This window comes from Colias croceus, chromosome 18 (genome assembly GCF_905220415.1).
Source record: "Colias croceus chromosome 18, ilColCroc2.1".
Lineage (NCBI taxonomy): Eukaryota > Metazoa > Arthropoda > Insecta > Lepidoptera > Pieridae > Colias > Colias croceus.
In genome coordinates, this window is record NC_059554.1 from 7,464,541 (window position 1) to 7,584,835 (window position 120,295).

The 120,295-nt window shown below is 32.8% G+C and overlaps 14 protein-coding genes across 16 annotated transcripts; 5 read left to right on the forward strand and 9 right to left on the reverse strand.

Moving 5' to 3' along the window:
- Nucleotides 1-15,017: 15,017 nt before the first annotated feature.
- Nucleotides 15,018-19,746, forward strand: LOC123699743 (dihydrolipoyllysine-residue succinyltransferase component of 2-oxoglutarate dehydrogenase complex, mitochondrial-like). Its single transcript, XM_045646755.1, has 10 exons — nucleotides 15,018-15,072; nucleotides 15,164-15,246; nucleotides 15,328-15,453; nucleotides 15,677-15,839; nucleotides 16,536-16,721; nucleotides 17,279-17,439; nucleotides 17,814-17,972; nucleotides 18,202-18,335; nucleotides 18,542-18,699; nucleotides 19,179-19,746. Exons 1-10 carry the CDS (start codon nucleotides 15,046-15,048, stop codon nucleotides 19,311-19,313), a joined length of 1,332 nt encoding a protein of 443 aa, XP_045502711.1. The 5' UTR covers nucleotides 15,018-15,045; the 3' UTR covers nucleotides 19,314-19,746.
- Nucleotides 19,747-23,399: 3,653 nt separating this feature from the next.
- LOC123699447 lies at nucleotides 23,400-30,978 on the forward strand. The gene is made up of 7 exons (XM_045646379.1): nucleotides 23,400-23,696; nucleotides 23,892-27,474; nucleotides 27,799-27,990; nucleotides 28,263-28,382; nucleotides 28,784-29,041; nucleotides 29,522-29,710; nucleotides 30,801-30,978. Exons 1-7 carry the CDS (start codon nucleotides 23,572-23,574, stop codon nucleotides 30,876-30,878), a joined length of 4,545 nt encoding a protein of 1,514 aa, XP_045502335.1. The 5' UTR covers nucleotides 23,400-23,571; the 3' UTR covers nucleotides 30,879-30,978.
- A 1,579-nt stretch (nucleotides 30,979-32,557) lies between these two features.
- Nucleotides 32,558-38,945, forward strand: LOC123699448 (ras-related protein Rab-1A). The gene is made up of 5 exons (XM_045646380.1): nucleotides 32,558-32,746; nucleotides 33,201-33,465; nucleotides 35,437-35,568; nucleotides 37,149-37,365; nucleotides 37,824-38,945. The coding sequence occupies exons 1-4, from the start codon at nucleotides 32,733-32,735 to the stop codon at nucleotides 37,347-37,349; spliced, it is 612 nt and encodes a 203-aa protein (XP_045502336.1). The 5' UTR covers nucleotides 32,558-32,732; the 3' UTR covers nucleotides 37,350-37,365; nucleotides 37,824-38,945.
- Nucleotides 38,934-40,235, reverse strand: LOC123699450. The gene is made up of 3 exons (XM_045646381.1): nucleotides 40,072-40,235; nucleotides 39,486-39,599; nucleotides 38,934-39,076 (listed from the first exon to the last, which is right to left on the reverse strand). Exons 1-3 carry the CDS (start codon nucleotides 40,190-40,192, stop codon nucleotides 38,979-38,981), a joined length of 333 nt encoding a protein of 110 aa, XP_045502337.1. The 5' UTR covers nucleotides 40,193-40,235; the 3' UTR covers nucleotides 38,934-38,978.
- A 1,398-nt stretch (nucleotides 40,236-41,633) lies between these two features.
- Nucleotides 41,634-46,636, reverse strand: LOC123699672 (two pore potassium channel protein sup-9). 2 transcript variants are annotated; one of them, XM_045646676.1, is made up of 8 exons: nucleotides 46,556-46,636; nucleotides 45,882-46,066; nucleotides 45,454-45,671; nucleotides 44,713-44,887; nucleotides 43,557-43,663; nucleotides 43,152-43,270; nucleotides 42,904-43,015; nucleotides 41,634-42,326 (listed from the first exon to the last, which is right to left on the reverse strand). In XM_045646676.1, the coding sequence occupies exons 2-8, from the start codon at nucleotides 46,006-46,008 to the stop codon at nucleotides 42,195-42,197; spliced, it is 990 nt and encodes a 329-aa protein (XP_045502632.1). In that variant the 5' UTR covers nucleotides 46,009-46,066; nucleotides 46,556-46,636; the 3' UTR covers nucleotides 41,634-42,194. The 2 variants fall into 2 exon arrangements, with proteins under 2 accessions (XP_045502632.1, XP_045502633.1); XM_045646677.1 differs by lacking the exon at nucleotides 46,556-46,636 and adding an exon at nucleotides 46,476-46,494.
- Nucleotides 46,637-46,962: 326 nt separating this feature from the next.
- On the forward strand, nucleotides 46,963-77,127 carry LOC123699878 (bifunctional glutamate/proline--tRNA ligase). The gene is made up of 32 exons (XM_045646927.1): nucleotides 46,963-46,980; nucleotides 47,015-47,125; nucleotides 47,211-47,543; nucleotides 47,929-48,079; nucleotides 49,371-49,490; nucleotides 50,167-50,293; nucleotides 50,704-50,896; nucleotides 51,126-51,297; nucleotides 51,566-51,724; nucleotides 52,088-52,162; nucleotides 52,576-52,720; nucleotides 53,032-53,276; nucleotides 53,862-54,069; nucleotides 55,598-55,786; nucleotides 64,561-64,764; nucleotides 65,490-65,696; nucleotides 66,010-66,213; nucleotides 66,406-66,609; nucleotides 67,118-67,264; nucleotides 67,462-67,575; nucleotides 67,796-67,891; nucleotides 68,462-68,620; nucleotides 69,005-69,122; nucleotides 71,427-71,575; nucleotides 72,475-72,675; nucleotides 73,279-73,396; nucleotides 73,767-73,906; nucleotides 74,472-74,598; nucleotides 74,808-75,049; nucleotides 75,604-75,764; nucleotides 76,164-76,307; nucleotides 76,906-77,127. Exons 2-32 carry the CDS (start codon nucleotides 47,089-47,091, stop codon nucleotides 77,069-77,071), a joined length of 5,055 nt encoding a protein of 1,684 aa, XP_045502883.1. The 5' UTR covers nucleotides 46,963-46,980; nucleotides 47,015-47,088; the 3' UTR covers nucleotides 77,072-77,127.
- Nucleotides 56,442-58,332, reverse strand: LOC123699875. The gene is made up of 3 exons (XM_045646924.1): nucleotides 57,789-58,332; nucleotides 57,219-57,374; nucleotides 56,442-56,866 (listed from the first exon to the last, which is right to left on the reverse strand). Exons 1-3 carry the CDS (start codon nucleotides 58,074-58,076, stop codon nucleotides 56,492-56,494), a joined length of 819 nt encoding a protein of 272 aa, XP_045502880.1. The 5' UTR covers nucleotides 58,077-58,332; the 3' UTR covers nucleotides 56,442-56,491.
- On the reverse strand, nucleotides 60,693-61,506 carry LOC123699877. Its single transcript, XM_045646926.1, has 2 exons — nucleotides 61,176-61,506; nucleotides 60,693-60,796 (listed from the first exon to the last, which is right to left on the reverse strand). Exons 1-2 carry the CDS (start codon nucleotides 61,504-61,506, stop codon nucleotides 60,735-60,737), a joined length of 393 nt encoding a protein of 130 aa, XP_045502882.1. The 3' UTR covers nucleotides 60,693-60,734.
- Nucleotides 77,095-78,046, reverse strand: LOC123699876 (DNA repair protein XRCC4-like). Its single transcript, XM_045646925.1, has one exon. The coding sequence runs from the start codon at nucleotides 77,885-77,887 to the stop codon at nucleotides 77,222-77,224; it is 666 nt and encodes a 221-aa protein (XP_045502881.1). The 5' UTR covers nucleotides 77,888-78,046; the 3' UTR covers nucleotides 77,095-77,221.
- A 2,249-nt stretch (nucleotides 78,047-80,295) lies between these two features.
- On the reverse strand, nucleotides 80,296-81,138 carry LOC123699806 (DNA repair protein XRCC4-like). The gene has a single exon (XM_045646834.1). The coding sequence runs from the start codon at nucleotides 80,992-80,994 to the stop codon at nucleotides 80,377-80,379; it is 618 nt and encodes a 205-aa protein (XP_045502790.1). The 5' UTR covers nucleotides 80,995-81,138; the 3' UTR covers nucleotides 80,296-80,376.
- A 453-nt stretch (nucleotides 81,139-81,591) lies between these two features.
- LOC123699839 (ribosomal RNA processing protein 36 homolog) lies at nucleotides 81,592-83,359 on the forward strand. Its single transcript, XM_045646877.1, has 4 exons — nucleotides 81,592-81,762; nucleotides 81,891-82,126; nucleotides 82,390-82,670; nucleotides 83,175-83,359. Exons 1-4 carry the CDS (start codon nucleotides 81,709-81,711, stop codon nucleotides 83,312-83,314), a joined length of 711 nt encoding a protein of 236 aa, XP_045502833.1. The 5' UTR covers nucleotides 81,592-81,708; the 3' UTR covers nucleotides 83,315-83,359.
- Nucleotides 83,360-83,849: 490 nt separating this feature from the next.
- LOC123699841 lies at nucleotides 83,850-87,347 on the reverse strand. The gene is made up of 7 exons (XM_045646879.1): nucleotides 87,257-87,347; nucleotides 86,683-86,706; nucleotides 86,204-86,406; nucleotides 85,818-85,950; nucleotides 85,455-85,622; nucleotides 84,346-84,527; nucleotides 83,850-84,012 (listed from the first exon to the last, which is right to left on the reverse strand). The coding sequence occupies exons 1-7, from the start codon at nucleotides 87,309-87,311 to the stop codon at nucleotides 83,896-83,898; spliced, it is 882 nt and encodes a 293-aa protein (XP_045502835.1). The 5' UTR covers nucleotides 87,312-87,347; the 3' UTR covers nucleotides 83,850-83,895.
- A 1,484-nt stretch (nucleotides 87,348-88,831) lies between these two features.
- On the reverse strand, nucleotides 88,832-92,850 carry LOC123699840. The gene is made up of 7 exons (XM_045646878.1): nucleotides 92,787-92,850; nucleotides 92,155-92,184; nucleotides 90,925-91,127; nucleotides 90,540-90,672; nucleotides 90,174-90,341; nucleotides 89,313-89,494; nucleotides 88,832-89,000 (listed from the first exon to the last, which is right to left on the reverse strand). The coding sequence occupies exons 1-7, from the start codon at nucleotides 92,839-92,841 to the stop codon at nucleotides 88,884-88,886; spliced, it is 888 nt and encodes a 295-aa protein (XP_045502834.1). The 5' UTR covers nucleotides 92,842-92,850; the 3' UTR covers nucleotides 88,832-88,883.
- Nucleotides 92,851-94,215: 1,365 nt separating this feature from the next.
- Nucleotides 94,216-105,547, reverse strand: LOC123699848. 2 transcript variants are annotated; one of them, XM_045646889.1, is made up of 8 exons: nucleotides 105,442-105,547; nucleotides 105,167-105,190; nucleotides 104,547-104,752; nucleotides 96,249-96,378; nucleotides 95,846-96,010; nucleotides 95,394-95,572; nucleotides 94,718-94,824; nucleotides 94,216-94,361 (listed from the first exon to the last, which is right to left on the reverse strand). In XM_045646889.1, exons 1-8 carry the CDS (start codon nucleotides 105,485-105,487, stop codon nucleotides 94,256-94,258), a joined length of 963 nt encoding a protein of 320 aa, XP_045502845.1. In that variant the 5' UTR covers nucleotides 105,488-105,547; the 3' UTR covers nucleotides 94,216-94,255. The 2 variants fall into 2 exon arrangements, with proteins under 2 accessions (XP_045502845.1, XP_045502843.1); XM_045646887.1 differs by having other exon boundaries at nucleotides 94,718-94,830.
- Between the last annotated feature and the right edge of the window lie 14,748 nt (nucleotides 105,548-120,295).

Genomic DNA, 120,295 nt, shown 5'->3' on the forward strand with positions numbered 1-120,295 from the left:
AATAAGTTATTCATAATCTGTTGTTTTTACAATATAATTGATCCTACATAATGTTCTGTTAACTTTGATTTATCAATAAATAAACTATATTTCATACTCTTGGAGTTTTATTTATCAACTATTTTGTTAACAATGACTCGTCTTTAGAAACATAATTTCCATATATTTGTTCATTTTTCAGTGCATTTATACAGAGCTATAAAAAAGTATTTAATTCGTCTGTATCATTTCATTTCCTATATATAGTGTAATTCTACATAACAGAACATACACATATCTGTGTTAATACTAACCGTATTTCTCGATCCTCACTTCAGCACGCGACGGTACCTGTTGAGCCTAATTCCCATACCTACGGCATTCACTAAAAATCGAATAAATCAAAAATAACCGATAGGACAAAAGTTTATTCAAAAAAACCAGTTCTAGATCACAGCATCCGCGGCCGCGGCCATCTGGACGATGCCTTTTGTTTGAAAAGACTATTTTTGATAACCGGTTCTTTTGAAGTTTATAGCTTTTTGGGTCATCAACGTATTTTAGTTTTGGATTGATTTTGTTACGCGACGCGTGTGTTGTGATATGGGTAAGTGATCGTTTTATAAAAATTTTAAATAAGTTAAAACTGACGACGCTATTAAATAAATATTAAGAATGGCTGAGGGCCTTCTTTACTGCGATATACCTACGCGCTATTTTTCATTTTTTCATCTATTTGTATTAAAATATTTGTTTTTGTAAATCTTCTTAATAAAGTTTTTAATTGTAAGTAAAGAGAATTTATTATACTTATCTGAAAAATACAAAACTCAAGGTAGGTATTTGATAACTCTACTGGTATTTCTCGGTATAAAACGCTGCGGCGCGGGCGCGGGGTTCTTCTGTTTAGTTGAAATGAAAATTATGAAAATATATACATTTCAGAATTTTTACCCCTTGAATTATAATGTGTATAATGCACTTAGGCACGCTGTAATTTTTGAAAATGCTTTTAAAACTTAAATCCTACGTAAAACCAAAAAAATTGACTGACGTCTCAATTGTGATACGCGGATGCATTACCTAGATGCCAACAATAACATTGCTACACGCGTGCAGAAAAATACACATAATTACAACGCCATTACTCGGCCGAAAAATTTAAAGACGCCCAAATACTAGGTACTGTATTTGAGTATTGATTTTAAGATCCCCTTTCTCCTATTATTATTTTTTTACATAACAAAGAAAAAATAAGGAGGAGTTCGCAAGGGCCAGGCGCCCCTCGCGAATGGGCTGCGTGTGTGCGTCGGTGTTATCGCGAATAGTGGAGTGCGTCTGTGTGCGTGCAACTTTGAGACGTTCGACGGAGCCGGGCGAAATAAGGGGTGATTTGTGACTAGATTTAATAGTCTTGATAGAATTTTTACGAATTAGACTTAAAAAAACTATTAAAGGTTTTAAATTTAAGTAATTTATTGTTATACCTATTTATAATTTAGTTCGTCGTTCGTTCGTTTAGTTATTAATTCGTAAATATTCACCACAAAAGTTTCAGTTAGAGTAATATAAATGTGTAGTGAAATAATTTGCAAATCAATTATAAATTAACATACGTTTGATCGAATTTAACAATAAAATTATTATTTACTCTCTCTCTCTAAATAATGAATATATGAGAGAATAATATACCTATAGAGATATATGAGGTATGTAGAGTCTATGAAATATTTTATGTCATGTACTGTACTAGGTATCTACCTACAATCAACATGTTTGATGACGACTTTCCCAACAATCTTATTTTAATGAAATATGAAGCTTAAATTGTCAATTCTTGACTCATTTTTAAAATAATCAGGTTTAAATATTGATACTCTAGGCTCTACATATTACACGTACAAGATATTAGCAACCTATACTGGATAGATAGGCCCTTGTTATATTATTCCCTAGGTTTCCTATTTACTGTGAAATATATTTTGATAATACCCAGGCTATTTTAGTCCACAATATCAAAACTCGTCAATCCACGCATAAGAAAATAGGGGCCAAAGAAAGCGTCTCTTACCTTCTCCCTTCTTCACGCACACCACCTCGTCCATTTGTGTTTTAAAAATACTTTACATATACACATACATAGCTTGAGCTATCAATACATTCATTAGACGCATTTCTTTGATACAGCGAGTGCTTTTAGCGAACGTAACTACAAGATATTTTTACGCAAGGAAATCATTTGACCGCGCGATTTTCGACTCTATTAACTTGGGGATAGTTCGTTTTGATTTTCACGGGTGACGACTTGATGTTTGCGGAGAAATAATTGCGTCTTTACTTGGTGAGTTTTTTTTTTCTTTACAATTTTAGCAAGGGTTGTCCCCAAGTGTGTTCGTTTGATGTCTTTAAGATGGGTTTCGGGATGTATTATGGGGCGCGTGTACCCACGTAAATGTTTGAATCGTCGTTCAATATTGAGATAAAATACATTTGTATGTACTTGTACTAAATACTTGAGGTCGGAACATTGTAACAAATTTTTAGACGCTATAGGTTATCATTTTATTGTTAAATCTGCGTAATATCTGGAGAATTAAAACCAAATTAGGTTGAAAGCAAAAGTAAACTGTAACTTCTTTAATAAAAACGAACTGAATGTGTTAATAGGTACTGCAGGGAGAATTAACTTTTGTAAACTATCGACAAAAAATCGGCATGCAACCCTGAAAACTGTAATCAGTCCTTAAAGTATAATGTAAAATTTTCCAATCTTTAAATATTTTAAGTATTTTTAAGTGCCTAAGTAATTACCGACTTACTTGTAGATTTTCTTTTAAAATTATATAGATTACATTATATATAACCATTCACAAATAGATTTATTTATATAAAGGATTGATGCTTGTTAAAAAAACTCTTTATTTAATAAGTTCGAATTCATATTTTTATACTTAAACGTTTTTTTATGCTCTTGCGTTTAAGAGCAACTTATACAAGCAACTAAAGATATTAAACGTACCTAGTTAATATTTTTAATCCTTTTCTCATTGTTTGTGTGGTTATTTAAACCGATCAATTTTCATAAGATTGAACTTGCTGGTATGCTTGCAAGGAATTCGAGGGTCTTTGCTCACTATTTTATACCTATAACTAATTAATAATTAAAAATTATAAACATAACTATCGTAACAATAAAGCATAAAATTATTTCGAAGTAGGTATCTAGTTTAGTTTTGTTACAAATTCATACCTTTGTCCGTATAAAAAAGTTGCTTGTTTGCTTTTGACATTGACATATTTTACATTGATTACTAAAGTAAATTACCTATATTTAAAAATTACACCAAATTAGAATCAATGAAAACCACATAATTTTACCTCCCTACTTTTTCATAATACCGACTTACACGCAACAGATTTTTAACCGTCCTATAGCCTAAACTTACATAATGTTATGATGACAATTTATTATAATAAAAAGACTTTTAAAATGAATCACTGTATCAACCATTATTAATTAGTAGTTGCGCTTCCTTTGTTGACTGTTGTTAGTAGTTGCTTCCTATATAAGCCTATTTTTCTATCATATATAATTTTATTCTATTACCATTAATGTAAATATGATTGTAAGTTTAAAACATCTAAATAATAACGTATGATAATGACACTGATAAGATTTAATTATAACATCCCCCGTGTGTATGAAATGGATCTCAGTCTGCGATTGAATACCGGCAACCCGCTGAGATGAACAACTTGCAACCAGAAGCCTGGTTAAGCCATGAGAGCCTGGCTTCTGGAAAAATATATTTTTTGATAAAATTCATTATTTAAAACTCGATTCAATTATGTGTAAGTAATAAATACTTACAATCATTACCATTAAATTATTGATTACACAGCTCAACAAAAAAAAAATTTTTTGTTGTTGCCCTGGATATTTCTACAGATTTATATAATTCAACTACCCAGTTTGCGAATGTAGTCATTAAAATTATTCAATTGGCTCTAGTTTTTTTTATGTGGATTTTCATTTGTTTAATTTTCTTATACGGCTCTTTAGAATACGGGTTACTAACAAGTGTTTATTTTTTTGGTGAATTACGTTTTCTGCACATTTCTTCGCTCAGACATAACCCTATTCTATAAAACTGACTATAGAATATGAGGATAATTAATAGTTTCTCTAAAAAAATAATTTTAATGAACAACAATGTTCGGTTTGTATTGAGTTGAAAAAACCGAGTAGCACAATGGTCAGCAAAGTGGATACACCAAATTCCCTTGATGTTTTTATTAATGGGATCAAACAAAGCAAATGCATTGGGAATAATTAATAAAAATGGGAATTAGGCCTTTGAGGGAATCTAGAAGTTTAAGAACGACGGCCCTACAGGACGGACGTGTCGAAAATAGATAAAAGATGAAAAATTAACAAAATTAATAACTTATGCTGAATGTGAATTATGGAGAAGCATAGTATTGGTAAATTTAAGGTAAATTTAAAGGACCAAATTATATTGAAATTGCGCAACAGGTGTTGAAAAACTCAATTTTTTATGAGCGATGATACGAACATAAAGCTACACTTTCCCCACAGTCTCCTGGATATATTTCCAGTAAATCTGGGAAGTTACTGTAAGAAACAGTCGGAAAGCATCCAAAAATAACTAAAAATTATGGAATAAAGGTATCAGGGTAGATGGGATCGTCAACTGATGGCAGGTTGCTGATGGTCCTTAAGAAACGATGGTCCTTAAAATAACTATAGAAGAGAAGCTTATTAAATATATTTTCTTGTACTATTTCATAAGTTTTAATGATTTTTCTCCATTTTCATATCCATTTTAATCAATCAAAAACTAAAACGAAACAATAAGTAAAACTTTGTTATAAATAAATGATGTTAAACAAATACACCTTCTATTTCATGCTGGGTTTTAGAGTCTAATAAGAAAATAAGGATTAAAAAAAAATTTGAGCCAATCTACCAAAACCATTAATAGTTTTATATAGGGTTGTAACGGAGGCCTACTTAGCGGAGGCGGAGGCGGATGCGGAGGTGAAGAGGTTCGCCTCCGCGGATGCGGAGGTTAACGGAGGCGGAGGCGGAGGTGTATTTTGTTGGGAAAATATAAATAAATTTATGATTAATAGAGTCAGCAACATTTATTTATATTATATATAATGTGTACAATTGTACATACATGTTCATGATTCATCTTAGTAATCAAAATTGACAAGAGGCAAATTATATTTTACGAACAAAAGCTTTGCGTCTTTTTCGCCTTCTAAGCGGTTTCTCAAGGGTTCGTAAATTAAACCAGCAGCACTAAATAATTGTTCTTTATGTATAGATTTTAAATACCCTTTCAGTGATGTTGTTGTCCGGCCTTTTCTTGAATAATTTTTCCCGCAACTTTTGCATTTTGCATAATTATCGTCTACTTCTACAAAGTACTGCCAAATTTCACTAGTTTTCGGCTTCATCACGTTATTTAAATAACAATAACTAATAATTACGCATAAAATTACTTAAAACAATCACGGCTCAATTGCAACTACGCGGTACCGAACGCTTTGACAAGTTGATTCCTGTTATTCATTCACACTCCCACCACCCGCTTGGCCGTGTTCCCGCGGCTAACTCTTTAACTCTCGACCTTTTGGATAGTAAAATTATTGATTGATTGATTGATTGATTTCACTTGAAAACACGCAGCCGAGCGGCCGCTTCGCCTAGCGTCGCTCCTTGCGCGTTGTTTGTGATCGTAAATGAACTTCCGATATGACTCCGCATAAATTTTGCGGAGGCGGATGCGGAGGCGGAGGTTAAATTCTTTGCGGAAGTTCCGTAGTAACGGAGGCGGAGGCGGAGTTCCGTTACAACCCTAGTTTTATATACAATATGCATTAAATTATTCGAAACCACTTTCACATCCAGGGCAACAAAATCATTGTTGACCAGTGTTATCTGTAGGTAAATTAATATGTCCTGAATAATATTATATTTTTAACCGACTTCAAAAAAAGGAGGAGGTTATCAATTCGGCCGGTATATTTTTTTTTTTTTTTTTTTTAATGTATGTACACCGATTACTCCGAGGTTTCTGAACCGATTTACGTGATTCTTTTTTTGTTCGATGCGGGATGGTGTTGAATTGGTCCCATAAAAATTTTATTCGGCTAGGCCTAGTAGTTTTTATTTTATGAGCATTTTTGTCTGTACTCGATGACTTAATTTCAATGTAGCAAGTAACTTTGATTCACTTCCCGGTAACCGATTGAGCTGAAATTTTGTATACGAATGTAAATTGGATAGCGATGAAACATTATCATGACATGGAGCTGATCTGATGATGGAATCGGAAGGTGGCCATAGGAACTCAGTAATATATTGACTCAACTTTATCGAGTTTGGGCTCGTTTGATTCGTGTTGAAAAATACACTAAAAAGTATTAAATAAAAATAACTGCGTTAAAAACAACCGACTTCAAAAACGGAAAAGTAAGAAATAAAAAAGATTTGATATTATTAATTACCACATATTATTTTTATGTGCTATTTATTAAATAGGTTTGAAGTCGGTGCCAAACACTAAGCACTTAGTATTAAGCCCATGCACCGACATCAAACCTTTTTAGTAAATAGCACATAAAAATAATATGTAGTAATTAATAATATCAAATCTTTTTTATTTCTTACTTTTCCGTTTTTGAAGTCGGTTGTTTTTAACGCAGTTATTTTTATATACAGCTCTACTTTTAGAAAAATGATCTTAGGTAATAAAGAATAGAGAAAAATCGATTCGAACCCTTGTCTTTCTGCTCTTTTGGAGAAAGATGCGGGTTCGAATCCCGTCTCGTGATCGAATTTTTCCTTTTAATTAAAAATTTATATTTTTAAAGCAATTGTACGCTGCAATATCTTAGGTACTGAAAATCAATGCTTAAATGAACTAGAAAATAGGTATGAGTATTTAATAACTTTTAATTCCCAACTTAAAAACTAACACATCGACCATCGGTCCTTATTTTTTATGTAGGTAGGTATTCATATACCTACATAGTTACTTAGAAAGAAGTAACCTATCAAAAAGTATCTCTATATTTTGTTGTGTGCATATTTTTTATCAGTCCATCTTTTCATTTCGCAATGGAGCAACCGATTGGTGCATTTTTATGTAGGAATTTGCTGTAGGGTTGGTATGGTTTTTTTTTTAGAAGTATGCTCTTAAAGATCCTATCAGACACATACATTTGTCACAACCTTAGAAATCCGCTGCAATGTTATAAGTTGTGACACAAATCTAAATATTATTTTACCTAGGTATTTAGCATTTGTATCGCTCAGTGAGCATCCTGTATGGACGTTGAAACGTGACTTATTAATATGCTTATAACCTATAATAATAATATTTCTTTATCCTTCCTATAACTTATATCAGTGTACAAATATTGTGTGAAGGTTTTTACTTAATATTATGAGAGAGAAAGGAATAAACGCAACTTTAATTGACCAAGAATCAGGTTTCTAATAATTTTTTCACATTCTACAAAATATTCTACCCTTTTCATCGTCGTCTTATTTATGATAGGTATATAATAAATAGATATAACTGGTTACTAAAAAAATAACTTTCGATTTTAGATTAAAAAAACTCTCCATATTAGACGTTGCTTAAAAAGTAGGTATATAAATTTAACAATTTTAATCAATCTACTGCATATTTAGCTTGTAACACCTTGTCTTCTCACGAAATACGATTTACCTATTCATTTGTAGTTCTTCTTAATAAATAAACTAGCTTACCGCCCGCGGCTTCGCCCGCTTTGTCTAAAACCTAATAAATTTTATACTAAAACTTATTAACTAAAACTCTTGAATCACTCTAAAGATTTAAGCGTACAAAGGGACATAGGGACAGAGAAAGCGACTTTGTTTTATACTATGTATAGTGATGAGGAATCACGTTGTAAAGACCCAATATTTAAAATAAGTACAAGAAAGATAAGTGTACCAGCAAATTCATCTATGTTAATTGCAATCGACTAGTTCATTTCCAATCGAAATTTCCTACAAGTAAATGCTCGTCTTAATCTGATTACGTCCATCTGGATTGCAATTACAGTGAAGGTGAAGGTACATTTCCGTAGGAAGGGCCGCCCTACGCCCCCATGGCCACGAACCTTCGCTCGTAGACAAAAAGAAATTATTATACGTGATGACTATTGTATTCGTGTGTTTATTATAACGAGAAGTTTTATATAAGGAGAGGATAAATTAGGTTAACAATAAATTTGACCAGATAGCAGAGATCGGTTGGAGCATACCTGTAGCTATCGATGAAGCAGTTAAAAAATTGGATGGAAACTATTTTTCGAATAATCCGAAGGCCTTATAAGCCTAATAAGTAAACAATTTCAAATACTTACAAAAAGTTTTGGTGTAAAAATGATAATCATCGATTGAATAAATGCGAATTATTTAGACCCTCTAAAATAAGTAAGTGCATACATTTTTTATTTTACTCCGTGCCGATGATATAACATCTGTGACAATTACTGGAAACTTAAAACTTATATAAGAAATATTATAATTAGATAATAAAATAAATTATATCTTCTACAGTTACCTATACACAAATAATTGTTATTTTATTTAAGAGAGCCCTTGTTGATTGTCTAAAAATTTTATGCCAAAAATAAAAATTCACACAAACGAACCGAAAGCCCTAAACACCCTTTGACATTTTTATAACCATATATGTTATGATCCCTTATGTATAGGGACCACGTCTCACGAATTCATTCGAACAACTAAATCTTCACATTTTTTATTTTATTTCAAAAGTTTCTAAACATGTTTATAAATTTTAATTTTCGTTCACTAGCTGTTTCACCCATTAACTTAAACCCATTGGAAAAAACACGTATTTGTGTAACTGGCCTGCTTGCTAATAAAGATTTATTATTATTTTATTTTTTATTATTATTTCTATATAACGTATGTGTTATTCTGATACATGAGCTACATCCCTAGAAAGTATTATCAAAAGCCGTTCGTGTTATTCCTGTAAAAGAGTAACAAACATTACATTCACATTCACAACATTTCCAACATTTATATTGATACTATAAAAAAAAAAATATCTTTATTTCACAACCTCAATTACAAAGTATAGAAAAAACGATGGTCCCGTACTAGACTATAGTCTGTATTACGGGTACCGATGACCTTCCAATGTTATAGTTGAGAAATAATATGTTGACGTACCTAATTTAAACAGAGACCCAAAAATTAGAAAATAATATATATATATAATGTAAAAGTTTGTGTCTGTGGGTGTGTTTGTGAGTGTATGAGTGTGTGAGTGTGGGTGTTTGTGTATCATGTTTTTATGTGTGTGCTTATAGCTTAAAGATTTAAGCTGATCATTTCTGTCCCTTTGGCCTTATGTAAGTAAAGTAAAGTAAAGTTAGGGCCAAAGGGACAGAGACAGCGACTTTATTTCATACTAAGTATGTAGTGATTAATTATTAATATACCATCATTGAGGAAGATAAACAAAAGCTCTCTAACATCTTAGACCCTATCGCATAAATTCCAGCTACGGACATAAAGGGCATTGATTTAATTCAGTCTCCTTTAGTCGTGTAAGACAAATTGGTTCGTGTTCTCTTCGTCCCTTCTAGTCTTTAAAATGTTTAGATATATGCATTTGATAATGAAACCAACAAGTCGATTTTAAAGGCTTTATTGTACAAAATTATTTGAAATAGCAAGGAAGGCTAGAAAATACATAGGTACGTATCTATTTTATGTTCAATTTGAAATGCATGAAATAAATGCATTACCTATAGGTACCTAATAATCCTAATATTAATATTTCTCAAGTTTAAATATACGGCCGGAATATTCATACGTACATTTTTCATATTTAGTTCGAATCACCGCGAGAACCTACCTAGCACCTATGACCACATCCTGCCTAAAAACTAAATATACAACAGCGATTACCTACGTATTTTCCACCTTAAGATATTCCATTCATAAACATCATAAGTAGCAATAAATTCCATAATTTGCATACACTATATTATTTCGTGCGATTCATTAAGGCCAAGGAAGTTCCTTCTACATTCGGCACAGAGACGGAAACCGGTCTGGAGCCATTGTGATGAGGGAGAAGACTTCCGCTTAAGTACCGTCAGCAACGCTGTTGAAAAAATATTACTACTTTAATTGGCATTATATATTTCACGTGTTCAGTTGAAGTAGTTAATTTGAAGTGCGTTTAACGAATAGGTAGTTAATAAATAAATTGTTCGTTCGTTGTTCAAAAAATTTCATGATTTGTATTTACTTTATTTTAACATGAAAATGAAATTATATTATATGTTCCATAATTATATATGCTTCCTATCTTTATTGGCAAACATATATTATACTCAAATTAAAACCGTATAATCTATAGCGTATGAAAGCTCTACACCCGACTTGTTTTTAATATAAAGAGAAGAGATTGTTTTATAAATTATATATTGTATAGATGATTTGCAACGCATTTTAAACATTTCTTATCAAATAAGTAGTTCTTAATATCTGTATCTACATATGTCTAAAATTAAGCCTTTAAGGTAATATAATAGTGTTTTTCAATACCTATTTATTTGTTGCAGACGGTACATCCGCCAATTTTGGCAACTAGGTACTCCTTTAAGTTTAGCAACGATATTCCCGTACTTTAACATTTTGCTATGAAATATGAGTGTTCCTAGCTTCTTAGCTTATATGATTTAAAATCACATGAGATACAAATAACGGTACGGTGTACATTAATTTAAATTGAATATGGTGCAATTTTTAAATGTAGAGGTAACCTAATCTTATATATCATTTTATCATTAAGTATTTTAAACCCAGTTTGTTAAATGCAATATTTTATTCATACTATCGGACAATTCATATTATTATCTCAAGCTTTTTTAAATTTATAGGTAGGTACTTATAACTTGGACTTATATTATTAAAGAGCTATGCAATTGTGATTTTATCTTCATCTCTTCATATAATATCTATGATAAGTACAGATAATGAACTCTAAAGACAAAACTCCAGAAGTATCAACTCTGAAAGCAATAAAAAAAAGAATTTACGAAAACAGCTCGCGGCTATGAGCTTTGGCGCCAACATCGGCGGGAAAGTTTCTTATCCTCATTGAATTCTCAATTTTTCATATCAATTTACATAAGGAAAAGATAAAGACAAGACGCCGCCATTCTATATTTTTAGCAAGGGATGGGTGAATTATATTTATAGGCGTTTCGTATCGAAATGCGAATTTATAGAGCTCGCTCAGCTTTCGTTTCATTGAGTAAATTTGAAGGGTGTCTTCCCCTTAGATGCGTTGATTTACTGATGCCTTTTTATATTTATAACTTTTTTTGGATTGTAATAATCATAAACTGATTTACTACTGCTTCGACTACGTTTAACGAAGCTGTTCAAAATCTAATTAGTAGGTAAAATTGTACACAATTAAGTATCTAAGTACATTGTCTTTCTTGAAAATATCCTGACAACAAGACTATAATATGTTGTGTCCTTTAACAGCTATTCGTACCTATAATTCTATATTGAAGTTGAAAGGACTGAATAGGGATCACAACACTAAGATAATATAATAATTTCACAATCACTCCACAGCCAAGTGGCGAGCCTCGGCGAAACTTCGAACAATTTGTATCGATAACTTAATTTGCTACACAATATCGCTGTATAGCAATTACCGTTCAAGACAAACTATAAATCTGAGCAAATTCTCCCAACTATTTATACAATAAATCGACAAGTTGGCAACTTGGTAAAGACCGGACTTACGATCGAAGAAAGTAGATCCAACTCGCCTTAACTGGTTCCAGTGAATAGCCACAAATTTATAGATGTTTATTGACAATTGGAGTTCTGAAGGATCAGATGGGAAGATTTTTTTAAGTATTTATAATTGAGCAGTAATATGTATCGTTCTGTTAAACTTTTAAATAGCTTACCATACGCAAATACATAAACTTTATGTTATGTGCCCAATATTATGTTTTATAGAATGAAATTCTTAAAGTGGTGTTTATGCAAATTAATGACGAAAGACAGCACTGTTAAAATATTCTATGGCTCTATATATGGGCATAATAGGTGCTTTTCTGTAGGTACACTCGAACAACCTAACGGATCAACCAATTTTTTATAGGAATATCGTTGTATTAATACTTGTAGCTATGTTAAGTTTTTTATTTTGTAATATGAATCTTCGATTCTAGAAGTTATTATGTGTCCATAAATGTCTAACAATAATAAAATAACTCGCTACCAATACCTTTATGTAAATTAATGTTTTTATCGTTTGATCAAAGCTTTTAATTCAACAAAGCTCGGACAAGAATCTCGAAATATTTTATTCTCGATCTTTTAAGTAATCTAAAAGGTATGATAAAAAATATTTTATTTTATCCCAATAACCTGCGTTCCGCCCTGCGGCTATTTTAAACAATACGACCAAGTATTAATAACTTAAGTCTGCAACTTAACCGGCCCGTCCATGCTTACTAAGTTCATCGTAGTTTTGCTTACAACACTATTATGTTTCGAGAAAATTGTTTACGATACAACGCTGTAACTGTATCTATATCATACATATTTTCTATCTACCTATTACACAGGTAACATAATGCTATTACCTATTCGTATATCTATAAACAAGTACTTAGTATAATCACAATTATAAGTTGTATCAATAAGATAGGCTCTACTTTTATGCGGCAATGGAAAATTAAAATAGAATATGTAACCAACCTCTTAATTTCTGTGCAGCTTAATTATTATCTACCTGCATTTTTATCTTTATAAAGTTAAGATAACGTATGTTTTTAACTATAAGCTTCTTATCAAAAAGAGTACATTAAAAGCATACCTATGTTATGTTACAATAAATTCGCTAAACGAACCCTTGTCTAATTTGAATTTTATATACATAAAAATATATAGAAATATCGATCGAAATGAGCAGTCGATAGGTATGCCCGTTTAGGGACGCATAGATTTCTAATCAAAGATGCGGGCTGCACGAATCTTAGCAAATTAGTAGGGGAGCTGCCCCTTTCATAATAGGGTTGGCAATTTTCACCTCAAGTTATTAGAAATTAATATTTTTAAAATCTACTATTTTCGTAAGAAAATACATGTTATGCTTCGTCGAAAATCAATCAAATTTATCGTTACACACGTCGTGTGTAAAATGTATGACTCCCATAAGTTGTACTCATTTATATTTCAAGCCATCATATTTTTTGATTGAATATTTGATTGGTTCATCTGATCGAATCTCAATCATTATCTGCATTTGATCTGTAAAACATAAAGAAGCAGTATGAATTACATTATTTGACCTACTTAACCGACTTAAATACCATATCCAAGATTCATGTTTACAAGATGTTGTTTTAAGGCCTTCAGTTTCATATTGCTCTTTGGCATACTGCCAAGTAATATCTACTTCCAATATTATTTGATAAATTTTAATCATTAACATAACTTAACATACCTAACTACATTATTTATTTCATTTATAAACTTATCAATTTCTAGACGTGCTGCAGTTATAAACCGAAATGTTTTGCGCAAGCACGTTTTATCGTCAATTCAATATAGGTTACATTTCGCTATTAATAAATCACTTCCAGTATTAAACATTTTACATACAAAGAACCTAGAAATAAAGTCCGTGGCAGCCCTAAAGCACGCAAGATGGTAGCAGTATCTTGAGTGGTCACCGCTAATGTTCACTCAAAGACTTACATCTCTATCGCAAACAACCGAACTAGACGGAGGGTCACTTAGCAACTATAATTGTGATCATTCGATTTACATTTCATATTCATTTATTAGTTCGTGACAGTTTAAAGAGCCTCAAATGTTGTTAATAGATTAGGCGGATAATATTTTGTTTGAGTGAATTGTAATAAGTTTGTAATAAGAGAGTAATACAGTAGAAAAACTGTTATAAATTTTTCGCATAGTTCTAATAGATAGGAGATAGCTTAGGTACCATTCGATGTGAAGTGCGATTTTTATTTATTTTGCTTTGCGCTTCGGGACTCCAAAGACTATCCGACTAACAAGTGATAACTGCGTTAAAAACAACCGACTTCAAACTTGCACTTGCAAAATTTACAAATACCTACAGACAAAAATGCTCATAAAATAAAAACTACTGGGCCTATCCGAATAAAATTTTTATGGGACCAATTCGACACCATCCCGCATCGAACAAAAAAAGAATCACGTAAATCGGTTCAGAAACCTCGGAGTAATCGGTGTACATACATAAAAAAAATATATATATATATACCGGCCGAATTGATAACCTCCTCCTTTTTTTTGAAGTCGGTTAAAAAAAGGTGGTTATGAAGTTTAATTTTCATTTTTTGTTTAGGATCTAATAATATGTTCTATCTTTATATACCTTTCGATTATCTGAAATATGTATGAAACAATTTCTTTATTTGTTTTTAGTCCAATACTTAAAAAACAATGAATAATAATAATTATGATTATTATTGTATAGCTTTATTCTTTAACATAATATTATTATAACGTACTTTACACAATTTTTATTAATTTCTAAGTAGACTCACGTTTCCTGTAAAGTGACACCTAGCGGCAAAATATGGAACTAAAGCGTTTACATAGCGACATCTAGCCGCGAGTAGAATGTAACTCTAGCAATTGTTTTTTTATTTCTTTTTTAAAGTTAAACGTGCAGTTTAATAAGTAATTTTATTTATCGTATTTGAACATTTTTTTACAAAAGAAGTAATAAATAAAGCTATTACCCAATCACTTCCCATATAATATTAATAGGCCCTTTTTGGTACACATCAAAACAAAAAAGAATATTCTTTCAGGTTGACATTGATAAGATTTTGTATTGAACTTCGTATTAAACTATGTTTTAAAAATATAATTCATCCACTTGAATATTTTTATATACAATTTATTGATGTAATATGTTGAAACGAAGACTGATACGCATTGTAAATTTCAATTTTAAAATAATTTTATACGTAGAGTATTGATACATCTATTCGTGTTTTGGTAAATGTCATAAATTTAATTGTTTTGCAGGTTTTACAGGCAAGTTCAAGAAATGTCACAAAGCATATTGTTGTTCGCAAATATTTTCACCAACCTGAATTTAAAACTACAAGGTAAGCAGTACCTACGCAGTAACTAGATTAACACATAATTATTTTCCTCTATAGATTTCAATATTATTTTTATTTGTATAGATATGACGTGGCATGGAAATCGCTACGAATACAGTCCCATCAAATCCACACAAGTATTCAACTACAAGGGATAGAAGAGGTAAAATCACCAACTTTCCCCGATTCTGTTACTAGTGGTGACATCAAGTAAGTAATAAATTATTAAACATAACTAAAATGATAAATAAAATGCAGTTCATCTGATCAGCTTATATTTTAGTTCTTAAATCAGTCAATTTTCCTGAGTTTCTTATGATTCTTTTGTTCCATTATTTATTATGTATGTTCAAATTAATTTTTTACATAATATAACTACATAAGTAGTTAGTAAATTTAATTAAATTATCAATTTATATATTCTTTTCTAAAGATTAATAAAGAAAGAAGGCGATGCAGTTGCAATGGACGAAGTAGTGCTAGAGATAGAAACAGACAAAACCGCGTTACCCGTGATGTCTCCAGGCAATGGGAAGATCGTCAAGATGTATGTGAAGAACGGGGATTCTGTTAAGTCGCAGCAACCGTTGTTTCAAGTATGTGTTTTACTAATTACTTATTTATTAATAGATACTTTTATAATTATTTATTTATTTATTTTATTTATTTATAACATATAAAATAATAATAATTACTGTAGTCTCGTAAGTTTTTAGGCGTTTATATGACATGGAATGTTACCGCGCGGCGAAAGTACGGTGACCGCGCGGCGGCCGCGCGCTCAGCCACGCCACTGCGAACCCGGACCATTTCCAGTTGAACGTAAAGTTGAAATTAATTTGAGTAACTAAAGGCGCGGCCGCCGCGCAGTTAGTTACTCAAAATTAATTTCAACTTTACGTCCTTGTTAATAAAACATAAATTTGCTTTATCTGAACAGCCACCGCGCGGTCGCCGCGCGGCGGCCGCGCGGTGACCGCGCTCTTCGTCTAACTGCAGCCTAAAGGGTCGCAGTTTTATGTACCTACTTATTATATTATTATAAAGCTCGTTTACACTTTTATATTATACCAGCGACACTTATAAGTTATTCGACTTTAATGAAATATATGTATTCCATTTTAACTATTGTAAATTGCTCAAAAATATAGGTATAATTAACATGATTAAATGCAATAAATTAACAAAAGTATATAAAACTTCACAAACATCTCTTCTTATCATTGACCAAACTTACCTACCTACATGTCATATATTTTTTTAAATATTTATACATGTAATATTGCTTCCAGGTGGATGTGACAGGCGTAGCGCCGGCACCAGCAGCGCCCGCCCCCGCAGCCCCCGCGGCACCAAAACCCGCCGCCCCCGCTCCCGCTGCCCCCGCGCCCGCCCCCGTAGCTCCCAAACCAGCTGCTCCAGCCGCAGCGCCCGCACCAGCTAAAGCGGCGAAACCTGCGGCACCGGCTGGACCGACGGTATCTTTACTTCTTTCTTATAAGTAGGTATACGTAATACTTTGACAGTCTTCAGCACTTAATACTTTGACAGTCTTCGGCACTTGGCAAGAACTGTTACAAAAAATGTATTTGAAGTTTTTTATAGATCATTAATTTATGATCAACAATTTTGGTCCTAGATGATTATATGATTAACTTACCGTTTCGGCGAAAATTGCAAAAAACATATTTTCTTACTCATTGAACTCGACAGTTTTTTCCTTCAGAGTACCAGTAGTTATGACATGAAAGTATGCGCCCAAGACGTTATTCAAATCCTCAAATTTCTTTAGTTACCTTCAAAATAATAAAAATAATAACCATAATAACCATCGATAAAGACGAACAATAATTTATACGTGATATTTTTTAGTTCCACTAAGAATGTGTTAACTTACCCCAACCAGTTTATTTTTAATTCGTTAGTACAAGCTGAAAAAACTATTTCGTTCATTTTAATACTAAAAAAGAATAGTCAATTCCATCAATTATTTTTACAAGAAAATACCTAGATTTCAGTATTATATTCTTCACAGTTGGCTGCGCAAAAGCTCGGCGATCCATCGAAGGTTATATCGGGCACCCGTACAGAGTTCCCAGTTCCCATGAACAGGATGAGGAAACGGATCGCTGAGAGGCTAAAAGAGGCGCAGAACACTTGCGCAATGCTGACTACTTTTAATGAGTGTGATATGAGGTAATATTTCATCGTAACTATTAATTAATTATGTTAGGGTACTTTTCCACCTGATGATGATAATGATGAGAGATGTGAGAGGATGCGTAGCGAGGGACGTGTTTATAAGGAACCAATCATATCGCTTCCTTACAAGAAACTTTAATCTTTAAAAAAAATTATGTAGTGAATTTGTCTACTAAATAAAATATTAGTTAATGCATTTAAATAATATGAGGAAAACACAGTTCACAAAATATTGTACATTTCACCAAAAAAAAGTTCCGTTATTTCAAAAACTTTTCTCTATTTTGTGTTCCTTAATCCTACTCTACTATTAAAAATTACACTGTAAGTATTAATTATTTTAATTATACGAATATACTATTTTCCAGTAAGCTAATGGCATTCCGTAAAGCGAATTTGGAAGCGTTTACAAAGAAGTACGGCGTGAAGCTCTCCTTCATGTCACCATTTCTGAAGGCCGCGGCAAACGCGCTGCAAGACCAGCCCGTTATCAACGCAGTTATTATCGGGGATGATGTAATTTACAGGTATATTTACCAATTAATCTTAAGTACACGATTTTCAATTCAATACCTAGTTTATGAAATTTTAAACTTAATTTAACATTTTCAAGGATTGTGTGGAATGCGTAGTGCTGTAGCAATTAAAACACGATTATAATTTATTCGGTGAAAATAATTGAACTTAAATCTACTACTACTACTACTAAATTAATTGAGTTATAATAATCAAGTTCATATTTCTATCGAATTTCAGAGATTATGTCGATATTTCTGTGGCTGTGGCTACACCAAAGGGTCTTGTTACTCCTGTTATACGAAATGTGGAATCAATGGACTATCCACGTATAGAATTAACAATTGCATCTGTCGCTGAGAGAGCCAGAAATGGTATGTTTTAACTTTGTAAAAAAAGAGTCTGAAAAAGCTAATTGCTTTGTTGTTTTCGCTAATCACCTCAAATGTGTTCAGATGTTTCGGAGACTATCCCAAACAGTTAAAAAAATAAATTATATCATAGCTTAATACATGTATAATGTATACCTATTACTTTATTCCGTCTATATTCAATAAAAAAAAATCAATAATTATTGCAGGAAAGCTAACGCCAGCGGATATGCAAGGTGGTACGTTCACAATAAGCAACGGGGGAGTGTTCGGCTCCTTACTGTCCATGCCCATTATAAACATGCCACAATCAGCTATACTCGGCATGCATGCTATTGTGCAGCGGCCCGTCGCTATACAGGGCAAGGTACCTAATGTTTATGTAATGTAAGAGACGTACCTACATGTTACTTTTCCCCCCCAAAAGTTATTATATTTATTTTGCAAATTCAAAAATCTTATTTATTATAATTATTAAATTAAAATAACTAAAATAAAATGTAGGAAATACGTAAGTATGTATATATTATAATTCTACCATTCTGACAAGAGAATCACAGGAAATAAAATTTTGATTGTTATCGTACTTTCACCTTTTTTATCTATGACATTTAAAAAGTTAGGTACCTACTAAAACATCAATAGGTACCTATTGATTTACGTAGCTTTATGCGTTTAAAGTGTCTATAAAAAAAATATCAGCTATCCTAATCCTTAGATCATTAAGTAATGATCTAAGTCCTAATCTTTAAAAAATTACACTTTTAAAAATTTTGTTTGGTCCTTTGACTGGCAAATATATTAAACTGATAATTATTATTAATAACTGATTTTTTTTTATTGTAGGTTGAAATAAGACCAATGATGTACTTGGCGCTGTCATATGACCACAGATTAGTAGATGGCCGTGAAGCTGTGTTCTTCTTGAAGAAAGTACGATCGGGAGTAGAAGATCCTACGTCTATATTAGCGGGAATTTAAGTTAGAATAAAATAATTACCCCCATGATTTGTAAGGAAAGCTGAGGATAGGTCTATTATCTATCTACTGTTTAACTTTCGATTGGAACACGTATTTAGGTATATTGTTGTATTATAATGATGTGGATACAATATAAAACTCAAAGGTTGTTAAGATTGATCTCTATTTACGACTGGTTCATATTAATTAATTTTTAAATATTTCTACATTGTTATGACTTAGTATGCCCATACATAATTTGTTACTACCATATTTGTTTGTGTACCATAATGTTCCATAAGATGATTACAGTTTCTACATAACTTTGCCCAATTTAATTAATAATTTACATTCATTATACAGATTTGAAGTTTACTGATATTGTAAAACATCGCCTTGGTGTATTACCTACTGATGAGATAAGTATAATATTTCATCACTCTAGACCAGATATTCAAAAAATAAAAATATTCACCTACCTATAGTTCAGGTTGACGAAAATAAAATTGTATCTAAACAACAGTGGCTTTATAATATTATGTACCTACCTATGTTAAAATATTGTACATGTTCAGAATTGAACTTATAATTTATTTTAAATAAATGATGATCCTTGAATTTATTGTTTTAATTATTATTTTCCCTATAAAACGTATAGGCCGGGAGATACTGACAAAAAATTTCGGGTCATTTGTAACAGGATGGCGGCTACAGGGGTCTTAGTACGCAATGACAAAAAGAAAAATGATGGTCAGAACGCTGGTACCGGCAGACTAGTCGCGTGAGCGTTAGTCGAACTCGTCGGATAAATATTGAAAGTCAAACGATTTGTAACACAAAAGTTTTAGAATTTACCGATAGCCCATAAAAAAGATGTAGGCGGTAGTGTCATGCCATACTTTTCCGGTGTGACATAAAGCCCGCCATACCGACGCGAATGCGTTGATTTAAAAAAAACTGTGAAAAAAACAATTCAACCATTTGTACCAGGCTAACTTTTGCACAGGTAACCATTGTCGTGCAGCCAATTACGAAAATCGCCATGCCATACTTTTCGGACGATTCCAAATGGTCGCCATACCGCCGAAAATCTGTTTTTTTTAGCCCTTATATTCCATGCGTAAGACGGATACCATTCCAAAATATCAAACATGCTGAACGTTAATAATCAAGTTTTCACTTCTGCCGGCACTCCCGGTCCCGGAGTGCAACCCGTTTTTTTTTTCTTACAAATATAGGCCAATTGCTGTTACCTCCTTATTCTCAAAAGTGATGGAATCGATCAAAAACTGCCAAATGTTACGGTACCTAGAAGATCATCAGCTGTTAAGCGACCATCAGTACGGTTTCCGTCGTAGCCGCTCGGCTGGTGATCTTCTGGTTTACCTAACACATCGATGGGCGTCTGCAATTGATAGTAAGGGGGAAGCTATGGCAGTCAGTTTAGATGTAGCCAAGGCATTCGACCGGGTGTGGCACAAGGGGCTCCTCTCCAAGTTGCCTTCGTACGGCCTTCCTGAAAGACTATGCAAATGGACAGCCAGTTTTCTCAGGGCAAGAAGCATCAGGGTCGTTGTCGACGGAACATGCTCAGAATCTATGCCTGTGAATGCTGGTGTTCCACAGGGATGCGTGCTATCGCCTACGCTATTCCTCTTGCACATCAATGATATGTTACAAATACGCGATATACATTGTTATGCGGACGATAGTACGGGCGATACCGCTTATACCGGCGTTGCAAATATGTCTCAGGAGCAATTGGACCAGCACCGGAAAGAACTTGTGTCGAATATTCAGAAATCACTCGATGAAAGCTCGATTTGGGGTCAGAAAAACTTAGTCGAGTTCAACCCCTCCAAAACACAAGTTTGCGCGTTCACCGCGAAAAAGAAGTCCTTTGACATTGCGCCTCAATTCCAAAACACTCTCCTTAATGCCACGCCTTGTATTGGAATTCTCGGGATCGACATTGCGAACGACGTTCAGTTCAGGGGTTATTTGGAAGACAAGGCTAAACTAGCCTCAAAGAAGCTAGGGGTGCTCGCAAGAGCGAGACAGTATTTCACGCCAGCTCATCGCCTACAACTTTACAAGGCCCATGTTAGGCCACATATGGAATACTGTTCTCATCTCTGGTCTGGAGCACCCCAATATCAGCTGCTTCCATTTGACCGCCTTCAACGTCGAGCATCTCGAATCGTCGACCGACCCGAGCTCACCGATCGGCTGGACCCACTAGCACTGCGACGTGATGTTGCATCACTGTGCGTATTTTATAGAATATAAAATGGAGAGTGTTCTGAGGAACTATTCCAGTTAATACCATCTGCGCAATTCCACAACCGCACTGCGCGACACAAACTAAAATACCATCCTCACCACCTGGATGTGTGGCGCTCGTCTACTGTGCGATTCACGAGACACTTTTTGCCGAGAACTACGCTATTGTGGAACAAGCTCCCTGCCTCAGTGTTTCCTAACTTATACGACATGGACACCTTCAAGAAGATATTCGTATAAATTCTTGAAAGGCCAACAAATCGTTCGCAAAGTGACCGACAATGCGAACGCTCATGGGCGGCGACGAGCTTCCAAAAAGTAACTCGGTTGCTCTTTTGTTGGTGATAATATATATAAAAAAATATATATATGTATATACATAAAATGTTGGTTTCATCAAAAAAACTACGAACAAAGTAATCCGGCAGTGGGATCTTAGACTATGAGTTTTTTTTTGCATTTCTTTGATCTCATCTGAGCGGATCTGAATGATTTAATCTGAGTGGATTATAATATTAAACTTTTTATGATTTATTATTCACAGGTTTCAATTACATAATATGTATTCAATTCAAATTTTGTCTCGTTGTATTAACTTATTTAATATTTATTTATTGCACACACTACCTAAAAGATTACAGTATTTGAATTTCGTGCCAATCGAACATTGAGATATACATATGGAGATGACACCGCCTACATCACTTATGTTCCGCTCAACAGTTATATCTAACCGAAATTATTATCTAGTTATATCTAACTAGATAATAATTTTTAAAACTTAGTTAGAGCAAAAAAATGGCGCACAGATTTTGTTCGTGGTGTCTCCTCCATACGTAGTAATATTATCTTATTGCAATCGAATAAAGACATTGTCTTGGTTAATGTCGTTGTTAAACAGTATTATCCACAGTATTATCTTATTTTATTGACAACATCCAAACTAATATTATAAATGCGAAAGTAACTCTGTCTATCTGTTTGTTACTCAATCACGCCTTAACTACTGAACTAATTTGCATGAAATTTGGTACAGAGATATTTTGATACCCTAGAAAGGACATAGGATAGGTTTTAACCCGGAAATCCCACGGGAACGGGAACTATGCGGGTTTTTCTTTGACTGCGCGGGCGATGCCGCGGTTGGAAAGCTAGTTCGTAATAAATTAAAAATAATATCAAGTATGAAGATGGTCTATAATCTATAAAATGGAATGCGCTATGTTTACGTGAGCGTGATGTTCCCGCGAACTTTGCCGCGAACCACGTGGCGACGTGATACCTAAATTTGAGTAACGCAGATTTGTGACAGCGTCCTTAATTAAAGAAAAGAAAAAAGTTGATCACGAGAATATTGCGATAATTAAACAATTTTCTCAACCAATATGAAACATTATTTCAATAATTATAACATTGAAACAATGAAATTAGGCGGAATCGAATCCCTCCTCGTGATTGAATTGTTTTTAATCCTTAAAAATTTCTCATTTATGGAATACCCAGATTATCAATCCAGTTCTTGAGTACTTTGATTATATACTCCCTACTACTACTATATGGAGTATATAATCAAAGCTTGAGTATTAACTTCGAAGAGTTTAATTTGTTTTTGTTATTGACCCAGGGCGCAATTTTACTAGTATTATAATATAAAAACAGTTTTTTATTAATTATATAGAGTAGGACTAATTTTTATTATATTATGTAATAATATTAATTAATTAAACTAATAAAGTGTTTGTCTAAGAGCAATTGTGTTTGTATTTTGCATAAAAAAGTAAAACATTGTGACATCTGTCAAATATAATGTCAAAATTAGGTTATGTCTGCTCTGTTAAATTTAATATCTGTTTGTGTTTTTGATACGAGTGGAAATTGATCAGACTTGTTTATTTTGCAAAAAAATTGCTGTCTACTGTGTAATTTAGCGAAGTAAAAGACTTGTTTTTGGTGTGAATTCAATCGTGTGTGATTTATTATGAAATAAAATTGAAAGATGAGACGAGGTCATCAAGGAATTGGCGGATGGCGTAATGAAACTCCGAGACACTATAGACCGCGAAACGGCGGCAATCCTCATTTTAGGCCTTCAAGGAACTTTCCTCTATTAAGTTCTCCCAGGTACCTATATTTAATCTCTGGCAAATTGAAATAAAAGCTTTATAATAACATAACTGCATTATTTAGGTAGGTACCTACTTTTTTACAGGTAGGTACTTATATGACAATATTATAACCGCCTACATTCAATTATTAGCATTGAGATATAATCGATTTTAGTGAAATTTTGTTTCTAAGTTTTATTATTGTCTGCAGATTCCCACCACCCGGTCCAAGGTCGCATAGACCAAATTTTCATCGCCATGAAAGCAATGATCATGACAGATCTCGATATAGATCTGATTTATCACATTATTCATTTACCAGATCAAGTGATAAACAACATCATAATGAAAGACAAATTTTACCTCTTTTACAACCAAACATGAAACATGGTAGTAATGTAAGCACCAATTCATACCATGGCACTAGCAACCCTGATCGGTATCATGTCAACAGCATGGGAGACATCGACCACAGGCAAATACAGCACAAAAGAGACTTCAAATCTCACCCAATTCCACCATGGAATGTTGATAACCAATTTCAAGATATTGATGATCGAGCCTATAATAGGACATATAAAAATGACTCAATGGAGCAAAATAAAACACAACCAGAATATGTTGGTCATAGACCACCATCATCAGATCACTATGGCGGAAATCCAATTTCATCAATAGAAAACTCGAATACTTTTAGTAGGTCTGTTGATGATACTGTAAATATTGTTAGAAAACGATTATTGAGCAAAAATGATAGTCAACACACACCAGAAAGCAGAAATCAAGAGGAAAATGTTGTTGATAATTCAAACATCATGGAATCGGCTAGTAGTCATCATGAACAGCCAGTAAAGAAAAAATTACCAAGACAAAGACAAAATATTAAAGTAAATTGCGATAAAATTAAAAATAAAATATTTCATCAATTGTTCAAAATGGATAAAGAAAAGATACATAAGCTGTTAGACAATCCAAATTCATCAACAAAATTTGAGTATGCTATAAATAGTTTATTGACGGAATCGCAGAATAGCTTTAACCAACATTTGAGATCTGTTGCGGAGAAATCTCTATGTTCGTCAAGTACAGAGTTTATGGAAAATGATAATAATACCATATATGAAGATACATTTATGAAACAGATGCAATGTATCTTAGACCCTCAGGACACTGTGCTCCTTGAAGATATCAAGCCAGTTGTGATGGCTGAGCTCAGTAAAGTATTACAGTTAGATGAATTTGAACATCGATTTGATACAAATGAGAAAAATAATTTTCCATCATTATATCAAGGTGATGAAACTGATTATTGTCATGAATATCAAGATGCATATAACCCAAGAGAACTACCTCAAAGCAATACCAATGACAGCACAAATAATACAGAAAACTATAACTACAATTTTGTTGATCAAGCAGATAATTATTACCGGCCTTATGAAGACCAGCGTACTGGCCAACAAAGTGATGATGAGCCTCAACCATTGTTTGAAAGACGACCCAGACGAAAAAGCTGCAATTTCAGTCGTGATAGAAATAATACAACAGAGAAAAGAAATATGAGGAAGAGTGTAGACAGTAGATTAACTGATTACTTTCCAAGAGAGGAGAAGTTTATACCAAAGGAAGAAGCTCCACCACTATTTGACGCTAATGTAGAACTGGGAGATGTAGAAGATACTTTTGCAGAGTTAGATAAACAGTATCATGTTGCAGTGGACCATGACTTTATTGAAAATGATGATTTATGTAATCCTGTACCAGATTTTAATAAAAATCCTTACTCTGAACTTAATATAAAACAAGAAAAAAACAATATACATGACTTACAGCTGCTGAGCCAAGACTCATTTAATAATCGTAATAATTTCCAGAATGATCAAAGTCAGTTTAATCCAGATACTACCAATCCATTGGAGGACACAACTTATCAACACTCATGTCAAATGAAAGGAATGGAAGTGAAAAATAATAATAATGACAGTGAAAACTCAAATATTATTACAACGCCCAAAACTTCTGCATCATCAAATTCAAGGAAAAGATCGATAGAGCAAAAACCGTCTCACCGTAAAGAAAAACGAAAAAAAATGGAAGAAAATTGTGACACTTCTCATAAAACAAATAATAAAAACGAAATATTACATGACCATGATTTTATAAATAAAGAAAAAATTCAGTCATCAAAGTCTACCTCTAGTGTAATTTCAAAGAAAAATGACAAAGCTCCTCCCTCTGAGGAGAGAAGAAAGAGCTCTAGTGAGAAAAATTATTCTGATAAATATGTGAAAAGAAAAGAAAGTGAAGTAAAACAAAATAATAGTAGGAAAAGGCAAACTTCAACTTCATCAAATCATTCCATCAGTCCAAAAAATAATGATACCTCAAAAAACCTACATACCCCATCAAAAACTGAGACAAAAATTACTTTAAAAACGATAGATATATTTACAGAACAGCCTAAAAAAGTAAATTTACACCAAGCTTACCGAAATACAGCTCAGCAAAGTAATACTAAAAAAATTGCTGAAATTAAACCAAAACCCACATATTTGTTACACCAAAAATCTTCGAAAAAGCATGATGTGACTACACAAGTCATAAAAAGATTATTAACAAAAGAAACTCAAACATCAGACTCAAAATGTTCAACTTCAAGGTTTTGCCAGACAGTGAAAACTAAATGTGCTACAAAAGGAATACAAACTGATGTGGAGTTACCTAACAAATCAAACAAAGGGTCCAAATCTACCGACACATTTGAAAGGATGAAGGAAATTGACTTAGAGATCCAGGTGCTATTACAAGAAAAGTTTAAATTGTATAACTCCTTAGAAAGCAAAGAAGGAGCGGTCCCAATGCAATCATTGGGTATGACTGTTCTTAATGTCGGTACTTTGGATGATAACAAAGGAAGTAATGATGATTTTGAAGATGACATTGTTAATAATTTTACCAGTATACCAGAAGAAGAACTAGAGCAAATTGCCTTTGAAACAGCTCAAGAGAATCAAAATCAATCATTTATGAGCACTCGTCGTAATCAGCGACGGAAGGAATTACAGAACAGGCCAGACTCTGAAAGCCCTCATGGATATACCAAGGATAAAAAAAAATCTAAATCTCCTAATATTTCACTTATTGAACAAATTATAACTGATGATCGTCCTTTGGAGGATATAATATCCCTTGATGATCTTGAAGTTACTCCAGCAAAATCTAAACCGAAACCAAGACAAAGACCAAAGAAAAAGGCAGCTCCCAAAAGAAAAAGAAAAACTAGTCCTGAGACTGTTGAATTGAAAGAATGCTATGTCCTTCTTATACGAGAGGATTTTAGTAAATATTCAATATGCAACAAAGTTGAGGAGATTGTGTCCGATTTGGTTGGTATAGAAGACATAAAAAGAGAATTTGAAGATGATGTAAATTATATTGCTGATACTAGAGCAGGAGTATCAGCAGGAAGAGTAGTTCCAAGTGAAGAGACTATTATTGAGGAGACTATTGTCAATGACCTACAGTTTGATATGTTAGATGTGTCAGAGGACATTGTTATTGGAGACCATTGTGAAGTTAAATGTACTGATGAAAAGGAAGCTATTGATCATCCAGATGTACCTATAAGTGAGGAAATCATTTTGGATAACAGCCAGTCGTCTATGGAAGATGTAACCACTCCGGCTGAAAGTCAAGGTGGTGAATGTAAATTATATGACTATTCATCTGATGAGAACCTTCAACGTGATTCATTGATTGTTAGCGGAAATGCTGATGCCATTTTGGCTATTGAGGTATGTTTAATATTCTTATTAGATAAAGCATGTATTCTTAATTTTTTTTTTTTTATCTGAAATGATTCTATTTATTAGCTCTTATTGTTTACATGCACATTGTTATGTGAAACTGTATTTTAAATTCATTTAATGCAAAGTTTTTCCTTAGATCACCATGATATCATAATAGTTAATTCAACTATGGCTTCAGTCTGTCACAAAATACTTTAATTTTATTTTTAATTTCAATTCATTCTTAATTTTTTTTACTTTAATATTATGCAAACTTAAAACATTATAATTTTAGAACATTTTACACTATGTCTATAATTTCTGTTACAGTGTGTTGAACAGAACTTCCTAGCGGCAGGCCTTGATGGCAATGTATATTATTTCAATGGTGATGGGCAGCTCATCACCACATTGCGGGGATCAAACTTGGCTGTGACTTGCCTCACTATAGTCAAGGAGAAATATGGCACCACTGTTTACACGGGCTCATTGGATTCTCGAATACGATATTACGATTTGGAGGTAAGGATCATGAAAATATGATTTTTAGGTAGTTTTTTAATATTCAATATTGAATATAAAAAAAAAATATGCTACCTTTTATTGCGAAATATGTACCACGGGCCGCTAGTAAACTATACAAATAATATGACATACTAAATTTAAACAAATATTTAAATTCTTAATAAAAATAATTGAAAATAAATCTTGAATATGTCTTTGAAATTAATGTAGCCTAAGTTTTATGATGACTAATAAACTCAATTATTTATTTGATTATTTACTCTTTTCAGACTGGCCTAGAAAAAGGTCCAGAGTGTAATGTTCTAAGTCCCATACAGACAATGGATAGAGCTTGGGACACAGTGTTTGTAGGTACAAGGACAGGATTTGTTCTGCAGTTTGAGTGCAAAGTAAGTTATTTAAAAAAAAAATAATAATAAAAAACTTTATTTATCCATACCTTCAAGTTATTGTATAGAATATTATAGTTTATTGACTTACAGCTTGATTATGATTAATTTTACAATAAATTATTTATTAAAACTTACAAATATTAATATCACAATAACAATTTATTGAAGACATAATAATATGTCTATCTACATTTGGATTCTTGATAAAAATAGCCTTCAACAGAATGTATGTTTGAGTTAAATAAGACTTTTATGCACAATCGTTGAAAAAAACACGCTATAAAAGCAAACATACATAATATGATTTTCTTTTCTTTTATGAATATAGAGACAAATTTTTTTTCTATTAAAAATATTAAAATTTTACCATAATTATTTTTGTTTTATTATTTTTTCAGAATAACATGTTAATACCAGTGAGTACGGTGAAATTCTCGGACCAATCTATACTCGCGCTTCGTGCAATGAAGGAGGGGCCACGTAAAGTGCTACTAGTGGCCGCTAGGTCTGAGAACGTGACAATCAGAGACGCGCAAACCGGTCTGTTGTTGCGTACTCTGTGCGGGCCGAAGATGACGGTGTATACGCTGTTGTATGAAGACGGGAAGGTGTACTGTGGCACCAGTAGCCATCAGATACAAGTGTTTGATTACACTGTGAGTATTGGTCATATTTATAAGTGCTATTCTTGTATCAACTTTATGACTTATAATCTTTTCTAAAATATTAGTAGAATGGTATTTTATAAAGGGAAATATATGCTATGTTATAACAAAGACAAGTTCTATATTGTTGCGTTTTTATTACAAATAGTTTTCACCTGTGACTGTGATAGATAATAAGAGATAGTGTGAATATACGACACATAAATAAATAGGTAGCTATAAATAGAACAAATGTCTCAATTTGTCTGCAACCATTTGCGGGCACAAGATATAATTGAAAGTTATAATATTAATTATTTAATTATTACAAGTGGACAAACATAACCACATAAATTTTTTTAATTCTATCATATTATATGAACAAATGTACCTACTTATTTTTACTTACTTTCAGTGCCTACTGAATTAAATAACATGTATTTGCATCAACCATGGCAATACATTTCTAATATTTATAATGATGTGTTATAGAGCGGCGCGCACGTGGGCACGCACGAGGGTGGCAAGGGCGCGGTGTGCCTGCGCGCGACCGGCGGGCTCGTGTTCGCCGGCTGCTACGACGGGTGCGTGTACGTGTACCGCGAGGGCGAGCCGCGCCCGCTCGCGCAGCTGCGCGGCCCGAGCCTCATGCTGCTGTCGCTGGCGGTGCAGGGGAGTAAGGTGAGGCGGGAGATTTGAAATTGGAATGTTTTATTTTTATTTTTGGAGGTACAGATTAAAAAGGAATTGATGAATTTTTTTTTTAATAAGGAGAATAGGTAAAATTTTTACAGTACCTACTGAATAATCTAAGTATAGTCTATTGTTTTCGTTATTTTTCATGGATTCTTTTAAATTTGTGAGTTTGTTGTAAATTGCTTGTAAAGGAGATTGCCCAAGTGACTATGGCACTTGGTATCGCAATCAAACTTATTGTGTCAAGATGAAATATAGCTCAATTTGAAGCTTGATGTTAGTACTTTTAGAAACGATTAAAGTTTTTATGTAAATAAGCCGCAGTTCACGACAATAAAAATAAAACAAAAGTTTTATTCAACGCTTCAAAAAAATACTTTATCGAGTTTAAACTAACGATGAACATTAAGTTTTACATTTATTACATAGGTAATATTTTAATTTACAAGATAAATGTGAAAAGTAAATCGTAATAAACATTATTTCAAAATAAATAACGTCGAACAATGCGTCGAACACATTCATTCAATTATGACATATTATGTGATATGACGCTGGACGCTTGCAAGAGAGATAGATATATGTGTCAAAACAAAAACTTTTACTTTTATTTCTATTTATTCGGTATAATTACGACTTAATAGTGATAAATATGATCATTATAAATACAAATAGGAATTAACAATATCACGAACACGTGACACAACTAGTATTTTACCGATTCCATACGTGGTCATACATGTTTCAAAAGAATAACTTTTACTATTATTTCAATTTATCCGGTATAATTAAGACTTAATATTGATACATATGACCATTATAAATACAAATAGTAATTAACAATATCACGAATACGTGGCACAACTAAAATTTTACCGATACCACCCGTGGTCATTCTCCTTTCATTGTTTTATGTATTTTGACGTAAACCAATATATTTTTTTTTATAATGATCAATTATTATTGAAAATATGGTAGCCTATTTCTTTATTTTTCCTATGTTAATTTTGGAGACATGCTTCTTACATAAGCAGACTTATTTGAGAGAATTTATGGAGATATTTATTTATTGCAGATAATTGCTGGGTTCAAAGACAGAAGCCTGTATATATGGAAGATTCCGCTATGTATATTACAAGAGATGATATTGTAAATCCCTACATTAAGTTGTAGATTCACCTTTACTGATTATGTATTTACTTTATAGTTTAACACCTTTGTATATAGAATAAATGGATTATGAAGTTTTTTTCCTAAATAATCTGTTTTATTGGAAAACCTTACCTTTACAATAAGAGCTAGCGCGCAAGAGCAACTTTGTCTCCGCAACTATTTTGTCTCTCCCATCAATTTGTATGGAGAGTTGCGTCGCTACGTGCGCGCACTTTCATACTAGCCCATTGGTGGGAGAGACAAAATAGTTGCGGAGACAAAGTTGCTCGTGCGCGCTGGCTCTAAGCTAACTATACGGTATACCTAAGTGCTAACATGTGTTAAATGAAAATTATAACGATTATAACTATATTTTCTTTCTAATGAAACTTTTTTGGGCGCTTGTATATTTAAATAATTTCTCCCTAATCATCCCTAATATTATACTGCGACTAAATTAGTCACTAAGGACAAAATGTATAATACCTATTATAACAAACGATATTATATATGAATATTCAAATGCCTGAATGTACAATTCAATCATAATAAAAATATTTCATAATATACAATATAATACAAGTGTAGAACAGTTACGGTCTTAGTAATAAAATGTTACCCATTCGCTTTGCAATGGATTAGTTATTGGATTTCTTTGATTGGATTAATAACCTGTCTTGTTTTTATAATTGACGTTTCATATTGTGAGCATGAGCAGGACACAGCTATGGTAGAAAATCACATAGAAAATGGTAGTTTATCCATTGTTTAACTCTGTGGTTTAACTTTTTATTAGTTAGGGCCGTTAAATTCTGCGCATTGAATAAAAACTACAAAAAAAATACTCCTTGAGGTTGCCTTGAGGCACAGAATACATAATAGTAGCTAAACGCTACAGAACGGACACTCTCCGCCTCCCGCCAAAATTAAACACTTACCTCACCCCGCACGATCAGACATGTTATGGTACCCATTTCCCCGCAAGGACGATACCAACGACGTCTTTAGACGAAACGCAACGAAGATTGACAACATTAATCAAATTGACTTAAAGCAATTTTATTATTTTGGATTTGTGATTATCGTTTTTCGTAGAAAATGGTTAGATATTGTGCTGTTTACGGATGTATTTCATCAGAAAAACGCGAATTTTTTTTTACGCTAGTCACAAATGTGCCAACCATAAAGAGTTTACACACACATTTGCAGTCTCTACAGTGTGACTGTCAAAACTATAATTTTGTATGGAGTGTCCGGGGTGTGCTTGAGGTTTGTTCATACAAGACGTAACATAAGCTAAAAAATCGTTTCAAATATTTTTTTGTGACTGTTACAGTCCATGTCCACGCACAAAATAACGGGACCGATTTTGATGAACTTTTTTGTTATATGTATTATATATATGCATTGCTCAGCAACTCGGCAATTTAATTTTAATCTGAATCTACGCACGCGCGAACGAATTCCCGGCACAGCTAGATTTTGGTATTACAGATACCTACTTTGATTTGTTTTTTTATTCGTATACTTGTAAAAAAAATATTAATTGGGTATTATTTAATTTGTGTTATGGAAATTACTCAGGAAATTACAGATAAAATTAGTCAAAAAATAATTACATACAAGACGTTTTTCCGAACGCATTATAATTTTTGCCAAGTGGCACTCCTGCCATCTGTGAAATTCTGACTTACGTCAGTGTGGGTGTTTCAGTCGGCCATTATTCTAATTTCTACGTATAATAATTATTTAGTTTTCTATTTTGCGCTGTACTATACTCGAAACAAAGGATTTCATTATTTTTGATATATTCTACACCATCATTATAGTGTTTGAAACAAATTTATAGTACAAAATGAATCCAGAATAGTAAGTACATTTTGATGTCATGATGTGTAAAACAAGGATGGGCTGTAATTTTCATAAATATTAATAAAAAATGTTTTAGAGTTGTGTTATGTTTAATGAAATATAGTGAACAAATTAGATTTCATCCTAACTTGGTTGTGGTCTTTGTGTAATTATGTTTGAAAGATGTTGAGGTGACTCATTATGTCTGTGTACCAAAGAAATCGAAACGTAATCGTTAACGATGTGAATGGCGCTTGAATAAAGTACGAGCGAAAATGATCTACTTCCGCATATTTTAAAGGAATCTTACAATTAAATGCTACAAATTCTCAATTAGTTGTGATATTCTTTGTTCTAAACAATGATACGCCTCCTTCGTACACCAGCCGTTTTTGCTTGATAACAGTTCGACGTATTTTTTGTACGCAGTTTATTTTTTAGTTGCTACATAATCTTTGTGGTGGGTTTTCAGCGACTACTTGTTCAAACTTTTGTTGATTGGTGACTCTGGAGTGGGCAAATCCTGTCTTCTCTTGAGATTTGCTGACGACACATACACGGAGAGCTACATAAGTACTATTGGTGTGGACTTTAAGATAAGGACTGTAGAATTAGATGGAAAGACAATAAAGTTACAAATATGGGACACAGCTGGTCAAGAGAGGTTCAGAACAATCACATCATCATACTACAGAGGAGCTCACGGAATCATCATTGTTTATGACTGCACAGACCAGGTAAAATTAAACATATCATAAAATACTACTTAAAATATGTAACTAGGTAATATCTAATAAAAACATGTTGTTTTTTTCATATTTAGTTTCATGTTAGAAAATACTAAATTATATACTGATGATTAACACTGAAATAATTTCATAATTTGAAAACATTCATAAGGTCAGACTGTAATTTATTAGGAGACAAACACTGATGAAATTATCCTCAATATTTTTGTAGAACTGATGTTATTTCATTCACTCAACATGAGCTGTTGCATATTCTTATTTTTTATATAACAATATTTAAATTAAAAAAATGTTATTACTAAAAGAAAGTTGAAACTCAAATAGACAAACAAATTATAAAGAATCACTTAAAGTTTAAACAATTGACCCTTAAATCAACCCGAACTGCAAGAAATAACAATGAAGATCCAATCTCATTGCATGCACTCGTAGATAATAATTATTAATTGATGATAACTTTACCTTGCAATCATGAAATCATAGAAATTTTAATTGGACACTTGACCTTGTTTCCTTTTAGTACAAAAACAACAAAATTCATATGAGGAAACATGTGTTATATTTTTAGGAGTAATCTCTGAACTGAAATATGTAGCTTATTAAAATTATTTATTTATTTATGCTTTATTGCTCAAGATAAATTAAAAAATGAGACTTAGCCTAGGATACATTATAACAAACGGCGATCTTATCGCTTAATAGCGATTTCTTCCAGACAACCGATTGTACAGAGAGAAATTAAGTAAAGGATAGAAATTATGTTTTTATTGGTGTGAATAATTAATACTCTATAAATGGATGTTAAATTAATGCTTCGTAAATAGTGAGATGTTTAATTTATTTTTTGGATTGATAAATTTTTACATATTTAAGTACTAGGTTTCCGCCCGCGGCTTCCCCCGCGCAGTCAAAGAAAAGCCCGCACAGTTCCCGTTCCCGCGGGATTTCCGGGATTGCGTCATTTTCTCGGGTATCAAAATATCTCCATACCAAATTTCATGAAAATTGGCTCAGTAGTTTAGGCGTGATTGAGTAACAGACAGAGTTACTTTCGCATTTATCATATTAGTATGGATTATCTGTAACATTACTTAAATAAACTTAATGGAATTATAAAATCTTATAATCAAGTTGGTATTGTATAAAATTTATATATAAGTAATATGTAAAAATATGTTACCTGTATCTTAGTATAATGTACTATAAAAATAAAAAACACGAGGAATTTTGGGTGATCATAATAATACAGTGAAATTGTAAAATTACTAGAATCCTGCTCTATTCAAATTTATCAAATAAAATTTCAATTGAGCTCTATTTCATACAATTAGTTTTTATTTTCTAAAATATTATTCGAACAACATTCCTTTTAAATGATAATTTATATGTAGAATTATCTCAGTTTGACGATTGCCATCTAATACATATGTATCACATTGGTTATTACTCATAAATAATTCAAAAGCCTGCCAAATTCAATACTTCTGTACACTAATGTTTTTGTGAGCTAAATTATCACTTTATATTATGTCATGATTCATGAATCTACTAGAGATAATGCATTAAAATAATATTATAGTGTATTTAAAATAGGGAATTTCTCATAAAATTGATATTTCTCTTGTTAAATCTTTAACAATATTAAAAAGCTGAAGACTAGCGCTAATCTCGGGAACTATTGGTCCGATTTGAAAAATTCTTGTGGTGTAAGATAGCCCATTTATTGAGGAAGGTTAATAACTTCACGCTACGACCAACAGGAGTGAAACCGCGCGGAGCAGCTAGTATTCAATAAAGTAAATGTATAGGTACTAGGGAATGATAAAAAAACCTTGAAAAAATCTATTTATGATTTATCTCTTAATTATGTAATTTATACAATTTTTCTGGAGACATTTTTAACTATGATATAAAAAGTGATCTGTAGATGGACTTATTGTTATTATATTCACATTCCAGGATTCCTTCAGCAACGTAAAGCAGTGGTTGGAGGAGATTGACCGCTACGCTTGTGACAATGTGAACAAACTGCTTGTGGGCAACAAGTGTGATCTCACCACAAAGAAAGTCGTCGACTACACTACGGCAAATGTAAGTTGTCCTACTAGTATTTTTGAAGTGAAACTTCTTTATCAAGGTTGGAAAAAAATTTAGTGTAACATTTTTTCGTTACGCGTGACATTTTTCCATTACGCGCCATCTTTTTCTTATCCCTACCACGCGTGATTCGACGTATTTCTTTAATGTTGCATATAGTAAATTATTTTTTGAAAAATAAGGTCATAAAGAAGTTTCACTTGTGTACACTAGTACACGCACACATTTTTTTTAATACTATGAATCTTGATGTTTATAAGGATAGATGAATGGTTGTATATTAATCTTTCATAATTAGATTGGTATGAAATTTGGCATTATATTTATTTTAGTCTGGTTCAGCAATTATAATACTTTTGACTGGGTACCTCTTGCTTTGTTTATGGCATTAAGAGCATCACCTTTGATTTTTATCAAGCAAAGAATTCCATTCTCTGAAGTCAATATTTTTAAATATATTTGTTGTTCTTAGTTAAATATAGATTCATAATATAAAATCCTAGTCTTCATACTTACTACATAATACAATTGTTGCAAATTATTAATTTGCAATTGATTGTAATATGTCTTTCAATCATATTTCATATCAAATCATATTGAAGATAAATTTATAACAATCAATCTTAGTTTACTTTATAATAATTAAGGTCAACATAAATCTTTATTAAACACACAAAAGACAATGCAGTGAGATAAAGTTCAATGACATCTTATCTCAGGAGCATTATACTGTTTCACTTATGTGCACTGTGTAGTACCTGAATTGTTTTGAAAAGCAAATTTCGATAATATCACCTTTTAAAGCTGTTCCAATAGAATTTCTTTGGCCTTAGTTCAGTAAATAATAATCACATAAATTGACAGATTTATTTTGGTTTTTATAGTAGAGCCATTTTAATAGGCAACATTTGACAGTTCAACAAAATTCAACAACGTAACCTAGTAACGACGACATAGAATAACATGATATTTCGTTTTGTTAGAACTGCACATTTGCTTAACTTTTTTCAATTACGATTACATATTTATAATAATAATGACCGATACAAGTAATTTTAAGATTTCATTTTACTGATAAACCATCCTAAACATAATAAACAATTTCTGAATTGAAGAACTGACGTCGCTACAATTTTGTGTCAATAAACCTTTTTTCTTTTTAAATACTAGAGACGTTACTGTGAAAATCGAAATCTGACATCTAGAATCGAATGCATTGATTACTTGTGAATAAAAATCATCATAAATTAATAAATTCGATTGACAAATGTTTCAAATCCGTATCGATTAATACACTTTAATCGATGTTTTTAAGCAGGTTACCTCTCTTCGAAGATAAAATTGATAGACGTCAAATGTTGCCTATTAAATTGGCTCGACTATAGAATATGTATTTCAATCTTGTTTTGACGGAACATACATATTTTTTGTTATTAAGATTGTAAGTGAGAATGGTTGTTGTTTTTTTATCATTTTTTTATGTTTACAATCAGAAAAAATAGCGAAATTATAGCATAATATAGTAAGAAACACATACGAAACTATTATAACTGACATCCCTATACAAATTCCAGCAATACGCGGAGCAGCTAGGCATCCCGTTCCTGGAAACATCAGCAAAGAACTCCACCAATGTGGAGCAAGCGTTCATGACGATGGCCGCTGAGATCAAGGCGCGTGTTGGCCCACCGTCCGCTGGAGCTGCGCCCGCTGGAGCCGCGGTCAAGATCGACCAGGGCCGGCCCATCGACACCGGCAAGTCGTCCTGCTGCTGAATGTGACTCACGCCCGGTGAGTTTGACATGTATACAATCCTACACACACATACATAGGAGCAGCGCATCGAATGTGACCCATATACGGGCCTAGTCTAACAACATCCGCATTCAGACCCGATAATTGTAATAAGCAAGTATGTACAGGCATGCGTACACACGTACGTATACACGTTCAGGCACGCAAAAAGATGCGTGTTGTTACGTTCGCGCGTACGAAAACATACAAAGGGTTAGCTCATTGAACGTGAATCGGATAAACGCATAGATCATACCCGATGTGTATGACGTGCACACTTATAAATAAACCTAGCATAATAATAGTAATCACTCTCAATAATGTTGATAAGTCTGATTGGTCTGAATATGGAAATGTTTTACATTTTTTTATAATAAAAAGCTATCCTTTTTTCTATGAATATTGTAAGATACTATTATTTTCTTTGTTATTAATATTATGAATATCTGTTTCAGGCTGGCGATTCATCCATGCAGCACGAGCCAATGGCTGGCGCCAGTCGCTACACCACACTGTTAAAACGCAATTACAAAAACGTTTCATCGCATATAATTATTATATAAATAAATTTAAAACATAGCGCGTTCGATCGCGAACTTATCGTAAGCTAACTTCTATTAAGTTGCTACTGTCCGAAACACGTTAGTTCGTTAGTCACGGAACGGTGAAATGTATGGGTGTATGTTTATACATATTTATATATAATGAATATCGTAGGTATAATTTCTTGTGCTGTACTCCCAAAAGCAGGTCCTTTATGCAACGCGAGAGAAATTTAGTGTTTTTGTATTTGGGATAATGGAGAGAATTTATAAGATCTTCTGTTCATTCACTCAACGGGCTGTTTCAAGTAGGCTAATTATTATTTTGCCCAGCTTCTTCTGAACGTCACTCGAGGTACTAATAAATAATGCACTGGGTGTTAATTCCATATATATTTATGTATTGTTATTCTGATGCGTACTGGGGTTGTGCTGTCTTCGAGATTTTGTGTTAAGGGAGGACCCAGTTTAGAATGACCATAATTTTAACTCAATCAATACTTTATATGTCAATACTGAGAACACCCATTTAATTATAAGTAATTTAAACACCAATCTAACCTGTCTCACTTGCTATCGTTGTTATAATGCCCCATGTGTGGGTTCTCCTTTCGTACCTTCACTTAATTTTAACACAAAATTGTAGATATAGCAAATTGGCCTTAGTGTTAGACGGAATATGTATAGAGTAATCTTTAGCCATCTATTTCGATTCAGCGGGAACATAGTATTAATTAAAAGACATATTCAAATTTTAATATCACTATAATAATGTGATAGTGTGTTGCAATGTTTCAAATGTCGTCCGATTCAGTAATCGTTTCTAAAGTATTATGGAATTGTTTTTTGCAATAATACAACAAGCGCGATATTTGAAATATCGTAATGAGTAAATTATTTTATTATTTGATCGTATATAACTTACTTATTTTTGTACTATTATGTGAAGAATTAAGTTTAAATCGATCCGCTAACCCACTGTAATTCTGTATTAAGGGTTTCTTAGAAATTAAAACAGTATGCTATAATATAAAAGATGTTTTATTTACATTCCTTATCTCCTTAACGCTAACAGCAACATCTCATCATGTATTCATAGTCATGGCACAGTCCATGCAAGTTGAGTGGACATTGTAAAAACTCAGGACACAAAATTGGCAACTGATCTGAAAGCAATTAAAGTACACATTCATAATTTAGTTCAAAAAATACCACTGCTAAGTTTGCCCATTCAGATGAGATGATGGAGTAATTTTATAAGATTGAAAAAGATTTTGAGGTGTGAAAATACACTCAATAACATTTTTTAAGATGAAAAAATAACATTTAAGGTTGTCTTTCAACCATTCATTTGTGAAATCATAAACATTTGCTTCTTTAAAATATTATCGAAATACATTATGAATACTCATTGTTTTATTACGCCTGACTTAAAAGTTAAAACCAACAGCTGTTTATTAATCGAACCACGTATTGCCGAGCAGCCGAATAGAATCAAAGAAATATATTTTTATTCAATAGTTATTACATATTATTACAATACCGATATGGATCAGTGATGTTACTACAACTTACCTAATATGTGAGCGCAGCCGCAGCAGAAGCCGTGTATTACAGCCTCGTCATCCTCGCACCCTCTCGGCGGACAGCCGTTACACCACATACCGATACCCATCCATGGCACATTCCCTTATTGAAAAATAAAAATAAAAACTTACATTGAAAGTTGTAATTATATAAATAGCGAATTGAATTATTTCGGTTTGATATGTTATAAAGTATCAAACCACCATCAGCTGGTGTCCCTTAGACACGTCTTATAATCGAAAGAGCAGAATAAATTCGATTGCTCTGGCGGGATCATGGGTGGCTTACCAGAATAGGGAAAGACGTGGGTTCGAATCCTGCCTCTTTTTCTACTAGGTATTCAAAATAATCGATAGGTACATATTTCTATTCTATAAAAAATACTTTAGGTTTAAATTATAACGCATTTATTATTACAAAATAACAAACGTCGACACGATAAGGTGACGGAGGCAGGATCGATTCCAGAATCCAGATTTGAATGAATTTTTAAAACGTATAAAATAATTTGCATATAATGCAATAATTATTAGTTGATTACTATACATATAATAATAATAGTTTTTATACTTACATCTTGGAGCTTTTTTAACTGCACTAAATCCAGAATCGGAAGATGGAATAAAATATCCCAAAGAATATGTTACTAAAAATGTAAACAGAAAATAACACACGAGAACTCTTATTGAGCCCATTTTTACAAATATGTTTAAAAGCTGGTGTCCTGATTTATAAAGATACCTGAGACAACTAAGCAAGTAATTAGTTGTAGGTCAGTGCCATGGCGATAGTAAGACTTGCTGTAAACTCATTAAATATGCTTTAAAATTTAAACACATAGCTCATTACGATTTTGGATAATGTTAAGATATTTTTAAAATTTAAGATGTATCATGGTATTATAACAACAGTTGACATTATCCCCGGCTTCGCCCGTGGTACCTACGTACATATTACATAGCCTATAGCACGCAGGAATCATATTTTATTTTATTCAACGGTAAGAGAATTTTAAAGCTGTCCTGTAGTTCCTGAGATTAGCGCATTCAAATAAATAAATAAACAAACAAAATCTTCAGTTTTATTAGGGTTTTTTCATCATATTTTGAAGTACGAAGTCTTACATAAATTTATAAAGAATAGAAAAATTCGTGGGTTCGAGTCCCGCCTCGTGATAGAATTTTTTCTATGCTTTATAAATTTATATTTATAAAGCATTTGAATGCCATAAAGTATAAAGTCTTGTTGAATAACTAATGTTTGACCATATGAAAATGCCAGCTTTGTAAGACGCTTAGGTATTAATATGGTAAAATAACACGACAAAGTATTTAATAACCTTTATTATATTATATAGGTAACTAAATTGTATGTTTGTCATATGAGTAATTAACAACAAATATAAAAGTAGAGTTACCAACCCGGTATTACAAATTTTTTATTTTTAATAACAGGGCAGTTGAGCAGTATGGATCATAGAGATTTGCTTCCACGATCTATAACTCGAATAATAAAATAAGTTATCCATCTGAATTAATAAACATTAAACATTATTTAAAACGGTGTCATGGTCATATTATTACAATTATTGTTGTTGGCAACTCTATTACAATATAAGTTATACCTAACGGCTAACTATAAATAAATAGTTAACATAAAAATTGTAAAAATAATATTTATCAATAATACTGATATTTTGAGCATTTGACACATTGAGATCAAGTTAATTTTCATCACAGTTACATAAAGATTAATAGTAAACAATTTAATCTTGTCGCACAGAGACAGCAGGTTTGCTCTGTGGGTTTGTTGGCAAAAATTTTCCGAAATATTTTGCTATAACCTTTTGTGTGTGTGTAATTTTTGTGCGCCTTAAATTTGAACAAATACATAACAGTAATTTTAATAATAAATAACATTATATTAAACAATACGGAAGTCGAGTAAAGAGTAAATAAATTTGGCATCTTAATGGAAGTACAATATTAATTAATAAGTAGGTATATCAGAAGACATGAGTAATGGCACATTGAATGATTGAACACATAGTACTAATACTAAGTTCACTTATATCACAACTACTTGTTTGAATATCAAAGTTGATATAAAAGTTATCCTTATTTCTAAATGACTAGTAATTCTTATATTTTATGTCCTTGATGCACTTATAAGTTATAAACCTATAGCTTTATTTTCAAAAGCAACGTTTTCGTTTCGCTTTTGAACAAATAGTGCAGTATTTACTTATATTTTTTCATGTGCATAATAATTGTTGATATCAATATATTTTTGGCACTAAATAATTGTAATAAATGTGCGCACCCGCACAGGTCACGATCACCGCGGTAACCATGGCAACGTGTCGCGCGCACACCGGTCACCATAGCAACCGCCTAAACAGAAGCACACAGCCGTGCCCGCACAAGAAGCATTCACCGTGGTTACCATGGCAACCTACACAGAAGCGCGCACGATAAGCTCAGTGGAGAGCGAGCGCACGAGCAGGCAACGCGGTTACCATGACAACGTGTTGCATATAACCGTCACTATAGCAACCTACACAGAAGCGCGCTCGATGAGCTCAGTGGAGAGCGAGCGCACGAGCAGGCAACGCGGTTACCATAGCAAGATGATGCGCATATCCCTCTACCGTGGTTACCATAGCAACGCGTCGCACGCACCGGTTGCCATAGCAACCTACACAGAAGCGCGCTCAATGAGCTCAGTGGAGAGCGAGCGCTCGAGCAGCAAGCGGTGCGAGCGCACGGTCGGCGGCAGCAGTGCGCCACTCTCGCACGTCTTGTTGCCGAGGCAGTTGCACGAACACACCTGTGCACAATACATAGAATTGTTAAGGACAAAGAATGCTGTAAATGGTAAAATTATGGGAATAGGCTGGAATTAGTGTTAGGTTAAGTGAATACAATATTACGTAGCTATAAAAATTGTTGTTTAATTTTACGTAATTTTTGTAGTTATTTATCAGTAGCACGGATCGAACCCACACCCATCGACATAACGCCTCAGCCACCAGGTTCCCAGGTTATTGTGCAAATCGCGTATTTATAACTAGCTGCGCCCCGCGATTTCACCCGCATTGCTCCGCTCCTGTTGATCTTAGGGTGATGATATATAGCCTATAAACTTCCTTGATAAATGGGCTATCTAACACTAAAAGAATTTTTCAAATCGGACCAGTAGTTCCTGAGATTAACGCGTTCAAACAAACTAACTCTTCAGCTTAATAATATTAGTATAGATTATATAGTAAAAAAACTGGCATCACAGCTTGCGTATATGATTGGTTTCTTCATAAGTCAGAAAAATACGACAAATTATGTGTAATAAATTTACATCAAATAGTATCAAATTGTGAATATTGTCTGAACTGCCATAAAATTCTTACCGAAGCCTGATCATCGTGAGATCTCTGTCGACTTGCTATAATGTGGCCATCAATAGGCAGAACTGTTTTCGAGCCATCTTTGTCTTCATCTCGAGCGCTCTCCTCTGCTTGCCTGGAATTTTTATAATGAACACTTGAAAGAAGTACAATAAATTAACACGATTTTTATCATACAATAATGAAGTCGGTTAAAAAAAAACATTATATGGCAATATTTTTATCAAAAACTTGTAACTGGTAACACTCACATTGTCATAAACCTTAAGACTAATAAATTAATACTGGCAGCAACAACAGCCAGTCCAAATAGGATGAAAACCAAACTCAATGCCACATAGCCTGGCTTGCTTGTTAAAGCTTGGTCATTCTGAAAAAAAAAATTATTTATAATAATATAATAGCTGACCTGTCAAAGTTGTATAGCTAGGTATAGGTGTATAGTTTATGGCCTATTCCCAGAACTACTATATAAAACTACTACTATAGGCTGACATTATCCCTACTACATAATAAAAAAATCATAAATTACACAATACACAGGTGTGTAATTTAAAGGTATAATTTATATTTACCCAATCAAAAGTAACGAAGATAGAGATAATATGTCGTATGGAGCAAGGAAATCATGTAAATAAAAAATGAATGAAATATACCTGCAATGCAACATAATCGCCAAAGCCAATAGTAGTCAATGTTACAAAGCAATAATAGAAACTGTCAAAGTAACTCCATCCTTCGTATCTTGAAAATACTGCTGCACCTAAATAACAGAATTATGCTATTAGTAGTATAGAAAAAATATATCAAATTATTAGATAAATAAACAATATTGATAGATTAAAAAAAGTAGTCATAAGACAGGAGAAAGTTGCATAGAGTATAGGTACTGTTACACATGCTTATTTCAAGCACGCCGCATGCTTCAACCGAGCACTTGCTGCTTACAAGCACGTGTGTCAAAGCCCTTGCTCAAAATAAGCATGCTTATTTCGAGCATGCTCAAAAATCAACAGGCGTGCGATTTTTGAGCATGCTACTTGCGGCGCGGGTGGAAGGGGGCGTGCTTCAAGCACGTCTAAACAGGTTTGCTTATTGAGCATGCTAGTATCGATCAGTCGGTCGCAACAAGTGAAGTGCGCGTGCACAATTTCACGCAAAATGTCTCGCTGGGGCGACGAAGCACGCTATAAAATGGCATGTGTATTTGAATGTCTGCTTTGAGCATGCTTATTCAGGAGCAGACTTAAAACAAGCATGCCTATTGCTAGCAAATGTAAACTGCACATCAGCATGCTCGTATTGAGCATACTCAATAGCACGGTTTTAAGCATGCTATTTTAGAGCATGTGTAACAGTAGCTTTAAGGTAGTTACACATGCTTATTTCAAGCACGAGCATGCTTCAACTGAGCACTTGCTGCTTACAAGCACGTGTGTCCAAGCCCTTGCTCAAAATAAGCATGCTTATTTCGAGCATGCTCAAAAATCAACAGGCGTGCGATTTTTGAGCATGCTACCTGCGGCGCGGGTGGAAGGGGGCACGCCCTCTTCCACCCGCGCCGCAGGCACGTCTAAACAGGTTTGCTTAATGAGCATGCTAGTATCAATATAAAACTAGCATGCCTATTGCTAGCAAATGTACTGCTCATCAGTATGCTCGTATTGAGCCACCAAGTGAGTCGCCTACCCTATTGCTAGGTTTACTAATAAAATAATTTTTTTTTTTTTTTTGTAGTCTAATTCTAAATTAACATTATTTTTTTAAAGCACAAGTTTTACTTCATTCGGCAACCCTACAAACTAATCCTACCTGTAGTAATAATAATAGAAGACAACATCCCAGTAGCAAACATCAGATTCATCTCTGTAGCTTCCGTGGTATTGCACCTTAAGTAGCACTTGGCTCGTCTGATCACGACTGATGCAAATTTGTTCAACCTCTCACCTATACTTTGGAACATAACTAGACCAAGCGGGATGCCAACCTGAAAATATATGATTTTTTTTTCTTATTTAATAAATTGCTATTCTATATTATCATTTAAGTATGTTACATTAATCATATTCACATACAAGTTGTCAGTCTGTACAGATTCAAACTGTAAATTATGCTGTGAATATGCTTTATCATAAAAATAAAAAAATATTGTTCTGGTCTACCCTCAATAGTTTTGTTGGCTGTTAAAATTATTAATTTAAGTAAATTATTAATAATAAACTATAAAATAGTTTGTTTTGTGTACACACATATTATAGTAGTCTAGTGGCATAAAGACTCAATTCCGAGTCATAAAACATCTTTATGCATATAAAATTATCAACCACTAGCGGTCCGCCCCGGCTTCGCCCATGGTACATATTTCGCAATAAAAAGTAGCCTATGTCCTTTCTCGGGTATCAAGATATCTCCATACCAAATTTCATGCAAATTGGTTCAGTAGTTTAGGCGTGATTGAGTAACAGTCAGACAGACAGAGTTATTTTCACATTTATAATATTAGTATGGATAGTATGGATTAGCTCAGGATATTACATTTATTGTGTCACTCACCATAGCATAAGCCATACAGAATGCTTTTCCCCCAACGGTAACAGGAGTAGAGTGGCCATACCCAATCATGGCAAGCACAACAGTCGCAAAATAAAATGCTCCCGCAAACTTCCACTGTGGCCCAGCTTTGTGCGGCTTATTCTCTATTATGACTATTTCTATCATGTGGTAGTCCTCAGGTGTTATATTGTATTTCCGTACCAGGCCATTTTTCATGTCTAGAAAAGAATTCATTCTTAATTAGATACCATAAATAATTATAAAGTACATGCAATCAGAGAACACATACTGGGAATTTTATGTGAATTATTGCACTATGAAGTGCTTAAAGAATACGTGTGTGCCTTTTGCATTTATTTATATTAAAATTATCAGTACTATGTATTTGTGTTGTAGTATAACTACTAGTTGCACATTCAGGCACTTACCGGATAAAACCTCCCATCTCTTACTTTCTGTTTTAGATTCTAGTGCATCAAAAACTGCTGCACCAATCAGCAAGTAAGTAAATGTACACACTACAAGAGATAACGTACGAACGTTTTGGCGCTTCATTGTTTCATGATTTATATAAAAATATAGTATTCAAAACTGCTCAGTAAACGCAATATGCCTGTAATCATTAAAATTGTATGGGGGCTGCATCTTCAAATAAATTACATATCATTGAATATATGAGATCTCATTAATCTATACAAATATTATAAAGAGGAAAGGTTTGATTTTTTGTTTGTTTGTTTGTATGAATTGAATAGGCTCCGAAACTACTTGGCAGATTTGAAAAATTCTTTCACCATTCGAAAGCTACATTATCCACGAGTAACATAGGCTAGGTTTTATCCCTGAAATCCCACGGGAACGGGAACTATGCGGGTTTTTCTTTGAAAACGCGGGCGAAGCCGCGGGCGGAAAGCTAGTTTCTTATAAGAATATAGAAAATATTTTTATACCAAAGGGATTCTATGAGAGTAAAATTCCTCTAATTTAAAAGAAAAGTAAAGAAATTAGTATGACAAACTTACGTGCCTTAATTTTATAAATAAATAATATGTATCATAATGTAAAATTTAGAATAGAATATTGCAAATAAATAAAAACTTACGAAACAATTTATTGTTGTTCGTTTTTGGCACAAAATAATCTCAATAAAAATATTGATGGAAAACTGGGAAACCGGAAAACCTACATCGACCAATAAAATGCCTTCCTTTTATTTACGATCCTCTACACGGCGGTTAGTTTCTATTTGAATTAATTGGATTTTCTGCTTTATCAACAAGGCATGTAAAGAGTAAATAAATTAATAAATGTTATATATTTTGTGAGGAAATAAGCATTATATTTTGTGCATTTTTATAAGTAAAATTTATGTTTTTTAACTACATAATATTAATTAAATATTTAAATAAGTGAGATACGTTGAATGGAGTGTTTTCAAGGTCATTCTGACGTTTTGACATTCGGCAAAAAGTCAAAAGTGACATCAGCAGACAGCAGCTGACACTGACAGCCGTCTGTTGTGTGGCATGTGCGGTTGTCCGTATATACATAGTAGTCTTTGTGTGCGGTGTGCACGATTTTGTGTTGAAATATTCAATTAAATTGATTTAAATAACACTTTTAAACTATTGCATCATGAAAGTTGTGTGTAGTAAAAGCAACCCGCCTTTAGGTAAGGCTAACTCTAATTCAAAATGTGTTTCTCTAATAATTTTATTAATGTTACCTTTTATATCTATTTTTATTCCATTTCCCAGGCGGTCTGCTTGCGGTTGAACTCTACAGGTCTTCTGCTGGAAATGTAGAGATTGTTTGGAATGGGGAATCATCGATTACCTTACCCAATTCAAGCAAAGCTTTGGCATATGGCACCAGCAACGACTTAATAAGAATACTCGAAAACACGTTTAATAAATCAGCCGGTCCATTACAGAGAGTTACCATGAATCACTGGTTATCTTTTAGCCTTATCCTTGACGAAGAAATACCGAAATCTTTGGATTACTTAGAAAAAACCCTTGGGCCTCTGACATACTTAGTTGGGGAATCATTATCTGTTTCTGATTTGGCTGTCTTCAGTGTGCTTTATGGTAAGTATTATTAAGGATATCAAATCAATTTAACTTCCAACAAAGATTTAATCTATACTAATATTATAAATGCGAAAGTAACTCTGTCTGTCTGTCTGTTACTCAATCACCCCTAAACTACTGAACCAATTTGCATGAAATTTGGTTTGGAGATATTTTGATACCCGAGAAAGGCCATAGGCTACCTTTTATTGCGAAATATGTAGGTACCACGGGTGAAGCCGGGGCGGACCACTAGTTTTAATATAAATCATGATTGTCATTATGTAAAAATTTTGAAATTTTCTGACCTATCTTATCATCAAATAATACTGTTTTATCACTTTTATAGCACTTCACTGATACACATACAGAACAAAATAAAAATTACTTTATATATTTTCAGCTTCCAATAAGTTTAAGGAAGTATTAAAATCAAATCCTCCAAACAACATTATCAGGTGGATGAAACTTATCCAAGCCCAACCTTGTGTTGAGAAGGTTTTGAAGGAGTTGCCTGCAGAGATCCTTCAAAATGTTGTTAAGACTTCATCAAGGTAAAATCTATACTAATACTAGCTTTCCACCCGCAGCTTCGCCCGCGCAGTCAAAGAAAAACCGTTCCCGTGGGATTTCCGGGATTAAACCTATCCTATTTCCCGGGGTAAAAAGTAGCCTATGTCCTTTCTCGGGTACCAAAATATCTCTATACCAAATTTCATGCAAATTGGTTCAGTAGTTAAGGCGTGATTGAGTAACAGACAGACAGACAGAGTTACTTTCGCATTTATAATATTAGTATGGATTATAAAGCTGAAGAGTTTGTTTGTTTTTTTTTGTTTGTTTGAACGAGCTTATCTCGGGAACTACTGCTCCATTTTGAAAAATTCTTTCGGTGTTAGATAGCTCATTTATCGAGGAAGGCTATATATCATCACGCTACGACCAACAGGAGTGGAGCCACAGGGGTGAAACCGCGCGGAGCAGCTAGTTTTAAATGTTGCTAGATTGAAATGTCCATTTGTAATGACAAAATATAGAATTTTATAACATTACCAATTAAGAAATATTGGCTAGTTTGTTGTAGTAAGGAATAAGAATTGCGTAAGCACAGATTCTTATTAATAAAACAGGCTACAATCAGTGATATCATTATAAATATAATTATTTATAAATACAGTGTAAACTCTATATAACGACACTCCATTTAACGTCAAACTCCGTATAACGTCAAGATTTCTCGACTTTGGTTGGTTTATATTGTTGTCTATACAATAATACACTCCATATAGCATCACGCTCACTCTAATTAACGACCACAATAAGACATTACCAATTACTAGGAAGTACTGACTAAGTTGCCGAAATCAATGAAAATGTAGTTGTGTACATTTTTTTTTACTGACATACCGAAGATTCTAAGTAATGCAGTCGTTTGTTTGTTGTGTGAATGAACTTACACATGTTCACCTCAACTACTTGGCTTTCGTTAGTTACACGTTAAATAAAAAATTCTGCATGCCGAAGAAGATGGACGATCTGCCTAAAAATTGAAGAAACCTCAATATGAAGACCTTGATCAAGTGATGATAACATGGTTTCATAGGCAATGTCAAAATAATATTCCTGTCTCGGGATCAATCATGCAATTTTCCCTTTCTTTCCATTTAACGACCACTCTCTATAACGTCGAAAAATGCACGGTCCCTTAAGTGACGTTATATAGAGTTTACACTGTAATTATAAAATAAAAGATGCAAAAGTTAATATTAACTTTATTTTAAATGATAAATTTCACATAATTTCATCATTCATCAGTATTATTATTTATCTTGATAATATTTATAGGAGGTCTCCACCAGCAAATAAGGAAGCAGCGGGTAGTCGGCAACAAGAAGGCAAGTTCATTGATCTGCCTCATGCTGAAATGGGAAAAGTGGTTGTGCGTTTCCCTCCTGAAGCATCTGGGTAAGTTTCAATACTTAATAATATTTTATATGAAATTTTTATAAATGAAATGATCTTTTATGAAAAAACTGGATTCTAAAGCAGATCGGATCTTATCACTATATATGATAGTAGCTGTTCTGCATTGTTTTGCACTATTGTCCCTTTTTACGCCTGGCAACACATTTGGCGATGACTTTAATAACCAAGATTGGCAAGTATACATCCAATTATTATGCATAAAACTCAAGCTAGCTTTACACTTTTAAATACAAGAACTCAAAGCTTAGGTTGTAGTGAATTGCATCATACATGTTATAACTGAACTAATGAAGGAAACTAATTTTCATGTCCAACAATTCTTCCAAGGTCTAATTCATTAGTACATAACTCAATTGTCATGAAAAATAGTGAACAATAAATAAAAATTCATGAAGCATACTGAAATACTAAATGAAATTGTTGTTTGTTTTTCTTATTATTCTATAAAATAATTGTTTTTTTTCTTTTTTTGTGATATTGTTATGAACATTTTAGTTAATTTTAGTCATAATTTTTTTTTCTCTATATTCCAAGATCTTTTAATATGTTGAAAAAAAAAATACTTTTATTACTTACCTTTACCTTACCATACCTATACCAATGTTACGTTTTTATTATTTGACCAAATTTATCGAAATATTTATATTGTTCCCAGATATTTGCATATTGGCCATGCAAAGGCGGCTCTGTTGAACCAATATTACCAACAAGCATTTGAAGGTAAACTAATCATGAGATTTGATGATACCAATCCGGCTAAAGAAAATGCTGATTTTGAAAAGGTGAATTTTACGATTTTTACAGTATTTTAATGGTTATTTTTTTTACACAAGATATATAATTATGGGGTGTTGACTTGCATACACATTTTTGATTATTTACATTATTAAAAAAAAAACAAGTGTTACTATTAATTTTATAACAAATATAGAGTAAACTTTTTTTTTATTTACGTCTTATATCGTTATCTACGAATATTTATAATGTATAATCCCGGACATATCTAAATTGTATATTATTATTATGGTTAATTTGTAATCTGTGTATTGGAAAATTGATATGTATGTGACAATATTAATGTAATTTAAATATATAATATTGTATTGCAATACCTGCATAGTTTCTAATATTATGTAAAATGTATTAGTATGCAATAAATTATTTGATTTAATTTGATTTTCTATCTTTCAAGGTTATTCTAGAAGACGTCAAGATGTTGGAGATAAAACCAGACATGTTCACGCACACATCCCAGTACTTCGACCTGATGCTTCAGCTCTGTGAGAAGCTGATCAAGGAGGGCAAAGCATTTGTAGATGACACACCCGCTGAACAGATGAAAAACGAGAGGGATCAGAAATTGGAGAGCAAGAATAGGAATAATTGTATGTACTTACCTGTATAAATATTGATTTTTGTATTGATGTGTAGTAAATAAAATTAAATTATAGACTTTGATATCATCTGTCTTAATACATTAATTTAGTCGAAGTTAAAAAGCTAATCATAAACAACAAAATTACAGTAAAAAACATGTGCAACTTATTGTTTGTAAAATACAATAAAGACATAATTATTTATAAAATAAATTAAAACATGTGTCTGTTCATGCAGCTGTGGAAAAAAATCTGCAACTATGGGAGGAAATGAAGAAAGGAAGTAACATTGGTATACAAAACTGTGTTCGCGCCAAAATCGATATGCAGTCGATGAACGGTTGTCTCCGTGACCCAACTATTTACCGTTGTAAACCCGAACCGCATCCGCGTACTGGAACCGAATATAAGTAAGTGTTATTTGTTTATGTTTTCTTAATATAAAAAATATACTTACAATTTTATCTAAAACCTTCGAAAAAGTATTGCTTTTTCGAATCTTGAAAGAAGCTGGCACTTGGCAGAGAGTTAATAGTTTTTGTTTGTTACACGCTCGTTATTTTACCTATCTATGTAGCTTTTTTTTGCAAATAAATGACCTTCATTTCTTCTAGATTACTTTATTATAAATTTAACCATCAATAACGTATTTGTTTTTAATATTAAATTTTTTTTTAGGGTATACCCGACATACGATTTCGCGTGTCCAATAGTAGACTCCATAGAGGGCGTGACGCACGTGCTAAGAACAATGGAGTATCATGACAGAGATCCACAGTTCTATTGGTTTATAGATGCTCTCGGCCTGAGGAAACCTTATATTTGGGAATACAGCAGGTATGTTTTCAATAAAATAAAAAAATAAATACAATAAAAATCGTTTATTGAGACATACAAAACAATTTAGACACGACAATCGCCTCAACTAGGAATATACCTATGCTAGAGACGATCGACGCCTTCCTCTCCAGACTTAGCCTTGTTCATTTAAAAAATGTTGTATTGTTGGTATCTGTGCACTTTATACAATTTTTTAAGGCAGGAAATAAAAAAATTGCAGCCTATATTATTATCGCAATAGAACTGCGTAAACGATCAATCAAACAATGTGTCTGTTAATTTGTGATTTTTTCAAGCTTATTTCAGAAACGGATGAACAGATACGGGTGTATTTTTTTTATAATTCTTTGTTGTTTTCAGATTGAGCATGACAAATACAGTTTTATCAAAGAGAAAATTAACATGGTTCGTCGAGCAGGGACTCGTTGATGGATGGTAAGTCAAGCAGTTACTTATTATTAAAAAAAGAATCGTAGGATTGTTTTTTTTTTCAAATGAAATATTACAGATTATATTTTCTGTTCCCACGTTTTTAATGCTTTACTGGATTTTTTTAGATATTTTTGTGGCTATAATAAATTATGATTTACTTATCCATACTAATATTATAAATGCGAAAGTAACTCTGTCTGTTTGTCTGTTACTTAATCACGCCTTAACTACTGAACCAATTTGCATGAAATTTGGTATAGATATATTTTGATACCTGAGAAAGGACATAGGATACGTTTTATCCCGGAAAACCCACGGGAACGGGAACTATGCGGGTTTTTCTTTGACTGCGCGGGCGATGCCGCGGGTGGAAAGCTAGTGTTATATAAAAGATTAAATGTGTGTTCTTTTTATAGGGACGATCCCCGCATGCCAACAGTACGCGGCGTGTTACGTCGCGGCATGACAGTGGAAGGCTTGAGGCAGTTCATTCAAGCGCAGGGCTCAAGCCGCTCAGTCGTGTTCATGGAGTGGGATAAGATATGGGCAATTAATAAAAAGGTGTCTATATGAAATCTATGTGTAATCTATGTGAAATTACTTTGAACATATTTTTTATTTAAATTACATTGCACTTGTTGATACATGGAGCATATTCTTACCTTATAAGTATGTTATGATTTGTTGGATTGCATTGTGGCATTTCATTTCTTTATTAAAAAAAACACGACAATAGTGCAAATTTGATCAAATTCAATAATAATAATTAAAAACACATAAACTGATATAAATTATTTCTTTGCACTCAATCAGCTTACGATATCAGCTGACATAACTAATTTATATTATTTTTTAATAACTTGTTGTTTTAGGTGATAGATCCAATAGCCCCTCGCTACACAGCACTAGAAGCAGACCCAGTAGTGGTCAACCTCAAAGGAGTATCCGACTCCACCTTGACCGTGGCCCTTCACCCCAAGAACCCAGATATAGGCTCCAAAACAGTTTGGGTCTCGTCTAAATTGTTGATAGATCAAGTGGATGCGCAAGCGCTGAAAGAGGGAGAGAATACTACGTTTATCAATTATGGAAATGTGATGATTGATAAGATTCATAAGTGAGTTGGATTTTGATATGGAGTTTTGAATTTTACGATTTTCTTGAAAAATATACGTTTGGTTGAGGACTATATAATAATGTGTAATAATATTTTTTTTTCCAACGCAATAATTTTTGCTCACCCACCTCCTTTAAATGTGTTTTCCTTGTTCAAATTAATGGTAGTCTGGAAGAGATCGCTGCCTAGCGATAAGGCCGTCATTTGTACATACTTGCATCTGTTTGTTATTTTTCTGTGTTTTATGTAAATCTTGTGTGTGCAATAAAGTATTATCTATCTATCTATCTATCTATATAATTTATATGTGTTGGCATATCTGTAATTTATGCTTAAAAGATTTTGATATGTATTTATCGTAAAAAAATACATTTGACGATTTTGAAGGAATAAAAGAAGGAAATAGTCAATAGTTATTAATTAAGTTTAAATTGAGCTCTCTTTATTCAATATGTACCTCTGAATTAGAAGTTGTATTTATAACTTTTCAATATTTTCTTAATTAACTTATCTTCTGTCTGCTAAGAAATCTAATTAAATAATACCCAATATTCAATAAATTCAATATAATTTTTTTTTTCATAGATCTGCCGATGGCAAAGTCACCAGTGTGGATGGAACACCAAACCTCGACAACAAGGATTACAAGAAAACGCTAAAGATCACGTGGTTAGCGGACTCGCAGAAATCGCCCCGTGTAGAAGTGTACTGTGTGTACTTCGACCATATTATATCCAAACCACTGTTAGGAAAGGATGAGGACTTTAAGCAGTTTATTGGACATCAGACTAGGGTATGTTTGAAGAGTATTATATATTTCTTTTTATTTAATCCATACTATATAATATTATAAATGCGAAAGTAACTCGTGTCTATCTGTCTGTTACTCAATCACGCCTAAACTACTGAACCAATTTTCATGAAATTTGGTATGGAGATATTTTGATACCCGAGAAAGGACATAGACTATTTTTTATCCCGGGAAAATGACGCAATCCCGGAAATCCCACGGGTACGGGAACTATGCGGGTTTTTCTTTGATTGCGCGGGCAAAGCCGCGGGCGGAAACCTAGTTTTTCATAATGGTACCTTGCTTCTATGCCTTATAATAGTGACATTTGTTCAAGATAACATTTTAAATGTAATTTATAGTAACCAAAACAAAAAAAAATATTTTTGAGAACTCTGATTTCCCATAACCATCTCTATTTGATTGCACAATAAAAAAAAGTATTGATAAACATTTATTTGTTTTCATCATACACTTTTTGTAATCCCATTTTACCAGTACCACGATTGCTATACTTAAGTACTTATGTTTATAAACATTGCTAATTGAGTATTTGAATAAAAAAAATTTTTGTGCTAAATGGAAAGATTATATATTAGTTTTATAACAAAACTATTTTTTTAATTTAGTTTTGCAATAATTCAAAAGTTATTTCAAAATAAAATTAGTCTTTGAATCCAGTACCGAAAACACACCGACAACTCCCGAAGCGTCACCCGGACGCGTGTGACGTCATAATGTTAGTTTTCACTCAAAAACGTATACAACTGATGTACAACTATAACATTTTGACGTCACATCTATGGCAGTCATGGCGCGTTTATAGTCACGTGATTTTAATTTAAATTTCATCAATTTTTAATTGCTTATAATTAATTGAAAAACATTTTTTTTGGGCATTTTTTGCATTAAATATCAATATTATTAATAATAAAGTTTTAAAATACATGAAAAAAATCAATAATTTTTTTTTATTCAAATACTCAATTTCTGTGAATTTGTTTCATTGACTACTTTACTGTATGTACATACTACAAGGTTGAAATAATATACCTTTCGACTTCCTAAAGATATTTAAAACTCAACAACGGTTTCATATTACAATCTTTTAGACTCCCGAAAAAAAAAATGTATATAGTTAGATACATACATAAATATCGTGAAACAAACATAAAACATTGTAGAGCATTGTATCCTTTAGTTTTTGGAAGTCTTTTGAAAATTAAACTTTGGTTTTGATATTTTCGTTTTATTTTATACCAAGCAAATGCTTATCTACACTAATACATATTATAAAGAGGAAAACTTTGTTTGTTTGATTGTAATGAATAGGCTCATTAACTACTGGACCGATTTTAAAAATTCTTTCACCATTCGAAAGCTACATTATCCACGAGTAATATAGGCTAGGTTCTATCCCGGAAATCCCACGTGAACGGGAACTATGCGGGTTTTTCTTTGAAAACGCGGGCGAAGCCGCAGGCGGAAAGCTAGTAAAATATAATTTTTTAAATTAAAATATTGTCCACAGTGGGAAATCCCCATGATAGGCGAACCAGAATTAGCCAAACTAAAAGTGGGAGACATAATACAACTGCAACGCCGCGGTTTCTTCCGTGTTGATGTGGCCCCATCACCTCCATCACCACATACTGGTAAAGCGACCCCGCTTGTGCTGTTCCATGTACCCGATGGACATACTAAGGAAATGCCGGGACAGGTGAGTGTTTTTTGTGATTTTTATAGTATTTAACAAGTAAAAAATTGTGTTTATAGACAAAATGTCGTGTAATTTTTTCCTTGATTTTTTTGTGTTTTTTTTTTTTGTATTTTTATGGTAAATTTAAATGTAATATGTAAAAAATATGTAAATTATCTTTTAAAAATGTAGTGTTATGTGTAATTTATTATTGGACACAAATGAGTGAAAAAAAAATAACAAGACAAGTAATAGATAAGTACTGAGAGATCTAGAGTAAATTATAATTATTATGCATTGATACAGCTTCAGTAAGTTTAGCCAACTAATCAAATTAATGTTGGTACATATTCTTATTTGCACATGTGGATATGTTAGCACCTGTTCTAATTCTTATTACGTATATGAGTATGACAGAGATAATTTATAATTAAATAACGAGTTATTTAAACATCCGTTTTGTATAGGTACATAATATATCACTTAAATGAGTAAGAATATTAAGCTATGTTTGAGACGAAAATACTGGGCTAATAATGTAAGCGAATGTTATTTTTTTTGTATTACACTTTGAATAGTGTGTCAATTTATCTTTATTTATTATATATTCCTTTGTTTTTATATAGGTATTTAAATATTAACATTCATTACCAAAAATGAAAATAAAGAAAACGACTTTTTGTTCCTTATAAATTATAATTAATTAAATTAAATATAAACTTAAACTTATTCCACGTCAAATAAATATTCGTCACTTATAGGACTACAAGAGTCGTCGTAAGTTTTTTCAATCTTTACAGGTTTAATGTCAATTTTAAGATCTTCTATTGCCATACTTGGGCTATAGTTTGTATTATCAATGTCATTATTATTTCTTTCCTTTTTTATATTAACTGAACGGATGGGGCTCAATAAAGGTGAATAGGGGTAATTTGTTAATGTATTTTCCATTGGCCAGCAGAAATCTTCGACGTTGTTTAAAACAACTGTTTCCAAGGAATGTATTGAGTTTAATTCGACGGTTGAATCTAGATCTTCCTCTATGGGGGTGCTTGTGTGAAAAATTGGAGTTGGCCATTCCGAGTACTGTGCTTTCATACGCTGAAAATAAATTTATTAAAATAAAATAATGTAAATTATAATCCCCTTAGCCGCCTTATTGTGCAATATTTTCAATGTTATTTGAATATAAAATATTTATAAATAAATATATTGCCACACAACAAAAATAGTGATTTTTAAGTGAATTTAAATTTCTACTATAAATTTATAAAAATAGAAAAATTCGATCACGAGGCGGGACTCGAACCTGCATCCTTTCACGCTAATCCGGGGTGGATGCCTTTTCTTTGTCTTTTCTTTTTTCTTGTACTTACCGTTTTTATATGGTAATAAATTATCAGCTAAAAGATTTACAAAAAAATTGGTATAAAGGGAGTTTTTCATATCTTACCTTTCTCGTTGCGCGTATTAATTCATCGATATCGGAATCGCTATAAAAACTGTCCGAGCTAATATTTTCGTATATATTATTTTTATTTATTGTAGTATTTTTATGTTTCTTGCATTTGCTTTTACATTTCTTTCGACTTTTCTTAACCTTTGTTTTCTGTGAAAAATGATAAATCTATACTAATATTATAAAGCTGAAGAGTTTGTTTGTTTGTTTGTTTGTTTGAACGCGCTAATCTCGGGAACTACTGGTCCGATTTGAAAAATTCTTTCGGTGTTAGATAGCCCATTTACCGAGGAAGGTTATAGGCTATATAACATCATGCTACGGTCAACATGAGTGGAGCTACGGGGGTGAAACCGCGCGGAGCAGCTAGTAATCTCATAAAATTATTCAAGATAATTTTAGTTTTAGTTTTAGTGTTTGATTCCTGAATCTTCATTAAATGAAATTTATATTTCAAGTGACAACTCGAAAAAAATGTGTATTTAATTTCTAAATTATAATAAGAATATTCGATAAGGCTATAAAACTCTGTCCAAAGCGTAAGTGTATGATGTTATTACTTACGCGATGCAATTTATGTTTACAATAACACGTTCTTCGCATACAGCCAGGCACAATTCTTTCTATTCTTTCACTATCTCCCCTAGAAAGTTTTATTATATCGCGCCCCCTCTTAATATTAACTTCTCTTTTCTTCCGTCTGCGATTTGAAAACGTTTGACAGATTATACTCTCCGTGTTGTCCTGTTTACGTATAAATACGTTACGCTCCTTTTTCGGTATATGCGCCTTTTTTATCGATTTTTTTATTTGATAATTTTCGACAACAATAACCTCACTTTTTATATCCATGTTTTTGAATACACTAGTCACAACCTCTGATTAAGAATACGAGATCCAGCCTCGCAATTAGTTACTCAAAAATAATTTGTTTTCAATCACATATCATGTCTTTATATACTGTATATAATTAAGAACACAAATATTATCTAATTTTAAGCGGCCCGATGTATGCAAAGAGAATACATATACTACGTAAGGATGTATGGACGGACTTCATTATTTCGATTCTGTCAATGAAGGTAATCTGAAACTGTGTTTAACTGACACCGTCCATGGTAAAATATGCACTTGAGTTGTAAATAAAATAAATAAATAAAAAAGCCTTTTATTTCCACACACTTTGGATGGTTTTACAATATTAATTTGTGTTAGTTACAATTTAGAAAAAATTAAATAAAATTTAAAAAAAAAAAAAAAAAAAAAAAAAAAATGTGTTAGTAATATGGTAATATCTAATGTGTTATTAATTATTGTTGTGTTGGATCCCACATTGGGTGAAGGCCTCCTCCATCTTCCTCCACTTATGCCGGTCTTTACCGCAGGAAGCCCAGTCTTTCCCAGCTATATTGACAATGTCATCAGACCACCGTCTGATTGGTCTACCTACATTCCTCAATCCTTCTGGTCCTTTCCACCGTGATGTTTCCGATGTCCAACGTCCGTCAGTATAACGGCTTATGTGTCCAGCCCATTGCCACTTGAGTTTCAGTGCCTGTGTGAGAGCGTCAGTTAAATTTGTTTTTTCTCGGATTGATGTGTTTTTAATTTTATATATTTTCCTTAGGTTAAGCATGCTTCTCTCCATGCTGCTTTGTGTTGATCTGATCTTTTGTTTTACTTTGTTTGTAAACACCCATGTTTGGCAGCCATATAGTAGACAAGGCAACAAGCAGGTATCAAATACAATTTTCTTGAGTTTTAAAGAGTAGTTTCCTTTTAAAATTTCTTTAAGGGACCAAAATTTTCGCCATGCTATGCTTATTCTTCTGGATATTTCATCTTCATTATTTAGTTTATTGAATGATAACTGTTTGCCCAAGTAGATATACTTGTCAACATATTCAATAGTATTGTTTCTTACACAAATAGGAATGTTAGAGCTGTTGGACATTATTTTAGTTTTCTTTGAGTTCATTTCTAATCCGACCTTGAGGCTTTCAAAGTTCAAACTGTTTATCATTTCTTCTAGTTCATTTGGATTTTCTGATATTAAAACTATGTCATCTGCAAATCTCAGGTGTGTAAGATAGTTATTGTTTATTTTTATTCCTTTGTTTTCCCAATTTATATTCCTGAATATTATTTCTAAAACGGCAATAAATAGTTTTGGCGATAGCGGGTCACCCTGTCTAACCCCTCTTTCAATTTTAATTTGTTTTCCTCTTGATTCCAGTTTAACCTTGCTTGTACTGTTATTGTAGATATTCATTAATATTTTGATATATTTTAGATCAATTTTTAGGTCACTTAAAGCGTTCCAAATTGATTTGTGGCTTATACTATCAAAGGCCTTGCTATAATCAATAAAGGCCAAATATAAGGGTCTATTAAACTCTCTATATTTTTCCATGACATTTTCCAGTGTCTGTATATGGTCCATAGTACTGAAGCCTGAGCGAAAGCCTGCTTGCTCAATTGGTTGTGCATTATCAATTTTATTTGTTATTCGTTTGAGAACAATTGATGCGAAGGTTTTGTATATATTAGCTAGTAAACTGATGGGTCTATAGTTCCCGATGTCTAATGGATTTCCCTTTTTATACAAAAGAATAATATCTGATGTGCACCATTGTATTGGAACAGTTTCTGTATCAAGTACAAGGTTGAACAGTTTAGTTAGATGAGGGATTAAGATCGGAGCGCCTAGTTTTAGGACCTCGTTTGATATCCCATCAGATCCCGGGCTTCTATCAGATTTTAGCTTTGTTATTTGCTCGTACACTTCTCTTTCGTCTATTTTGGGAGGTGTAGCAAAGTTCTCATAGATGCTAGGATATTGTTCCGAGACGCTGCTGTGTCCTTCCTTATTTTTGTATAATTCTTCATAAAATGATGTTGCATGATCTAATACTTCTTGCCTTGTTCTTGTTACTTTAGATTTGTTTTCTAGCTTCTGAATCCATGTTTTGTTTTTATTTATTTCCTTGAATGCTCGCTTTGTGCTTCTAAATTTATTGAGATTGTAGGTTATTACTTTCTTTCTGTATGATCTGTAGTCATTTCTAATTGATTTGTGAGTGTCCTTGTATAGCTTGCTCAGTTGCCTCTTCATAGCTTTATCCTTATTCTTTGTATTTATTAATTCTGTTCTCTTATTTATTAATGAAATAGTTGTGTCACTGAATATATTTTGTTTTTTCTTCATAATGGTATTATTTGTTTTTAATGAACTGTATATTATAGCTTCCTCTAATATATTGTAGTAAGTTTGTGCATTTGTAATTCCTTCTAGGCAATTGTTAATGTTATTTTGTAGGCATTGAATGTAATTATTTATTTCTTCGTCTGTTTGAGGGGTCTTAGGAACTGTTTTAAAGTGTTTCCGGTTTTTTTGTGAGATACTCAAAGTTACTGTCACTCGCAGGAGTCTATGGTCAGATGGGAATTTTATTTTGTTTATTATCTCAAAGTTTGTTATTGATCTTGGGGTATTTGTTAATATAAAGTCTATTTCATTTTTGGTGTTAGAATCAGGTGACCGCCATGTCCATTTTCTGTTGGGTTTTTTCCTGAAATATGTGTTGATTATAGACAATTTGTATTCGTAAGCATATTCTATTAACCTTTCTCCTCTTTCATTTCTATTACCAATACCATACTTGCCCATAATAAGACTTTCTTTGTCCGTTGGTTTACCTATTTTGGCATTAAAGTCACCAAGCACCAACACTCTATCATCAGCGAGTGAGTGTGCCTTTTTAAGATCAGTATAGAATTTCTGCAAATCTGATTCGCTCGCTTTTTCTGTTGGTGCATATACCTGTATTAATGACATATCTAATTCTCCAAATTTCAATTGCAATAATGCAATTCTTTCAGAAATACCAGTGAAATTGATTATTTTATCTTTTAATGTTTTTCTTATTAAGAATCCCACACCAAACATACCTTTAGTTTGACCGATGTAGCAGAAAATGAAGTCATCATGTTCTTCTATGCTGCATCCGAGTCGTCTTACTTCTGCAAGTCCCAAAATGTCACAATTGATACTTTCAAGTGCATGGGTAAGTTCCAAAAATCTTTCTGGGGATGAAAGGGATCTCACGTTGAAAGTGCCTACTTTTATATTTGCTTTGTGTTTAAGACTCTGTTGGTTATTGTGTTGATTTTTGTGTTTGACTTGAGATGGAGGGTGGTGGTCTAATTCCCCACGATGACCAGTCGGATTGGGGAATGTAGGTTTTGTAGTTATTGTTTTTGACTTACTTTGATTGTTCATACGGTGGCTGATGTCATTGTCCTATTTGTTCATTGGAGTAGTCGCTGGGTGTGATGATAGTGAGCTGCTTCTCGTTCTCAACACGTCGAACGCGTTGATTCGATTTGATTTAATTATTTGCTGTTTGCTGGGTTGTTTGGGTAATGTAGGAGATGCAGATTCCTCCCTTTTCCGCTTTTCCATATTTGGATTCCCTTCTTTTACGACGAGTTTGTTGTTTTTTATATAGGCGAATTTCCCTTTGTTTCTTTCTTCTTTTAACTGGTTTAATAATTCTTTCCTCTTCGCTAGTACGTCTTTGGAATAGTCTTCCGATAGGTATAAGTTTTTTAGATTTTTCTTCTTGGACATTATTTCGTTCTTTTTCCATGAGTTTACGAGCGATAGTAATATTGGCCTTACTTTACTTTTGTTTTCGTCTTTCTTTCCAATTCTATGTATGTAATTGATGTCTCTTTGTTCTAGTTGCACATGCAGATCTTCTCTAATTTTTAACGTAATTTTTTCAAGTAAGTCTGACGATGATTTTTCAATTTCATGCAATCCATAGATTATGATATTATTTTTTCTCTTATAGTTTTCGATGATGGCAATGTCTTCTTTTAATTTCTTGTTTTCTAATTTTAATTGGGCGATTTCTGATGTGATTGGTAGGAGTTTATTTTCCATTTGTGAAATGATGTTGTCAGTCTGTTTTTCCATTTCGATTTTCATTTGATCGAGAAAAATTTGCAAATTCTCCATGGCCTACCAATGTCGAGTCGGGATCGTGTGGATGGAGCTTAACTTGCTTGGTCCGGCTGGTTGTCTGTTGTTTGTGGTAGTCGACAGTCGTTGACCTTCACTGACCTTGATGTGTGTTGTTTTTCGCTATTTATATTGTGATCTTCTTCGCACTTGTTTTTCGCTAAATATGTAGACTTGCCGCCAAAACGAACTTTTGTATCGAATCTAGTTGTTAATACTTTATATTACTTGAGAAATCGTGATTCAAAACAGAGAGAGAATTACTACGTGTTGACAGTTTGACAGCTTGAGTTGTAAATAAGTACTTAATCGTAAGGCACGAGGTGTTGAATCTTTGTAAAGATGTACAGAAGTTAAAATATTTTTAAGATTGAATAATATGGTGGCTAAAATATGTTATGTCGGGGGTATTTTTAAATTTTCATTTTCGTAACAATTGTTATAAAAAATATAGTAGGAATAAATCTGATTAGAAAGCTCTGAATGGAGAATATGGCTTTAATTATTATCTTTTTGTGAGTGGCTGTTGTGTTAAATAAGATAAAAGAATAACTAATTTTTAAATGCATTAAAGTATACGGACAAAGGAGATCTCTGAGCTTGTCATAATTGAACAATATTGTATTTTTGGATTAGAGAAATGTTCCTGGTGATAATTGATAACTTATAGTTATAACTTCAGTGCAAAAAAACGCATTGAACAATAATATTCTTTCCATGGCTGTTAAATTATTTTTGTAACATAATTTTCAGTTTTCACACATTTTGCAGACGAAATCACGCATTAATTATAAGCATCGTATTATATCCTTTCCCTATCAAAATGAGAACAATAACGATTTGCACGATATACATTGCTTCATTTTCATTGATTACTACAAAACTGTATATAATAAGCAGTCAATGGATGTTATCACTTACACTCAGACGTATCACGAAATGTGAAAGTTTGATTCATAACAATCTGCTACACTTGGCAGTCGGTATCCACGTGTGTTATTTGTAAGTCAGCAATATGTTGTATTAGCGTATCCTTTTCGTCTGTTAATAATTTATTTTTTATTAAGGAAAGAAATTGTAACTGGAAGTTTTTTATTTAAGTTTGACAGGAATGCAGTGTGTGAAAGTGCCAAAATAAGTGTAAATTTTGTGCAATATTATAAAATATTTTTATAATAATTTATGTGATTTATCTCAACAGTGCAGATAAAATTTGTATTAAGTGTTTTATCAATGCAATTAACTGTTATTTTTATTGGTGCGATATCGAATAAAAATAATTTATATTAAAAATAAATAAAATAATAAGGGGTTCTTTTCTATGTAATAAAACACTTAGACTTGACAAAATTTTGATACAAGAGTACAAAAAATTATGAATACAATGATCATATTATACTAGCTGCGCTCCGCGGTTTCTCCCGTGACTACGCGCCCGTTAGTCTTAGCGTGATGATATATACAGTGGTGGACGTTTAATTAGAAACTCGTAACACGATGAAGTAGTCATCAAATTTATTTAAAATTTATGTATTAACGTATTAGAGATTAAGTATTATTTCATATGTAATAGAACTCCATTTTTGCAAAAAGAATTATTTGCCTATGCTCGCGTGCAGTGGTTTTTCATGGTCGAGCTTTTTTAGGCACTTAATCAGAAGTACCATGCTCTTTTAAATAAACTGTAGCATTGAATATCTTTTTATCGAACACTCTAAATGATTTGCAATTTTCCTGTAACTCCAGTTTTTGTCAAAATGTAAACTTAAAATTATTTTTCTTGTTGATGGGTCACAAATCTTACTTTTACCCATTTATACTGCAAAGCAAATTAATTTTCAGAAACTTTTAGATGGAATGTTTAAAAAACGGTGCAAATATTTGTAGAAGAAAAAAATATTGGCGGCATTTCAACAGGTTTTGACTTTGGAACACTCGAACTATGCTGTTTCTAATTTGTTGTCCAGACTGAAAATACTCGGAAATCAGACTTCACTTAAAGTTGTTTAATTTTATTAATTTAAGCTAACGTTTGATTAAAATTAAGCAATTTCTTATAAAACTAGATAAACGGGTGTTCTATTACATATGAAATAATACTTAATCTCTAATACGTTAATACATAAATGTTAAATGAATTTGATGACTACTTCATCGTGTTACGAGTTTCTAATTAAACGTCCACCACTGTATAGCCTACCTCGTGAACCGTGTTATTTCTCTTTATAATTAGTAGGAGTATAGATTAATTATTCGTATTACTAAAATTAATCTTAATAGTATTTATAAACAATTGATTATTTTCAGCCTAAATCAGTGCAAACAGTACAAGCGAAACAACCAGCCCCCGCCCCCGCTGCGGCAGACGCGTCGCAGTTGAACGAACAAATCGTCAAACAAGGGGATACGGTGAGAGCCCTCAAGGGTGCAAAGGCTGAGAAAGCTAAGGTCGATGAAGCTGTTAAAGCACTGCTAGAGCTTAAAGCGAAGTACAAAGCGGCTACTGGACAGGTTAGTAGTTTATTCAATTAAGGGCTGATTTTTCAATCCTCGGTTAAAACTTATTCGTCGAATAACGTATTAAACTACCATTTCAAAATGTATTATTATTGCATGCAATTGACAGTTTACAATTAGTGACATTTTAATATTATCGTGTAATACTTTATTGGACGCGTAAGTTTTAACCAATGATTGAAAAATCGGCCCTAAATGCAACAAATAAATGTTTTGTGGTTGTGTTTCTTGGTTCTATCCAATAGATGGTTCTATTTGATGTGTTTATTAATACCCGTTTTTGGGAAACATTTGTGTAGTAACTAAGTTAACATGTTTAACTGTTGCTATCAACATGTTGCTGGAATCACTGCTCTTTGCAGAGCCGATACAGCATTTTAAAATATTCTCGCATGAGCAATTAGCATTTAAATTTTCAATCGACATTTTTTATCAACTCTTGCTCAACTAATGTTTACCCCGAAAATAATTAGTAAGATATCAGAAATGTCAATTTGTTTTTAAACGATTTCAAAAAAAGGGGGAGGTGAAAAAAGAGATTGAGCGGATTGATCGAATCGGATGATTGGCGAATTGACAAATTCGTCGGAATATTTTTTTATAAATACCTATTTATCTATTGTTTAACTTGAGGTTGTTAAATAAAAAATGGAGCCTCGAATTTTATTTATTACAAATCGCGACACATAAATTTCATCATATCAAAACATTTTTTACAGGATTGGAAACCAGGTGCAACACCACCAGTTAAAACTGAACCCAAACCATCATCTGGTGGTGATGCTGCTTCCCTTAACCAGGATATCATAAAGCAAGGCGACCTGGTCCGTACTCTGAAATCTGATAAAGCCGATAAAGCGAAGGTCAACGAAGCAGTTGCAGTACTGCTGGATTTGAAAGCCAAATACAAGGCTGCTACTGGACAGGTGAATTTAAAGTTGTTTTAACTAAAATTGTTTGTAAAGCTTATCGTTGACATACAATATTATCCTTATTTTTTGATAACTTGTCTTTTATCGCGCTCTCACGGGACAATCGCTGAATTGATTTCAATCATACTTAGCAGAGATGGAATTAATGTTCCAGAAAAAGACATTAGCCATAAAAAGCCCGCAAAGCCAGTATCTTTTGCGGGTGGGTCCACGGGTGAAACCGCGTGGTACAACGACTAGGTATTATATGAAATTGAAAAAAATGCATATTTTTTTTAATTTAAAACACAAAATGAATATCTCCCAGGACTGGAAACCCGGCGCATCAGTGCCAGAAGCGAAACCCTCAAGCCCTGCAGCGGGAGACGCATCTGCCATTAACCAGGAGATCAGCAAACAGGGGGACTTGGTTCGCTCGTTGAAGGCGGCTAAAGCTGACAAGGCGAAGGTCGATGAAGCTGTGAAGGTGCTTTTGGATTTGAAAGCCAAGTATAAGGCAGCTACCGGACAGGTAATAGATAGATAGATCTTTTAAATGCTGTTTAATTTGACAGGGTAATAAACTTTAGCTGAATTTTTCATCGGAAAATACTTCTTGCTATTATGATTTTTTTGTTAAAGTGTGTTGTAACTGATAAATGGTTATTTAGAAAAAAAAAATACCCAAAAAAATTTTCAAAAATAAAAAAAAAATATTTTACAGGATTGGAAACCCGGTGCAACAGTGCCAGAATCGAAACCCTCAAGCCCTCCAGCAGGCGACGCATCTGCCATCGACCAGGAGATCAGCAAGCAGGGGGACTTGGTTCGCTCGCTAAAGGCGGCTAAAGCTGAGAAAGCGAAGGTCGATGAAGCTGTGAAGATCCTTTTGGATTTGAAAGCCAAGTATAAGGCGGCTACTGGACAGGTAAGATATTATGGAGTTGTGGTTGTTGCTTGTTGATTCATACACAAAACTCAAACTCAAACATTTATTTATTCAATTTAGACTTCTTCGAGAAGCACTTTTGAAACGTCAAAACATATTTTTAACATTTTCCACCGATTCGGAAAGCAGTATCTATGGCTCTTTTAAATCATTTCAGAATTACAATTTAATTTTACAAAATATGTAACTGTAGGTACATTATCATAATATGCCAAAGAACTGTCCTGTGGTTTGATAAATAACGTATGATAAATAACTTACAATTTAGTAATATAATTACCATAAATACGTTGTAACGTGTCTGTTTAGTTTTGTACTCCTTTTTATCTTTTAAAATGTGCCCAACAAAAACTCAAGAAAATTTAAATTAGTTATATTGTTTTTGTTGCTTCAGAAAAATTAAATTAGTCGTCACAAATCCTAATTTGGTACATTTCCTGTATCAAATATATCTAAGATTTATATCATAAATTATAAAATATTCCAGGATTGGAAACCAGGAGCAGCTCCATCGCCAGTAAAGACTAATAGCGGACCAGATGTCAACGAAATATTAGTCAAAATCACTGCGCAAGGCGATAAAGTGCGCAAATTGAAAGCTGAAAAGGCAGACAAGGGTACTTTGGATGTTGAGGTATGACAAGGAAAATATTTTTTTTCTTCATAAATTTATATTAATCTTTTTAATTTTCATATAAAAAGATTTCAAATATTATTATCATAATTATTCAGTCACTATTTATTAACAGACACGTCCATTATATAAATGTTTTTATGTTTCAATAAATTAAAAAAAAAAAACGATTTTTAAGAAGTTATCTATTTTTGTAGGTTAAAAATTTACTGAACTTGAAAGCCCAGTATAAATCAATTACTGGTAAGGATTGGACTCCGGCTGCTGCTGCTCCGGCTCCTGCTTCTGTAAAAGCAGAGGCTACTGAAAAGGTTAATTTTGATTTATTTTATGGATAAAAAAAAATGTTTTTAAATAATATCAATATGTATTTCTTTAAATAAACACTTGAAAGAACTTGTGAAGATCCTTCTCGATGTTGTAGATTTAATATATTCAACTCTGTCCATTTCATTTTTCATATTATATAAAATATTGGTGAAATCTTAAAAAGTAGATTGACATTTAATATATAAACATGTTTTTTCATAGCCAGCAGCAATGAACGGTGCAAACGAGGCTTTGGCGGCCGAAGTCGCGAAACAAGGTGAAGTGGTGCGAGATCTTAAAGCAAAGAAAGCGGATAAGGTACGTAAAAACTTTCAAATTATTTGCCAATTTAAATCAATAAATCTTTAAAAATATTTTAAGTGTTCCATCGATGTTGTGTTGTCCTATAATTGTTTGTCACAATTGTCAAAATTTTTGAAGTGAAAACTTCTTTAGCGGCGTTGGGTATAAAATCTTAAACTCGCGTCAGGACACGTGGCCTGATCGAAAAAGCGTAAGACGGATGTTTTTTTTTTAGCCCTTATATTCCATGCGTAAGACGGATACCAATCCAAAAATATATCAAACATGCTGAACGTTAATAATCAAGTTTTCACTTCTGCCGGCACTCCCGGAGTGCAACCCGTCTTTTTTTTATTGTAACTTGTACCTAAGCCATAAGTTTTGTTGTGACAGGTGTTGGATGACCTCAATAAATAAAATAAAAAATAAAATAAAGTGTTAGTTTTCTCGCATGGTTATTTAGCAGCCTAAGTCTTCCCAGGTATTTTTTATAAAATTCATCTCTGTAAACTTATCTCGCTAGACCTTCGCTGATACATGCAAAGAAATATTTCACCCATTATAATATTCAATGAAATCGTTCAGGCGGCAATAGACGCCGAAGTAAAGAAGCTTCTAGAACTCAAAGCCAAGTACCAACAAGAGACGGGGGTTGCGTACGTAGCGCCGCCCGCTAGAGAGAGTAAACCTAAAGAGAAGAAGAAAGAAGTGAAAGAAGTAAAGAAGGAGAAGAGTAAAGAACCGGTAAGGAGTGGATGAATGTTCTAGAATCTTTGATTTTTTGTTGCTTTTAAGTAATTGGAGAGATATAATCTACAACACGTAAGACATGACAATAAGTAAAGTAAGAAAGTGTTTCTGAAATTTCTTTTTGGGGAATGAATTGGGAAAGAAAAAATATTAACTATCATAATTAAACTTTAATATCTCTAAGGAGTAAGAGCTGATTTTTCAATCCTTGGTTAAAACTTATTCATCGATAAATTTTAACCAAGGATTGAAAAATCGGTTCTAAATAAAACTAAAGCAAGGTATTAGTTCAGTCATAGTTGTAATTACGAGTTCTGCCCATAGTTGAATCGACTGTAATAACAACATTTTGAAATGAAATTAGTAATAATTTTTTAGAGCCCCAAGCCCAGTAAAGAGGAATCATCGAGCGGTGTAAAGAAAATAACTCGGCTCGGACTCGAGGCGTCCAAAGAAACTGAACTGTCAGATTGGTACCAGCAAGTTATTACTAAAGGTAATGCTCCGTTAATATTATGATTATATTATGATTTTAAATTGTTGCATCACATAATCTATCAATAAGTTTAAGCTATAACACTTCATTCAAGTAATTGATACTCAAAGTAATTCCTTTCTATTTACCTTGAAGAAAATCCGATCATACATAATAATTTAAAAATTGCAAGGAACAAAAATGATAAAATATAAACAACTTTTCAGAAATTCAATTCAACGAATCTTATTTATAAAAAATGTGTGCGTGTACTAGTGTAGGGGAGACCGGGTACAAAAGTAACGGTGGGTCGAAAGTAACAAATGCTCTTTAGATTTATCCAATGGGCGAACACCGCTTAGCCTCTATCAGGTGATAGCCAAGAGCGCCCCCCTTAACTGTATTCATTCGCCGCGTGCGTCACGCACTATTAGGCTGTGTGACAGGACGCAACGTGTTTTCACGAATCAAAAGTAAGATTTTCGACATTTTTTTATTAAACGTTTACGTAGTCTTAAAAGGATGATAGAAATCTGAATGTTTGCATATCCATTCTTGATTAGAGTAATTGTACATCGCTCATAATCATTTTTATGTAGCACGTTCCGTTTTAAAGTTTTGTTGCACATCTTGGCAAAAATATAGACAGGTACAAAAGTAACATGTTATTTTTGTCCCATTATGATTATGTATATTTTTATGTACATCTTTACTTCAACAGAATGCCGTGACAACGCATTAGAACTACTGATCGAGGAATTACCGATACGGCTGAAGAGCATTTTGAAAGATAGTGCAACAATTAGAGGCCTTGCAAAAAAAATATAATATTTGCCATGTAACATTATATAGACTAATAAAAAAAATAAAAGCCGGTAATACTAGTGCAGCTACCTTGCGTCGATCGAGATTCACTAATAACAAGTAAAGTAATCAACGCGACTATTTAATCGAGTGCTCTGCAGTTTATTTTCGATTATCTCCACCAACGAGCATAATGTGAATAATTTTTTTGATAACCTTGCTGAGGTGTTGGGAAAGGTACCGATTTGAGCCAAAAGATATTTGGAATATGGACGAGACAGGGGTGACCACTATCCAAAAACCTAACAAAATTGTAAATTAAAAATAGATTAAGCAAGTAGGTGCCATAACCTAAGCAGAGCCTGGAAAATTAGTAGCTGATGCTGTTGCCATTAATGCTCTAGGTCCTAGGAGAACACATCCCGCTTTTTTCGTATTGTCCGTAGGGTCCTGTTGGTTGTGCTGGAGCTGGGAATGCTAGTGGATGGATGCAGGATGTAGAATTTTTAATTATAAAAGAATTAATTAATCAATTTTAATAATTAATCTCATTACTTAAACTAAGAATATTTTTTATCGATTTGTTTTGTATTATATTTGTAAGTATTATATTTAAAATACAAAAGTTGATATGTGTTATTAATACAAAGTCTTTAAACAAATAATTTGTTGATTTACCATCATAATATTGTATTAATTACCAACCCCTTTATCTTGTTACTTTCGACCCACGACGTGTTACAATCGACCTGCTTACGGGGTCGAAAGTAACAACTGACTATTTTTTTTTAAATTTCGTTTATAAATATAAAACACAACATTGACGACGCGGTTGGCGCAGTGGTAAAGTAACTGCCTACTGAGCCGACGGTCCCGGGTTCGATCCCCGGTCAGGGCAAATATTTGTGTGATGAACTCAATTATTTGTTCTTGGGTCTGGGTGTTATTATCTATATATGTATTTATTAAATATTATATTTATCGTCGCCTAGTACCCACAACACAAGCCTTAATTGAGCTTACTGTGGGACTAGGTCGATTTGTGTAATAATGTCCTATAATATTTATTTATTTATTTTATTTATTTATTTATTTACATTATGTAATAAATTGAGTCGCTAGTGTAAAGAATATAAACTAAATTTATATATGGTTATATTAATTTATTGATAACAGTAACACCTAGTGAGAAATCAAGGCAAAAGTACAAAGTGTTACTTTTGTACCCGGTCTCACCTACACACGTAAGAAGTGAAACTTCTTTATGACCTTATTTTTCAAAAAAAAATTTTACTATATTATGCAACTTTACAGAAATACGTCGAATCACGCGAGGTAGGGACAAGAAAAAGATGGCGCGTAACGGAAAAATGTAACGAAAAAATGTTACACTAAATTTTTTTCCAACCCCGATAAAGAAGTTTCACTTCAAAAAAAATTAGTTATCTTGCATTTCAATAAACTAAGATATTTAACTACCTTATGAAATTATGAACTTAATATTCTTTATGAATATTGCAGCGGAGATGATAGACTACTACGACATATCAGGATGTTATATTCTCCGTCCATGGTCGTACAGTATTTGGGAGATCATTCGAGAATTCATTAGCTCTAACATTAAGAAAATGGGAGTCAAGGATGTCTATTTCCCCATCTTTGTGTCCAAGGTACGAATTGAGCTATTTAATAATATTTAATTGGTTTTTTATTTGTATTCTTTATACAATACATTGAAAATGTACTTGTCAAATCCTTTATTTTTTACTTTTTTTTTATTCAAAACTTTGTCAAAATATTTGCATTGAATCATATTATATATTTTTTATTGCATATTTTCCTCATTTCTATACAATGTAAATTAAGTATTGCAAAACATTATTTTGCAATACATTGCAAATACAATGCACATAATTTGCTTCAAATGTTTGTAAATTGTAATGGTCGTATAGACTAGTAATCTAAGAGCCCACGACGGCCAGACTTTCCTTTCTTTAGGAAAGTTGAAAGTTTCTCTGTATATGTCTCCGATACAGATAAGAACGACTAGCGATTATCAAGTCTGGGTTGTGGTTACTTTGGCAGGAAACAGGTAGTAAAGGTGTATAAAATTGTACCTAACTTTCATAATAGTTTAAAAGCTAAATTTTATATATGTTACTTGGAGACGTATAAAAAGATGTTAACTCAAGAGCCGGACAGTTATCATGGTTCTAACATCTTGCCAGACACATTTAAAAAATAACTAACATATCATCAAATTAACGTACTACCTAAAAGTGTATCAAATATGAAATAACCCACTAAAAACATTAGTTTACTATCATTGATGACTAAAAAATAATAGTTTAATATAAGTAATAAAGTTATTACTTATCTTTTACGGGGACTTAAGATGATGGACTTTCACGTATCTCGATGACACAATAAAAAAATCATCTTATCTTATCTGTATCGGAGACATATACAGAGAAACTTTCAACTTTCCTAAAGAAAGGAAAGTCTGGCCGGCGTGGGCTCTTGATCTATAGACTTAAAATCCAGTTCGAAATTTAAATGTTATATTCAGGCAGCGCTAGAACGCGAAAAGGACCACATCGCGGACTTCGCCCCCGAGGTCGCTTGGGTGACGCACTCGGGCTCCAGCGAGCTCGCCGAGCACATCGCCATCCGACCCACCTCCGAGACCGTCATGTACCCCGCGTACGCGAAGTGGATTCAGAGCCATCGTGACCTACCGCTTAAGTTGAACCAGTGGAATAACGTTGTGGTAAGTCACGAACTTTGTCCGCTATAGCCTTGTCCTAAATCTTCTTACCCCAATTTCCTATATTTTTCTCAAAATCCTGGATCTCCTTGCCACTATTTGCTCATAATGAAGTATATAGTGATCCGCCCCACCTTCAAGATGGACATGTATCCCGCGTACGCGAAGTGGATACAGAGACACCGTGACTTACCACTTAAACCAGTGCAATAATGTTGTAGTGAGTGACCATCTTTACACATTACCCGTACTTTACTGACTATTTCGATGTCCTCTGTTCTTTTCCCAATTTTGTTTCTTTTGCTCGAAATCCTGGGCTCCTTGCCAATGTTCACGGTTCCTTTTTTCCTGTCTTCTGCGCTCATGCGCGCTTTACTTCGTGATCCGGCCTATCTAATACCGATAAACTGATCTATTAAGACTGAAATTCAAATCTGCAAAATAAAATGAAAATTTCATTAGATAATTCTTAAATCTTAAAACGTCCAATCGATAGCTAAATGTGGAATTTAATTGAAAAAATATAAATTTAATTGCTTTTCTGGTAGATGAAAAACTAAACAGCAAAACACCTCACACTCATTGTACAATTTTCCGTTGCTACAGCGATGGGAGTTCAAACAGCCGCAACCGTTCCTCCGCACTCGTGAGTTCCTCTGGCAGGAGGGACACACCGCCTTCCGCGATGAGAATGACGCTCACGAGGAAGTTCTGCAAATTCTTGGTGATTATCGTGTTATTTTAGTTTTTTTTTTATATTTTTTAAAGTTATCAATTATCATTAAGCCTGTTTTATTTTAACATTGCAAAAATGGCTTGTTTGATCATCTACACAAACTATAGGAAATATTCTAAGTTAAAATTATAATTTTTAATTAATACTTAACTCAGCCCCCGGAATCACAGACACAATAGAAAATCTATTGTGTCGTGGCCCGATCGGGCCGCTCGAGGCTCAATGGGTTATATAAGAAATTGAGACAAATTTATAAGGCAGGAATAAATATTTTTTCTACTTAAATTCAAGAAGAAAGTGTACATGTTTTTTTATTTAACCTTATATACATAATTTATGACGTTATAAAAATTAACAGACTTATACGCGCGAGTATACGAAGAATATCTCGCGATTCCCGTAATAAGGGGCAGAAAGACTGAGAAGGAGAAGTTCGCGGGAGGTGACTACACAACCACCGTAGAAGCTTATATCGGTGCTAGCGGACGTGCTATTCAGGTATTTAATGCGTATAGAATAAGGTTTAGAATTGCGTGCTATATTCTGTTATGTTTTCAGTGGGAAATAAATTTGAATGCTTATATTGGTGGTTGAGTTTTATGTATTTAATATGGATGTTATGTTTACATTATTATTGTGTGCTTTATGTGATTGGAAAAATAAATTATTATAATTTATTTAAGCAAAATTCGAATGATTTTACAAACTATGTTACTATGTATCAATCTATACTAATATTATAAAGCTGAAGAGTTTGTTTGTTTGAACGCACTAATCTCGGGAACTATTGGTCCGATTTAAAAAATTATTTCGGTGTTAGATAGCTTATTTATCGAGGAAGGTTATATATCATCACGGTACGACCAATAGGAGTGGAGCCACGGGGGTGAAACCGCGCGGAGCAGCTAGTACTTCTATATAATATAACAATATAGGCTAATATACATATACCTCGTATTTAATAAGCAAAATAAAATTAAATAATCACAATATTATCACATCAATCTCACGAACCTAAAAATATAAATTTACTTTAAATTGATTATAACTTTTTCTTAAACAGGGAGCAACCAGTCATCATCTAGGACAGAACTTCTCAAAGATGTTCGACATCGTGTACGACGACCCCGACACGCAAGAGAAGAAGTTCGTTTACCAGAACTCGTGGGGTATCACCACTAGGACTATTGGTATGTGTATTGTGTAAAAACAAAGAATTATAACAATGTTTGTCCTCAATGGACGCCTAAACCACTTAACCGATTATAATAAAATTCGCACACCATGTGCAGTTCGATCTAACTTGAAAGATAGGATAGTTTAAATCTCAAATCGTTTTAGAGAAAGCGGGCGAAGCCGCGGGCAGTAAGCTAGTAATTATTATTTTCTTCGAATACAGGTGTAATGGTCCTCGTACACGGCGACAACCGTGGCCTAGTTCTTCCACCTCGCGTAGCCGAGATCCAGGCCATAGTAGTTCCGTGTGGTATCACAGCATCCAGCACTGCTGATGAGAGAAAACATCTCATGGACTCGTGTAAGGACCTGGTGGAGGAACTGAAGGCAGCTGGTATCAGAGCAGATGGCGATTATAGGGAGAATTACTCGCCAGGATGGAAGTTTAACCATTGGGAGTTGAAGGTAGTGTTTTTGTGTTATTACTAGTTGTGCTTTGCGGTTTTTACAATAAAAGCAAGTAATTCTAATTGAACTCGTAAAAGTAATTATGTGGAATACAAAAATGAAGTCCCATGTCGCGGCAGATGCATTAAACATCTGTTTCACTGATCGATTTTCTTTAGGGACAAGCAGGTGATCAGTCTTCTGTGTCTTGTCAGACATTTTTTCTTCGTCTCCACCGGGAATCGAACCCAGGACCTCTCGGTTCTACGCTCACGCGTCTACCACTGTCCAAGGAGTCTGTTCGGCGGTACTGTCAAAGAAGTTTCAAAGCTTCTTCTTAAAAGGGAAAAGTTAAAAAAGTGTTAATATGATGCTTGGTTCCACGTCGACTTTTGCATAACAATTAAAAATATTTTTTGTATGTAGAAATATGTTAACTGGAGTGCTAATTCAAGAATGTTCAAAGTCAACCGCTGCCATCGGCTAGAAAAATATGTTTCAAAATAGAACAGTTAAAATTTTTATATTATTAAAAATTTTAAATAAGTTTGTCATATTAAATTAATTTCCAGGGTGTACCAATCCGTGTGGAATTGGGACCAAAGGATATTTCCCGTGGAGAGATTGTCGCCGTAATCCGACTCACAGGCGAGAAGCGCACGCTCAAACGTGACTCCGCGCCCAAGGAATTGGTGACCACACTCGAAAAGATACACGAGGATATGTTGAATAAGTGGGTTTTTGATTATTTAATAATTTGTTGTAATATATCCAGAAATTTGCTATAAAAATACTGTGTAAGTTTACTAAGTTATTTAAAAGTTAAATGTGATGCTATCACAAAAAGAAAGAAACAGATGGAATGTTTATATAATAAATTAGATTAATTGATTATTTAATAATAATAGAGAACATTGTAAAAATAAAAAATCGTAAATCCATGAAATTTTGTTACATAAAAATCTAAATTTCTTATTTGTAGTTTGGTTAACATAATGTACAACCTTCATAGACAAAATGTATAACTGTAATTTATTTAATTTGTGCTTTATTTAAGTAAAACTATTTTTTTATAATATTGTAACAATTATGAAATATGCATTTGGAAAATGATCTCATTTTTTAATCGCAGGGCCATAAAGGAAAGAGACGAGAGATTGTCATCAGTCACGAAATGGGAAGACTTCACGAGTGCCTTGGAAAAGAAGCATATCTTGTTAGCACCTTTCTGTGGGGAAATTCCTTGCGAGGACAACATTAAGAATGACAGTGCCAGGTGACTAATGATAATAATCTGTTATACTTGTGTAGTATTGATATTATAAATAAAAAATCTATTTTACTTTGAATATATTATGATTTAGCATGCTGTAAAGATAAAATCAAGATTTGACTTTAAAAACAAAACATAAAAAAATACAATACCAAAGTACAGATACAAACAAAGTTATTAGTTAAGTTGGTGTTAGTTATCTACTGATTTTAATTAGAACAATGTTAAGCCAAAATTTTAAATGTTTTTTTCTTATTTTCTGATAAATTACCTTTGAAATCAGAAAATAATATTGTTTTCAATAATTTTATATGTTCAATTATTTTTATAACTTTATTTTTGAAGTGAAACTTCTTTATCGGGGTTGGAAAAAAATTTAGTGTAAAATTTTTTCGTTACGCGCCATCTTTTTGTTATCCCTACCACGCGTGATTCGACGACGTATTTCTGTAAAGTTGCATATAGTAAATTATTTTTTGAAAAATAAGGTTATAAAGAAATTTCACTTCTTATGGGTGTACACGCACGCATTTTTTTATAGTTATGATTTAATAAGTAAATTTATTTTATTATAATTATTAATTGTAACTTGTTTGTGTAGAAATGAGGATGACCAAACAACAGAGGTGAAGGCTCCATCGATGGGTGCCAAGTCCTTGTGTATCCCGTTCAATCAGCCCCGCTCTCTCACAGCAAGTGACAAGTGCATCCACCCAGCTTGCAAGAACAAGCCCAAATTCATTACGCTATTCGGCAGGAGTTATTAACAAAACTTGTATAAGTGTTTTATAAATTTTATTTAAAAATAAATCATTGAATATTGTGGCTGTATTTCATTTTATATAATAATATTATCAGTACATTACCTATAAAAAACATTTTCATTTTTTTTATAAAAGTTAAAACATAGTCATGATTTAGTTCTTTTCGCTGTTCTTCAAGATATCTTCCAAAAGTTGTATTCTTCTTTTCTTAGCATTTAATAATTGTATAAATTTTCCATATAATGTAGTTTCCATGGATATTTTTTGATCTGCAAAGTTTTCAAGTTCATTCTTGGATTTTTCCAGATCAAAAGTCAATTTTTCACTATCCTGCTTACTCTTTCTAATAATTTGTTGCAATTTCTTATTTTCATTTAATAAAATGTCTATAAGATGATCTTTTCTTTCTAGTTGCTGATCTCTTAGTAAAGTTACTTTACCATGGATAAGAACAGCTGTAGAACCCTCAAATTTCTTTTTCCAACAAAATACTGCACTGTTATTTGTTTCCATTACGAAATCGACTATATACTGACTGTCATTATTTTTTAAGCATTCCTTGACGTTTTTCTCATATTGAGTTTCATCTTCGTCAGTAAGTTCTCTAAATTTGCTAGCAGTATCAACTGAATATTTGCCAGTCCAACTTGCATCTTTTTCTAAGAGTTTCATAAGAAATAGATCATTTTTATTGGCTTGCCATGTAATTTTTGTATAAATTGGCTCTCCTTTTATTTCAAATTTCGATATAAATATTTCTTGCTCCATTGTTTTTTGCAAGCCACTTATAATTTGTATTATTTGTATTAAAAATTTCATGACATCATGTTTAACTTTTCCAGTCTTCCTGTTTTCTAAACTATATAAAATACATGCACGTGATAAAATTAGAAAATTATATACTACAACGAAAAACTAATAATTTCGAGTATTTTTAAACTTAATTTTGTTAAATTTATTTACCTGTCAAAGGCAGTCAAAGGATTAAGATTTGAGTCACTGTCAGACTGTCAGTGTCAAAATTTAACGTATAGGCAAAGGCAAAAATACAAACAGCCTCATCTGGCAACCTGTCTTTTGTTAAGTCTATTATCGATGGAACGAAATAAGGCTACCTTACCATCAAAGATATTGCATCTTGTTGCAGGTATTCTTCGAAGATGTAATAGCTAAGCTGTGAAAATGTGTGACCGTTTTCACTGGTACTAGGCTATGTGATTTTAAGACGTCACGTCGCAAAGTAGCTGTGCGAGGATATTGCGCAGTTCGAGCTATGCGATGTATTAATATTATAAGGCTTTGCTCTGCATATCCCTTCAGCTGTGGCGGCCATTTTGCACGGTTTCGCGCATCTGTGAAGGCCATTCTGCGTGGTCAGCGCGAAACCGTGCGAGTTATAAACAATGACGATATCTCTAAAATTTTGTAGGGAGCTACTTTGTATAACTAATATCGTTCGAATCGTTATGAAACAAGCTAATATACAGGGTTAGTTGTAAAACACCGGCAACCTCGCAGGACAAGATAGCTAACATCATAAGCAACAACATTTGTTCTACGACTTTTGATAATTTGTAAGATTTTATTTTCATACAAAAATAAATATTCATTTAATTTTCCGTTTGAATATTATAAACTCTACGCCTCCCAAAGATTCTGTAAACAAGAAGCGAACGAGAGGGGGAAGGGGGCGTCGCGCCGACCATCCGATAATGAATAGAACATAGACTTACAAATGTTAGGAGAGTACAATAAAAGTTTAAAAAATCATTTAAAAATAATTTATTGCGTTATGCCAATAGTCGTAGAACAAATGTTGTTAGTTATGATGTTAGCTATCTTGTCCTGCGAGGTTGCTGGTGTTTTACAAGTAACCCTGTATAAAAGATATCTTAGTCATAAATTACTTTGCAATAAATAAGTAATTCTAGCTTGAAATCAGGGTGAGCAATTTTTTTTAGTTCATTGTACAAAACTCGTTAAAAATAAATAAATAAATAATTATTCATACAAAAAGGTTTTATTGTATTTACAATAATACATATACAAACTCATTAAATAATAAAAACCATTCATTCCTATACATTTTTTTTAAAATACAAGGCTTACAAAAACATTAGCCATTCCGAGCGGCCGAGCGCCGGGCAAAAAATAGGGACCGTTAATTATTCTTCAATCCAAGTGGCTTAGGTTATTAACTTATATTAAAGTTCGGTTCTTATACTTGACTACAAAAGAGTTTTGGCTGTAAGAAGTTTTTATGTTACGAGAAATGAAACAACAAAAAAAGCACTTGAAAAAAGTACCTCTTGAACTTTGGATACCTGACAGGATGAATTCTGTTACATTTATTTGATGACAGATGTCATGATAAAGCATAGTGTTCATTTACGAATCGTTAAAACAATAAAAGACATATGAAACCTTTGTAAAACATTCCTAAAATCGATGACTAAACCCAATGACGCTGTCAGCGATGCGCGCGAAATCGAGACGTTGGACGGTAACTTTTTAAAGCGCTAGAGACGCTCGTAGCTACGTTTTTGTTATGTAAACATGTGGATGTATGCCATCCTTGTTCTTCTGTTGATATTTTGTGTTAGTTTGAGTAGGAAAGATATAGTTTACGATATACAATTGTAAAAAATACGACAGAAGGTACGTCACGGTATAATCAAGCTCCAGGAGCGGGGTCCACAGATGCGATTTTTTTGACATCGTTCTTCTAAAGATTTTATAACAGACAAGGGGATATAGACCACCTGCACCACTTACGAACATCAGTGGCACGGACACATCCATGTAAATAAAACATCTTAATTTAATCCGTTTCTAATAGCAATTCTATGGTACATAATAATATATACATGAATGAATGTGATTGGTGAATATATCAAACCCATCCACTGCAACCCGGAGCATAGTACATCTCTGGTAGAAAAGCACCCTTAACCATAGCATGGGTCCAAATTTTGATCGCAGTGAACACGAAAAAAATCTCAAATTTTTAAAGAATTCTGGTTCTTTATTATATTTTAAACATCAAAACAAAAATACACACTAAATACTTTTTTTTTCAATCACACTTACTTCTTCAAGAGTGTGATACATAACAAGGTTAAATATTATTCTTGTTAAATATTTTTGACAATATAAAATGATATTAATTTTTTGTATTCATAATATCTCTTATAACAGAAATTTGAAGAGAATATAGTGCTTGTTAATCAATATCATTTTTGTATTCTTAATTAATTCGCCACACATCTATAATTAAATCGCATCTAAGCATTATGAAATTATACTTTTTATGCTAATTTGAATGAATTTGCATTTTCATTTTTAAATGACAAATTATCCTTGCAATCGTGAATTAATTTATTCTTTTTTAGATTGAGTAAATTGAGAAATTTGTCACAAAGTGCCTTTTCCATATCAAGTTTCAGATTCAAAAATTCTTGCGTGTCTTTGAGACACTTTTGATATTCCTTTTCGATATTTTTACATCTCCATTGCCAGTGGTTCGCTTTGCATTTCAAGTGTTTGTTTACGGCAAGCAGTACTTCTATTAAATCCGGTTGTACATTTTTTGGTGATGTTTCTACTTCTACTGGTAAAAATCCTTCTATAATAATAGTATCTGAAGTTTTTCGTTTCCAGTAGAAAAACCCACTCTTTAATTCGTAAATGTAGTCAGGTCTTTGCTCGGATAAGCAATGTTTCGTATTTTTAATATATTCTTTCTCGGTCATCTGTAAATTTCTACTAAAACTTGCTAAACGATTTGGTGAAAATTTACCTTTCCATACCTTATCATTTCCATACAAATACATTTCAAACGAGTGACTTTGCCATCCAATCATCAAATACAGTGTTTCTCTCTTTGTAAAAATTTTTGTCGCTGTTATTGCATCTTCAAAATCCATATTCAATGAATTTTCCTAATTCTGGCATTCAAATTAATTCAATAGTCACTTATTCATAATATTCCATTTTTATTTTTTTTAAACATATTGAATTCATTATTAGTCGTTTTTATAGGATGCTACAATTTATTTTATCAATATCATTTTTACTTTAACTTTCCTTCAAAATTAGTTTTGAATGATATTTGATATTAAGTGGACAGCTGTTATTTTCATAGTCTTTTTTGAGTAGGTAGCTGTTCATAGTTTTAGAAGTTCATTGTTATAATTTATTTAATTTATGGTCAAAACCCTGAGACCCACATGTATTATGGTACCTATAAACATTTGTACAAATATTTAGGCGATTAGCAATGCGAATAACGCACGCGCTTATGATTATCAGTGTCTATTCGCTTTAACATTCGCATATTTATGTTAGAGGTTTGTAGACCACCAATTAAGGGGAAATACAACTGTAAACAGTGATTTACGTTGGCACACAAATACGAATGTTTCATTCTGTTTCATTGAATATCGTCGAATCACAAGTAACGTGAATAGCGAACACGAATGTGTAAATGAATGTCTATGGTGAATTCGTGACAGATGTCAAGATCAAAGTTGAAATTGACAAATTAACCTATAAACTTAATTCATATTTGGTGTTTTGATTTTGTTCATGTGTTTTGAATTTCTGCTGTTAATTTTACTACAATATTAGTTTTATTAACGATGGAAAGCAGTGACAATGAAAAAGAAATTTCAGATGTAGATGATAATGAAAGAGTAAGTGTTTGTGACAATTTCTGTAGGGTAATTAAATGTTAATATCCTGAGTTTATATTGTTGAAGAATTTATATTATAGGTATACAATTTTATAAGTAGATGAGTTTAATAAAATTTCAAATTTCAGACTGCTATAAGACAAGAGTTATCCAACATGACATTTGAAGAGCTTCAGAAATTAAAAGAAAAAATTGGTGCCAAGGTTTACAAAGAAGTTGTGTTTGGTAGAAATAAAAATACTGAAAAACCTAAAGTGTTCACAAGAGAGAATAAAAATAGACCTCGGGAAGTAAGTGCAAAGAAACCAGTAAAAATGCAACTTGATATTGGTGCTGTGAAGAAGACAGAAGTGCGTGACCCGAGGTTTGTTTCCAGCATGTACTTTGGCATTACCACTTTTTCATATTTTATTTTTAAAGTTCAAATGTCTCTATTTGCCTTAATACTAAATACAAGTAGAAAACAAATGGTACAATATATTTTGATTGCCAGGGTTATTGACTTGCAAAAATGTTGTATATTATTGTAGAACCTTAAATTATTTAGTATTTCATATTCAGTGAAGAGAACTATGCTTATTGATCAATTTGTTGGTCTTTAGTAAATCCAATGTAATTTGTTTCCAGATTTGATCCACTATGTGGTACATTTGACAAGAAGCAGTTCACCCAAGACTACGGTTTTCTATCCGATATGAGAATGAATGACATGAAAGCTATCAGGAATGAATTAAAACAAACCACAGACCCTGATAAACAGCTCAAGTTGCGGAGACTTCTGCAACGGTTGAAAGATAAACATAGAGCCAGTAAGAGAGAGAAAATAGAAAGAGAGAAGAGAAGTAAAGAGATTGAGCATGTAGAACACGAATTTAAGGAAGGCAGACAGCCACACTTTAAGAATAAGTGTAAGTTGATTTTCTTTAAGTGGTATAACTGTGATATATCCTTTTGTGATAATTGAGTTTATAGTATTTTTTATTCATAACGCATCTTTTTAATAGGTACTTTATTCTTAATTATTCATACATTTATAGAAGGGCTTCGCCCGTGGTACATATTTCGCAATAAAAAAGTAGCCTATGTCCTTTCTCGAGTATCAAAATATCTCCATACCAAATTCCATGCAAATTGGTTCAGTAGTTTAGGCGTGATTGAGTAACAGACAGACAGAGTTACTTTCGCATTTATAATATTAGAATAGATTGAAAGTTTGCTTGGAATATAAGTCAAAAAACTATTTACTGATTTTAGTCTACATGGAGTGAAGATAGATTTTTGAATTTAATCAATAAAAAATGATATGTAAACTACATATTTATACTTTACATATCATATATAGGTGCATTGATTGCCTACTAGCCTGTCCTTTAGTCAAGACAATTTATTTTATCTTTCATTCATTGTTACAGCGGAATTACGAGTGGAGTCCTTAGTGCAACAATATGAAGAATTAAAGAAGAAAGGTTCTGGCAGAATTCAGCGTCACCTCAAACGCAGGCAGCAGAAAATTAAAAAGAAATCATTCAAAACTCCTGTCGGTGTTGAATGATGTTAATTTTATGAGTATTTTAATAAAACATATTATTATGAAAAAGTTTGTGTCTTTTATTATGCTTAATAATATTATGTAAGTATATCCTAGTATTTTCTTAGTTATCTTTTATATATAATCCCCTAATAACTGCTGATGTACTTTGCAGACGCAGTAAAACGATATAAGTAGGAACTGTTAGAGATTTACGCGATTTATTTAATTAGATTTACTATTTGATCATTTTCTCAACTATTATCCATGAATTAGCGTGTTTGATTTAATGATAATTTATGCGTGTGTGATTTTCTGAAGTAGGTATTTATATAATTACGTTAAGTTCACGTTCTTATTAATCTGCTACATAAGCTTCATAAATATCAAGTACCTATGAATTAACATGAACCATTCAGAGGTTTTCGTGTAAAAGACTAACGAACATAAATACGTATTATATTCATAAAACAATTTGTGATTATTATATTAGTAGTAGTAGAAGGAAGGAAATTTATTTATGTTTTTGCATGAACAAATAAAAATAATAAAAAACAAATGAAATGACAATAAATATTCTTATTTTATTAATTCGTAGCATAAGTTTAATTGAAGATACATCCGATGAAGTAGGGTTGGTCTGTGAAGTAGATGTGCATGGTGACCACTCCGACGGTACCAGCCAAGTTGTACAGGCACTCCGGTCCTTCAGGCACGATCATCTGTAGAAAACAATAATAATTATTGTAAAATATCAGTATTTCCACTTATGTTTATAAAAGTTGTCACACTTTTGAGAACACGATGTTATTTTTTTTCTTTCCGAATTAGGTAAGTACTTAAGTAATTAGAGATTTAACTTATTAACCTTTGATACGAATGGTAGACTAGACGAATATCTACATAAATAATGCGCTTTCCTACATACACTAAAATTTCCAACAAACAAGAAATTTATAACAAAAAAGAAGTACTTAGATCGATAGAAAGTCTCATATTGCTTACTACACCATAGAAAAATGTATGTATAATTAGGAGATTAAGATTTTACGTACTCTGACAGCAGATTCAGCTGGTCTCTCGAACCAGTCACGTCTTCCATCAATCAGTTGCAATTTGCCGACAGTGAGGAAGCCGACACCTTCGAGCTTGCCTGAGTTGACGAGAGGGAACCAGGGGAAGATGCCGTCGGACGTGCATTCTGTCTCCTTGGTCATGTTGTAGTAGTAGTGACGACCTGCAAATACATTTATTTATTTATTTATTCTTTATTGCAAATTGTTCCTGTTTTGAGGTGGCACAAGTCAAGGTTTAGTAACATTTTATGGGACAATGCCAGTCCCTATAGATGTAATAAATACGCATGTGCGTTTTTTTTTCTCTTAGAGCTAGCGCGCAAGAGCATCTTTTGTCTCGCGACTCGCACTGAAAGTGAAACTGAAAGTGCGCGCACGTAGGGCCACGTTGCGACGCAACTCCCCATAGAGTTGATGGGAGAGACAAAATAGTTGCGGAGACTCTTGCGCGCTAGCTCTTAAAACGTCGTAACTAGTCAAAGCGATTTTTTATAGAATCTGACCATAAATGAAAGATGCTTAGGCTAGAAAGTTTTTCAGGCTAATTTTTTTTATCATATTTCCTGTGGTAATTACCCTTAGTGTTGCAATTGCAACATACTAAATTTCGTTGCAGCCATTTATTGTTCCAATATGATTCACGTGGATTCATTTATCGATTTGAACGACCTGTATTCAGTGAGCCCTCAGGCGTTTCCAAAGCCAAATACGAACATGACAGAAACATATTATTCCTGTGTAGGTACCTATGATATTTTACGTTTCAATTTCAATTTATTGGTTGGGATATGTTTTAAAGAACCAAGTATGCAGTTTGGTTATTTTCGTAGATCGTTTTAAGTACCTAACTATAGTTCGGTAGGTAAATGTAAAAAAATATGTAATGCCGATTCAGTCAAGTGCTTCTAGAAGAAGTTTGAGTTTGAATTTAAATATAAGTAAGTAGTTAACTAGGTACTTAGATCACATTATTTTTTCTGTTTTTCTGGGATATGAAGTAACTAACTTTAAAAAACATTTAATCCATTTCCAACCAAGTAAGTAATTAAGTAAATTTATAATTTTAGTAGGACTAGGTAAACACATACCCATCCACAGGATACAAGCTTGTTTCGTGAAAATGCTGTTTTCGATTTTCTTAGCATCTGCGGGAATTTCGACCATTTCTTTGTTGAAACCGCTGACCCAAATGGCGTCTTCACCCAGGACGTCGATGTTGCTCGAAGGTGCAATGTCTTCATTCAGTTTTGAGCTTGCTGAAATAACACAATAGGTATTTTATATTATTTTCTAAATAAGTTTTTTTCTCTCAGAAATTGTGCTTTTAAATTGTCATTCAATATAAAAAACTGCCAAGATAAATATTATGTTAAAAAAAGGACAAATTTAATAAACGTTTCGTCAATTTTTATATGATATTTTATGTAGGTATGTGAAATGTTATTACTTACTCTCAGACACAAAGAACAATTGGGTCGTCCAGAAGGACTTCTGTGTTTCACCAGCAACTGGTGTCGGGTTCCATTCTGTGTAACCTTGTGTCTCCCAGTCGAAAACGGCGTCCGAAAATTCATCTTTGGCAAGCTAAAGATAAAATGATGTTCACATAATATATTGAAAAACAAAAAAAATCAATACCAGCTGGTACCTACTACGGTATAGGTATATATTGCAAAGTACTTATACTTATATACCTAGTATTGTTTTGCAGAAAGAGAAAATAGGTTTATTCACAAATACAACTATACATACTTATTTTCAGTAGGTATTCAAAAACAGAATAAAATTAGTTTTATATTTAATATTTTAATATTAATAAGATCTAGACACTACTTACAGCTATTTGCAGACCAGCGATCTGGCCACTCCTGGTGAAGAAACCGCACAGCACGCGGTCTGGAGGGCAGTACAGTACCAGGTTGGGTCTGGTCGAGTCAGCCCGGGAGGTGATGGACCAGCCCTCGCGAATAGCATTGGTTGTCGTCTGGGGCACCACGAAGAAGAAGTCGGATCCGATTCCGATGCCAACATTGAATTTCACTGTAAAATAAGATGATAACTATTAGTTAAAACTTTGAAGCGTGCGTATTGTTCTTTAATAATTATTAGAATAGAGGATTGAATTTGATTAGAAGGATTATTTTGTAAATTTTTTGTTATTGCAAATAGAATATAATATGTTTAATAAGTATAGAATTTAATAAATAAACGTGTACAGTAAGTAGATATATTATAAAGCTTTGATTTCCGGCTACTAAAAGTTATAAAACACTACGCATTTTTATTTTAATTTTTAATTAAAAAAAATATAATTACCTCGTAAACCACGACTGAGAGCATCTGAAATATAAAAATACAAAATATGTTACTTTGAAGATATCCAGTCCATCATCATGACTTAAAATGATAAAATAGTTTTGCAAAGCTTGAAAGTTTCAAGTTTTCTTTTCGTCAGAAAAACTAAAAGTGCAGTCACAAGAATAATATGAATTATTTAATTAAACACGAATATTTTAAATATTCTTATCATCAATAGCAATTATAGCGCACCGTGCATTATATTTATATCCACTAAAATACCTAATGTATTAAAGCAAAAGATAACAGTACCTCTAGTTTTTTAAATAAAGTAAAACAAATTTAAGAACACCAAAGTACCTAATATTCATTAATTAATTATATTGATAATTCCTCATTATTTCGTACTCAAGTCTGACATTCTGTGTTTTCATTAAAATACGTATTGCATAAATTTATAAATATAAATATTGCATGTTATGTATTGCATGTTGATATTAATTAGCTATGTAAAATTTCCAATAAAATGTTATAATAGTGACCTATGATTATTGCGATTATCCCTAATTAGCTTCAGTAAATTTATTCTTACCGCACAAGGGCGCTGCAGAAGCAAGTACCACAATAGCAAGCAACGACCACTTCATCTTTACTGTTATTTAGTAATAAAGTATTGTTCGTAAATTCACCATATTTATACAACGGATTAACATTTATCTACAAGATAGAGCTTTGAACATTGATTTTAGACACTAATCCTTTTAATTATCGTAGGTAATTAACACGGCTCTCTCGCTTTTCCTGAAAATACTTAGTGATAAGGTGAAAAAACCCGTGTTGTGGGAAAAACACATTTATTTATTCAGCTACTTCAGAAGTAATTTATACTGCATAATTTAGATAATATTCATCATCATCAGCTCATTTTGTTTCTACTGCTGGGAAATTGCCCTCCCATAAAAGGGATCGGGCCATAATCCTCCAGCTGGCCATTGAGATATACTGAGATAATAGTACTACGTATGGAGACGACACCGCCTACATCACTTATGTTCAGCTCAACATACGCCATATGCCGTAACTGCGCACGCTCATTTTTTATTTGTTTTAAAGTGAAACGCATCAAATATGCCTTCGTGTGTGTTACGATATTGCACAAATAATACGGAAAAGTGCAAAGGAATAACTTTCATCGGTAAGTACCTAACTAGATAATAATTTTTAAAACTTAGTTAGAGCAAAAAAATGGCGCACAGATTTTGTTCGTGGTGTCTCCTCCATACGTAGTACTATTATCTCAATGCAGCTGGCCAAGTACGGGCTGGTGCATGTCACACCACAATAATATGTCGTCGGACTTTTGATTCTTCGACATGTCGGTTTCCTCACGATGTTTTCCTTCACCGTTCAAGCAGTGGTGATGTTATAAACATGCGTAGATAATTTCTAAAATCAATTTATTTCCTGCATTAGACTACAGGCCCATATTGAAAGAAATATGGGTCATTTGAACCACCAGGTGACCTATATAGAACGATATAAGAGCATATAATATTAAGATTCAGTACTATGCCGTCACTTGTAAGTTGTCCAACTGAGTGCAGATGAGAATTCGAAAGTACAGGTAGACTCAGTAAATTTTAGTCACATATTTTTGTACGGCATTCTTTACGCACTCAAGAAAATACTAGTTTTCTTAGTTTTCTCTTTGTTTAAAATCTCCTCATAACTGCTGATGTATTTTGCAAACGCAGTAAAACAATATATATATGTAGTTAGAATGTAACGATTTACTCTTCAATGATTTTTTATAACTGTGTGTGGATTAGCTTTTTGTATACCTGTGCGTGGTTTTCCGAAGTAGGTAGATATTTGTTCCTATAGCGTATGTTCTTATTAATCAACTACATAAGCTTCATCAATATCAAGTATGAATTAACATGAGTGGTGGTTTTCATGTAAAAGACTAAGAACGTATTAATATGAACTATTTATATTCATACAAATTTTCATGTTTATAATTATATTAATATTTTGTAGTATGACTATTGGGTAAGTATTATTCTTTAACTTTCCTGAACACATTCTACAGTAGAGAGTGACTTCGAAGAGAAGAAAGGAAATTTATTTTTGTTTTTGCATGAAAAGATAAAAAGAATAAAACACATTTATTGACATGACAATAAAATATTATTATTTTATTAATTTGTAGCATAAGTTTAATTGACGATACATTCGATGAGGTAAGGTTCGTCTGTGAAGTAGATGTGCATGGTGACCACTCCGACGGTACCAGCCAAGTTGTACAGGCACTCCGGTCCTTCAGGCACGATCATCTAGAAAAACCGCAATATGTTTATAAAGTTGATTGTCACACTTTTGAGAACACGATGTTATTTTTTTTCTTTCCGAATTAGGTACCTAATTAGAGATTTAACTTATTAATCTTCCATACAAAGTGTAAACAAAGAATTTACCTACAAATAGTGCACTTTACCGCATAAATTAAAATGTCGAACAAAAAAGAGATACTCTCACGTCCCTCTAGTAAAAGACAGAAAGCCTTATACTGCCAACGACACCATAGAATGTTTAATTTTTCTTAGATGTATATTATTTAGTAAATTAGATATGTAAGATTTACGTACTCTGACAACAGATTCATCTGGTCTTTCGAACCAGTCACGTCTTCCATCAATCAGTTGCAATTTGCCGACAGTGAGGAATCCCACACCTTCGAGCTTGCCTGAGTTGACGAGAGGGAACCAGGGGAAGATGCCGTCGGACGTGCATTCTGTTTCCTTGGTCATGTTGTAGTAGTAGTGGAGACCTGGTAATATACTACTGTTATACAAATAGTTCCTGCTTGGAGGTGGCACAAGTCAAGGTTTAGTAACACAAGTCAAGTTTTTTTTCTTAAACGTCGTAACAAAGCGATTTTTATATGATTTTCGAGTCTGAACATAGATGCTTAGGCTAGAGAGTGTTATATGCTACTTTTTTCACATATCTCTTGTGAGAATTACCTTTGACCACCCGGGCGAAGCCACGCCTAAGCCTAGTATCAAATATGTAAAAAAATTGCAATTGCAACATACTAAAGTTCATTGAAGCTTTTTCCAATAAATGATTCACGTGGATTCATATTCAGTGAGCCCTCAGGCGTTTCCAAAGTCAAATATGAACATGACAGAAACATAATAATCCTGTGTACCTATGATATTTTACGTTTCAATTTCAATTTATTGGTTGGGATATGTTTTGGATATTTTATATATATTTAACTAGGTAAATGGTTAAATGTAAAAAAAAATATGTAATGTCGATTCAAAAGTGCTTCTAGAAGAAGTTTGAAATTAAATATCTTTAAGTAGTTAGGCACTTAGATCACATAATTTTTTTCTGTTTTTCTGGGGTATGACGCATCTAACTTTAAAAACATTTAATCCATTTCCAACCAAGTAATTAAGTAAATTTATAATTTTAGTAGGTCTAGGTCAAGCACATACCCATCCATTGGATACAAGATTGTTTCGTGAAAATGCTGTTTTCGAATTTCTTAGCATCTGCGGGAATTTCGACCATTTCTTTGTTGAAACCACTGACCCAAATGGCGTCTTCACCCAGGACGTCGATGTTGCTCGAAGGTGCAATGTCTTCATTCAGTTTTGAGCTTGCTGAAATAATATATTGTAATTTTCTAAATAAGCTTCTTTCTTTTAGATATTATGATTTTAAATTGTTTATTCAATATAAAAACTGACAAGATATAGAAGCATAAACATGTTTAAAAAAGGACAAATTTGAACAAATATTTCGTGAACTTTATGCACTTATGTGAAATGCCATAAAATTATAATTAAGAAGACACTTACTCTCAGACACAAAGAACACTTGCGTCGTCCAGAAGGACTTCCGTGTTTCACCAGCAACTGGTGTCGGGTTCCATTCTGTGTAACCTTGTGTCTCCCAGTCGAAAACGGCGTCCGAAAATTCATCTTTGGCGAGCTAAAGATAATATAATTTCATGAATGATTCCTATATTTAAATTTTAAACGAATATTGAAAACTATTCGATTTCAGAAACAGAGTATAACACAAAAAAAATCAATACCAGGTACCTGCAAAGTACCTATTTAATTTGAAGAAAGAAAGAAAATACGTTTATTCACAAGTACAACTACTTATACTATAGATTGAGTAGGTATTTAAAAACAATATAAAACTAACTTAAGATTTAATATTTTAATAAGAACTTACAGCTATTTGCAGACCAGCGATCTGGCCACTCCTGGTGAAGAAACCGCACAGCACGCGGTCTGGAGGGCAGTACAGTACCAGGTTGGGTCTGGTCGAGTCAGCGCGGGCGGTGATGGACCAGCCATCGCGAATGGCATTGGCTGTCGTCTGGGGTACCACGAAGAAGAAGTCGGTTCCGATTCCGGTGCCAACATTGAATTTCACTGTAACATAAGTGATGAATATTAGTTAAAACTTTGGAGCGAATTGTTCTTAATAGATCTGAGGACTTCGAAAAAAAAGATTAAGGATTATTTTGTAGGTAAATGTTTTTATTGGTAATAGAATATGTGTTTAATAATTATGAAATGTTTACAATAAGTTTCTAAAGCTTTGATTTTTTGCTATTAAAGTTATAGAACTATTTTATTGTAGCCCTGCCTTCAAAGCCAGAGGTCATGGGTTCGATTCCCACCCGGGGCAAATATTTGTGTGATGAACATAGATGTTTGCTCTGTGTCTGGGTGAAATGCCGGCTCCACACTCGCGCCGCGAAGGCCCGCGAAGGCCGCGAACCGCGAGTGTGGATGGTTTCGCGACATTGCGTTCGCGCTTCGCGGCGTTCCCCGTCCGGTGGCGGTTTTTTGGTCCGCTTCAAAGGGTTTGCGAAGCGCGAACAAAGCGCGAACGCGAACGCATCCACACTCGCGCTGTGTTCACAGTTGTTCCAAATTACGTATTTTATGTTTTAAAAGCAAACATAATTTTAGTGCATAATATTTTTATTAATTCTCATATATTCTCATTTATAAATTCTCCTAAACTTGTTTTTTGGACTTTATAAATGCATAATTGTAATTCGCTAAAGCGCACAATGTCAGAGCAGCAGCAACTTCCACGTCCATTTTAGTCAAATGCGCGAACGTTAATGCGAAAGGTCGCGAGTGTGGAGGGCTATATTTATCGCGGCGTGTCAATGCGCGAACCGCGGCCGCGAACCGCGGGCGCGGTTCGCGGAGTGTAGAGCCGCAGTTAATTATCTATTTAAGTAAGTATTTATCTCTATTAGTATCTATATTAGTATGTTTATCAGCGATCTGGTTTCCATAACACAAGCAAAAAGCTTAGTATGGGATCAGATCGTGCCATGTGTGAAAAATTGTCCTGAAAATATTTATTTATTTTATTTCCATTTATAAACAGGAAAGTTCACTGCGCATTTAATTATTTTTAATAAAAAAATATAATTACCTCGTAAACCACGACTGAGTCTGAGAGCATCTGAAATATAAAAATCAAAATGTTAGTTTTGAAGATCCATCCATCCATCCATCCATCCAATCCCTCATCATCATTAAAACTTTTCGTAAAAAAAAAACTGAAAGTTAGTCATAAGAATAATATGAATTGTTTAATTGAACATGAATATTTTACATATTCTTATCAACGACGGGATTAGTGCACCGTGCAGTGACCGTGAATTATATTTATATCCACTGAAATACAGTAAAAGATCACAGTACCTACTTATCTCTAGTTTTTTTTAATAAAACAGATATAAATTCAAGAACACCAAAAGGTAATTCATTAATTATTAAATTTATAATTTTTCAGACATAATTTAACGAGCGACCCACCTTCACTTCGTCGTTATTCCTCATCATTTCGTTCCCAAGTCTGTATATTTTTTTACCTAAATAAAGAGTTCTTAAGTAGATAATTTTAATTTTGATTGTTTAACAAATATTCTGTGTTTTCATTAAAATACGTATTGCATGCTATACCTACTATCAATTATAGACAAAATTTCTAATAAAATGGGATAATAGTGACCTATGATTATTGCGATTATCCCTAATTAGCTTCAGTAAATTTATTCTTACCGCACAAGGGCGCTGCAGAAGCAAGTATCACAATAGCAAGCAACGACCACTTCATCTTTACAGTTATTTAGTAATAAAGTATTGTTCGTAAATAAAAATAACCATATTTTATACAACGGATTAACATTTAGATAAATGTTAATCCGTTGTATAAAATATGTTATTGTAGATACAAGATAGTGCCACAGTATTACAATATTATTTCCATTATTGTAATACTGCGATAGAGCTTTGTACTTTTTTTTTGTGTGGTGTTTCTCAATGTTACCCAGAAGGGCTAACGGACGCGGGGGTGAACTGAAGGTTCGCCCTTGCGCATGTCGTCAACATGCGCAAGGGCGTCCCACCTTGACGGGGATCTCGAACCTCGGCTTGGGCTGTCGCTGGAGTGGAGGAGGCCGGAAGGGCTCTAGTCGGACGGGGGCTTTGTACATTGATTTTTGACTAATCCTTTTAAATATCGTAATTAACACGGCTCTCTCGCTTTTCCTGAAAATAGTGATAGGGTCAAAAACCGTGTTGTGGGAAAAAGAATCACAACTTTTTATTCATAATCGCATATTTTTAAACTACTTAGAACTACTTACTTAGAAGCAATACATACCTACTGCATAATGTAATATTGTAAATTTATGCGAAATTGTTTACCTGTTGCGGTAACCGCTAAATGGATTTGGATAGTTTGGATGTGGTCTATATTTGGCAAATAAAATAGGCTTATGTTCTTATCGCCCTACATAATATAATATGATCATCTTTTTTCTGTCATGAAAATAAAACACGATGGGAATAAGACAGGAGATACAAATTATTAAAATGGGTATAACCTAAGAACCATGGTATAGGTAACCACGGAATATGTAGATACTTAGACCATTAGGTTATATGTATAAGGTTATTAAATATTTATTTATTTATCATCTAACTTAAGTAAGTTAGATGGAAAATCCTGTGTATTGTTTCCTAGTTTCTCTACATATCATATCCATAAAATCATGTTTAAATTTTAAACTAATTAGGGATGTTATGTAGATGAAAGGATTTAAACTATTGCACATATTTTCATTCTAAATATCAACTAAGTGTATCGTTTTTTTTTTTTTTTTGTAAGGTGTTTCTCAATGTTAGCCAGAAGGGCTTTTACATTTTAACGCGGACGCGGGGGTGAACTGAAGGTTCACCCTGGTAGCGACATGCACAAGGGCGTCCCCCCTTGACGGGGATCTCGAACCTCGGCTTGGGCTGTCGCTTGAGTGGAGGAGGCCAGAAGGGCCCTAATCGGACGGGGTGTATCGTTTACAAGAACTTTTTGTATGTCAGGGACTAATTTAAAACTTTTACATGAATGGTGGACGGTGATTTCTTGTCTTTTTTTCTTTGTGGTTAGGTTCTTTATATTATGAATAAATGATTAAATAAAACAAGTATGGATCATTCAACGTTTATTACAAAGAAATTATCATAGGTAATTATGTGAATATGCTCTTCACTTCGTCGTAGACTTTGCTCGCGTATCTGTGGCCGGTTAGTTTGATTCTGTCGATGATTGCGGCGGGCTTTATTGAATCTCCGGGTCTGTAACAACATAAATACATCAATTTTGTTCTACACTAATTATTGAACAAAGAATTGATTTCTTTTATTTATTTGAACGATGGTTGGACTTCAGTTAATTTCATATATTTGTGAATTAGTGCATATTTTTTAATCTGTAATGAACTGAAGAATCTTGGCTTTAATTCCCATTTAATGCGTATGTCATAAAGCTCATGAGGGATACGGTGTGCCGTGTGGGTACTTAATTCTCTAAATGAATTTTATATTATTTTATAATTAATGAATATTAAAAAAAGTACTAATACTATACTAATCTACTTATTGCAAAATTATTGATTAGATACTAGGTACTATTTTGATAACCATAAACTTACAAGCAACGGATGTTCCAAGGGTCATCAATGAAGTAGATATGAAGCCCGATGCCATCATATTTAGATGCGTTGTCCAGATAGCAGTCCGGAGCGAATGGTACCACCATCTGAAACTAATATTATCTACAATCTACATAATAGTTGAGGAAATTTGATGATTTTTTTTTATAGAAGATTATTCTTTGAAGACGGTTGATTTGTTTGCAAAAAATGATTATCTACTGCATAACTATGTATTTAAATCTATTTTATGTTAAACGTATGAGGTATCTCCAATAATAAAAGGGCAATAGGCAACATAAAAGGTAAGAAAATTGGATAGAGTTGGCACCAGCTACATAATACCGAATACGTATAGGTACCTATTTATGATTATGGAAATATTAATTCGTACAAACTACTTACAACGGTGAAGTTCAATAGGCACCTATGATAATGATTTGACAATCTGTTATCCATAATTACATCCAAGTTTTTTTACTAACATCCTACTTTATTCAAATTAAAACGATGTTAAATTGAGATTTGCAAGGAAAGTAGGAACAAAAAATTGTTCATTCACAGCCATACCATACGCTTTTGTCCGTTCTAAAAACAGCTAATAAACCGCAATGCAAACATCCTCCTTAAATGCAATTAGACTAATCAGACCAATTCTATTTAAATTAATACGAACCGCCGCTGGGTCCCTGCCCTTGTACTTCTCGAACCATTCTCTCTTGTTAGGCTGTTCGGAGAGCGAGCCAAAGAATTGGAAGCCAACTCCCACGAGGTCCCCGTTGGTGGTTAGCGCGAACCAGGGTAAGAGGTCGTCGCAGCTCGTGTCTCGGGTCATATTCCAGTGGTAGTGGGTACCTGTTAGAGATCACATTTGTGGAGTGTACTAAAAGTTCGAATCATCCCCTATGTTGGTGGTATTGTATGGTGGGATTTAAACTTTTAAAGATTCTTGAAAGCTATAATAGTTTGCAGGACATATTATAGTAGTATAGCTACGCCTGATGATAATAATCCCTAAGTTTAATTAGGATAAGTACGGAAAATTACGATTTAAATTTTTCATTTGTGGAATTTACCAAATGCACTCGTACGAAACTTAAGGAAAACATATTATGTATTTGATTTTACCCATATTTGGTATGCAGTTTTGTTTCTTGAACAATGTAGTGTTGAGTTCACCCTCAGTGCTAGGGATCCTGATAAGTTGTCCTTCAAGGTCACTGACCCACACGCCGCCATCTTGCAACGTCGCACCATTTTCAACTTGCGGTCCTGCGCCGGCTTTCAGCGATTCTGTAATTTTTAAAAATAAATAAATGGTTGATAGTATTTCTAGACGATTCAAAAATAGAAATAATGTTATTTTTGCAATAAAAATTATTCTAAATAACTTTAAACTTAGGCAAGTAACTTTAAACATAGGTCTCTTTTTTTCACAAATACGGTTGTGAGGCAAAAAAAAAATACGATTGCCATTGTCATGCTGTGTGTAGATGAAATATTTATAACTATCTATTTATACAATATTTACCCTCAGAAACGTAATACTGTGTAGCAGTCCAATAATCTCTGGCAGGTTCTGTTTCAGTAGCTGGAGCGCGCCATTTGATGAACCTCTTCTCTGGCTTCATTGCTGGAGATTCGAACTCATCAACGGGCAGCTAAAATTATAAACATGTTAGTTATAGTTTATTTTAATTGTCTTAGCTAAAAAAACTTTAGACAGGGGTTTAACTTTAAGCGCGGATTCTCTGGTTTTGTCGTATTTCACATAGACAACTATTAAAGTCACAGATTCCTGGTTTAAAGTTAGATTGTGTTTAAATTGTTTGGTGGTAAGACCATTAATGACTAATGTCTAGACCTCATTTAAAAATTGAGAAATCAGTCTGTGACTTGGAATAAGAAACTGAATCTTTAGCTCTATGTTTCAGTTTTAAAATATTATGTTCATCTCATTTTTTTTATTTTTTTTCCTAAGATATATTTTTGTGGAATGTTGTGTTCGACTAAATTAATTTTTGGGTGACTGAACATGAAATTGAGGATGGTTCATTTATTATTGTGAATTCGAAGACAATATTATTCGATACCACTTCAAAAAATGCTTTAAATAAAGGGGAGTATCTAAAAATAATATCAGTTGTTATAATTATACAGAGGTGAAATCTTTATCTATGCACATCAACGATTATCGTAATCAAAATGTAATCCAATAAGTAATTTATTATAGATTTCCACTGACCATGACGTCTTTGAGTGGTTGTATAAATAAATAAATAATAAATAAATAAAACTTTATTTCAGACATCAATATCTATATTTATATAATTACAATTACATTTACAATTTGGCATATTATATTTGAGACAAATAACTATTTCAGTTTAAAAAAGAAAAAGCAATTCAACGATTAACGATCGATTGTAGTCAATAAAGCACGGGGACTATAATATCGCGAGCCTCCTTACATCTTTAGAAAATTTAAACGTGAAACTAACATTTGCCATTGTTCTATAATACTTGCTCTATCCCAAATTTGAGTTTTCATGTCCACCAACGCATAATTTTCAAAGCTTGAAGGTGATAGTCGCGTAGTTATCGTACTATAAGTACATAATATATTCAGTAAACACATGAATCAAAATTACATTCAATCTTTGGATACTAATCAAGAATAGATATCGTATGTTTAAGTCGTTTATCAATCGATGTTTATTCTATTTAATATTATCATGTCTTAAGAATTTTTTTGATAAATGTACTAAAATTAAAAAACTTCACAGCATTATGTGATTAAGCTTTATCAGATAATTACATGATACCAATGACATAATAAACAGGCTTAATAACTCAGCCCCCGGAATCACAGACACAATAGAAAATCTATTGTGTCGTGGTCGGATCGGGCCGCTCGGGCCTATTAAGAATAGGTTCAGATTCGGTAATAGTTTTCTATGCAATATTATTGGAGTGACTAGCTTTTCCTCCGCGGCATCTTCCGCTTCACTTAAAAATGATGTGCCTACTTAAACGTTCCTCTTGAACCACTCTATTTAAAAAAAACGCATAAAACTTTCTTGCTTAGTTTTATTTCTTAACACACAAAGAAACAGTGGGAAGCCTAGTGATGATAGATAATAATAAACAAGAAACAATATTGTTGTTACGGTTGGTTTGTCATGTATAGTTTTAATCTCGTAATCCTTTAAATCAAATTATTAACGAAAATAATGTTTATCTAATATCTTAAAATGTAATATAAAATTAAAGACCTTCATGTTTTGCTATCAACTTAAAATTGAGTTAGGAAAACAGGAAACGATAGATAACGATAACTATATATCTATCGTTTTCTTTTTATTTCCTTTTTTCCTATAGGGCCAGCTTATGGACGTAGCGGTCGCGGGGCTCTCCTAAGTTTGTACATTTTATTTTTAACTGTATTTTTATTTAACTACTAACCACTTATAGCACCTACCTACAGCCCTGTGCTATAAGGTATTTTTTCTAAACTCAAGGTTGTAAAAATATTAACTGGTCTGTGCGGTATGCCAAGAGCTTTCCCGAGTTTACATGAAATTCTAACTTTTTTGTTCCTGAAAAATGGTAGAGGGCCTCAATATTGCTAAGACATGTAACATTTAACAAAATAATATAATTGCTTCCGTTTTCTGCGTGTTCAATGTGATCCTTAAATCGGAAAAAACGAACGAATCAGATAAAAACTACGCACGAATTGCTAATGAAGATTAAAATATAAATTTAGCTTCAGAAATAAAAAGTATCGGTAGATAATAATTGATATATTGAATGATATGGAATTGATAAGAGTTTAATAGAAATACAGTATGTATTTTTATAAGTGAAACTTCTTTAGGCGGGTTGAGAGTAAAATTTCAAGGTCGCGTCATGGCAGTACCGTCACGTCAAGGATTTTGTTATCTTTAAATCTTGCCAGGGGCCTTAAGACAAAGTAACAATTACAAAACGATAACGAAGTTAGAAATCGCAAAAATGTATGGGATTTACATAGATAGACCACGTGATCTAACGCGGCGTATGTCAATCCCATACATTTTGCGATTTCTATAGTAGAGCCATTTTAATAGGCAACATTTGACAGTTCAACAAAATTCAACAACGTAACCTAGTAACGACGACATAGAATAACATGATATTTCGTTTTGTTAGAACTGCACATTTGCTTAACTTTTTTCAATTATGATTACATATTTATAATAATAATGACCGATACAAGTAATTTTAAGATTTCATTTTACTGATAAACCATACTAAACATAATAAACAATTTCTGAATTGAAGAACTGACGTCGCTACAATTTTGTGTCACTAAACCTTTTTTCTTTTTAAATACCAGAGACGTTACTCTAAAAATCGAAATCTGACATCTAGAATCGAATGCGTTGATTACTTGTGAATAAAAATCATCATAAATTAATAAATTCGATTGACAAATGTTTCAAATCCGTATCGATTAATTCACTTTAATCGATGTTTTTAAGCAGGTTACCTCTCTTCGAAGATAAAATTGATAGACGTCAAATGTTGCCTATTAAATTGGCTCGACTATAATAACTTCGTTATCGTTTTGTAATTGTTACTTAAGTACTTTGTCTAAGGCCCCAGAAAGGTTTCGCGTCTGACACGTGTGTTGAGCACTCACGCTCTTTTTTTGTATTACAATCTGTACTGTGTAGATTATTGGTAATTACTGTAAAAATATAATTATTGAAATCAAACAGATTCGGTTGTAGAACAACTGAATCTATTTCCTTTTAGAATCATTTGTGATTTGAAAGAGCCACAGGCAGGAATAAAATTGGCTCATATACAGGGTGTAATCGTTAAGTGTGCACAGGCGATTATTCCGTAACTATTACAGATATCAAAAAACTTTAAACTGATATCGAAAGTATTTAACCTAATGAGTAAAATGGCCATGATAAATTTTTAAAAATAAAACGAGAAATATCTAAAAAATTAACTTGAAACCCTCCCATACATTTAGTATGAGATACGAATATCCCATGTACATGTGTTGATCCAAAAGTAATGATAATCAATATTAAACAAGGTCATTACAGTTATAATAATTATGTAGTTCTCTAGATAGTCTTCTAACTAGAAAATATACTTAATTTTTTTTTTCCTAAACTTAAAAAAAAACTTTGACTTCATCCACAAAAACCCCTCCACGCGGCCATCACTTCGCTGTCGTCTTAAAATAATTTATTGCTAAGAAAGTGTTTCTTGTGCCGAGGAAAGAGATAAAAGTAAATAGGAGCTAGATCTAAAAAATAGGGTAGGTGTTCAAGCATTTGGAATGCCGATTTTTGAATGGCAGCCATCGCAACTGACGCTTTGTGATCTGGTGCGTTGTCTTGGTGAAACAGCGTTCAGGTCCGCAGTTTGCCATGTCTCTTTTCCTTACTAACCTACCGCAATCTTTTAATTTGGTCTGTTTAGTAAGAGCCCAATAAAGTGGCTACCTTTTTAAAATATTCCACCATAATTATTCCTTCAGCGTCCCAAAAAACTACCGCTTTAATCTAACCTACTGATTTTCACTTTGAATTTCTTCATCGTCACTTTGGAAGCTTGCATCCAGGACATTGATTGTTTTTTGGTTTCAGCATAAACATGGTGAACTCGGGTAACGTCCATGATCACAAAACGTGAAAAAAATTAACCTGATATCATTAAAAATTTAGAAATTTACCCTCTACATGTCGAATCGTTGTTTCTTCTTTTCGTCGGGAAACATTCTGGCACGCACGGTTCATATTCAAATTAATGTAAATAATTGGAAACGTGGCCTGTTGATAATTATGATTTTTTTGTGATTACTTAGTGAATACATGAGCAAGCAAAAAACATTTATTTTATATTTTTATGTGCACAGGAAATACCCAATTATCATTACTTTTGGATCAACCTAGTACATTTATTATGAAAGATTTTAGCTTTTTCTTTCTTTTTTTGGTTTTCTGCTTTAATTACTTCGCAAATTTGAAGGGAAGTTCATTTAGAAACTGTAAATAGAGCTCCTCATTGTTTTGCACAATGAGGACATCACTTCGAAAATCTGCTATAAATACAAAATGTATGGGAAATAAAATGTATGGGAGCGTTTAATGCAACATTTTTGGATATTTCTCGTTTTATTTTTAAAAATTTATTATGGCCATTTTACTCATTAGGTTAAGTACTTTCGATATCAGTTTAAAGTTTTTTGGTATCTGCAATAGTTACGGAATAATCGCTTGTGCACACTTAACGATTACACCCTGTATATGTACCTATTGCAATTTGCAGGCTACACTGGACATTTGTGAATCCAATTTTCTTATTAGAGTAATAGAAAGAAGAAGAAGAATTACTTTTAATTTGTGTCATTCTTTTGTACTTTGAATATGATACCTAGCGTTTATGAATTTAAAATAATATCAACGCGATAATAAATATGCACATTGTACGTTAATAATTACAAAAATAGAATGATCTATCAGGTTTTTATCAATCAAAACATAATTAAGTAAGTTAATTGGGTAAAATGAGTGCATAAAGATTTAAAATACAGATATAAGTTGATAATTTAATTTACAGAATGTATCTAAGATGAAGTCAACATTTTGAAAAAAGGATTTTTATATAATTAATAATATTATTTTCTTGTATGCTAAATTATTTAATTTAAGCCTAATACTTCGATGACTAGACCCTTGAATTCGGTCCCTTGGTACCCAGAAAATTAAAACCATCTGCATCAATGCAAAGCAAACTGCATCAAATGTCTCAGCAGAATTAGCAAGCATTGATTGATTGACAAACAAATATTAATATAAAAATATAAACAAATTTGATTAAGTACTAAGTAGGTACCTAATACCTTATAGGTAGTAAGAAAGAGCTAATACCTTACCTATATAAGTAGGTATGCGAGCTTTCGTATTAGCATAATGAAAGATAGGAATGGAAAAATATATATTTTACATAGAGGACTTAAAGATATTTTTCTAGAACTTAATGCAAGTAACTCAGCTCGTTGTAATAAATTAGATAAACGGTTTGCATTATGTCGCCGAGTCCGAATTGACTCATCGTATGGCAAAGTACTAGACTGTAACCGCTAAAGGAACATTTTGATAACACAAAGGGCTTATTTATGAGGGTTTATTCTGGCTATATGATTACTGTGTAAAAATAGAATTGCGAGTTTTTGTCCCCATTTGAGTTTAAAAGATGGTTAAATATTAAGATTATGTATTTCATTCTCTCAAATTATTATATTAAAATAAATAGAAACAAGTCACTGTTAAGCCATAGTAAAATTTAACTTATGTCTGTTAAAAAAGCAGCGTCTAACGTGATTGTTACGGAATGTAGAGTAAGTACCTACATAATAATATGTATAAAAGTAACTAGTAGGTATTTTTGTTGCGCGATATTACCCGCGGGTGAACCCATGGGGGTAAAAGCTTCTTTATTTTATTTAGTACATAATGTTATCCTGGAGGACTGCCGAGTGTTACCGAAAAGTAAAATATTAAGATAAGATAATATTAGGGTAAACGCAGCTATCAACGACCCATCGAAAATCTGAAGGTATTACCGACCTATAAAAGTAATTCGAAATTTAAACGTTTCCAGAACTATTCTAGCTATAGATAGGCAAAGTTATACACGAATGTATTAATTGAGCATCGTATACTTTAACGTTAGAGTGAGTAACTGAGCAAAAAAGAGTTAAAATGCGTAAGTTGCTGCGGGGTAGCGTGGAAGCAGGACGTATCGTACTGTTCCGTTGTTCCTTCGGGTAAGTACTGTGAGTATCTTTTTAAGACATTTACAAATAAATGACATCTATACTTTAATTTATATTACTAAATGTCAATGCATTTAAGTGTCAACTTTTCATTTCTTACAACATTTTATTAATAAAAAGTAATTTGAAACGATAAAACTTAAAATTAAAATGGGACGGTGTTAGCTTCACCAGTTTAAGTCGTGGCAGGTATCAACGACCCGTAAGTCGGCAATGGCAGCAACGTAACTTTTTGTTTTATTTTCTTTTATGTTATTATATCACACTAACACAAGTGGTTTTATGGACCAGTTTAAATCTAAGCTATGAGTCTTCATAAAAATCTATTAGCGACTAAACTTTTTTGTCTAGTGTTGTGTCTTTTAGCGTTGTCAATTTATACAAAGTTATGATATTTTCGAGGATCCCTATCGAATAGTTACAGTAGTAAATCATTATTTTTTTTTTGTTTAAACAATATGCATTTGTTCATATTTTGTATGACATTAATCAATTATAATCTATTTTATAGTCTGATGGTCAAATGAATTAAAATAACCATTTTTTTATGGGTCGGTAATACAATTTAGGTTTATACTTACATACTTTAATACCGACCCATGTGGGTCGGCAATAGCAACTATAGGAAGCTATTACCGATCGAATATAGATTGTTTAGTTTCTCATCTACAAATTCAAATTCAAATTGCTTTATTTGCAGAATGTAGAATAAAGATGTTTGTATATACAGATAATATTGATCCTTAAACATTCCGCTCGTAATTGAGCGTGCAAATATATTTTTATTACTTTTATGACATAATAGGTGCCTATTAAAAATTATATTTTTTTTAGGTTAAATTAACATAAAACATATAATTAGGTATATTTTTTCCAGAAATATGGAGCCACGAAAGCGGCGAAAAGTATTCAGTAAAACACAACTCGCCGAAGCAATCAATCAAATAGCATAACGAAATATCCTAGAGTTTGAAATCCTTAATTTAATATATGTACATATATTAATAGTATTATGTTGATTAATTTAAAAATTATTAAGATTAAATTTTAAATTTTAAATTTTATCAAGATCGGTAATCATCATCATCACTAGCTTCTATACATTCCATTGCTGGAAAAATGCTTCCTCTCACATACGATCGGGAATAGCTGCATAAAAATCGTTAATAGCTTCACAGCCGTTTTTATGGGTCGGTAATAGCAACAATCGACTAAGTCACATTGTGAATTATTTTTTACAAGATAATCCTTTATTAGAATGTATTTGCTTCAATTAATACATTTTTTATACATAACACTAGCATATAAAATGAAATTATAAATCTTTAGAAGAACCAGTATACTTAAAAAATATGGTTGATTTTGAAATTGCCTTAGAGGGGTCGTTAATACCTGCGTTTACCTTAATTAGTTTAAAATATCTAAATTTGTTAGGAAACTGTCGCCTTAAAATACTTTATTTACGACCGCAATTTATTAGCAATATAAAATAAAAGGAAAACAATAAAAACAAATATTATGTTAATCAGGTCAGTCACACAATCGTATATAAACATCTCTCCGTATTTATAAACTTCGTAACTTGTTTGACAAGCGTAAAATAAAATTATAAATACTGTTTTGCCCTTTTTCCTACACGGTCCCGTGGTTTTAAACCTGTATATGTTCATGACCAGCAATCTGTATTAGGTTAAACCAGGCACATTGTTGTTGATCATATCGAAAGGTAATAAACACCAAACATACATTAATATTGTCTTCTATAGACTGTAGATTTTCGAATACATATTTTATAGCAATATAAGCGTTAACTGTGTGTGTATAACTGTATACTGTGGCTCAGTGGAACACATTTAAGAGTTTCCAGAATTAGAAATCATCCTTAGAATGAAAAAATTAAACCAACCAACCGACAAATAATAGTAAACCAACCATCGTCCCTAAACGTTTTTCGTGCATTCTTTAAAAACAATGACTTACCGCAATTTGCAATCCAGCGACGAAGCCAGCAGCATCAAACAGAGGGCACACATAGCGGTCAGTGGAGCAATACAGCCTCAGTTCTGGGAGAGGCCCGGGGGGTCGCTCTATGCGCCTCCACCCCTCGCTCTCAGCTTGCATCGTGGTGCGAGGGATGTTGAAGAAGTACTCCTTGTTCGCTAACGCGTCCGACCATCCGAATTTCACTGCATAATATTGGAGAGTTTAGTGGTTGTTTATGCATATGAACAAATAACTATAATGAACATCGTTGGCAGTGAAAACGACTACTTTCTTGGAAAATAATAAACCTAAATGTATGGTACATCCATCGGGTACATCAGTTCATTTATCGATACGACAAATTTCAGTTAGGTATACCTAGAGTTGAGATAAATATCCATATTTATAAGAAACCTTTCGGTTAAAGGTTTGGATGTTTGGTTACTGATTATTATTGATAACAATATAGTTTATAATATTTTAACAGTAATATATTTTTCGGTAACAATTGACTTCGTTAACTATTATCACAGTTGACAGATATATACTAGTGCTATTATCACACGCTACTAATATGTAGCTATAGTAAATAATAAAATGTAGAATATCAACATTACCTCTTAACCCATTGTACTGGATTCCTGAAATAAAAGTGCATAAGGAATTATAATCATATTATCAATTTTAAAACACTACAATTTCTAGAGATAACATGTTATATGCAAATACTATCTCCATTATTGCGGGTCACAATAACAAGAGCATACTTTAAACGCATGCATAACAACACAACGGGTTATCAAGGGTTATTGAAAGTAAATGACATATTATTTATTTTTTATTTTTTTTTACATATTATATATAATATATAATATTATTCACAATTACATACCACTAGCTACCGTCGCAGCGGCTAAAAGAATTAACATAAACTTCATATTAGAGCAAAAGCATCGATACTCAGAGAAACAACTATGTCCGTTCAATACCAGGGTCCGGACCTCAATGGAAGTTATCAAATTGAATCACTTTATAAGACCCTCGTTCGGAATAGCTGGTCAATTTTAGGGTCCCTGTCTGTATGTAATAGAGCAAAATAAAGATGGAAATCTTTTGTATTTTTATTTCTTATTTGTTGGAAAGAAAACATCAAAAGCGTTTTAGGGTCTACTTTTATGAGTTGGATTCAAATAAACCTGCCTGGGAAGTATAAATGCCTGACGGAATTATCCTCAATGGAATAAGAGTGTTTATGTTGTGAGACCTATTTGGTAGACATGCGACAGGATTTAATTCCCGCATTGAAACTAAAACTACGGTCAAGTTTTGTCTCTCTCTTATAGGAAAAGTTAATGGTTAAAACTAAACGATATTAAAATAATAATAATCTACTTTTTATTGAATAATATTATAAGCCTGATGAACAAAAAGTATAGATAATTACGAATTCACTCTGTAGTGTCCTGTGTCTGACATAAAAAAAAATATTTTTGTTCCTTAAAGTGACGATCACCAGCTCGTAAAAGGTTTTCTATAGAGAGACGTAACGTTCCATAACTGTGTGGAAAAGTACAATAAAATCACAAACGTACATGGTGTATTAGTGTAGATTCCTGTAATACAATAACTTAGTAAAAAAACCTAGGATTCATTTAATATGAATGTTGTTACAATTACAATAATTGATTATCTAATGATTCTAATCAAATAGGGGCATCATTATAGCAAAATGTATTGAAAATCATAACATGGCTATTTCGTTTATTACGGCTATAACTTAACAACAATGTGGAACTGTCTGCAAAATGTCCAGAGGAATATTGAATTTAAAATTAATTAAGTTTTTTCAAGCACAAACCATGATATAATTAAATACGTCTGCATTGTTACAGTTCCCAGCTCGCCTGCCTTCGGGGGACGTTTTGTACGTTTTACAATACTACCAAGACTGTTTAATTGTGTGACTGTGTAATTATTTTAAACATAAAATTGAAACCTACAACGGATTACGGAACCCACATGCATTACAGACACCTGCTTTACTTTGTCGCTTAATTTAAACATTGTTTTTTTGTTTGTAAGGCATAAAGCATCTCTTAAACTCGTTTTACAAGGAAAATAAAAAACTGTAGAAATATAATCCCACTACGATAACTCTTTAGCATGTTTTGATCACCTGTAATGAATAGAAAAAACTGTGGAAAAAACATACAAAAAATTGATACGCACCAAATTAGTTTAGGTAGGTAACCACTTTTATATTTTCGGTCAGCCGACTGAGTAATTAATTATTAAATAAGTAAATATACATAATAATAGTTTTAGACAGTTGTTTTCAATATGTAATCATATTTAAAACAACGATAAAATGTAAACGAAAACCATAATATTATAGTCATGAATCATGATGATATTTAGAATGATGCACCTTCTTCATTTCCTTAGGTAAAGGAAGATTAGGGCTTTCGAATTCATGGTTGAGTTTTTTTTATGCCGTCGGAGGCAACAGAGCAGACGCGTCACCCGCGTGTGTACCCACAGTGCTGGAGACATTATGAGTGTGTTGCCGGCCTTTCAGGTAGGAATATGCTCTCTTCTTGAAGGTCCCCAGTTCATAGCCGTTTGGAAAAGCCGCATGAGGGTAAATGTAATTACCGTAGGTACCGATAGGTAGGTACTTTAGGTACTTACTTTTATCAAAATCTCTTTTTTGGTCAGTCAAGTAAAAATAATATAATCCACTCTGCAGGTTTGAGTCGCAATAAATTTGGAAGCAGGTATAATTCCAATCAAGTTTATTTATAAACTGAAAGAATGTAACAAAAGTTAACACACAAGAAGTATATGCCCAATTTAGAAATAATTTTTTTTATTATTATTCAGCCATGGCTGTCCCACTGCTGGGCAAAGGCCTCTCTTCCCCTCGTCCATGTCTTCCTATTGTGAACAATTTTAGCCCAATCCTTGCAATGAGAGTCCAGTTCGTCGCGCCATCTGATTTTGGGCCTTCCACGCAGCCTTTTTCTATTGTTGTGATTTTTGCCCACAACTCTTCGGACATCCGGCAAACGTGTCCAGCCCAGTTCCATTTGAGCTCGGCAGCTTTATGGGCTACGTCGACATATATAAAATAGAATGTGCCTTAAATATTACCTACCTTGTGTTATGCACAAAATAATACCTATTCATCCTATCTTTCAGTGATATAGAAATAGAGTACCTATGAGATATAAACCGCTTAGCGCTGAGCAATTTTCTTCAGGATTATAATAAAAAACAACTTTCTCTGGTAAATTTAAATTTAAGTAGTTACTTATAATTTATATTTTTCTACTAAATGATAGATCGAGATCTTCGACGGCAAATTCATTAATCCATACAATAACCACGCTTCTAACGGCAAAAGCGTTTTATTTTTAGAGTGTCGCGTAGGTAATAAAATTGATGATGATTGATGCGGACTAAATGAAGAACTTTTTATATGAACTAAGTAATTTTTATTCTGTAACTCAGTATATTATATTATATGCAGTGTACATTACCAGGTTAAGAATGGCTTTGTATAAGTAACATGAATTAATATTTCGTTTTGTAATGATTTATTTGTAGAGTGAGTTGTTCGAACAATTTAAAAGTACCTATCTCTTAGGATCAGATAAACGAAGACGAACAGAGAATTAAATTTTACATAGTTTTAAATCTTAATGTTTTAAATCTATCTAATTTTGTCACTTGTATATGAATATAAATACATAATATGTATTATACAGTACAATTAAACTTAAATGTTAAAGGGAAATAATAAAAATGCGCTGGGTAGAGCCTAGAGGTGAGAACAAAATAAATGGGTTTATTATGTATGATAGATTTACAAAGAAAGTACTTACAACCTGATTAAGACATTAATTATAAAGATATTTAGAATTTATTGTTGTAAATTGTAATCATGATTTAATTCAATTATTCAAAGCGAAAATTATAATTTAGTAACGATTATTCGATTATTAAACGCCTTGAGAAATAATTTGGCAAGATGTGTACCGATATAAGATATCATGGCGCCGCACAGGCGTTGTGATTTTAACAACTTGGCTGAAGGCCCGGAATAAGTAATGGTACTTTATTTTTCATCCCACGAGTAATATTCAATCAAAAACGGAATAAATTATTTAAATAACTATGCAGCAACATAAATAAGTTTGTTACGATTTTTTCATTATTTTTTATTGAATGATTTGCACGCTTTTAGAATAGCAATAGAATATAATATTATCCACGTTCCAATACTACAAATTGAATCACTTTATAAGACCCTCGTTCGGAATAGCTGGTCAATTTTAGGGTCCCTGTCTGTATGTAATAGAGCAAAATAAAGATGGAAATCTTTTGTATTTTTATTTCTTATTTGTTGGAAAGAAAACATCAAAAGCGTTTTAGGGTCTACTTTTATGAGTTGGATTCAAATAAACCTGCCTGGGAAGTATAAATGCCTGACGGAATTATCCTCAATGGAATAAGAGTGTTTATGTTGTGAGACCTATTTGGTAGACATGCGACAGGATTTAATTCCCGCATTGAAACTAAAACTACGGTCAAGTTTTGTCTCTCTCTTATAGGAAAAGTTAATGGTTAAAACTAAACGATATTAAAATAATAATAATCTACTTTTTATTGAATAATATTATAAGCCTGATGAACAAAAAGTATAGATAATTACGAATTCACTCTGTAGTGTCCTGTGTCTGACATAAAAAAAAATATTTTTGTTCCTTAAAGTGACGATCACCAGCTCGTAAAAGGTTTTCTATAGAGAGACGTAACGTTCCATAACTGTGTGGAAAAGTACAATAAAATCACAAACGTACATGGTGTATTAGTGTAGATTCCTGTAATACAATAACTTAGTAAAAAAACCTAGGATTCATTTAATATGAATGTTGTTACAATTACAATAATTGATTATCTAATGATTCTAATCAAATAGGGGCATCATTATAGCAAAATGTATTGAAAATCATAACATGGCTATTTCGTTTATTACGGCTATAACTTAACAACAATGTGGAACTGTCTGCAAAATGTCCAGAGGAATATTGAATTTAAAATTAATTAAGTTTTTTCAAGCACAAACCATGATATAATTAAATACGTCTGCATTGTTACAGTTCCCAGCTCGCCTGCCTTCGGGGGACGTTTTGTACGTTTTACAATACTACCAAGACTGTTTAATTGTGTGACTGTGTAATTATTTTAAACATAAAATTGAAACCTACAACGGATTACGGAACCCACATGCATTACAGACACCTGCTTTACTTTGTCGCTTAATTTAAACATTGTTTTTTTGTTTGTAAGGCATAAAGCATCTCTTAAACTCGTTTTACAAGGAAAATAAAAAACTGTAGAAATATAATCCCACTACGATAACTCTTTAGCATGTTTTGATCACCTGTAATGAATAGAAAAAACTGTGGAAAAAACATACAAAAAATTGATACGCACCAAATTAGTTTAGGTAGGTAACCACTTTTATATTTTCGGTCAGCCGACTGAGTAATTAATTATTAAATAAGTAAATATACATAATAATAGTTTTAGACAGTTGTTTTCAATATGTAATCATATTTAAAACAACGATAAAATGTAAACGAAAACCATAATATTATAGTCATGAATCATGATGATATTTAGAATGATGCACCTTCTTCATTTCCTTAGGTAAAGGAAGATTAGGGCTTTCGAATTCATGGTTGAGTTTTTTTTATGCCGTCGGAGGCAACAGAGCAGACGCGTCACCCGCGTGTGTACCCACAGTGCTGGAGACATTATGAGTGTGTTGCCGGCCTTTCAGGTAGGAATATGCTCTCTTCTTGAAGGTCCCCAGTTCATAGCCGTTTGGAAAAGCCGCATGAGGGTAAATGTAATTACCGTAGGTACCGATAGGTAGGTACTTTAGGTACTTACTTTTATCAAAATCTCTTTTTTGGTCAGTCAAGTAAAAATAATATAATCCACTCTGCAGGTTTGAGTCGCAATAAATTTGGAAGCAGGTATAATTCCAATCAAGTTTATTTATAAACTGAAAGAATGTAACAAAAGTTAACACACAAGAAGTATATGCCCAATTTAGAAATAATTTTTTTTATTATTATTCAGCCATGGCTGTCCCACTGCTGGGCAAAGGCCTCTCTTCCCCTCGTCCATGTCTTCCTATTGTGAACAATTTTAGCCCAATCCTTGCAATGAGAGTCCAGTTCGTCGCGCCATCTGATTTTGGGCCTTCCACGCAGCCTTTTTCTATTGTTGTGATTTTTGCCCACAACTCTTCGGACATCCGGCAAACGTGTCCAGCCCAGTTCCATTTGAGCTCGGCAGCTTTATGGGCTACGTCGACATATATAAAATAGAATGTGCCTTAAATATTACCTACCTTGTGTTATGCACAAAATAATACCTATTCATCCTATCTTTCAGTGATATAGAAATAGAGTACCTATGAGATATAAACCGCTTAGCGCTGAGCAATTTTCTTCAGGATTATAATAAAAAACAACTTTCTCTGGTAAATTTAAATTTAAGTAGTTACTTATAATTTATATTTTTCTACTAAATGATAGATCGAGATCTTCGACGGCAAATTCATTAATCCATACAATAACCACGCTTCTAACGGCAAAAGCGTTTTATTTTTAGAGTGTCGCGTAGGTAATAACATTGATGATGATTGATGCGGACTAAATGAAGAACTTTTTATATGAACTAAGTAATTTTTATTCTGTAACTCAGTATATTATATTATATGCAGTGTACATTACCAGGTTAAGAATGGCTTTGTATAAGTAACATGAAATATTTCGTTTTGTAATGATTTATTTGTAGAGTGAGTTGTTCGAACAATTTAAAAGTATCTCTTAGGATCAGATAAACGAAGACGAACAGAGAATTAAATTTTACATAGTTTTAAATCTTAATGTTTTAAATCTATCTAATTTTGTCACTTGTATATGAATATAAATACATAATATGTATTATACAGTACAATTAAACTTAAATGTTAGTTAATTAAACGTAAAGGGAAATAATAAAAATGCGCTGCGTAGAGCCTAGAGGTGAGAACAAAATAAATGGGTTTATTATGTATGATAGATTTACACAGAAAGTACTTACAACCTGATTAAGACATTAATTATAAAGATATTTAGAATTTATTGTTGTAAATTGTAATCATGATTTAATTCAATTATTCAAAGCGAAAATTATAATTTAGTAACGATTATTCGATTATTAAACGCCTTGAGAAATAATTTGGCAAGATGTGTACCGATATAAGATATCATGGCGCCGCACAGGCGTTGTGATTTTAACAACTTGGCTGAAGGCCCGGAATAAGTAATGGTACTTTATTTTTCATCCCACGAGTAATATTCAATCAAAAACGGAATAAATTATTTAAATAACTATGCAGCAACATAAATAAGTTTGTTACGATTTTTTCATTATTTTTTATTGAATGATTTGCACGCTTTTAGAATAGCAATTATAGAATATAATATTATCCACGTTCCAATACTATGTCTATAACTAATGTTGTATTGCAAAATTTATTCTAACAAATGAATTAATTTGAATTTAGTGTTTGAATAGTAACGGTTGTTTTGTTCGCATGGATATAAATTGCTATGCGTGTCGGATACAGTTAGAATCTAGGGCTTATTCAGGATGGGTATTAAATAGGTTAGACGCATTTCTAAAGCACATATTTTGTGGTCTACTCTCAAAGAAAATTGTTCACTATCGTTTATTGTTTGCTATAAAATGTAGAGGAGTAAAAGGAATTAAAAAGAAAATGTTGATATTAAAAATTTGCACCTTAAACGTTTTAAATTATAGCTTTAAATATTATCAATTTTAATTATACGGTTCATTATTTTATAAAGCTGCGATATATATTAGGTAGGTAATCTTTTTTTTGCATACCACGTAATATTGTATTGCATATTTCCTGTTATTAGAATTTCGAATCAATGCGCGGCAGAAATAATTAAAAATGCTCACAGAAATTCTTGAATAAACACCGACTATTGAACACGAAAAAATGTTCATCATTTTTTATAGAAACAAAAATATATTTTAATAAATACAAGAGTCAGACTACAACGTTGGGGTAAACCGAATTTGAAATACAGCTAGGCTGAGGGCACTCGAAAGTCCGGTTTAATTTCACTGTGGGTTTCTTGAGACCTTAGACTTTAGAATTAGAGGTACCTACTTTTGCCTAGAATCCGGCTTGGTTTTGAACTCTTATTAATGTGTGTCAGAGCCTATTTGGTATTCCTATTCCTATACCATGTAAATTGTAGTAAAAATACCCAAGAGAAATACTAATAAATAACTATATAAGGATATTTTGCAGTCAATGGTAGATTAATTATTTTGTTGCATTTTATACACATAAGTAATATCATCTTACATATCAATTTCTTTATTAACTGAAAAAAAAGTTGTATTTCTTATTTTATTTTATTTTATCTTCTTAAATTCCTACCTACTAGTTGTGCTGAACTTAAGAAACAAACAATATAATATATTTCTAAAACTCTCCATATTAAACAATGTTTGATGATATAATACATTTCATCATAATAGGATGATGAAATGTGGAAGTACATAAGGATGTACTTTCCTTATCAACGTCATAGCGGATCAAAAAATTCTAGTCACAAGGCCATCAAAAATACCGTCTGTTATCCTCTTCTATTGGCCTACATTACGTAACTTTTACAACAAAACACTGAGTCAATGGACAGGGAATGCCCAATGTCGTTCATTCATCGACTCCTCGAGGCCTTATAGGCAGAGCGCTGGTTGGAAGATTGTTAACAGATCAGATTTCAATTTGTAGTGTAGCTTCGTTACTGATGACTCAGATGTAAATGCGTAATTTTGTAAGAAATCTACAATTAAAATATATTTTTACTAAACAAACATTTCTCAATAATATATTATTTTAATTGTTAATGCCTAGTAATTGTTATGGAAGAGAAGCGCCTTCTAACACAAGTGAAATTTGTCACTTAAATGAAGGCACTTACCTCCAACCCGAGATGAAAACTTGTTTAAAAAAGAAATAAACAATTATATTTCAATATTATCAAGACACAGGCTCCTGAAAAACAGTTCTTACTATCTTAGGAGCCTGGGTCACTTTGATTTGTAAAATTATTATGTGAAAATAAATGATTTATTTGTTTATTTTATTTATATCATAGTACTTTTTGATGTTGATTACATTTTCTTGTACGTTTAAAATGAATGCGTAGTTTGCCCAGGAGTTTTAAATTAAATAAAATCTAAGAAATAGTTCATCATAATATGTAATTATTATGCATCGGTCTCTCGGACTATGATAATGTAATAGTCGTGACACCGATTTGGAATCCGGCGTATTTGCCTGTATGCAAGTATCAGGTTTAATTCGTATGACTGTAGATTACTGATGCAACATCTAAACTGCATACAGTTTAAAAAAATATAACTTGAGTTTTTGTAAATTTTTATTAAATAACTAGATAGCTACCTACAGACGATGTTCGCTCTGAACGCCTGTATTATAAGTGCAAATAATGTGTTGTTTAAGACCTGGTTTAGAGGAGTTTGATTGAGTAGAGAATTGTATAGAAGGATTATTCGTATCTAATAAATTGTAACTAAGTCAAGGGAATAATTTATTAACATTTAATTAACTTTTTACACTAATACAAACAATAGAAAATAAATAAATATGAAACCATTATCCCAATTTCATAATAATGTAAATCTGTAGGTATTATGATCTCAAATAAAAACTTGTTATTAAAAAAGTAAAATTTTTTCGTAAATATATTGATAGTCTGTTATTTGATATACAAAAAAAAATCTTGATAAAAGCATGATTTTGTCTATTAAAAAACCAGTTGCATGAAACTGCATCGTGCACTAATTCGATCTCATAGGTATTTATAATTTTAATTCAATAGAAGAGATTGCGTGCTTCATTATATTGAAAATACACCAATAACAGCTATTACAGTTACAGTACTGAGATCTCGGAATACTTGTAACCTACATTTAGATACAGTTAGAACTAATTTAATGGAAACAACTAGAGAATCTTATGTACGAATGGGAAATACATTTTATACGTCTATCTCCAGCTAGTTTATTTCTGATTGGATTGATCGTTAGACCTAACCGATTCTGTTTAATTCATTGATTAGGGTTTAGTATGCCTGTAATTAATGTGTGTGCTTTTATTGATGTAGTTCGGCAAGATCACTACTGAATTTTATATATGCTGATCGATGATAATAAACAAACAGCATGTTTTTTCATAATTAATTTTCTTTTGTCACTATCTGTAGTCAATCTTGTTTCTAGTTAGAATTCATAGATAGATTGATAAAGGTAACTTTTGGAAAGTTTATATTGGGCAAAATATAGTAGGTATTATATAATAGTCAGTGACGGATTAACCCTTAATCAAATTAAGCAATTGCTTAGGGCATCACGTCTGAGGGGGCACCAGAAGAAGCACAAAAAAAAAATCCGTCCTTAGGGCATCACGTCTCACTCTCACGTCACCAAAAACCACACCAAAAAAAGTTTCTAGGACTAATTTGAAAATTCGCGCGTTTTAAGTTGACATAGAGTCCGACCTAGAGTCATAACCCCACTCCCGCTTGCCCACTCGCTGCCCGCTAGTGCATTCGACAATTCGAATGCCCCGGAATTGCGATCAGCCAATCACAAACCACTCCTTCCCCGCGGGCCCCAAGCCTGGCGCCTCCGCATATCAAATGTTTTGTTTTTTGAGTAATTGTGAAACGATTCAAAAAGTTATAAAAGTTGTTAAAAAAACATCGTTAAAAAAACGCGCTAAGTACACTACCTCATAGGTGGCGTGGAAACGTGTGCATATTATGACGATAACAATTTTTATAACTTTTTGAATCGTTATATCTCAGAAACGGTGGCTCGTAAGAAAAAAAGTATTGATACATTTTTTATAGATAATTTTATGATCTACAATTTTTGTCTGAAGTACTTTTATGATAAAACTTACCGTTTTGCTGAAAATAGCGAAAAACTCATTTTTTTTACCTTTGACCTTGAATAATTTTTTTTCTTTACAGGGGAATGATGGGGAACTTTAAGACATTGTTTATAATTATGTTTTGAACAACTTCACAGAAATTCAGCTTGTTGGGACTTTATGTAACTTCACCCTCATTTTTTGGTTTAAATTGACCGGGCTATGCGTATATTTTTTATCGCTTATGATTACAAATTGCTCAGCGGAACGTTCTTTTTCAAAATTAAAAATATTAAAAAATTAAAAAAGGACAAAGATGATACAAGAAAGGCTCGATAATTATTTATATCGATATTGTACATAGAGTCCGATATGTTAAAAACGTTAGACGTTAATACTATCTTGCGTGAATTCAATGCTCGGAAAAGCCGCAAGGCGCATTTTAATAAATAAATCAATTATGCTTTGGTTTTTATTATTGTCGCACCTACTCCACTTCTAAAGTACGTTACATCTCATCATCTTATTTTACAAAAAACTAATGTTTTTAGGTGGTAAAGGTTTAAAGACCGATTCTAGTTGAAATTCGGATAGGGGGGCCCACAGGCATGGATTGCTTAGGGCATCTAGTAGTCTTAATCCGTCACTGATAATAGTACCTAGTACCTACCTACTAGGTTTGTTCATTGTTGTATTCATGGGCGTAGCTAGCCATGGGCTCAAGGTGGGGCAACAATAAAAAATAATATGTAACTAGCAACTGTATGTACCAAGTATGTACCCAAAGTCTTCAAATGCCGGCGGATGTACCGCCGGCATTTCCGAAGGCATTCGCGAAGGTATTCGCGAAGGCACTCGCGAAGGCATTTGCGAAGGCATTCGCGAAGGTATTCGCGAAGGCACTCGCGAAGGCATTTGCGAAGGCATTTGCGAAGGCATTTGCGATGGCGAATAAGTGTAAAGTAAAAAGTATCAGTGAGTTGTAGAACGTGTAAAACAACAAAAGTGAAATTGGATAAGTTAGTGGGGTAACTAATTGGGGTACTATACTCATTTTTCTTACAGTTCATGTAACATAGAAACCTCAGCTATTTTCTTTTTCGTGTGTAATTCGTTATTCGAATTATTCTTATTCAAAACACCTTATTAGGTGTAATAGCAATGTTTGAACAATAGTTCACCTACCACACCACGAAATAGATCCAAAAATCTTCAGCCGTTTGGTCGCTGGGCGTATGACACTTGTTAGGTGTTAGTCAGTCAAAAGAGTTAGTAGGTACTTACTTCAATTTTTAGATTTGGTAAGGTATCTACCTACCTTCCAGGTTAAAGCTAGATCGGGGCAAGTGCCCCACCCTGCCCCACCATGGCTACGCCCATGGTTGTATTAAGAATTTCAGGGAACCTGACAAACTGCAACTTGATTTTATCTTAGTGTACGTTGGAAATGTATCCTTTTCTTTCGTGCAATTCAGACTTGCTACTGTTTCTTGAAGTTTTACACGAATTTACCGCTGCAAAGCAGATATTTTAGACAGCTTGCAACACCACACTTTAAGCGATTCGTACACGGGCTGTTTAAATGCTGAATGTAGAAATTCACATTTACATCGAACATCTTCTCTTCCTCCCCTTGTTGCTATATTTATGCACATTTTCAACATTTGTTACGGAAATATTATATAACTTTAAACTAAGTTATTTAATTGAAGACTATAGAGTTCATACAGGGAGCAGCAAATTTTTAACAATTAATGGCAGCGGATGTGTAAATCTGCCAGTCATATCAGTTGGTTGCCATAAAGTAAATGTTAACAACCACCATTGTTCCATCGCGATCGCTATAATTCGTTTAAGATTAATACCTATCTATATTGTTAGTTACCTACTATTGGTAGAAAGTTAGTAAGAGACACCATATATTATTCCAAGAATACTGGTGTAGTGGTGTTTTACGTTTATGTTATACATACAAACTGTTGATACATACTTACTTTTAGAATTATAAAACATTGAAATCATAATACTTATAGAGCATACAGTTGTCCGGTTCTTATGCATGTGCGTTAGGTGCATACATATTAATATGGCCTTATTGCAATATCAATCAAAATCTTAGTCGGCAATTAATAGAAAGCAGAGATAACTTGACCGCTCCGTCCACAAACAGCCTTAAAGCTAGAGTGCGTCGCTGACAGTTCCCGTGACACTGACAAATTGGGAGTTGTGGAAACGATCCCACTCTCCCATCAATCTTCACGTACCACGATCGATCAGCTACTTTTCCAACGAACAAGCAACAACAGCTTATTTAGGAAAAAACTTTTTGACACATTGATGTAAAGGCCCAGTTTGGCAACAGCTTAAATCACGAAAACGGCGCAAATTTTCATTTTCATTTTAATGTGAAGGTAATAAAAACGCGCAGTTTGTTAGCAAGTTTTGGTCATATGAAATTATTTAAATGAGGATATTCCCCAGACTCTAGACTCTAGACAGACTATTTGTACGTAGTATATATCTGTCAACTGTGCTATTAATTGTCCTTTTTTATAGGCACGTGGGACATAATTTCAGAATAGTAAGTATTTACATAACAAAAAGAGAATTGGAATTTAAATGGAGATCTTAGTTTATCTTAGTTTCTAGTAAAAGTTATTCTTTTGAAACATGTATGACCACGTATGGAATCGGTAAAATACTAGTTGTGTCACGTGTTCGTGATATTGTTAATTCCTATTTGTATTTATAATGATCATATTTATCACTATTAAGTCGTAATTATACCGAATAAATAGAAATAAAAGTAAAAGTTTTTGTTTTGACACATATATCTATCTCTCTTGCAAGCGTCCTGCGTCATAATATGTCATAGTTGAATGAATGTGTTCGACGCATTGTTCGACGTTATTTATTTTGAAATAATGTTTATTACGATTTACTTTTCACATTTATCTTGTAAATTAAAATATTACCTATGTAATAAATGTAAAACTTACCGTTCATCGTTAGTTTAAACTCGATAAAGTATTTTTTTGAAGCGTTGAATAAAACTTTTGTTTTATTTTTATTGTCGCGAACTGCGGCTTATTTACATAAAAACTTTAATCGTTTCTAAAAGTACTAACATCAAGCTTCAAATTGAGCTATATTTCATCTTGACACAATAAGTTTGATTGCGATACCAAGTGCCATAGTCACTTGGGCAATCTCCTTTGATATAATATCTGAGAATAAGTATTCAGAGACAGAAATAGCTTTGCAAAATAAAAAGATAAGAAGAGTTTGACACAAATTATTTCGCTGTTTACTTTCGATATTATCAATAAATTATGTATCGAATAAACAGCTGTGTTCTTGAATATAAAATTGTCAAACAAAAGGAAAGTACGCTATTCAAACTTTGGTCGACAATGACCCAAATTTAATATCCGCCTCTTTGTTCAATTAACACCTAAGTACGACAATAATGTTCCTAATATTTTTTATATAAAAAAATATGTTTAATAATCATAAATTAAGAAAAATAGCATAATATAAAGAACATTTATGCAGTAGTAGATAGGCATTAAATTTCAAAATAAATTTGACTATATTTTTTATAAATTAATAAACAAAACAAAACTCAACTTTACACAATTTTTAAATTTTTTTTTTTTTTAATTTAAAGTTTTGATATAGAGCGTAAATACAAATCCAGTACCACCTATAGAGCCTTCAATCAATATATTTTCACGATATTTTTAGCGCTAAATTCTAAAGTGAATAGACATCCCAAAAGGAAGAGATTAGTCCTGTATAGAAAGCAAAAGTATGAATAGCATACACGAAAACAAGCATCGAATGGGGAAATCAATCTATTGGGGTAGAAAAGGTTAAAAAAGTAAGGTTTAAGCATCAGGGAATGATATTGCAAAATTTTAAAAAGGCACCAAATGAGGTCATCATTATACTATTCCCATAAAAAATCCATACGAAATTCGCGCTTTTTGCTTTAATATTTAAACACTGGAGTATGAGCTTTACTCTGCAAATTGCCTCGATATAAAAACCTCTAATGATGATTGCCGTCGTCAAGAGCGCGGCTGATGAATGGTTCGCTGGCAGAAGGAATAATTTTAAATATTTTTTAAATCGTATTAAAACTTTTTACTGAAAATGTGGAATAAAAAAAAACATACGTTCGTGTGTCCACATATCACAGAAATTGGAACGTTAAAATATATGGTTTTATGAGCAACTAACGATCCGTTTCAAAAATACGATTCACGTAGGTAATTGTTGATAGATAAAATATTAGTTAGCATACCTACTATTATTTGTTATAGGATAGAGTATTATTTAATCGAATATAATTAATAAATATAGATGGATATAACGAGCATACTCAAGTTTAAATTGTAATTAAAATATTATTAAGGTTGGCAGGTAAGAAATAGCAAAAGTTTGTTTGGTGGTTGAATAAATGGATTTTTGTAACTCCATGCAATGCTAGAGTTTAATGAATCCTACAGCCTGGAATAGCACATGGACTTCTATTTATATGGTACCAAGCGAATGAAGCTGATTACGATATTAGTTACATAATTTACGAAGATAATCTGCTCATTAATTTCAATAAAAGTAAAATTTTAAACAAGCAACTATACCCAACCAAACAAAAACAACATAAAAA

Bases quoted from the DNA above. Each gene is read 5' to 3' on its own strand.
- LOC123699841 (XM_045646879.1), bottom strand. From the start codon at position 87,311: ATGAAGTGGTCGTTGCTTGCTATTGTGGTACTTGCTTCTGCAGCGCCC. The intron at 86,707-87,256 runs GTAAGAATAAAT...TTTATATTTCAG, and splicing joins TTCTGCAGCGCCCTTGTGCG to ATGCTCTCAGTCGTGGTTTA. The intron at 86,407-86,682 runs GTAATTATATTT...CTTATTTTACAG, and splicing joins TCTCAGTCGTGGTTTACGAG to TGAAATTCAATGTTGGCATC.
- LOC123699878 (XM_045646927.1), top strand. From the start codon at position 47,089: ATGAAAGTTGTGTGTAGTAAAAGCAACCCGCCTTTAG. The intron at 51,725-52,087 runs GTATGTTTTCAA...TGTTGTTTTCAG, and splicing joins TATATTTGGGAATACAGCAG to ATTGAGCATGACAAATACAG. The intron at 73,907-74,471 runs GTATTTAATGCG...TTTCTTAAACAG, and splicing joins CTAGCGGACGTGCTATTCAG to GGAGCAACCAGTCATCATCT.
- LOC123699876 (XM_045646925.1), bottom strand. From the start codon at position 77,887: ATGAAATTTTTAATACAAATAATACAAATTATAAGTGGCTTGCAAAAA.
- LOC123699672 (XM_045646676.1), bottom strand. From the start codon at position 46,008: ATGAAGCGCCAAAACGTTCGTACGTTATCTCTTGTAGTGTGTACATTT. The intron at 45,672-45,881 runs GTAAGTGCCTGA...ATTCTTTTCTAG, and splicing joins GAGATGGGAGGTTTTATCCG to ACATGAAAAATGGCCTGGTA. The intron at 44,888-45,453 runs GTGAGTGACACA...ATATATTTTCAG, and splicing joins TCTGTATGGCTTATGCTATG to GTTGGCATCCCGCTTGGTCT.
- LOC123699875 (XM_045646924.1), bottom strand. From the start codon at position 58,076: ATGGATATAAAAAGTGAGGTTATTGTTGTCGAAAATTATCAAATAAAA. The intron at 57,375-57,788 runs GTAAGTAATAAC...CATTTTTCACAG, and splicing joins GTAAACATAAATTGCATCGC to AAAACAAAGGTTAAGAAAAG. The intron at 56,867-57,218 runs GTAAGATATGAA...ATTTATTTTCAG, and splicing joins TAATACGCGCAACGAGAAAG to CGTATGAAAGCACAGTACTC.
- LOC123699848 (XM_045646887.1), bottom strand. From the start codon at position 105,487: ATGAAGTTTATGTTAATTCTTTTAGCCGCTGCGACGGTAGCTAGTG. The intron at 105,191-105,441 runs GTATGTAATTGT...CTTTTATTTCAG, and splicing joins CGCTGCGACGGTAGCTAGTG to GAATCCAGTACAATGGGTTA. The intron at 104,753-105,166 runs GTAATGTTGATA...AATATTATGCAG, and splicing joins CCAGTACAATGGGTTAAGAG to TGAAATTCGGATGGTCGGAC.
- LOC123699877 (XM_045646926.1), bottom strand. From the start codon at position 61,506: ATGAACAATCAAAGTAAGTCAAAAACAATAACTACAAAACCTACATTC. The intron at 60,797-61,175 runs GTATGTTTGGTG...CACATATTTCAG, and splicing joins CTACATCGGTCAAACTAAAG to GAAAAAACCCAACAGAAAAT.
- LOC123699806 (XM_045646834.1), bottom strand. From the start codon at position 80,994: ATGGATTTTGAAGATGCAATAACAGCGACAAAAATTTTTACAAAGAGA.
- LOC123699839 (XM_045646877.1), top strand. From the start codon at position 81,709: ATGGAAAGCAGTGACAATGAAAAAGAAATTTCAGATGTAGATGATAAT. The intron at 81,763-81,890 runs GTAAGTGTTTGT...TTCAAATTTCAG, and splicing joins ATGTAGATGATAATGAAAGA to ACTGCTATAAGACAAGAGTT. The intron at 82,671-83,174 runs GTAAGTTGATTT...TCATTGTTACAG, and splicing joins GCCACACTTTAAGAATAAGT to CGGAATTACGAGTGGAGTCC.
- LOC123699840 (XM_045646878.1), bottom strand. From the start codon at position 92,841: ATGAAGTGGTCGTTGCTTGCTATTGTGATACTTGCTTCTGCAGCGCCC. The intron at 90,342-90,539 runs GTAAGTGTCTTC...ATATTATTTCAG, and splicing joins AGTGTTCTTTGTGTCTGAGA to CAAGCTCAAAACTGAATGAA. The intron at 89,001-89,312 runs GTACGTAAATCT...CGGTTTTTCTAG, and splicing joins CAGATGAATCTGTTGTCAGA to ATGATCGTGCCTGAAGGACC.
- LOC123699447 (XM_045646379.1), top strand. From the start codon at position 23,572: ATGAGACGAGGTCATCAAGGAATTGGCGGATGGCGTAATGAAACTCCG. The intron at 28,383-28,783 runs GTAAGTTATTTA...TTATTTTTTCAG, and splicing joins TTCTGCAGTTTGAGTGCAAA to AATAACATGTTAATACCAGT. The intron at 29,042-29,521 runs GTGAGTATTGGT...GATGTGTTATAG, and splicing joins TACAAGTGTTTGATTACACT to AGCGGCGCGCACGTGGGCAC.
- LOC123699450 (XM_045646381.1), bottom strand. From the start codon at position 40,192: ATGGGCTCAATAAGAGTTCTCGTGTGTTATTTTCTGTTTACATTTTTA. The intron at 39,600-40,071 runs GTAAGTATAAAA...TTTTTCAATAAG, and splicing joins AGTTAAAAAAGCTCCAAGAT to GGAATGTGCCATGGATGGGT. The intron at 39,077-39,485 runs GTAAGTTGTAGT...AATTGCTTTCAG, and splicing joins CGGCTGCGCTCACATATTAG to ATCAGTTGCCAATTTTGTGT.
- LOC123699743 (XM_045646755.1), top strand. From the start codon at position 15,046: ATGTTGAAACGAAGACTGATACGCATT. The intron at 17,973-18,201 runs GTATATTTACCA...ATCGAATTTCAG, and splicing joins GGGGATGATGTAATTTACAG to AGATTATGTCGATATTTCTG. The intron at 18,336-18,541 runs GTATGTTTTAAC...TAATTATTGCAG, and splicing joins CGCTGAGAGAGCCAGAAATG to GAAAGCTAACGCCAGCGGAT.
- LOC123699448 (XM_045646380.1), top strand. The intron at 33,466-35,436 runs GTAAAATTAAAC...TTCACATTCCAG, and splicing joins TTTATGACTGCACAGACCAG to GATTCCTTCAGCAACGTAAA. The intron at 35,569-37,148 runs GTAAGTTGTCCT...TACAAATTCCAG, and splicing joins TCGACTACACTACGGCAAAT to CAATACGCGGAGCAGCTAGG.